Consider the following 121896-nt stretch of genomic DNA (forward strand, 5'->3'; position numbering starts at 1 on the left):
GTCGGGTGTCTTCAGAAGGCTCATGATGCACTGATCATTGTTGTTATAGTAATGTTGTAGTAATCGTCATTATAGAAAAGTTATAGTAATGTTATAGGTTGTAATTTCATGTATATAGTTATGAGGCTCAGAATGTGTCCTCATGGCTTAAAGCAAGCCCAGGCAAAAACTCTTCAGAAGCAGAGGGGCAGTTCACACCTCATCAGGGCATGTATGAGACAAACTCAGCCCAGCCTCATAGGAATGAAGGATACTGGCCTAGGCAACAACAAAGGATCTGTTGGACTCTTGAATGAGTCACCCCCCTTCCTTTGGTCAGTTTGGGACTGCAACGAGGTAATGCTCACCTGACTCGGTGGAGGGGACGGGGGAGGAAGCCAAGAAGGAAGCAAGAATATGATAAAAGGGAGAGACTTTGCCATGCTCTTTCTCTCTCTTCCACTTACATTACCACCAAGCGACTGAAGTGCTCATCAATGGGGAGAGCCTGGCTGAAGGGCAACCAGCTAGCCAGTAGTGAGAAGCATCTAAGTTGGGAAGGGCATTGAAAGTGTTAAGATCAGCTTAGAATGCGTTTTGCTTTCATTGCATTTGACCAAATCTGACTTGTTATGCTTTGACTTATAATCACTTAAAATCTATCTTTGTAGTTAATAAATCTGTTTGTTTATTCTACCTGAAGCAGTGCGTTTGGTTTGAAGCATGTCAGAGACTCCCCTTGGGAGAACAAGCCTGGTACATATCAATTTCTTTGTTAAATTGGCTAACTCATATAAGCTTGCAGTGTCCAAAGGGCAAAACTGGACACTGCAAGACGGAGGTTCCTAGGGTTGTGTCTGGGACCGGAGATATTGGCTAGTGTAATTCAGTTGCACAATCCAAGGAGCAGCTTACATGCCAGACGCTGTGTGTCAACAGTCCAGGAGTAGGGATTCTCACAGCAGGGCAGGGTAAGGCTGGCTCTTAGAGTACGTAGAGTTTCAGAAAGCCTTTGACAAGGTCCTTCACCAAAGGCTCTTAAACAAAGTAATAAGGAATAAGAGGGAAGGTCATTTCATGGATCAGTAACTGGTTAAAGGAAACAAAGGGTAGGAATAAATGGTCAGTTTTCAGAATGGGGTAAATAGTGGTGTCCCTCATGGATCTGTACTGGGATCAGGACTGTTCAACATATTCATAAATGATCTGGAAAAAGAGGTAAACAACAAGGTGGCAAAATTTTCAGATGATATGAAACTACTCAAGATAGTTAAGTCCAAAGCGGACTGCAGAATTACAAAGGGACCTCACAAAATTGGGTGAATGGGCAACAAACTGGCAGATGAAATTCAATGTTGATAAATGCAAAGTAATGCACATTGGAAAACATAATTCCAACTCTACATATAAAATGATGGGGTCTAAATTAGCTGTTACCACTCAAGAAAGAGATCTTGGAGTCCTTGTGGATAGTTCTCTGAAAACATCCACTCAATGTGCACTGGCAACCAAAAAAGTGAACAGAATGTTGGGAATCATTAAGAAAGGGATAGATAATAAGATAGAAAATATCATATTGCCTCTATATAAATCCATGGTACGCCCACATCTTGAATACTGCTTGCAGCTGTGGTCACCCCATCTCAAAAAACATATATTGGTATTGGAAAAGGTACAGAAAAGGGCAACAAAAATTAATGGGGTATGGGACAGCTTTCATATAAGGAGAGATTAATAAGATTTGGACTTTTCAGCTTGGAAAAGATATGACTAAGGGGGGATATGACAGAGGTCCATAAAATCATAACTGGTGTGGAGAAAGTAAATAAGGAAGTGTTATTTTCTCCTTCTCATAGCACAAGAACCTAGGGGGTCACCAAATGACGTTAATAGGCAGCAGATTTAAAACAAACACATAAGTATTTCTTCACACAATGCACAATCAACCTGTGGAGCTCTTTGCCAGAGGATGTTGTGAAGGCCAAGACTATAACAGGGTTCAAAAGAGAACTAGATAAATTCATGGAGGATAGGTCCATCAATGGCTATTAGCCAGGATGGGCAGGGATGGCGCCCCTTGCTTCTGTTTGCCAGAAGCTGGGAATGTGCAACAGGGGATGGATCACTTGATCATGACCTGTTAGGTTAACTCCCTCTGGGGCACCTGGCATTGGCCGCTGTCGGAAGACAGGATACCGGGCTCGATGGACCTTTGGTCTGACCCAGTATGGCCATTCTTATATTCTAATCCCATGTTGTATTCAGTGTTGTTTTAGCCATGTTGGTCCAAGGATCTTAGAGAGAGAAGGTGGGTGAGGTAATATATTTTAAAGCAATATGTTTCAATCCTGTCCACGATCACCCGTAAAGGTGAATGTGTAGTCCATCCTTCTTAACCACTCTCTGCTCAGACTGCAAACAAAGGTGCTAAAATGTAGGTTGCGGTAGGTGGTGTGTGATGTGGACTGTCCACTAGAAATTAGACTGAGCACACAAAGTCATTTCACATAGGTCACTGAACACCAATTGGTAGATTACCACTTTGTCAGTACCAATTTGGGCTGGATTTTGAACTGCTGCTGTAGAAATGAAAGAATCCATAATCCCATTATCAAACCCCGAACCATCCCATCTTCCAAATACTTTGTTTTATAATCTGATCAAATCCTCCTTCTCTACCATGGATTCAGACAGGGTAAATTCCGAATTTGTTGAGAAGATGAAAGAGGAGTAAACAGTAATGTGTCTTCATTGTTCATGTTCCACTGGGAACCAGGCCTCACTGACTAATACATTTTCTTTTAGGCAATTCAGCACATTTTAAGGTTTTCTTTTAAATTATTTCTGAGTAGATAGTGAGGTTTTGGAATGTGATCTTTCAATTTTGAATATTGCATATATGTTTTGTAGTTGGATCTGGGTTATTAAATATGCTGTTCATGGCTGGTAATATTATCATTCACAAATTAAACAAATCTCAGCATTTTGATAATTCAGTCCTGGGTGCTATAACGAACGCTAGGGTAAACAGAAAAATAAATGTCCGCTTTTCAGTAAAAAAGGCTAAACGACATGCCTCATTTAGTTCTATTTAGAAACAATTTTATCTCTGCATGTGATGCTATGATAGTGCTTGTTGAACTGTAATTTTATTGGTGACAATAATGCGTTTTTCTGTAATGCTATTATTCTATTTCTCACCCCCCCCAACACGCTTAGCTCCAATTTTATGATTAATAATTTCAATATAATTTTCATTTTAAAAAAGAATGATAATCTAGGCCATATACATTTTGTAAGGTTTCCATGGTAACAGTTTCTCTGAGTGGAGAACTGGCTGTTTGTAGTTTCCACAGAAACCACTCCCTGCTGAGACAGGTGCCTTGAAGGGAAGGGAAGAGAATATAAATGAGAGAGACAAAAAGACACACACAGGCAGAGCAATGTCATATGATCTCTGCAGCATCTGTACACTGTAGCAAAGTCAGTCATATTTTTTTTATGTTTTTAGTTTATCGTTTTTCATTGCAAGACCAGCTTCCCTATTCTCCAGTCATGTAAACTTTGATTTGCCAATCCCTCACCTCCATGGAGCTGGCTTTGTGGCCTGTGATTTGGAAATGTTCCATGCCTACAGAGAACTGAAACTGGTTACGTCAGATGTTAAGGTCCAGGGCTCTAAGAATCACTGCATGGGAACATGTAAATGGTAAATGAGAGCTTTCATTTTTTTTTCTGAAAGATTCAACAAAGCTGGATATGGAAACATTTCCTTTTAAAATGAAGAAGGGGAGGGGAGGAGTAATTCTTTATTAATTCTGAAGAAGGTGGGTTTTGTTCTCGTTTGGGGGTAAAAATACCTTGTTAAGGAAAATGTCTGGTGAAAGGTCAGATAACAGTAAAAGATAAATGAACTTTGTTGTCAGCTTTTGCTAGGTAAGGAGTGTTTCTATTTTTAATGGCATTGTAAAAAGCATTGAATACTACTTCAGAAGAAATAGTGTTGATTTATTTTATTTCTTCAAGGACAATAACACCCTGACATTTGTTCAAGGGTTAGTGTCGCCATAACTACAGATTAACGTGCTGGCTGCTTCATCTTCATCCTATCATCTCTCTGCCTCTTTATGAGGGAAACAGGCTGACATGGTTATTAAATCTGGCAGCTGAGTTGCATGCATGTAGGAAGCAAGGAGAGCAGAGCATATAGAAAATGAGTAGCTTTCAGATAGCAGCCTTCTTTTCACTGCTACCAGGCTTGAAAGGCAGTCTATAAAAAAGCTCTTTCTCTTCTTTGTGCTGGATCAGTGCACAAATATCGCAAACACAATTGCAAATGTAAGTATTCCTGGCCTGTGTGCTGCTTTCAGATTGCTAATTAAGGTTTCTAACTCCAGTGTTCTGGTTGAAAAAGCAGTGAGATGAAAGCCAAAAAGATCCCCAGTGAGAATGTTTCTTTGCAGTATTGTAATGGTTTTCAGTGAAAATGTTAGAGAGAGAAGGGGATCCTTGGTAGATTTACGGAGCAAATAGGTTACAATTGTGTCAGTTGATTTTTAGGATGTCTGTACTGTTTTGTTTGTGACAGGAAGAGCCAGAAGCCTGATAGAAATGCTATTACTGTAGATAGTATTTGAGGTACAGGAAGAAAGATACCTCTGCATAAAGAGACTATTTGCAAGCACAAAATAGAAATTTCTCCTGGCATTTTTCACCTGAAATCTGTTTGTATTTAAAAAAAAAAAAGAACAAACATAGAATTGGACTTCTGATTAAGAAATTCTACAGTAACTTATTATAGAAGAAAAACCAAATCCCCATCATCGGGGTACTATTTAGCTTGCATCTGAACTGAAAAGAACAATGAAAATAGCAGGGTGAGCAATGCATGTTTTTCACCAAATCTCTCACTCTTATGTAGTTGGTGATGAGCTTTGTTTGCTGTAAGGCATGAATACAGAATAACATGGTGGTTGGGAAGCAGTGGAGTTGCAGGTTTCTCAGCGCTGCAGACAGGAATTGTAAACAAGAACACAGGTGTTGGTTGGTATGTTTTGTGCTTTTTATAACCTGATCATAGCATCTTGGTTTACAATCTCCTGTATAATGCAAGCATTTTATAGCATGGTTACTCCACTGCAGTGAATTTCAGTTTATAGCTGGTGAACTCTTAATATGCTATGAATGAAATCTGCATATTCAAAACAATCTGCAACCAGTACTGCTTACAAATTTCAGATAATTACACCAGAAATGCCTGCCATGTCCAGTTTGTTTGAGTTGTCATGTCATGTTTATTTATTTACAGGGTTTGTTATTTACTAGGGGCTGTCAGAGTACTGTCAACCCTTTATGACCCATGCAAACATTTAATTATTGCAGTTCTTTTAAACAGGTGACCAGCATGAAGTGATTATGAAGATTGTGTTTGTTTCATGTATCACTGTATGGCAAATAAAGGGCCAAATGCATCCCTCGTGTAACTCCAGTGATGTCAATGTAGTTACACCAGGGATGCATTTGGCTGCCTTTGCTGAAATTGGGGCACCAGTGAACATGTAGATGTCTCTCCATTGCAGCTACTTATGCCTCCCGCCCTGCTTATATATGGCGATGAACATGTGCCTTCACCATTAGCTATATATGAAAATGGTCATCTTTGATCACAATTGGTAGAGTTAGGTTTCCCCAGGCAGATTGGCAGCAAACCAACTGCTGAGGCAAGTGGTGACCTCTAAGGATTATGTCTATCTCAAACATGTAAAAAGATTAAAATAGCAGAAATTGAGGGTAGTGGGGTTAGGGAAAGGTTGCCAGCTGGGGATGGCATTAACCTAATGGTAGCTTATTCAATAAATGCTGAAAGCCAAAAATAAGTCCCTTGAATGCAGAGAAATTATCTATGACTTCACTGAATCTATTCAAAAGTTCTTCCAGGAGGATTTGGAACAGGGTTTAAAAATCTGTGCAGGATCTTTCTATCTGCTGTGCTTCAGTTCAGAATCCAAGATTATATTCTCTCTCTCACTCATACACACACACACACACACACAAATTGGGGGGGAGGGGACAGACTAAGAAAAACTGTTTTCTGTTTCAGTTGTGCTACATATTGTACCAGATTTCATCCAAAAAAGTTCCATCTCTGCTCTGAACTGATCGTGCCTAAACAAAGTTCAGTGATGCACAGATATGCAGTGAAATTTGCAAATATGTGCACTGACTTTTTAGGCATATGCTCACTGAATGTTAAACAACCCCTGCAGTTCCTGGTGCTGCTGCCCAGAGACAGAGCTTCACTTTCTATTATGTGCATTAGTGATATTAGACTTTTTTTTTTTTTTTTTTAAGCACTGGAGTCTGAACATCCTTGTGTGTGCGCTACTGGGTTCTACCTCTTTGCAGATAATTTTTTCCCTGAAATGGGAGAGAGAGTACACAAGCAGCCCTCCAATATAGGGAGCACTAATGGAACTAAATGTTGTCTGGTTTGTTTGTTTTTTCTGCAAAATACTTTGGATAGGTGTAAAACTGCCAGATTTGCTACCTTGGTATGGTATGGAAAAGCTAGATTGACTATTTGGCTGAGCTATGGGCTAACCTATTATTTTAAGGTTGGTCTCATCCTGAGAGTACTAACGGGGAGTACAGTCCACTCTTGACATTTACTATTGCAGTGTTACATTTATCCTGGAATTTTTGGTATTCTCCATTTTAAAGGTAAAGGCTGGGGTGTAATAAATGGCAAGATATTAATTTATAGTAAATCCATAACCATCTTCATTATGCGATGAGGTACTGAAGATGAAGAAGATCCTCTTCTCCATAGTTTCCTTGTTTTTTTTCCCCCAGACCAGGGCCCTGCCTCCCTCCCAGTTACTCCTCCCCACAAGGAAAATTACCCTTCCTATTTTCTTAGCACCCTTTTGCCCTAAAACTAGAACAAACTTTGCACCCTAAGCTGACTGAGAGACTTGAGCTCATTGTCCACTTCATCTTTACTGCCAGCATTGAATAACTTTAGTCTCTATGTTGGTTTTTCTTTCCCCTCAGTTCTCTAGGCAACACTCCTTCTCTCTCCTGAATCCCAGCAAGAGGAAGCAAAGTAGGTCAGGACAATTTTCCATAAATATTCTGCTGAATTTTGCAACAAATATTTTTCAGGCCTGTTTGTGTTTTCTTTCCATGTAAATGCTGTGATTTGAGCTTTACTAGCATTCATGCCAGAGATCTAACTGGAGAAATAGAATTATGCTGGGGATGCAATGCCATCATCCTTCACCATTTTGTGACAGGCCGGGTGTTTTCAGAGACCTTTTCCCCTCTACAGCAGTGGTTTTCAAAGCCGGTTTGCCACTTGGCCAGGGAAAGCCCCTGGCAGGCAGTACCGGTTTGTTTACTTGCCGTGTCCACAGGTTCGGCTGATCGCGGCTCCCACTGGCTGCGGTTCGCCGCTCAAGGCCAATGGGGGCTCCGGAAAGCAGCGCGGGCTAAGCGGACTGGCTTTGAGAACCACTGCTCTACAGTACTTCCAGTTATCGGTGTGCTCGGTCTCTCAGTGTTTCAAAAGAGTCTACTGGGTGTGGCTTGTTAATGAAGGTTGGGTACAGCTAGATGCCAGGTCACAGCTTGTCTTACAATTCCTCCCTGCTGCACTCAGCTTATACCTGATCTGGTGGGTCCTTGCAGCAAATACTTGCAAGCTGTCTTTCTCCAGGCAGCTCTGTTGCAAGAGTCAGCTAACTCTGGGGCACAGCAGCTTACCTGCCAGTTGCCATCCCTTCCTATGACAAACTCTCTCTTTTAAGCTTACTTCCTCCAAGTGCAACAGGCTTGCAGGTGTGCCTGTTTACTATAGGTTGAGCCCACAGGAGCACATTAGTCTTTTCCTGATGGGGGTGGGGGTATGTGACAGCAGAGTGGACCTGGACACCATTGTGCTAGGCACTGTATAAACACAGAACAAAAAGAGTCTCTTCTCCAAAGAGCTAACAACCTATTTTAAATACAAAATCAAAAAGTAAGTGGCAGGGTAAGAAGCAGTGAACATTTTAAATAGATCCTGTCAAATGCTACATCACAAATGTACTTTCCTCCAAGGCAAATAAATCCATGCAGTGGCTCTGGGAAATAACTTTATATAATTAAACAAATATATTGTAATAGTTAAGAAACTACACTAGGTTTGTTTATTCCTCTTTCAGGAAACCAGGATCGTCTTTGGTTAATTGGGATTATTGTCTATATTTAAAAAAAAAAATCAAAATAGATTATTGCAGTGTTACAGGGACACCTTCACTTTAATAATAGTCATGCTTCTGTCTGAGATTTTTTTTTACTTTCTTTCATTACAGCACCAAAGAATTCTTTAACTGAAGTAGATTAGAGAAAATAATTTTCCTCCATTTTTTCACTTTGTCTACTTTGTGCATTTAACAGTATAATGACTCCCACTTTAGCACTAAAGTACAGAGCTCTACCATATGAGATATCAATATAACTCCACTAACTGGCAGCAGTAGTAGGCTGTTATCCTCTATATGGACTAGCCCCTGGAGGTGGACATGGCATACACTTCGCAGTTGTGTTATAATAGCACCTTGTTTGTAATCAGGTTCACTGTTTCCCCTGTGAAGTTAATCAGTTAGTTAGTCTCAATTGTTGTTTACATGGGTCTTTCACACAGCACTGGATAGAGGAAAATATTTTTTAAACAACCAAATAAATAGGAAAATGAGTCAATGGAGTTATTCCTGATTTAAACTGGCATTAGCGAGAGCTCCAGAATGAAACACTGACTGGTGATGATCTTGAACCACTATAAAATAAGTTTAGGCACATTATGCAAACCAGAAGTGGAATTGGAACACACTTTTCATTAAAAACTGTGATGAAAAATGAAGAAGGTTAGAACTCAATTACAATAAGTAATGAGTTAAGTCTGATACAAAGTATTTCCATTGAGTTGAATGGGCTTTGGATCAGGCCCTTATTATGGTTCCACACAGACCAAATACTCTTGTATTTGACATCTCAGATCACAGAACACATTAGATCTCTTCTTCTGCTCCAAAACCAGGTTGCTTGTTAAATCCTGATAAATAGTTGCTTTAATAATTGAAATTGCATAAATGAAACTCCATTTGGCCGTTGTTGTCCTCCAGTAGCAAAAGACTGCAGAACCTATTTTGTCGTTTGACAAGATGATTGTTTAAAGCATGTTTAAAAAACTTGAAGCTCTCTTTCTCTTCTTATTTTCAAATGTGAAAGGAGATACAGTAATTGTCAAGAAAGCATACACTTCCATGAAAACTACACATCTCCTTACTGTATTGTTAAATTACAGTTTAACCAGTTTTCTCGTTTGCCATTTGAATCTAAGTTACTTATATATATCTAAGTATATGTAGCCAGTAGTCATTCAGGAGGATACCAAAATCCATTTAGATATTTTTTTTTGTTAGTATATAATTAAAAATGGCATAAATCTTTCTGTGACCTGATTCAAAATAGTCCTGACCCACTGGTAATGTTTCCCTTAAGGTTTTTAATATCCAACTATTAATTTAATGATGTGTATTCATCTAAATTGAATCACCTCATGAAAACATAAACATGAATTATGAAACAGTTGGGGGCCATTGATAATGATTCCTTTAAGCCCATTAGTATAGAGTCATTATGTTAATGGAGTATATTCACCCACATTTAATCACATCACCAAAACATTAACATTAAATACCCACATATAACAGCTATAACATAGTTCATGCCCATCAAAGAATAACTTCACACATTCATTCATGTAGGCTCTGATCCTGCATTGTGATCCTTGCAGGTGGACAAGGTGTCTCTCTACAGGAGCAGCAGGCTGTCAGCATGGGTTACAGTGCCTTAGTTAGTACTGTCTGATAACACCTAGCCCTTTGCTCCCCTCCCATCTCAGCTGTAGATTTCAGTAGTAGTGCTGGCTGGAAAACAAGAATTCAGTTTCCTGAAAACTTTTGAGGTTTTGGCATTTGGTTTTGTTCTGTACTGGGACAAAACTGGGACCCTGAGAACTTTTCATGAAAAAATGAGGGACCAAGAGACCCTGGGGTGGCCAGTAGCCCACTGGTTAGGGCACTCCCCTGGGATGTAGAAAACACAATTTCGAGTCCCTACACTGACTCTCTCTCTCTCTCTCTGTCTCAGCCACTCTGTGTAAATTATTAAATATTCACTGGGCCAGAGAGCGGGGCTGAGACTGTAGCCTGGTGGTTAGAGCACTGAATTAGGCAGAGAAGGGAGTTAAACCTAGATCTCCCAGAACGCAGGTAAGTACTCCAATCACTGTGTTGTTGGCTATTCTGTGGTCCCTCTCTCCCTTTGCTGGTTTTGACAGAGATTTCATCCTGGACTTGAGAAATCGTCCTGTCAAAAGCAGTATGCTTCCACAAAAAGTTTTGGTTTGATTAATCGGTCTTTTCCAACAGACAAACATTTCAGTGAAAAATTCCCAGTTAACTCTATACAGTAATACATCATACAGTTGTAAACACTGCCTTTTGCGCTCGCTTTTTTTTTTTTAAAGCCAGTGTGTGAACTAGGAGGCATTTATCATGTACATAAGTTAGGGCTGAACCTGCCATCCAGTCTCAGACAAAACTCCCATTAACTTGCAAAACCATCATATAGTATGATCTTCAGTTCTGAAGGTTGAGTTATCCCATTTATTCAATTTGTACATACTCTTCGGATCATCATCATCCTGGAGAGGGTGAACAAATTGAATAAATGGGATAACATAACTCTGCATATTTCATAAATGTTCCATCTACCTAGACATTTATATTATACCCATCACTATGATTTCTAGCACTGGGTTTTTATTAGGTGTGACGGGGACAGGCCAGATGGCAACATGAGTGGCGGAAGGCAGGTATATTAGCTCCAGGATAAGCAGGTCCCTTTTCCCTTGGTAACTGAACAGAGGTTACTCTAGGTTAATTAGGACACCTGAGGCCAATCAAGGGCCTGCCAGAATCTGTTAAAAGCCTCCCCTCCATCCAGATAGGGGCATGTGATAGGAGCTGAGGGAGGAAGGTGAGCTACTGGAGAGTTGGGCAGTGCAGATGCTGACAACCACCAGGAGAGAAACCACACAGGTACAGAGGCAAAGAGCGGAAGAATCCCCGCTCAATGTGGCAGATGCTCCTTCTGGGCCCCAGAGGGCTGAGGGAAGAGACCCCGCCAGAGGGGAGAGACTGAAGTGACTGTTGGGTCTATTACCACCATGCCTGGAGGGGCTACCAGAGACTGAGAGGCTCCCCTTCCCTCTCCCTGTCAAGGAAGCTGGGAGGAACCCTGCTCCGGCGGGGGGTGTTGACAGCAAGCCCAGGGGTGTGGGGAAAATTCTGACAGAGAATGGAATACCCTGGCCCGCTGCTAAACAGAAGCGCGGGACCCACCAAGTCCGAGAAGAAGCTCTGTCATGTAGGGTATAAACCTAGCAGTGTATTCAGTAATATTAAACACTATGTAAGCACAAGGGGCCCATGCTGCTGTGGCTTTTGGAAGTACACTGTGACTTTGAATGTCCTCATTTTTGTTACTTTAAATTCTGAATTATAGTTGGCAGTAACATAGATTTTTGGATTGATTGATTGATTGTACAATTTATGTAAGTAAGGTAACATACACCTAATCAACAGTCAGTATTGACATCAGCCAAAATCAGATATACCCTCACAGTCACAGGGTTGTCTGTTCAATAAAGCAACTAAACTAATGCAAGCCTCTGAACATGAAGGGCCATTGTATCCCCTTGAATGCCTTTTCGGCATCCGAAGAAATGAAGAATGTTTTTCTTATATTACAGAGAACAATGAACAATGTGGTCTTGAAAGATTACTTGAGGGCATGTAAATATTCATAAATCCAGCTTGATCTGGTTGGATGAAGGATTATTTTATCAAGCTAGATGGCTAGTAGTTTGACAAGGATTTTGCAGTTCTTATTAGTTAAGGGATAATAGGACAGGTAGCTCTTTTTCTGAGGCAATAATTTGGTTCCCAAAGGGATAAACTAGAAGGCCAAATAATTTATCCTCATGAGAGATCTTGCTTATTATCAAGAAGGTCAGGGTATCGTCTCCAGTCTTTCTCCATTAAACAGCACCATTACACACGCTAACCCAATTAAAAATATACTATAAACTAGAATGAACCCCAAGTGTGCTTGTTCAGCCCTTGTGCTTGCCAATCCCTAGTGCTGAGTCTAGTTGTCAGCACCTTGCGATTCACGTCCTACTTTAAGTGATGCTGACCTGGAAATCTATCGGTTGTAGTTGTTGGTTAGGGCCACAAACGGAGTAAGATACACAAGAGAAGGTTAGACTTAGTCTATTCCACATTCCTCTAATTCAGTTCTAAAAAAGGGGAATCAAGGATCTGGGGTTGGAGAGGAGTGGGATGTACTGAACAAGGAGGGAACAAGGTGTCATCCAAGCAGTTATGTTCTGGAGTTGTAATGCAGTGATACAGCTCCATGGTTTGACTGGCTGAGAATTTCCCTGAGAGTATAATCAGTGCTATGGGGCAGTAAGAGAAAAGGCTAATATCTGATTTTTCATAATTGATAGATTTATTGGGTGAAATACTGCTCCCACTGAAGTCATAGATGCATAGCTTTTAAGGCCAGAAGGGACCATTTTGATTACCTAGTCTGAGTTCTTGCCTAACATGTAGAGCTGTTTGAAATTCAGAAGTTTCATTTGGGGAAAATTTCATTTCAAACTTTTCATTTTATGGGTTTTTCATCTCGGTTTTATTATCTTTACATTATTTCATGACACGTTAATAGTTGACCTGCATAATATATGTGCACTACTACTGCTGTATCTCATGATGTGGTAGTTGAAACACTGTATTTTTAATTTATTTTGTTTTTAAAATCATTAAAGGCAGCTGCTACTTTGTACTCATTGAAACATCTTCTTTTCTAGATCAAAGTGACTCCTGTTTGTGTTGTAATGAAATAATTTGACACTTGTATTATTTCAACTATTATGTCAATTGTGGTATGTCCAGACTAATCATGCTGACATGTCGTGAAACAATGCAAAAGTAATAAAAATCAAATGTACATGATAAAAAAAAAAAATTGAAACCAAACTTGGTCATTTTCTGGGGGGAGGGAGTTTCTAAATGTTTTTCTTTCATGAGAAACTTTGTCAAAATTTGTCCAAAAATGGTTTAATCAAAACAGCTTTTTAAAAAAAACACCGTTTTAATAAAAGTATTCCGATCAGCTCTAATAACACAGATCAAAAAGCCCCACCCAGTAATTACTATGTCAGTCCCATAACTTCTGTTGGAGCTATAGCATATAGAAAGATATCCAGTCATGATTTGAAGACAAAGTGATGGAGAATTCACCAGAACCCTAAGTAAATTATTCCAGTGTTTAGCTACCCTGACTGTTGTTTTTTTGCCGTTGACTTCAGTGGGGCAACATTGTGGCCCCACTGCATTTTAGAGGATTTTTAAAGACTGAAGGGAAAGTCTATATACTGAAAGATTTAGTAAGCTTTTTCTATAAAAGGCATTATAATTAATTGACTAGTGTGTATGCCCTTCACTGGATTGAATCTGAACTTCTAGAATGTGTGTCATAAGTGCTATTCTGCAGACAGTAATTTTGGGGGCCTGTTTTAGGAATAGGAGGATTTGTTTTTTTGACTTGAAAATCTAAATGCCAGTGGTGTGCAGTCTAGTGACAAATGTGAAACCCTAGGTGGTCATAGATTTGTTACAATATATTTAGCCCACAGACAAATTTTAAATCAGTCATTAGTAAATGCTCAGGCATTAGGTAATTACTAAGTGAAAGGTAGAGCAATGAGGCTGAAAATTGGTTAAAGAATTAAATCAACTAATGCCCAACTTATATTAGCATATCTGGTGCTCCTGAGGCTAGGTGTTTTATTATCTATAGGCCACGTTTTGTCCTTTATACATAAAAAATGTTCATACTGAATTTTCAAGGCAGAAATTTGGCCCTCTTGTCGTCCAAACTTATCATAATGATCCCCACATCCGCTGATGCCCTCTCTTTTCCCACCAAAATGGAGATTGGTTGATGTAGTTTTCAAAATGTATGTGAGAATTTTTTTCAGTGTATTTTGATTTATTGTTTAATCATTAAAGGTCAGTTTTCAAGTAACACTCAGGCTTGTGACATGGCTAGCTTGGTGTAGAGCTCATTATGAACACCAGTGCATGGACTCATGTAAAATCCTGTACTCTTAGAAATCAATAGTTATTGATGACAAAAGAAGCAATTATTTTCATTGTAATTAGTGGGATGCTAGTGAAGAGTTGGTTAGGCTTTGACCTTGACGCTTCACACACTGAAAATAAATAATTTCTGCTAATTCATTATTCCAAATAGCCTGTCTCAGAAAATGTAAACACAGAAGAAAGGCAGTTTCCACGGTATGTATCTGATGAAGTGAGCTGTAGCTCACGAAAGCTCATGCTCAAATAAATTGGTTAGTCTCTAAGGTGCCACAAGTACTCCTTTTCTTTTTACAGAAGAAATAGTGCACACATCACTGTTGTTTTTACATCAGGGAAGGCTAGGATCCATCACTGGATGGCAGTGAGTGGTTATGGCAGTCTCTTCTGGCTCATGTTCATTTAAAAATAGTTCTGCCCTGTAAAAAAAAAAAAAATTCTGAACATTTTTGTTATGCTTTAAGTTGGAAACAGGGAGGATAAGTAGACACTGAGGGGCAGCTTCTCCCTCCCACCCAAGCTCAGGTGTAGTGGAGAGTGAGGACTGAAGAGAATCAGTTGTTGCTTCCTGATGCTCAGTCACATAGCCCTGGCACAGGGTAGAGGTGCACAGAAGCAGCTCTACTTATGCAACTGTGAAAAGGTTTCTCCAACTTTTCACCAGTGGAGAATGAGGCACAGTGGAGCTCCACTTCATCATGTCTCCAACTTTTCCCTCCCCATCTTACCCAGGCCCCACACCCCCAGAATGCCCCCATCAAATCTCCTCCCTTCCCTTATGCCATTGGGGGGCGGCAGGTGGGATGAGGGTGGCATGGTTTGTGGCTGGAGCATGATAGCATAGCAAAGATTTTCTAAATTTTTTTTGAAGAACAGAACAACTTTTAAAACATAAGCCAAAGGGCAGCAAGTGGTTGTGGCACTAGCATCCAAATGATAAGATCTAGTCTTCCCAGAAATAAAAGCAGTGGTTTGTTCGGAGCATTATTGTTACGTGGCCCTCTGTACCCGCAATGTAGTATTGTGATTCTATAAAAAGTGCTTAATAAAAAGAGAGAGAGAGAGCACACTTTAGATCGGGGTGGAGAATCTACAGCCTGCGGGCCAGATACAGCCCGCTGCTTCATTTCACCCAGCCCTCAGCAAGTTTCTAAACCACAGGCCGGAAGCCCTGGGTCACGGTGCCCACCCCCCACAAAAGACTGGAGCAACGAGCACCAGCTAGCCCTGTGCAGGGGAAGCTGGGGTTGCCAGGCTGTTAAAAGTCCGGCTGGCTCTGCACAGCTCCCATAAGAACGGCCATACTGGGTCAGACCAAAGGTCCATCCAGCCCAGTATCCTGTCTACCGACAGTGGCCAATGCCAGGTGCCCCAGAGGGAGTGAACCTAACAGGTAATGATCAAGTGATCTCTCTCCTGCCATCCATCTCCACCCTCTGGCAAACAGAGGCTAGGGACACCATTCCTTACCCATCCTGGCTAATAGCCATTAATGGACTTAACGTCCATGAATATCCAGTTCTCTTTTAAACCCTGTTATAGTCTTAGCCTTCGCAACTCCTCAGGCAAGGAGTTTCACAGGTTGACTGTGTGTTGTGTGAAGAAGAACTTCCTTTTATTTGTTTTAAACCTGCTGCCCATTAATTTCATTTGGTGGCCCCTAGTTCTTATAGTATGGGAACCAGTAAATAACTTTTCCTCATTCACTTTCTTCACACCACTCATGGTTTTATATACCTCTATCATATCCCCCCTTAGTCTCCTCTTTTCCAGGCTGAAAAGTCCTAGCCTCTTAAATCGCTCCTCATATGGGACCCGTTCCAAACCCCTAATCATTTTAGTTGCCCTTTTCTGAACCTTTTCTAATGCCAATATATCCTTTTTGAGAAGAGGGGACCATATCTGTCTCCCAGAAGAGACGGGCATGTCCCTGCAGCCTCTAGGAACAGGGGTGATCAGGGAAGCTCTGCTGGCTGCCCCTGCCCCCAGCGCCAGCTCCGCAGCTCCCATTGGCCGGGAACTGTGGCCAATGGGAGCTGCAGGAGCAGTGCCTGTGGGCACAGCGCAGAGCCCGCTGGCCCCTCCGCCTAGGGGATGGATATGGCAGCCGCTTCTGGGAGCAGCGTGGAGCTAGGGCAGGCAGGGAGCCTGCCTTAGCCCTGCTGCGCTGGCAACTCGGCGCCACCTGAGGTAAGCACCACTTGGCCAGAGCCCGCACCTCGAACCTCCTGCCCCAGGTCAGAACCCTCTTCTGCACCGTAACTCCCTCCCAGACCCCGCACCCCAACCCCTTGCTCCAGCTGGGAGCCCTCTCCCGCATCCTGAACACCTCATTTCTGGCCCCACCCCAGAGCCTAGGGGAAGCCCCAAGCCTCCATGCCCTCCCATGGGGATGGAGCCATGAGCAGTGGCTTGCCCTGCTGTGGGAGGAAGCCCTAAGCTTCCGTGCCCCACCACGGGGCTGTGTGGCCCATGACTGATTTTTTTTTTTCCTGTGGGTCATTGGCCCCTGATAGAAAAAATGTTCCCCACCCCTGCTTAAAATTATCCTCATTGTCATCACTCCCATAACCGCATTGGTCCTTGGGGCACCATCATTGATGAGCAATGATACGGTGATAAGGTATAAAAATTAAGAATAGATACAGGGCTCTCTGTTACTCTGGAGATATATTTTGTCTATCTATATGCAGGGCAATCGATGGCTAAATGTAAATAAAACTATAATGGAATTATTCTTACAATACACAGAAACAGATGCTGCAATAACACAACTTTAATGAAAGAGGAATTGATAAAGAGCTGGGGTCTGGGTGGTACAAGAAACTCCATCCATCGTTTTCCAAAATACATGCTGAATAACTCAATTGTTGCTGCTAACAGTTGGTGGCTGTTTTATGCATGACAGACAAACTACGAGCTCAGACAGGAAAATACAGTGACAGTGGAGTGTCTTTTTCCATTCACTGGGCCCGATTCACTCCCTAGGTTCCACTGGTTTCCACTGAACCCAGGCTCCATTGGTGAGTGCACTTGAGGGGATTCAATAGCAGAAGCTGCCCACCACCTCCTGGTTCCAGGGGGGAGTCTAACATATGTTAACACAACCCCAAAATTGAGTGGAGCCAGCCCAAGAGGCAACAGAGGTAGGCTGATACTCCTTGTCATGGGCCTTCAATACAGCCCTATTTGGGTCTCAAAGCTGCCATTGCCTGACAGAAACTACCCTCAACCCTACCCCTTTTCAAAATATAAGATTCTACGCTGTTTCCTAAAGATGGTCAAACTCTATTCTCATCTAATCTCCTCTGCCATAGCGGGATCCCCTCAAAAGAGAATGCTTTGTTCTCCGCTCTCAAAGACTTTGTCCTTGGCTTTGTAATCTGCATTGTCCCAGAGGAGCATAGCTGTCTGCCATGGTGATTCATAGATAAAAATTTGCTTGTCACTGTAGCTGGAGCTTGATCCCTCAATTGCTTTGAAAAGCCTTAAACTGACATCAGAAGCTGAGTGTGATCCAGAGGAGGGACTTGAGCACAGACCTCATGAACTCGTGGCAGAATAAGCCATGGAGAAGGTGGGCAACCGCATTCTATACCATCTGGACTATCTGAATAATCTTCCCATTCAGCTTCAGATAACAGTGAATTACAGTAATCCATCTTGGAGGTGACAGATGCCTGGAGCTTTGTGGTCAAGTCTGAGAGAAAGGTACAATGTTTCCCGGCAAACTGGAGATTAAAGATGGCTTACTGATGTATGACCAGGTAGCATATGATTTAGAATTCTCCCTTTCTCTGTGTTTACAGCTCTAACTTCTCCTGAAAGCACCAGAAGCTTTCTATAATCAAAACTTCTCATCAGTTTGGCTTTGTTCCTGTTTGGTAAAAACCACTGGGGAATTACCTCTATAATCCTCCAAAAAAAAAAAAAAAAATGGGGAGGAAGACAAACTTAAATATAGAAAGGCTTCCATCTCTTCATCATCAGTGCTAATTCTTATTATGCTGTGATACCATCATCATTTTTAGAGTTCCTCTTTTCTGTGAGAACTGTTTTCTTCTCCACAGTATTGGAAGGAGCAGATGAGATTAAATAGGCACAAATACATACATACTCTAGAACAAGATCACCCAATCAGATGGGTTCAGAGAGAACATTTTGAGGCAAGCCCCCTTCAGGTACTGGTGAATTCTGTTACTGGAGTGCCATATAAAAAGTGATATCTGAATAGGTGTGGACAATTAATATTATACACAAAAAGCTGGTCACAGGGAGCAGACGGGCAAGTTTGCCCATGAGGAGAGGCTGCAAGGGACCTAGTAGCCTGGGAAGCCTAGCCCATGGCAGTGGCTACCCTTCTCTTCCTCACCCTCCCTTGTTTAGGGCAGATTGACACTGCAGTCCTGAGAGGGGCTCTGGACATCTGCTCTCTGTCAGTGCCCTATAGCTGGATTTGAGGAGCAGCACCAGGGACTGAAGGCAATTACACCCAGAAAAGATCCCTGGAGTGGGCTTAAGTCCCCCAGGGAACAGTGAGCTTGCCCAGGAGTGGGGATTCTTGTAGGGGACCCAGGGGCAAGAAACTGGAAGAGACTACAGCCGATCCCAGGCTGAGGGTCAGCCAGCTGCACATGAGAAAAATGTAGATCTGATGAGAAACCTGGATGCAGAGGGAGACTAGTGACTGGCTGGGCAAAGAGACTGGGACAAAGGGTGGGGGACACTGAAATTGGACAAGAAGCCTAGGGAAGGAGACTGGGGCTAGCAGCCAGTGGGACTGGGGATTGTGGGAGGCACCTGGAAGCCAGGCAATGGAGTTGCGGGAGGAGCAGGCCCTTTCAGAGGTCCAGAGAGGCCCAGGCCACTTCCAGCTTTTGAGGCCGCTAGCCATAATAATAATAAATGGTGACACATGAAAACCAAAATAAGGCACCAAAAAAAGAGAGAGGCATAATTTGAACATTTCTCTTATTTGCTTAAATTTGCAGCTCTAAGCTGAGAGTGTGTCACATTGTGGTCTGATAGGGATGCCCATAAAAACAAGTTGTTAATTTTTTGGCATTCAGTAAGTTTCACAAGTGTCTAAATTTGAGGCCCCCTTTGAGCTTGAGGCTCAGGCCAAATGGCCCTCCTGGCGCCCACTCTGATTGGCCCTGGGGAGGGGGAAGAGACAGGTCAGAATTGGAGTTGGAAGAGAGGAACTGGAACTGTATGGGTAAGGAGACTGGAGACAAGGAGCCATGAGGATTGTCTCACCCGCTAGGGTGGCGTGCATCACAGTTTGGCTACACCCCAAGTTTACAAGCCCCAGTAAATCCTTCCCTTGGGCCCATACTGGGACAGTCAACATGGGAGAAGTCCCAGTCCTTCTCTTCTGCTGTCCAATCTCTGCATATTCACATTCCACCCATGGGCACTCTTTCCTCATGTGCCCCTGTTGCCCACAGAGTATCCAGTTACTGAGCTCATTCCTGTGGGTTCCTTCCCAGCAAGGAGTAGGTTTAAATTTTGAGCAGGACCCACGTCTAAGCTCAAGAACTCCACCCTAGTTGTTTGTGTCAGGTGGTTTATCTGAGTGATACCTCATCCATGCTTGGCCCCGTGACTTGCTGAGGTCTTCTCCTCTCTGTATGGGTAGCTTGGGTTGCTGGGATGGGATTTGTACATGTTTTTCATCTTGCCTGGGGTTCAGCACCTGCTAGTAGGTATCCAGTCCTGTCGGTGGCCCTCGCCGATGAATGGGCAGAGGCTGTGCATGTTCTATCCATAGTGACCAATCGGCTATGAGAAAATTCTCCATCAGCTGCACCGCATTCAACAATGACTCAGAATAATGCTGGAGAACCTGCTCTTTGTTAGGACCAACTCTGCAATTTGGGCTCTGGAGTGCTCCCTTGCATGAAACCACCACCAGCAATGTTCTTTTAATCATTGTGCCAGCACCTTGGAGCATGGCCCTTGGGGTAGGTCTTTGCTCTAAAGCACTACCAATGTCTCCTTGCTTATATCCAGAAAATCTAAAATAGTGGCCTTCACCCAAATGTAGTGTTGAGCCTGCTTTGGATCAAGGTTACAGTAGATCAGCTGTGCCTGTCCCATCAGGTATGGAGCTAAAACTAAGGCCCAATGTTCTGGAGGTTATTGAGAGGCCAGTGCCACCCTCTCAAAGATGGTGATGAATGCCTCCAGAGCATCATCTGGGCCCATCTTAGTTAACTTCACTGGCACAAGTGCCAGAGCTCTCCCTGTTATTGAGCCCTGCAGGGTCCCCTGGCCAGGGGGCGGTGGTCTTAATTGTTGCAGGAAGTCTCTCCAGAGTTATTGCTGCTGGGACACAACCTCCTTCAGCAGCTGATGTTGTTGCACTACTTGGGTCTGCTGCTGCTGGGCCATCCACTGCTGCAACATCTGCTGCTGGAATTGCTGCTGCTCATTGGCCTGCTGATGCTGCCACTCTGCCACCCACTTACACCAGTGCTCTGGGTCCATCTCGGCAGAAGCGCCCTCTCAGTGGACTTGTGTGGAGCCTGTTTCTGTCTCAGGGCCTTGAAACAGGTGTAGGGCTTAATCACCCGCATTTTCCACCAATTGTAGTCACCAACTTGGCTGTAGTCCCTCCCAGTCTCTTGTCCCTGAGTCCCCTACAGGAACCCCCACTCCTGAGCAAGCTCATTGTTCCCCACGGGAGTTAAAAGCCCACTCCTAGGGTTTTTTCTGGGTCTAATTACATCCAGTCCCTGGCTCTGCTTCTCAGGTCCGGCTACAGGGCACTGATGGAGAGAGCAGATGTCCAGAGCCCCTCTCAGGGCTGCAGTGTCTGTCTGCCCTAAACAATGGGGAGGACGGAAGTCTCAGGCTGGGCTTCCCTGGTGGCTCGGTTCTCTAGCAGCCCCTCTTCTTGGGAAGACCACTCCTGCTGCTCTGTGACCAGCTTCACATTTTTAAGCTCTCCTTCTCCAGGTAAAGCATGCTCTGAAGGTGTGCCTAATTGGCATGGCCTGAGTGCAGAGATGCTTGTTAGGCTGGCTTTTAGTGGGGTGGGGTGTCTCAAATGCTCGCCTAGCCCACTGGGCATTGGTACTGCAAAAACTATTGCAGTAAAACCATCACACCTTGCCACCACCTTCTTCCGACCACACAGGTTCCCAGTCCCCGTCTCCTTGCCCAGCTAGTCCCCCTGCTCCTCTCCTGCTTGACGTCTCAAGGTTCCTTCCAGCCCTACATTTCTATGATATCTTCAAGTTAGTGGGTTCAATAAAATTATTGTGTTCTGAAAAAAGCTTCCTAAGCCTAGGATCTTAAAGATGTTTCAGAAGAAATCTGAACATTAGAGATTTCTTGGGAACTGGAATTTCCATTTTGTGGGAAATTCCACAATTTCAAAATAAAACTTCACTCTGAATTAGAATGAAATGTTGAATTTTTAAATTTCTCACAATGAAATTTTCAAAAATAATTCACTTTGGATCAATTAATGTTTTGTTTCAATAAAATTGAATCAAAATTTACTTAATATTTTTCAAATTGCATATTTTAAATTTATTTTAATTTTCATATGCTTAAAAATTTATTTTACAAGTTTTTTTTTTTTAAATAAATTTTCACTGAGATCGATGTGGAATATTTTGATTTTTGACAAATGGAAAAATGTTCTCTCAGAAAAGTTTCAACTGGGTCCCATGTTAATTAGTGTTGAAACTGAATCCCGCCCGTGCCTTCAAGTGTTGTTTAGGATGCAAACAAAGCTTCACTGTTCCTGCCTATCCTGGGCTGCTCTCTGCATGTCCCGTATGTTGCTAAGTCTCATTAAGTTTTACCTCCTTAAGTACAGTTTGACAGAGGGATTCTTTCGGTTGGCCCCATTTACATGTTTCTCCAGCTGCTCAATGGGACACCTGCTGTGACAGATGCTCTGCCTTTCTTCTTAACACATGTCCCAGATATTTCCATCTTCGTTTCAGGATAACTGTAGAGCAAATAAGTTGTTCTCTGACAAATCTTGGCACTTGCTATAAATTCATTTAATGTAATACCTAGTATTTTTGAGGCATTTGCTTTCTAAGGCATTTAGTTGTCTGTCTCCTGTTGCTCTGAATTGTTGAGATTCACTCATTTGTGTGGTTTTAAATTATGCTTTGTGCAGATCCACTACTGTCTTCTTTAGTCCATTAATCTAAGCTTTTACCTCCTGTGTTACACCAGCAGATTAAAAAATGCTATCCTTTAGGCACTATCCTTCATAAAAAGTGCCAAAGGACTGAGTTCAAATCAAGCTTCTATCCTGGTTGACTTGTGCTGCCTGGTATCTTTTATCTCTCCTATATATAACCAAGAAATATAGCATAAAAACAATTACATTAATTCAAGCAGTTCACATAACCCTGGTAATTTCCAGAGTGGCAGCTCTTACTTAGTCAAACACTATTAGGCTGTCTCTTGGCCTGAGCTCTCTGTGCCTTTCATGTGCAGCTCGAGTCAAACCAGCCGTTAAAAGAAGAGTAATTAATTCAGTGACCAGAGTAAGAAGCCTTTTTTTTTTTTTTAAACATTACATTGCAGAGACGAGTATTCATGTTCATAAGCAATTGAGGCCTGGTTCATGCACCCAGTTTATGTTGATATAAATACTTCACTTAAGGGTGTGACACAGTTATACCAACCTAACTCCTGGTGTAAACAGCACTTTGTTAGCGGGTGGGCTTCTCCTGTCGACATAGCTATCGCCTCTCTGGGAGGTGGAGGACCTGCCTAAGTAATGTCTGTACTAAGTGCTACAGTGATGCAGTAAGTGCAGACGAGCCCAGAGAAACACACAAACAGGAACTCTGATGACATGCTGCTTACCTAACAGGTGGAAAACTGGAGAGAGGTCAAACGTGGCTCTGCTTTACAATTCCACATTCACAAGCAGAAGTGAAGTCTGTAGGTTAGTCTACCCATATGGTAGGGATGGTGAGTACACAGGCCAGGAAGAATGACTAAGCATGCTCCAGACAGGAGGCTCAGAAGCTAAAATGTGATTGTTTAAAGTGAGTTGCTCAGAGAGCCAGCGGAAGAGACAGGATCTGCAGAGAGCCTTTTAGTTGTGGAGAGACAATGAGTCTCTTCCAGAATGTTGGGAGAGGGGAAGGAGAGGGGTATCTAACATCTATTTGTGTGTGTGTGTGCTAGTTAAAAAAAGCAGTATAAGTGAGACTGACTATAACTGGTGTTACTGAAAATACATGATTCAAGCTACAAGCAAAATTGTAAAGCATTTAGAGTGGGATTATAATTGAGATTTTATTTCAACCTTTCTCCTCTTGCATATGCTCAAATGATCTCTACTAATATAGACATACAGCTCACACTTCTTCTTTTGCATTTTTTAAAGATTTTATTTATTTATTTTTGCCAGATGAAAACAATCAACTTGCTCAGACTTTCTTCAGGCTAGGCAATATTTAAAAACACATTAAACTTAACCCAGTGGATAAAATTTGCAAAAAAGGCATCTAGGCATCTTAATTTTCAGTTTAAAAAATAATAAATTGAATTACAACTGCCCTCAGATTGAAAGCAAAATTAAATACCACCCTTTTTATTTCCATTCTTGTCCTTTGTATTTCATTTTAAAATATAGATGTACAGCAGTTAAATGTTTTCTTGTGGGAATACATTGTATTTTCACAACTAGCAACTTCGTCATTAAACATACAATCTTTGACAAATGATTTTAATGGAGAACTTGTTTAAAATGCACCTAAAAACATTGTTTAAGGAATTTAACAAATTATTCACTTTTTCATATAAGTGAGAGAGTGTTAGTAGAACATAAAGTCTTATCAGTTCGCATTAGTTTGGTTGTTATTATTGGATTTAATAGACATGGATAGGAATTTATGAGAGAGCAGTTCCCTGATTCTTCAGTGATCCATTAATTCTTTGTGTCATTGCCTGTTATAAGATCTAATGAACCTTTGGTTGCTCAATCTGTTGATATGGCCTGATCTCTAATTTTCAGGTTCTTTATATATTCAATTATTTGATAAATTACTGTGGGAGTATTTTCAGCCCTGGGTTTTTTTTGGAACTGATCTGTGCTGCAACTATAATGTGATACAACATGGTGAAAAGCCCTCTCCTGGTCCCAGAAAGTGGATTCAGACCCTGTAAAGGCCAAAGCTTTATTCTGATCTTAGGGACACAGTTTGGTCCCAGTTACACTACAAAGTTTATCCATATTGTAACTGCGTCAAGGGACAATTATATTTTGACTGAGTTCTGTTACTTGGTCACAATTGTAGTGTAGGTGGGGCCCTAATTTGTGGAAATCTCCATATTGTTTCTTCATGTCTGTTCACTTTGAACTTATTTTTCTTCCATTCCTTACACAGCTTGTAAAATAGGGGTTTGCCTGGCACACTAGGATGGCTCTTTTCATATTTGAGTAAATGATTGTCCTTCGTTACAGCCAGGTGACTCCAGTTAAAACGTTTAATTATTTACATGTGTCCACATGCTAGGTAACTAGCACATTTCTTCCGTTCTTTGATAACAGACTTTGGGGGCCTTACGAGGTATAGTGACTGTAGTGTTTTGCTGATAATGCTCCCAGTTTAGAAAATTATATAGGAACATACCTAGGGTGACCAGACATCCCTTTTTGGGCGAGACAGTCCCCTTTTTAAGCCCTGTCCTGGACATCCCAACTTTTTTTCAAAACTGGGCATTTGTCCCATTTGCTCTTGCCAGCTGATCATCAATCAATCATCAAAATCGCCCAATTTTCAAACTGGGGGGTGTGGAGGAACATTCTGGGGGGTGGCCAGTGACCCCAGGCAGCTTGGGCCAGTCCTGCGCGGTGTCCCGTTTTTGCTTTAGGGAAATATGGTCACCCTAAACATACCTAACTTTAAACACACAATTAGTCCCACTGAAATCAATGGGACAATTCATGTGTTTAAAAGGTAGGTACATGTTAAAGCATGGTCTGAGGTCTAGGAAGGGGTAAGGAACGTAGGTAAAACTAGATTAAACCCGAAGGCCAGAGAAGGGGGTGGAGTGAGGTTTTTATAGTTTTTAACCAAATATTTTTTGGTTTCAGTTGCAGAAAACCAAAAGCTTTTTTTTTTTTTTGAGAAATTAAACAATTTTTGATGAGAGTTTTGTGTTTTTTCAAAAATGTCCATTTAATCAAAAAGCCAATTTCAAGTGGAAAAAAATATTTAAACAAAAAAAAAGTTCAGATTTAGAGGTGTGCACTAGTAGTTGCTGCCACGGGGTCAGTAGCTTTGGGATCATGTGTTTAAGAAGTGATATCTCCCAGGGGACTCAGCAGAGGATTAGCCAGTAAAAACACACGCACCCAGTCTACAATTGAGCTTACACTGTTGGTAGCACAAGTAACAAACTTCCGCGGGTAGACAAGGCCCCAAGGACAAGGAGCTAAATTCATCCTTGGCATAACCACTGGTGTAGAAGGAATTCTACTGAGAATGAATTTTTCTGAAGAGTGAGCCTTTTCAGCATAGTCCACTCAATCAGCTCATTCTTGCACTCTCCTTTGTTTCTTTATTTGTGGCTACACTATTAGCATCTTAAAGAAATTGCCATGGAAATCAGAGACAAGATAGCTACAAACAAACTGTCTGTTCATAGCTATTCACAGCTCTGCTACAAACTCAGGTACAGTGTCTGTGCACTTTATACAAATTCATCGCTGATATTTGTTGCTAGTCCCTACCCCTAAGATCTAATAGTAGAAGAGAATAAGCAATATATGCTATGTGGATGAGAGGGAGATAAACAAATACATACAATTGTTACATATATAAATATTTTATATAGGCATATTTTTTTGCATTGCTTTGTAAATACATAAATATCAATTTCCACAACTGTCCCTCATCCACCTCCCTCTGCTGCCCTCTCTCCCCCCCAACTTAGCTATGACCCATTTCTTGTAAGCATTGTGGCAGAAGTGGCTCAGGCAAATGGATTTGAAGGGGAGTGAGTGTCTTCTAGATCTGTTCCGGGAGGGCATTTCATTCATAAGAGGCAGGGTGAAATGAAAGTTTGTGGGAGGAGTAGACAAGTGCGCAACATTCAAAGCCAACATTTTTGATGGAATGGAGAGGATGGGGGCAATGCAAGAAGTAATTAGAGGCAATAAATGGGGAAGGGCAGAGTTGTGAAGGGCTTTGAAGGTTACAACAAAAAATCTCCCAGCTGTATTTTCCACTGAATGCATCCGATGAAGTGAGCTGTAGCTCACGAAAGCTTATGCTCAAATAAATTTGTTAGTCTCTAAGGTGCCACAAGTCCTCCTTTTCTTTTAACAAAAATCTTGAGCTTGTTATGGGTGGGGGGATTCCAACAAGGATGGTGAGGTGGTCAGAGTAATGAGATGATCTTAGCAGCTGCTTTTCTAAGGATGAGACAGGAACAATATGCGCATTAGGGAGGCCAGAGCCAGGGAAGCTGCAATAACCAAAACTAGAGATGATGAGGGTGTAGATGATGATGATGTTAGCTAACTGGATAGAAAAGAAAGGGCGGGTTGTAGAACTGTTATGAGGAAGAAGCAGCAAGATTTTATCACAGCCTGGATGTGTGGGTTTGGTGAGATGATGATTTCAAAAATAACAGAGCACAGAGGTAGTGGAGAGGTCAGAGCTGGATTAGGGTATAGGCACTAGAGGCCCATGGTTTTGGACCCAGATGCTGGAGTCATGTGATTGCACCAGAATCCCAGTGTTCATTTTAAAAAAAAAGATTCTATCCCTCCTGATTGTCAAGGAAAACAAAAATGTGACTCAATGCAGTGATGCATTGATGTGTGCCTGAGTCTGCGGACAGCCTGAAACAATAGCTCTGAGGGGTGTGAACTACCCCATCTTTCTCAATGAGGTGTTAATGCTAACACCTACCTTTCTAGGGGGCTCCATTCCCCCACCCAAGCAAATACGCCCAGCTGCTGGAGTAAATGCTGGGGGGGCCCTGCTGCCACCTCTAACTGTCCAGGTGGGAAAGAGGACTCCTAATGATATCCTTATTGTTCCCGAGATTCAGAAGGGCCTGCTGCCAGACTGAGGGGAGAAGGCCCTCTTGGGAAGGGAATGGCGGGCCATGGCGCTGGCAGAGGGTCATGAAGGTGGAGCCACACCTGTATCATGGTGTGAATAGGGCAGTGGATTACCTAATCTGGCCCTGAATGAGGAATTTGAAGGAAAGATCAGAAGATCAGATGGGGCTAGGTTAAATTACAATTGACAAGACATCTGGGAGGAGATATCCAAATAACAGTCTAAAATGTGGTTGGATGGAAGGAGAAAGGTGAGAAGTGAAAGGGCATAACTATGAGTCATTGACATAAAAGTGTTAGAAGTTGTATGAGACGTTGCATATTACCTAGACAGAGAATAGGAGGGTAACCAAGACCATAGCTTGTGGCACAACCATGGAGAGTGGCAGACCCTCTGGAGGGCACGTTAAAGACTCAATTAAGTAGAAAGCTAAGAGGAGAACCAGGTGAAAGCCAGCAGGTCACTTGACTTTTAAGAAGGGACGTTTTGCTGTTTATGGGTGAGGCTGGAGTATAGAACTTGAGATTTAGCCAGGAAGAGGTCATTAGAGACTTGATGAGACCAAAGTGGTAGCATGAGAAAAGGACCAAAAGGGCTTGGTAGTGAGGACAAGGGAGAGGAAAGAAATTAGAGTGAGGCTGAGGGAAGTTAGGGGAATGGATAGGGCCAAGAGGGCAGCGTGGGGTGTGGCAGCAAGTGAGAAACTTCAGAGTCAGGGGAAAGAAGGTGATAGAAGGAGAGTGTGCTGGGAAGAGGAGAGAGGAGGAAGATCACAGTGGATTTTGTCGATTCTTTTCTCTGGAAACATCTGTAAGAGTGTGGGCAAGAGGAAAAAAAAAATTCTACAGTGAACATGGGCCACAGCTGTGCTTCTAGTGCTTTTTATTGATCTAAAAGCAGGACCAGGCTAAATGCAATGCAGATGCCTGTGAGATTTTTAAAAATGATTATATGTAAGTGAAGCAAATGGCTTTTTCCTGAAATGACTTATTGATTTTTTTCGCCCCTTCTGCTCTAAGCCTTTTTCTGATTAGTTGTAAACAGCACAACACTCACTGTTTCTTCCTAGTCAGCTCCTCTTAGTCCCCTACTTTCCTCTTCTTAGGAATGAAACACAATATCTTAAACAAACAGAACCTAAAAAGGCTAATCATTGGCTCACATTGTCCCCTGATACTGCAGTCCCGCCTTTTTGGCTTGTGCTGACAAGCTGTTTATGTTTTTGCAAGGCCACCCTTTAACTCAGCCGCCTGATGACCATAATGGGACCAATTGTCTGAATGCTGCAGGGAACTGAATCTCCTGATCAGAGACTGTATTTCAGCCTCTGATGCTCCTGAATGGACATTATGGAACACTAGTAAGTAGGCTTCTAACTATGCCATTATAGTTTTTATCAAGGGCTATGGATAATCCTCATTCAGCAGAAATGATAAGAAACTGCGATTCAGATGTGCAGTTGTTAAAATAAATTATATCCTTCTGTATGAAGTGAAATAACAGCTGCTTTGTATTCAATGTCACGGCTACAAAGAACAGTCTATTTAATTTCAAATGAGGATGAGATCTTCCTGGATAAAACAGGGAGATAGCAGGATGAAATTAATGGGACACAAGCTATTTAAACTTGCTTTTTTTTTTTTGGGTCAGTGTTTAAACTATACGGGGCTTAAGTTATCAGCATCTAGTTCTCTATCAGACAAGTTTACAATATTGTGGCAGCTTTTGTAACCATAAATACAGGACTTCAGAAAAAGGTGAAAGAGTTAGATATGAGATACCCTAAAATTAATGCTCTGTAAAAGTGCTGAAAGGTGTTATCATATTCTAAGATATATTCCTCCTAACTTAGAAAAAGAATCCCGGCTTTAGTATTCTTTGCTGCCTGCTGTTAGAAATGCGTGCAGTTCCATTAAGCAGGAGACCTCAGAGTGGGGATGGGTCCCCAAATGTACCCTTTCTGGTTTTCAATATGTAAAAAAATAATCCTTGGCATTTAGCTAGTTCTTTACACCTTTAAAGGGTTCTGAAAAGATTAACTAGTTACTCCTAACAAACCCCTTGTGAGGTAAATATTGTCATCCCTTTAGAGATGAGTACAGACCAACCCCCTCTGAACTCTGGACAAGCCTGCATCTGGATTTAAGTTTGTGGCTTGAACCCATCTGTAAATATGGAAAACTGAGACACAATGGGTATACGTCTACACAACATTTTGGGGCGAGCAGAAGCAAGTCTCCCAGGCTGGGTGGACAGACTTGGGCTAGCAGGGCTAGTGCTAGAGCTCTAAAATAGCCAAATAGATAAAGCTTTGAAGTTGTGGCTTGGGCTGGAGGACTTCTGAACCAAACTACAGCCTGAGCCATAACTCAAAGCGATCCCTCTAGAGTTTGTTTTTTGGAGCACTAGGTGAAGTGCACTAGCATGAGTCTGTCGAACCAGGCTGAGACGTTTACTCCCACTCACTCCAAAATGCTTTGTAGACACAGGGGTGCTGGAATGGATGTGTATAGTGGGGGGTGCTGAGAGCAATTGAACCAAACTGTAAACCCTGTATATATGGGAAGCACTTCAAGCCAGGGGGTGCAGCAGCATCCCCTGCATCCCTAGTTCCAGCACCTTTGGGTAAGTGACTTTCCAAGGCCACACAGCAAGTCATTGCAAAAGTAAGTATTATAACTTTGACTTGTGGCACCTTAGAGACTAACCAATTTATTTGAGCATGAGCTTTCGTGAGCTACAGCTCACTTCATCGGATGCATACCGTGGAAACTGCAGCAGATATTATATACACACAGAGATCATGAAACAATACCTCCTCCCACCCCATTGTCCTGCTGATAATAGCTTATCTACCAGCAGGACAATGGGGTGGGAGGAGGTATTGTTTCATGATCTCTGTGTGTATATAATATCTGCTGCAGTTTCCACGGTATGCATCCGATGAAGTGGGGTGGGAGGAGGTATTGTTTCATGATCTCTGTGTGTATATAATATCTGCTGCAGTTTCCACGGTATGCATCCGATGAAGTGAGCTGTAGCTCACGAAAGCTCATGCTCAAATAAATTGGTTAGTCTCTAAGGTGCCACAAGTACTCCTTTTCTTTTTGCGAATACAGACTAACACGGCTGTTACTCTGAAACCTAACTTTGACTGGCTCTCCATCTGGTACTCAGTTCACTAGACTACAATGTCTCTTTTTTTTTTTTTTTTTTTTTTTGCAAAATCCCATCAGATAGCAGAATTCGAAGTGATGATGAGTGAACCTCTGAGGTTGGATTTGGTTAGGAGAAACACCCACATATTTGGCTACTTATCTAAATGACACAAACCATTCAGATCTGCAGTGGGCTGGAAACCTCAGGAGAGCAGATTCCTGCAATATTTTTAGTGCTTCCTTTTTCTGGTGTGGCTGGAAATATCCCATATGGCACACTGACAGCACTTAATAAATAATAATACTTCCAGGATAGCCTTTCCTGCTGCCTCTTAGCTCTTCCTCTTTCAGTCTTCACCTCGAACCTGGAAGTGCAGAGATCTGCAGAACAAAGATCAATTCAGGTTTTGGGTAAAAGGTATACGGACAAGAAAGACTCTTATTGTAAATTAATATGTTCACCATATTTAAAACTAACCTTTTTTTAAGCCAGAGGTCAGAAGTACTTTTACTTTGATTTGATTTAAATTATCATGAAGTTTGAGTCACAGACCAACCAGTATAAGGATGTTCTCAAGGAAGGCCGGGGGCCCAGTTCTCAGGCCTGAGATGGCCTGCAGTAAAGCTTTCCTAATGAGCCAGTTGAAAAGTCATCTAATGTGAGAGTTTCCCTAGGGATTGTAGCATCAGCATATAGCCATCTTTGCCATACTACTAGGATTCTGTACCATGACAGCTTGACCATACCTGAGAATCAGGCCTGACACCTTTAGCTCAGGTTCTTCATACTCTTCCATGTGGCATTTAAGATCACTCAATGTAAGGAGCTTTGATTGTGCAAGGTCATCTAAGCTTCAATATCTATGTAAAATAGTGGCTAAATTACTATTCATTTAATTAAATATAAACCCTTGTTTAAAATAAAAATTGTCAAATTGTGGGCTACCATCTCTTTTAGCATGTTTTAGCTGGATGTGATCTGATGGTCAAGAAACTAGGATTTATTGTTGGAATTCTAAAGCAAATATTAACTCGGGTATATGGAATGAGGCATTACAGTAGACGAACCAATGCTAACTACAGAAATAAGGTGTTTCTATGCCAGGCCAGCTATTGTACGTCATAGGTTTTGTTGTGATTCCATCTAAGCAGTGCTGAGATATTGCAGCTTGAATAGCAGGCTTGATACAAATATGAAAATGGATTTTTTTTGTTGTGTATAAGTCAAAGCCTGAGGGCCACATCGGGTTTCCAAAATTGTATGGAAGGCCGCCTAGGGGAGGCTGTGTCTCCCCAAACAGCCAGGCGTGGCCCATCCCCCGCCTCCTATCTGACCCCCCTGCTTCTCACCCCCTGACGGCCCCCCCGGAAATCCTACCCTATCCACCACCCCCTGCTCCCTGTCTCCTGACCACCCCTGGACCCCCCCCACCCCTGACTGCCCCCCATGCCCCATCCAAGCACCCCTTCTCCCTGTCCCCTGACCGCCCCCCGGAACCTCTGCCCCTGACTGCCCCCTCCCCAGACTCCTGCCCCATCCAACCCCCCTGTTCCTCGCCCTCTGACCGCCCTGACCCCTATCCACACCCCAGCTCCCCTGACTACCCCCCTTGGCCCCTTACCGCACTGCCTGGAGCACCAGTGGCTGGCGGCGCTATAGCCGCACTGCCCAGAGCACCAGGTCATTCCATGGCTCTGCAACTGCGCTGCCCGGCCGCCCAGAGCATTGTGCCAGCCGTGCAGTGAGCTGAGGCTGCAAGGGAGGGGGAACAGCAGGGGAGGGGCCGGGGGTGAGTCTCCCAGGCCAGGAGCTCAGGGGCCGGGCAGGAGGGTTCTGCGGGCTGGATGTGGCCTGCAGGCTGTAGTTTGCCCACCTCTGGTCTAGGATTTCCCCAAATTTCATCCGGGACACATCAGCACTCACCTCTCTGCTTTTTTTGTGCAAAGCAGGAAAGTAACTAGAGAAACATGACATGAAGAAATTTTTTTAATGAAGCATCTGGGATAGAGGAGACAAGGCTTGCACTCTTGGGAATTTCTTCCAATTGTTTGCCTGGGGTGGGAGGAGGAGGCTAGTCCTAAAATAATAATTTGTGTTCACATTGTATTTTACAACTGCACTGTACAAGCATTAACTAATGAAGCTTCATATCTCTCTGTCAGTATTGATATCCCCATTTTGTAGATGGGGAACCTGAGAGAGACTGGTGAAGTGACCACATAGCAAGTCAGTGACAGAGTTCCTGATTCTCACCCATCTGCTCATTTCTGCAGGCCATACTGTTTCTCTCACTAGTATTTTTGTCAATGAGCTGAATCCTGCTTTCACACTGGGATTTATAGGTGTGGAAGGGATGCAGGTTCAGTCCCAATACATAACTAGCCATTGCTGAGCAAAGGAAATGTGCAGCTATATTGCACAGGACTAGAATATGCTTAGGCCCTTTTATAATCCAACCACACTATCAAAAGGCACATTAGCAAGTAAGGAGTTAAATATTGGTAGTGCAGTGACTGGAAAGACAGCCATTGTCCACCCAGCCCTAGTTCATTGTGCTGTACATTAGAACCAACGAAAGGCAAATTGACTTGGAACTAACATGAGCTTTCACTCAAGTCTCCGTAAAGTTTTGAAAGCCTTTGTCTAAAATGTTTGTTGACCTGAATCTGCTTTTTTTTCAGTCGTTAGGGTTGCCTAAAATTATTTTTCTTTTCTGGATCTATTTTCCTGGTTCCTAAATGGAAACAACAGAGCAGACATAGGAACGTAGGAATTATTAAACTATACTGGGAATGGATGCTGCTGCCGATCTGACAGGATGTATTTTTGCCATTATAAAAAAACCCAAAAGCGTCCTAAGGATATGATTTTTTTTTTTAAAGCACTGTATATAGTGTTCAGCTAGCACTGATACAGCAAGAGTAAGTCACCCTCCTTTAATTTACAGCCAATTATGCTGGCCACAAAAACAGAAGAGAGTCTCAAACTGGTATTCACTCTGGGCCCGATCTGAAATTGCTTGCTGGGCAAAAGTTTTTAAACAAAACTTTTTTTGGCGGGGGAGCCTGAAAAAAAGCAGATTCTGGTCAACAAAAACATTTTGCAAATTTGTGTCAAATTGCTGAATTGTTTAGTGGTGGGGAAAAATCAGAAAAATTTAAATTGCTCAATTACATCATTTTGAATTTTGTTTCCTTTTTATTTTTAAAAAGGTAAAAAACATGACGTTTTGTCCAACCCAACACTTTTTTTTTTTTTAAACATTTTATCTCATCGAAAAATTGGAAAATCTTTTGTTTTGGGTTGACCTGAAATAATTTTTTTCTTTTTCTTTTTCAGTTCAACCATTAAACTGAAAAACGGGTTACTCACACAGCTAAGAGAGAGATGCAGCAGGCTGTAGGGGGAAGGAGAGCAAAAGCATCGTTTTCATCTTTGCACTGCCTGAAGTCTTGGCTCACATGGCCTCTGGCATAAGTTAGAACAGTATGGGGCTGCTCACACTTACAGCAGCCTCCCCAACGCTGCCAGAACCTCCACAACACTGACTGCTGTGGCTTCTCTCCCTCCTTTCTTTAATATGTCCTTCCTATCTGACTGTACTCTGGCATGCCCCCTATGCCAGGGATCCCAAGGGGGAAGGGGGAACAGCAGCAGCAGCAGCAGCAGCAGCATAAGGCCGCTTCTGTTGGCTATACACTGCTGCTGAGCTGGAGGAATTTTCCCCATGTTGCTCTATGGCACCACAGCAGTTTACAGGAGCTATGGTAAAAAGAAAAGGAGTACTTGTGGCACCTTAGAGACTAACCAATTAATTTAACCTTAGTCTCTAAGGTGCCACAAGTACTCCTTTTCTTTTTGCGAATACAGACTAACACGGCTGTTACTCTGAAACCTGTCAGGGGCTATGGTGGAACCAGAATCAGTCCTCTAATGCTCTCAGTTCCTTTTGAAATCGGCATGTTGCAGGACTGGGCTCCATTAATGCAAGTTATTGATAGTTCATACAGTGTTAAACACAATACAAGGAGCCAACTTCTTTTGTGTTTAAGCCAACAGAAATGGTGCAAAGTTAAAGTGCTTTTCTTTACTGTAACTTACAGACAGCCCACTCAGGTTCTCCTCTCTGAATTTCTGTAGGAAGCAACTCTCCCAATACTAGTCCCAGAAAGTAAAGTCCAGTCCTAGCATGGGTGATTTTAAACTAGGCAGGAAATTTTATGGATGCCTTTGCTCCTTCATCCAGAAAGGAGCTTTAAAATATTACCATCTCCTTCCTCTTTGCCTGGGAGCTGGGTCAGAGGTCAGGGGAAAGCAGCAATTTAATCTTCTAGAAAAAAATGTCCTTAATTGAGCAGCCAGCTCTCTGAATTCTGTCCTGGTTCCTAATGTCTGAAAGAATTATCAAACCTGTTTTCAGGTTTTCCCCCTTGTTACCGTTATTTCCCTGTGTGGATATTTGAGAAACACAGGCTGTATAATGCCCATTAAGTTGTAAGACTCATGCTATCATTTGCTCCATGAAATCAAGTAGCTATGGGGCTCCCTTCTGTGCTGAATGACAGGTTTCAGAGTAGCAGCCATGTTCGTCTGTATTCGCAAAAAGAAAAGGAGGACTTGTGGCACCTTAGAGAATAACCAATTTATTTGAGCATAAGCTTTCGTGAGCTACAGCTCACTTCATCGGATGAAGTGAGTTGTAGCTCACGAAAGCTTATGCTCAGATAAATTGGTTAGTCTCTAAGGTGCCCCAAGTACTCCTTTCCTTCTGTGCGGAGGCTCCCAGAACCTGAAAACACACAGATCAAACCTGATTGCCCAGGTTCTCTAGGTGTTAGTCAAATGTTAAAGAATGTCTCGGTAATCTCATGGGCTGAAATTCTGCAGGCCTTATTCAGAAAAAAAAATCCTGTCAAAATCAACAGGACTACTGGCTGCTTACAGACTGAGAGAGGACTGCAATGTGTAACTCCAAGATAATATAATATCTTCTGCAATGTACTGTTCCAATTCTTTCACTTTTGTTTTGGAAACTCAACCCTAGGGCTGATCTACACTACAAAGTTAGGTTGGCTTAACTACCTGGCTCAGGGCTGTGAAACATTGCACATCCTGTGCAATGTAATTAAGCTGACCTAAGCCATTGTGTAGACATCACTAGGTCAATGGAAATCCTTACTACAGTGATGGAAGAACTTCTGATTGTCAATTACTGAACAGTATTCAACAAATAATTTGTGAACAAATTTCAGCCTCTGAATTGAATGTGAATATTTGTTTAACTTTCTGTGACTACTCTTTCAAATAAAAAATTGAAAGTCTGTGGAAAAATAAAAAGCATCAGGGACACTGAGGTGAATTCACAGGTATTACTTTAATAAAATAAAGTTAGCAAATAAAGTCTTAAAGTATTCGGCCTATTCTAGTGAGCACCATTGTGCCATGCAAAGAATTGTTTTTCTTTGCTAACTATGAGAAGGCCAATTTAAAGGATAAAATGTAATGTATGTAAAATGCCATTATTCTGGCAGGAAGAAAATGGTTTCTCTCAGATTCATCTTACTCATCTGGTCTTTTATTTATACTTCAGGTTTCCCTGTATGTAACTTTCCACAACTAATTCTCTCCTACCAGTGCATTAGTAAACATTTCCCATCTAATTCCTCCAGAAAACAGAAAGAAAAGCATGTTGGAGAGGAAAGAGCCAAGGCTGCTCTAGTAAGGAAATGGATACTTGATAGCAGAAGAAAGTGAGGTGGGATGGGAGCTTCCAAGGAAGGCCTAGACACTTTGGTGGAGGAGAGAGGGAGTGGGAAATGAGGCAGCAAGCCTATGGCATAGCATAGGGTTGCCAACCCTCCCGATTTCACTGGGAGTCTCCCGGAATCACACCCTGTCTCCTGGAGGCTACTGAAGCCAAACTGAGAGATTTTAGGCGCTGAAAGTCCAGCGGCGCAGCAAGGCTAAGGCAGGCTCCCTGCTTGCTCTAGCCCTGTGCCACTTCCAGAAGTGGCTGGCATGTCCCTGAGGCCCCAGAGGATGCAGGGGGCTCCAGAGCCCACACCCCATTCCATGCCCCTGCCCCAGCCCAGTGAAAGTAAGTGAGGGTGGGGGAGAGAGAGTGAGCGGGGTGGGGCCTTGGACCAGGGGCAGAGAAGGGGCGGGGCAGGGAAGGGGGCGGGGCAAGTGTGTTTGGGTTTGTGTGATTAGACAGTTGGCAACCTTACACAGCAGTGTACAGAGAAGAGGTACAGGTGGGGAGTAGATATAATCCAAGATCAGTCTGGAGGCGGAGGTTCACCAATGGTTGACTTAGGCCTGGGTGGGGTAGAGAGAAACTATGGCCATGTCTACATAGCCATAGTAGACATAGGCTACAAAATTACGTCAAGGTAACTTAAGTCCGCATACTGCCACACTTGTGTGCACCCTAGGCTCCTTGTGTCGGTGGTACACGTCCTCCTCAGGAATGTTTGTATCAATTGTATTGTCAGTGTTGGGCACAGTGGGATGGCTCCTGGAATCCAGTAATAGTCCATGTGAGCAATGCAGTGTCTCCATTGACCCTGCATCAACCTGAAAACGTTGACCATGTCTCTACACCACTCGGGGCAGTGGTGTTACTAAATTGGAATATAGAGGCACTTATGTTGGTGGGAACCAAATTTAAGTGAAGATGCTTCCACAGTTAGGTGGATGAAAGGCAGCTTATGTTGACCTAACCATGCAGGGCCTATGCAATGTTGCATGCTGGGTAGTCAATGTGTGTGATAATAGAGTTCTGGGGAGAAGGGAAGGAAATGAGAGAAGCACTATTTTTCCCCATAAGAATGGTGGCCTCCAAGCAGTAAAGTAAGAGCTATTCACAGACACTTGGGATTCAAAAAGTTTTTCTAAACCAATATTTTCTGGTTTTGAATATTAATGCAGCAATCTTTCATCATAGTTCTCTATCTAGACAGCCTTTAATGTAAACACACTGGAGTCTTCCTTTAAGAGAACACACATAATAGGTATTTCTTAATCTTGAAAAAAGCCTAAACTAGCTTTATTTTCCCAATCTTCCTTGGAAGGGAAAAAAAAAATCTCAGCTAACACTGCAGCCTCAGACTGAAAGGGTTGATTGCATTCACTTTAATATCTCAATGAAAGTTTGAGAAACAAGGTCGGTAAAGTAATATCTTTTATATCTCTTATTGGATAATATTACCTCTCCCACCTTGTGTCTCTTGTATCCTAGGCCCAATGCAGCTACAATAACACTGTAAATGTCAATGAAAGTTTGTGAGACCATAAAAAGGGAAATCACTGAAAGTAACAATCACTGAACTTGCCCTGTACCATGACAACCAGGAAGACGGCCTGCCTTGCCCAGCAAGTCATGCTGAAAGGAGTACTTCATCTTCTACATATAAAATGAAACCCTTTCTGGCCTACAGATCACTACAGCAGGATCAGGGCTTTTGACTGCACCAAAAAAATCCATGCTGAGAACTTAAATTAGTCACTTTATTCCATTCATTCTCTAGTCAGCGATGGGATGACTCAGAGCTGCCAACTATCCCCATTTACTTTTATTTATGTAAGACTAACCACTTTTCAACTGTACCCCTCCCAAAAAAGCCTTTTTAAGCTCCGTTTATGGCAGGGGCATTAAAAGTGTGTTCTCATTTATAGCTTAAATTGTAGGGAGAACTGAGCTAAAAGAGGAAAAGCTAAAATCCAGTCAGAGCCTCTTCTACATTTTGTACACATGGTTGGTACACGTGTTGTCAGCATATTGGGATATGGTAAGGTTTTAGTTGTTGTTTTTTTAATTGCAATACATTTAAAGGAGACTTTGTTTTGTGGGGGCTGGTGTTTTGTGTTTTTTTTAAAAATGAAATGCATTTAAAGGTGGATTTTTTATTTTTAAGGGGAAAACAGGTGGGGAAAGGAAATGGGCTTGTGCTCTTTTTGATTGCTTGTTTTCCCTGACGATGGGGTGTGTGTGTGTGTGTGTGTGTTTTTTTAAAAAAAACACTAGAAATCCATCAAATCCAAAAACAAACCAAAACACAACAACAAAAATCAGGCAATGCCTCATCTATATTAGAAAAGTCCATGATGGCTAGTGTAATTATAACATCACAAAAGATGGAAAGTTGGGCAAAGGGGAGGGGAAGGAATTTTTAGGCAGACTGTGTAAAGTGTGTTTGTTTTTTTTTTTTTTTTTACTTGCAATGTCTAATTGATGATTTGGAAGAAGGATGCTTCTCTTAAAGGTTTTAACACTTGCCCTTTAATTAGGGTCTGAATACTCCTAATACACATTCTCTAATAACTTTTTCAGGTCTTCCAGAAAAACTAGACCAGACTGTACACTCCTAATATTTCTAAGTTAGAAAACTAGCAAGGGGAAAACCCCACCTAAATTAAAAGCAACTATTCCACTTTGAAGCCTTCTTTATCCATCATAGAGTAGCAGAAATCCATTAAAAATCTTTTGCAGATTGTATGTAGGCCCTGAAGTATCAGAAAAATGTTGATAAGTACTCAAACTCTTGGACATTTATAGTAACTGAACCTTGAGGGATTGAAGATATGGGGTAAATTTTTGAAAAATGCATAAGTGACTCAGGCTTCTATTGACTTTGAACAGGATTTAGGTGCTTTTCAAAATTTTACTTGTTTGTTGCCTTTCGGTAAGCGAGAGATACCCAGCCTAATAATTGCTAGCTGCTGGGCTAAATCCTAGGGTTCCTCCATAGACTTCAGGGAGAGTTTGCCTGACCAAGAAAGACCTCCAGGTTGACCCCCAAACATTTAAAGGATGTGAGTAGATCGCTAGTCACTTCCCCATTTGTAAATAATGAGCTATTTTTCCAAATTGCCAATCAGTCGCAGTAAGCAGTCTACAATTTTTTTCTCTGGAAGTGCTGCTTGTTTTTGTTGATGGGGCTGGGAGATTAGTTTACTGCTGCAGAAGTGAAAATGGACCAATGCCTTATAAATTCATTCATGATGGCATTGGTCTGCTTTTGGAAGATGCCTATAGGAACATTTAGTCCTCTGCACTCATGAGACCATTTTGGAGCAGGGCACGAAGCTGGCTGTTGCTTTTCAGTCTTTGTACCTTGGATTAGTTGAGGAGGCCAGTGCTTGGAGAATGCAAGCAAGGCAGGCAGTGTATTCCATCCAGCTTTAGCAGCAATTTTCAGCTTATGAAAAACAGATGACTTAATGCTCTGGAAGTGAAAGCGACTGACATAAGAACAGCTTTGACAGAAAATCCTGGGTTAAGAAGATTCAAGCTCAAGCTAGATTGTTTTTCCTTTGTTTATTTTGATTACGTCACTGACATGGCCCCAAAGAGAATCAGACATACCATTTGGAAATACAAGGGGCTGAAGTTTTAATTTTCAGATCTCTTCCGACTGCAGAGCTACAGGAGTAAATGAAGTGAGGAGGGAGAGGGAAACTAAAAGCCCTTCCTGTGGTTTCCTGCTCAGCTGACAGCCATTTAAAAAAAGGGAGAGGTAGCAACAGCCCTCTCCCATTGGCTGTTACTCTGAAACCTTTCTAAATACTGTAAATTCTTTCACAATTGTTTGCTACTATCCTTGTGTTTAATTTACACTCGGGTATTTTCTGGAAGTGGTGAAAATCCACTCTTGGTTGCTGTGATTTCTGTCAGGGATTCTGCTGTGTGAGTGAGAAAGAGGGAATCAGCTTGTGTTGTTTCTCCTCATTTTGGGCATTGTAGACAGTTAAGTATTGGCAGTTTGACACCCCTTTTGTTGATGGGCATGTCAATATGATTTTCAAAGTTTAGATGCTGTTATCCTTCCTGGCGGAACCTTTGCTCCATTTGTGCAGAAACTGTTTGGGACTTGGCAAAAAGACAACAGCGAATGTTTTGATCAACTCTGTGTGTCGAGTGCTGGAAGAGTGAGCTTTTCAAAGGGAGATTGTGTGATGCTGCATAAACAGGACAGGACATGACAAGGCAAACAAATATTTCTGCTACTTAATGTTAAAAGAAAAAAAACTGAAGCAAAGCCCAGGAGCTTGCATGTGAAACAAATGCAAAGCCATTTATTCAACAAAAGAACATGATATTGTCCTGTCAAATCTGCAGAGTCAAGGTACGCTTAGGAATTTTTAAAATAGTTCTCCCCTCTTTCCCCCCCCCCCATTGTTATTTAACCCTTGGAAGCTTGGAACTAAATTCGATTGCCTTACCGAATTGTTCTTCATACAGACTCAGGCTAGTTTCTGATGGCAAGGTATTAGCTGCTGCTTGTCTGCTGATACTGATGGATTGGGGTTAATTTTTATTATTTCTCTTGCTCATACAGTGCACAAGGAGCTTCAGACAATTTGTGGTTAAATATAAGAGAGACCAAGGTCATATGAAATTGATAAGGCCCAGAATTTTAGATACCGTACCCTTGAATCTGATGCTTCCCAATACAAAACAAACAAATAACCCAACCCCCTGCTGCCAAACCTTTTAACCTTGTAATATGCTCCAATATCAGCCTGTGAAACAAGGAAAGCCATAGCTTTGAGGTCAAACTTTCAACAGGCGCCGCAGGCAAAAGCCATGTACAAAACCATACCGAACTTTCTGTGGGCAAATCAGAAGACTGAAGTGAAGATATAACGTAGTAGCTAAATAAATAAGGGATCTGTAGGGCTGGGGGATGCCCTATAGGAGTACAGGGGGAGATGTAGTGGGCACTGTTGGAGCCTTTCCAGATCCTAAAAGAAAAGGAGTACTTGTGGCACCTTAGAGACTAACCAATTTATTTGAGCATGAGCTTTCGTGAGCTACAGCTCACTTCATCGGATGCATACCGTGGAAACTGCAGCAGACTTTATATATACACAGAGAATATGAAACAATACCTCCTCCCACCCCACTGTCCTGCTGGTCAAGAATTATAACATTCATAAACCAGTCGGAGAACACTTCAATCTCTCTGGTCACGCAATCACAGACATGAAGGTCGCTATCTTAAAACAAAAAAACTTCAAATCCAGACTCCAGCGAGAAACTGCTGAATTGGAATTCATTTGCAAATTGGATACTATTAATTTAGGCTTAAATAGAGACTGGGAGTAGCTAAGTCATTATGCAAGGTAGCCTATTTCCTCTTGTTATTTCCTACCCCCCCTCCCCCAGATGTTCTGGTTTAACTTGGATGTAAACTTGGAGAGTGGTCAGTTTGGATGAGCTATTACCAGCAGGAGAGTGAGTTTGTGTGTGTATGGGGGTGGGGGGGATGTGAGAAAACCTGGATTTGTGCTGGAAATGGCCCACCTTGATTATCATGCACATTGTAGGGAGAATGGTCACTTTGGATGAGCTATTACCAGCAGGATAGTGAGTTTGTGTGTGTGGTTTTTGGGAGGGGGGTGAGGGGGTGAGAGAACCTGGATTTGTGCAGGAAATGGCCCAACTTGATTATCATGCACATTGTGTAGAGAGTTGTCACTTTGGATGGGCTATCACCAGCAGGAGAGTGAATTTGTGTGGTGGGGTGGAGGGTGAGAAAACCTGGATTTGTGCTGGAAATGGCCCAACCTGATGATCACTTTAGATAAGCTATTACCAGCAGGACAGTGGGGTGGGAGGAGGTACTGTTTCATATTTTCTGTGTATATATAAAGTCTGCTGCAGTTTCCACGGTATGCATCCGATGAAGTGAGCTGTAGCTCACGAAAGCTCATGCTCAAATAAATTGTTTAGTCTCTAAGGTGCCACAAGTACTCCTTTTCTTTTTGCGAATACAGACTAACACGGCTGTTACTCTGAAACCTTTCCAGATCCTGCTTCTAAAGAAAGGGGAGGGGAGTGGGTTCCTTTCCTCTCCCACTGAAGATTCTGGAATGTGGAATTTGAGGGCAGTGGGATGCCTTTTGGGTAATCCCTTGAAGAGCTGAGAAGGCAGTGTTGCCATCTCTCATAATTTTATCATGGGTTTCATAATAGTTGGCATTTTTCTTAAAGTCCCAGTTCCTGGAGTCAAGTATTTGTATGGGAATCTCAACTTTATTTATTTATTTTTTAAATGAAAGCTTCTAACCCTCCTGGTTGTGGGGAAGAGCTTGAAAACATTAACCCTAAAGTCTTAAAAAATCAGAGGCAAATAAAAAGAACCCAAAATGTATTATGATTTTTTTTTTAACCGCCATTATTTTTAAGCCAGTCTTGTGGGGTTTTTTGGTGGGGAGACTAATTCATGTTGTTGTCTTTTTGTTTTTGTTTTTTAAATTCCTGGGGTTGGGAACGCTGAGAAGAGAACATCCAGCTATTGCTGAATACATTTGGGAGATGCTGGAGTAGACATCCGTCTGAATTCATGCACAAAGCTAGAGGACAGCTAAAGATAAAAAGAATGGCAGGTCCTGTTTTCCGGGAGCATATGGATGATTGGCCAAAAAAAAATTGTTTGATTCAGGCCTAGTCCAAACCCCCTGAAGTGTTCATTGAACCCCAGCAAACCTTTTAATCAACTTCAGCAAGCTTGGGGTTTATGACAAAACCCCCTGCATTCTTCTGTCTGGTTCTGGCCTATGTTACGGGTGGTCCTCACAGCTGTTTCTAAATGGAATTTTTAAACCGTGATATTTGATGCTATATCTATGTGTCCTGCACTCATTTACTGATGAGTATTGGTGGTGGATAAATAGTTTTGTTCTAAATATCAACTTTTTTTAAATGGAAATTCTTTTCCATGAACCAACCATATTGCATTCAGTGAAATTCAGATAGCTTATAGTTAACTGACATTAAACAGGTTTCAGAGTAGTAGCCATGTTAGTCTGTATTCGCAAAAAGAAAAGGAGGACTTGTGGCACCTTAGAGACTAACCAATTTATTTGAGCATAAGCTTTTGTGAGCTAAATTGGTTAGTCTCTAAGGTGCCACAAGTCCTCCTTTTCTTTTTGACATTAAACAGTTTTCAGTTAGGGCCTGACTTTCTGGTGTACTAGCCATTTGTGCATGTTGCCTAGCTGTGAATGCTGTGTGAATTTTGCTGCGCACAGCTGCGTGAGCATAACTTGGAAAATCAAATTCTTAAATGCCAAAAAATTACTAATTTTTCTGCTCTAAACAGCACTTGCTGTAGTTTTTGTGCATGTATTTTTAACTTGTTCAGTTAATACACTATATAGTTATGTGTTTGCAGGCTGGTTGCATGGTTTTATAGACAACAGTGATGGGGAACAGTAACTTGAGCAGACTGGAGTGAAGGCTTCACTTTTTTTAGTACTAAAATTTTTGAAGGCACCAACAAAGACACAAACAAACCATAATGCTCCTCTCCCCTTTCTAAGGCTTAATCTTGTTTGATTCCCAGCCATTTAACCCCTGGTTGTCTGGTTGCCTACCAAGCAGATCTGGTAGGAAAAATGGGTTGTAGGTTTTGGTCTTACTGGGGTGAACCTGGCCAAGCTGTCTGGGGATATTCCAGATATAGGGGCAGGAGGAATAGTCCTAATCTAGTGATCTGATTTTTAGCTTGAAGAAGATGGGATTGTTCTAGATGATCAGTGCTTAAAATTATCGCAGAGACATACTGGGTATGTCCTTGCCTGATGATGAAATGTTGCTAATTCATAACAAATTTATGACTCAGCAGTTTATGTAAATATATTTCTGTTATTACTGATTCCTTCGTGGGAAATAATGAGTAAAATGAACTACCTAAGTTCAGGGTGTCCTAACTCTGAGAACAGTGTCATGTGTTCCCATATGAAAGCTGAAATTTGTCCAGCTGCATGGGACTTCAAACATACACTGTTTTGTGTAAACATGCTGTATTATGGCTCAACACATGGACTATTTGCACAAAAACAAATGCTTGGTATGGTAAATTAGGATTTGTCCTTGAGCCTAATTTAAAAGGACTGTACGTAATCATTTACCAAGTATATCAGTTCTTCAAAATAAAATATGCCTGACCTTGGGAAATTAATGTAGCTGATTAGCACTATTTGCTTATGTATGTACAGCGGCAAAATTATACAGATTTCTCAGAGCAGTAAAAAGGGACATAGAGTAATTAGGGCCCAGAACTTAATTTACCTTTAAAATGATTATTTTGTGGTTGGGATTAGTTCTTCTGGTTTAAATATTTGTTTTAGGGAACATGCAGCTCTCAATAATAAATGCAAATAACCACTAATATTGGTGGATCTACATATGGACTCTAAATTCTAGTTTTTTATGCTTTGCTGGCCCGTTAGCAGAAATTAGATGTACTATTTCCAGATAAAGTCCTAATAATACCAAGCTCTTGTAAAACACTTTTCATTACTAGATCTCAAAGTGATGTGCATATTCCTATTGCGTTATTAACGATACTTATGCATAGACAAGGAAGCAAGAAACATGAAGACATGATGGTTTGTTCTATAGAATCACTGGAATAAGATCGATGTTTGCTAAAGGGAAGAAAAATAAAAAAGGAATGAAAGTTCACTTTCAGGATTCTAAGAAAAATGATGTATAATGAAGGGAAAATAGGTCAGCTAAATACAAATTTCTAACACATAAAAGTGGATGGTATCCTATTTAAAGCCTTCCATGTGCTTTAATTTTTATCATGTAATACTTAATATGTTGAATTAACAATGTTTACTTATGCTTCTTTAGTTAGAGTTGAGGCAACCTGTTTATTCTAGGTTTCAGAGTAGCAGCCGTGTTAGTCTGTATTCGCAAAAAGAAAAGGAGTACTTGTGGCACCTTAGAGACTAACAAATGTATTTTAGCATAAGCTTTTGTGAGCTACAGCATCCAATGAAGTGAGCTGTAGCTCACGAAAGCTTATGCTCAAATAAATTTGTTAGTCTCTAAGGTGCCACAAGTACTCCTTTTCTTTTTGTTTATTTTAGACAAGCCATACATGGAGTGGAGAGGCATTTAATCAGTGAACTGGTGTATATAGCTATGAAACTGTGATGCTGAGGTTCTAGTTATATATACTTAGAGGTGGTCAGTACCTGGAAATCCTGTTCTGCAGGAAATTCTAAAATTTCAAATGGTTTCATAATGAACTGGAACAAAAAATAAAAATTTCCCGCAGAATTTCATTCTGCAATTTCCTTTAAGAAAAATTAGAAACATTTTGTTTCAGATTATTGAATTATTTTCATAGATTCCAGGGCCAGAAGGGATCATTGTGATCGTCTAGTCTGACTCCTGTATAAAACAGGCGATAGAACTTCCCCAGAATAATTCGTTTTGAATTAGAGCCTTTTAGAAACACACATAGTCTTGATTTAAAAATTGCAAGTGATGGACACTCAACCATAACATTTGGTAAATTGTTCCAATGATTAATTACCCTCACCGTTAAAAATTTGTGCCTTATTTCCAAGTCTGAATTTGTCTAGCTTCAACTTCCAGCCATTGGGTGGTGGTATATCTTTCTCTGCTAGACTGAAGAGTCCATTAGCAAATATTTGTGTAGGTACTGATAGACTGTGATCACAGTCTCTCTCTTATCTCTCTCTTTTTAAGCTAAATAGATTGAGCTCCTTGAGTTTATCGCTGTAAGGCAGATTTTTCTAATCCTTTAATCATTCTTATGGCTCCACTCTTACCCACTCCAGTGTATCAACATCCTTCTTGAATCGTGGGCAGCAAAACTGGCAACAGTATTCCAGAAGTGGTTGCACCAGTGCCAGATACAGAGGTAAAATAACCTGTCAACGCCAAATTGAGATTCCCCTGTTTATGCATCCAAGGATCACATTAGCCTTTTTGACCATGGTGTTGCACTGGGAGCATCCACCTCAACCCCCAAATCTTTTTCAGAGTCACTGTTTCCCTGGATAGCATTTCCCATCCTGTAAGTATGGCCCAAGTCCTTTGTTCCTAGATGTATATACATTTAGCTGTATTAAAATACATTATGTTTGCTTGCACTCAGGTTACCAAGTGATCCAGATCACTCTGTATTGGTGACCTGTCGTCTTCATTATTTACCACTCCCTCAATTTTTATGTCATCTGGAAGCTTTATCAGAGACAATTTTATGTTTTCTTTCAGATCATTGATAAAAATGTTAAATAACGTAGGTCCAAGAACTGATCCATGTGGGACCAACAAAAAACATACCTACTCAATGATGATTCTTGATTTACAATTACATTTTGAGAACTATCCATTACACACTTAATATGAGCCGTGTGAATTTTGTATCATTCCAGTCTTTTAATTAATATGTCATTAATGCCTTACAGGAGTCTAAATGTGTTACATCAACACTATTCCTTTTTCAATCCAACTTGTAATATTATCCCCCCCCCAAAAAAAAAAGGTTGAAATTGTTCCATTGCAAAGTTATTGACCTTTTGTTATATTATAAATTCTAAAGCAATAGACTATAAAAGTCAAAGTATTTTAATCCTATTCTGTCATGACCTGGCAAATCATGTCATATCATATTATATTATGACATGACATAATACAATTGTCTAAATGTTTCTATTTTTAAAATTGGTATTTAATTACTTTGCAATTATAATCTATAAAATAGAATGCCAGTCACCAATTTTATAGTTTTAGCTGGCAATGAGTAATCACTATTGAAATTAGTGATTTCTATTATAATTAGTTCGGTAATTGGTACTTAGTTTCTTCATTGGTAACTGTCATTAGTGGTCGTTTGTAATTGATGATTGACTTGGTAACTGGTCATTTCTTATGGGAATTGTTATATTATAAAAATAAGGTAAATATAAAAATAAATAACATGACCTGCCACATCACAGTAGAATATATCATGTCTGAGAGACAGGGATCCAGCCAGCTAGGGGAGCTGGGCAGCTTGCCTGTTCACCAGTAGGTCACCCAGGAAGCTGGGGCAACAACTCCTGAATGGATGCCAAATAAAAAGGAAGAGTTGTAGTTCTAAAAACCTAGACTAGATGATGTGATGAATACAAAGGTGGATGGATGAGCAGTGATCAGCTGTATCTGTTTTAGTGCTAGTTAGCAATAGTAAAGTTAAATGAAGTGCAGCTAATTTAAGAGGGCGACTAATCTCAGACGTGAAAAATGTACAGTATGTATTCTGGCACTTGCTGCTCTACATGGTGATCTAGTTAATACAGACATAAAAATAAACCCAGGTTCGAAAATGCCAGCTAGACTACTAAGTTAGTTTACAAACAAACTGCTATATACTGTTTAACATCAGCTAGCAAGAACTACTAGATAACTAACTTTCGGAATATGTTCTGGTCATTAGAAGAAAACAAATGATTTATAAATGAAATGGGGGAAAAAACTTTTTTAAAAAAATTTAATAGCTGCTATCTGTGATTAGAAATATTACTAAACAAATCAGTTTGAATAAATTGGGCCCTAAAAGACAATAATGTCTGGTAGATTAAAGAGTATGAAGGAGAGGTGCATACGATATTAGAGGTCATTCATACAAATTGGAAATATAAAAATACAGTTTCTCTTAAAAGAATGAGTAGAGTGGAATGCTTGTCACAGTCTTCTCTTACCTTTTTGCCTATATGCAAAAGGGCTTTTTCATTCTTGATGTTTTCACTTTCTTGGCATAATGTCAGATGAGTTATTGTACATGACAGTGGATAAATTGTACATATTTTCTTAAATTCATAGTTCTTTAAATTATACACATTTTGCAATGAGGATCCACCGTAAACAATGGAATAGATGGAATTATTTTCAGCTCAGCTCATTTTTAAATACATACTATAGAAGTTCAGCAAACTGTCTGATTTCTTGGTATAGATTTATTTGGCCGAGCGTTGTTAGTCTGCGTAAACATGCATATGATTGCTTTATTTCTGGGTGGCTTTCTCTCTTTTTTTGGGGGGGGGGGGTCTATATCTAGCTATTTACTTTATATCAAAAGATGTGCTTCTTGATTTGTTTCTTTTCATCCTGGAAGTTTGGAATAAGAATCCATTCTTTTTAATTAGTTCTGAGGGCTACAGTCGTTGCTGGCTAGTGTGCTTTGTAGACAGTGTTTTCCTTCAGTGATTGAACATGTCAGTTGACCCAAAAGAGGTGACATGTGCAGGATGATTTAACAGAATGTAGTGTGAGTCTTTAATCTTTGCAAATGTTTATACAGTGCTTGTTTCATTGTCTGTCAAGGATTAGTGGAACTAATTTTTTAATCAAAAGCTTGAAATTATGCTGTACCACTGCATAGTAGTTGATTTAAGCAGAAAAGAATGGTGGCTTTGGGCTGAGTTACTCTGACCTACTTATCTGTGAGTAATATGGAAATATTCATATGCAAGTATGCTCCCAGACTTTGTCTGCATACTCAAAAAACAAACGAACAAAGTTAGTTGTGAATGTTTAGGATTATTATGCAATACAATTGACATAAAGAAAGATGGTGGTGTATTATAAACATTCCACTCTTAAAATATTTTGGCAAAAACCAAAGTCCTGATTTTAAAAGTACAGTTGTCTGTCTCTCTAATGTACTCCTCCTTGCTGTACCTAATCCCCTGCACTGTTTGACCTCTTGAATAATTTGGGCCACAGTATTTATTGTTAGAGAATTTAACATGCTTTGTGGAATACCAAACTCCCCAAAGTGCAGATATACATGGCAGGTGCCTCTAAGTGCCAAAGCTTGGTATTTTGAGAACTGTTTAATCTACAGGTGCTCTGACAGAAAACAGCATGATGACATTCACATTCTAGTAAGTGTGGTTACTAATACTACCTTTAGTAATGACAAATCAGGAATGGAGAACTATACTTTACTTTTCCCTTCAGCAGTTTCACAGCTAGGATAAAGTTGCCTCAGAGAAGCGTACATTTGTGCAGGACTGGGCACGGTGATGTTTGATAGAAATGGAAGTATTACTTGTGAAATGTTTGCAACTCTCTCTCCTGATCCCCACATGCAGTGATGGAAGTGATGGTGAAAATCTTTATTGGATTAGCTCACACTAGACATAAATTCTCAAAGCTTTTTAAATTTTTTTTTAGCCACAAACCTCATTTGCTATTTAGAATCTAAGTAACTGCACCTATATAGTAGAGCCTCAGTAATTTGTATTCTTCTACTTTGCAAAACTCATCCATCATGCACACACATGGAAATCAGTAATCTTTCTCCACTTCGCAACAGATTTTGTAGCAAAGAGCTGAAGTTTTGTAGTGTTCATTATTTTTATCAAATATATTCTAGTAGATTTGCTATTGTGCTATGAACTATCTGAAATTAGAGCCAAACTGATTGTGAAATGAAATGTTCAATATACAGTTTGACATGCACTATCATTGGTTTTTTTGAGTCTTTTTTTTAAAAAAAATTCCTCACTCATTCACAAAATTTAATCTTTAGCAATGGGTCCCACAGTCATTAGCAAGGATAACGTGATTTTCTGCATAATACAGAACCTCAAAGTGAGTTGATATGTAATAGAAGATTGTTTATTTCTAAGGAATCATATTCATACCATAGGCCATATACAGTCAGGGATTTTTTCCCCCTTATTTTTCCTCACTCCAATCAATACTCATAAGTAATGTCTGCTTGGAAGTCAGATGCACTTGAAAATGTGTAATTCTTATGTGAGATCTGTCCCATGTCAGTATCTGACCATGTCTATGCTTTTGCTTGTGATTGGCCCAGAGACAGAGAGGATCTAACTTTAGTTGTCTGTGAGTTCAGTGCCACACAGGATCTTGGGTTCGCAGACAAGCAACCAGCATACTAATATGGCCATAGTGAGGCAGGCTGGCCATTAATTTTATAAATGAGCTTTGGGAATTTATGCATTTCTGCAGGTGAAGCTGGTACTTCATAAGTTATGGGAAACACTTGTTCTGATCTATTGTTCTGGTTAATGAAGTGTCAGCCTTTCCCCATAATAAACAGGAAAGGAAAGGGAATAAAATAAAACACCCCTGCTTGCCTAGAAAGGCCTGTTGAGCTGGACAAAATTAAATTCTTATGTGTTTCCCGCTTTGGATGTGCTGAAGATGGATAATATTAAATCAAATACACCTCTACCCTGATATAACACAGTCCTCGGGAGACAAAAAAAATTTCACTGCATTATAGGTGAGACAGCGTTATATCAAACTTGCTTTGGCCCCCCCCTTCCTTGTTCCCTGACCACCCCCTCCAGAGACCCCCGTCCCTAATCACCCCCAGGACCCCAACCCCCCTGCTCCCTGTCCCCTGATCCCTCCGACTGGGGGAGGGGGGTGTTTGGGGAAAAGTCCCACACTCACCTGTGGTGGGAAGCGGAGCTCCGTGGCTGGGAGCTGGCGGAGTGGAGCAGGCTGGGGCCAGGTTGCTCCGCTTCCGCCGCTGCTGGTAAGTGTGTGTGGGGGGGCTGAGGGGATCCCTTCCTTCAAGCCCCCTCCCCCCCCAGTGACGGGGCTGGGGTGAGGGCAGTGGAGTGGGCTGCTCCCGGCCCACCGCTAATCCGCCGGGCCACTCTAGAACTGCGGGGCCCCCAAAAGTGAGGCCCAGACCCTGGGGGGGGAGGGAGCCCCTGACCACCCCCAAGACCCTCTACCCCTTATCCAACCCCTCAGCCCTGGCCCGGCCCGACACCCTTAACACGCTGCTCAGAGCAGCATGTTGGAGCTTTACCACATTGTATGCAAACCCGCATTATATTGGGTCGTGTTATATCAGGGTAGAGGTGTAGAATGAACTTGGTGAATGTGGTGGGTGAGGATATAGTCTCTGATCCTGACATCTGCTAAGTATTCAAAACTCAGTGATTTTTAAGTGAGAGTTGTGGCTGTTTTTATCCATTGGAAGCAGGTCCTGGGTGTCCAGTTCTCTTAAAAGCCATTAGTAATTTTCATTCCCAAGGTTACTCTGACAGAGTTTATTCCTCAATATAACACCCCCAGGTTACACACGTACATGTCCGTGCATATGCTCACAGGATGCGTTAGTGTGTTTACAGTGAAAGTTGATCCAGCATAGAGGGCCTGGCCAAACCTTTCTGTGCCACTTGACTCCACAATGACCCTTTATGGGCACACATAGAAGAAAGGTATATGGGGTATTTTTGTGCACTTTTGAAGGAGACTGTGCTGAATTGGCAGGCATGGAGGATGCCGCTGGCGCTGGACTGTGGAGGAGGGAACTGGGTGATTCGGTGGCAAAAGCTCACATAAAGATATGGGGGGACAGCAGCCACTATTTCATCTTTTGGGCTGGACTAGCTGCTGCAGAGGGGTTATGCTGAAATCCAGCCTGCCCACTAGATGGAAGGTGGATTCTGCCCTGCATCCTTGCTGTATTTCTGGCACAGTGTGTTTACTCAGGCTGCACACAAGGAGGGGTGATTCGCTTCCCCGGTTTCTGTTTGTTTTTTATATTTTTAACTTCCATTTATTGTATCTTGCTGTGAGTCACATTTCTTTCAGTGTATTGTGGCTTGTTTTCTCTACACTTTTCCAGTGGGGTGACGAGGTCTTCTGCCACTTAGGATAATCTGTTGTTAAAGCAAGGCTATGTCTACTCTTAAAACGCTGCAGCAGTGCTTCATTGTAGACACTGTTGTGACAGAAGGGGTTCTCCAATCGTCGTAGATAACTCCACCTCCCCAAGAGTTGGTAGCTAGGTCAATGGAAGAATTCCCACCCCGAGAGATGTCGCCACGCTGCTATAACTTTTTAGTGTAGACCAGCCACTAGTCAGTTTCCTTTATTTTTCTAGTACTTTGAACCAGCCACCTGTTGTTCAAGTCTAACTTTTGATTCAGTGTTTTAGACTGGAGAGACCATCTCTGACCCATTAACATTTAATGTAGCTTAATTGACACTTTGCTTTCAAAGGTTTAAGGCCTTGATTTTTAAAGGTATTTAGTCTTTATGGTGTTCATCGTTGCAACACCTGAAGAGCCTGGTCTATACTTTAAAAATTAGATCGACCAAGGTATGTCGCTCAGTGCTATGAAAAAGTGCATGCCCTGATGGCTATAGTTGGATCAACCTCACTTCCAGTGTAGACGTAGGTAGATGGACAGAAGAATTCTTCTGTTAGCCTACTCTCCACCTTTTGGATAGGTGGATTAATGCCATTGATGGAAAAACCCCTTCCGTCGATGAAGGAAACATCTATATTAGGGCAATACAGTGGCAACACTGTAGTGGCTGTAATGTAGATATATGCTAAGTCTCATTTCCAAAAGTTATGTAGGCATTTAGGACCCTAAATCCCAATGGAATTTAGGCTCCTAAGTGCCTAAATCACTTTTGAAAATGAGATTTAGGCTCCTAGATCAGTAAATGTTGCAGTGATGAGCGTCACAATGCCTAAATACCTTTTTAAAATCTGGGCCAAAGAGTCTATTTTTATTGTTATGGAATATGCAAGGCTGCTTTATCTATTTTTCTTCTCTCCCATCTACATTACAATTACCACTATTTTAGACTACCTACTAACAGCATACAGCAGTCCCCGAACATGGCTTAAAAATGGGTTCTGTTTTAGATACTTCCACCCTAAGGAATGTTTAGTTTCTCAGAATATTCCCTTTGGGGAAGTTCAAAAGTAGGTCTAATAGACATGCTCTTACAGATGTTTTTCTGTGACTGCCATTGGAACTGTTGAATCAATGCTAGCATGATTAGGGATATTTTTTTTCTTTGCTAAAAGCCCCTACTATAAACAAGACTCCATTGTGTAGCTGGGCCCATGAAATGCTTCAGCTTTGGATTTTGCAGAGCTGTAGCATAATTGAACATATGGTTCCATCCTGTCTACGCTGCCAGAGAACTGTGTGTCTGGTATACTGGGTTCTCAAATACTGTAGTTCTAATTCTCATGTGTGGGGTTTTTTGTGTGTTTTTTTGTTTTTTCATTGGAATCTCCTCTCTGTGACTAATGTGACAAAATAACATGACACCTAATGAAGAGATTACAAGTAGTAAATAAATGACTTTAAATAGAGTGGTTCATGAAGTACATTGACACTAAGTAATTGCAGATGAACTCTTAGCATTAATGAACATATTTGCCTTTTTTTGTTGTTTTGGTATGTTGATGTCAAATTCCTGTTTGTTTTGAACATCCTTTTCTGTGTGCATTTGAATGCATGGAAAAAGCTTTCTGAAGTATCTTCAGACAGAATTTAAAATCTGCACACCTGCAAATCCTGCTGTACCACTCTAAGAGCATGACTTCTGCTTGGACAGCATAGAACCTCCCTATCATGCAATATGACATCAGGAGGAGGTGTAGGGTTGTCAGTTTTGCTTGGACTTGTTCCTGGAGGTTTCATCACCTGGCATAATCTTTAATTAGAGATTGACCTTTAATTTCCTGGAGACTCCAGGACAATCCTGGAGGCTTGGCAACCATAGGGAGGTTAAATGCATGTGTTCCAGTTTCAAATGAGCAACGTCACTCAGAAATAATGCTATAATCCCTTTTTAGACTATAAACAATTTGGGGCCTTGAATATCTTTATCTCTTCTACAGTGCTAAGCAAGTATATTGACTGTGTGAAACGAACTTTATAAAATCCAACAAAATAGCAGATTCAACCAGTCACAAGATCACTTCAATAATTGGAAAGTATTTTAGAGGTAAAATTATCTGCTTTGGACTTAATGGGATGCTTTTATACTTTTTTAAAAAGTAAATTAGATTATGACATATGTTAGATCAGTTTTTGACAGCTGGAAGGTAATTATGGTTGCAAGAGGCAATCCTGGAGGGACTAGCAGGTATTGATGAGTTCAATTTGTTCAGAGATCATATGACAAGTAGTGATTAGTGGATGCTACACTGGATCTTGCTGAATGGTATGTTTGTCCAACAAAATCCAATCAAAATAAATAGGAATTGAAGCAGGGTGAGGAGCAATGCGTGGTCTTGGTTGATAAAGAACCTTTGACTAACCCTCTAATATTAATTTAATATGTTACACCCTTTCTGAAAGAAGAACTGAAAAACTAAGGACAAATCCCACCTTGGCTGGTACAGTAATGGGGCACAGGTGTATGCTTGTATATAGGGATGGGAGGATAAGGAGGGATGTTTACAGAAAGACTGAAGGTAGATTCTTTAAAAGGTTTAATCCTCTCTGTGGGGACCATCTTCAGAAGAACTGAGTATTTACATCTCCCACTTACTTCAACTTGCAGGTGCTCAGCACCTTTGAAAAGCAGGTCCTAAAGGGACAGATTTCAAAGGTATTTAGGTGCCTAGGCACTTTTGAAAATCCCACTGGGTGCCTAACTCCCATTGCTGTAGAAAAGATCATTTCAGCAGAGGTGCTTATAGAAGCTACAGTAAATTGAGCCAACATTTCAACCCACTTACAAAGCATTTGTTGGTCTCTTTTGAAGGCATGTGTAACAATAAATGTTGAACAATATCAGCTAATCTGAATCCGGAGTATTTTCATACATACTCACATTATTAGTGAAGAAATTTAGACCCACTTCGATTTGACAGATAGCATTGTTTGTTTGTTTGTTCTTTTTTTCTTTTTCTTTTGCTCATAGGATCTCCAGGAGTGGGAACAAGAATTGAGAGTTTTAGGGGTGGGGGGCAGGGAGTAGAGAAGGAGAATAGTAAATAACAGCAGACACTTTTTGTTGTAATAGCAGAGTGGGGATTTTCCCCTCCCTCACACAGTGAAGGTGGCATTTTGCTATTCAGAACTAATTTCACTAACTGCACAGCACAAAAGGAGGGTGCAGGAAGTCCCCAAGGGAGAGTATTTTATTGGAAAAAAAACTATTTGAAGCAGCCTGCTAGTAATTGGTGTGCTGGGCAGCAGGGTTGTTCAATGAACTGTAAATCCATTTCCTCTCCACTAGGGAAAAGAAACCTACATGTCAAACATTAAACATGCAAGAATAAAAGCGTCAAGGAAAGTGCTGCAGCCATGCTCTGTTTCACTTGCATCGGTACTGTCCCCACATTTTAATTTTTTCAAAGACGAATTATTTGTAGAATGTAAAATCATTGCTGGCTGGCAGCTTCTGGGAATTATAAGAGAACTGAACTTTAACACACACTCTCATTTTGAGTTGGTGACACATTAATAGCTCCTAGTGAGAGTGATTATTACCCCAGTGACTCTCTTGCAATCTCCTCCTTCAGCCATGCAGTATGTTGTGGTATCAGCTGTGATTCCAGGGGTGCATAGTCATTACTGCACGTTGTAAATAGCTGTATTTATACTGGCGATATCAGTACATATAAATCTTGTAGTAGTAACTAAGTGACGACAGGTAGCTAAATGATACTTGTGTGCATGTATATGACTGAATGTTTCTGTTTCAGCTCAGGGAGCGCTAGTTACGAATTTTTACATGCTTTTTGTTTCAAATGTGCTTTTTGTTCAACTGGCAGAAACAGTGTCCCCAGGATTTCCTTAGTGTGGGAATAAGGAATTCTGCTGAAACTGAAAAATGTAACTGATTCAATCATAGTTCAACATTGGATGCGGGAAGTGAAGGAGCCATATTTGATACCAGGGGCTGAAAACCCTGGCCCTTCATAAGCTGGTTTACAACATGCTTCAGCCCCATCTATGTTGGCCAGGGAAACCATGTTGGAATCTTGCTGTGTTCAAAACCCCGTGTGGCTAACATAAATTAACTGTAGTTTAAATAATATCTGGAGCACTTTATAACTGTATCTTTATTTCAAAGTATTTTGTCAAGATAAAACTTAGATCTAGAGGTGGTCAAAAGTTTTCTGATGAAACACTTTTCTATTGTAAAATGCTGATTCTACAAAATCAAAGCATTCTGTAGGAATAAATAGATTTTGTCTACATTTTTTACAGGAAATTATCAAATATTTAATTTCTATAAGGTTGAAATATTTCATTTACTCATTTAGACTATCTTTGACTTTTATATTGTGATACTATAATTTATGTGATAAGTCTAAACTATAAAGTTGAAATGAAACACTTTTTGATAAGGTCAAAACAATTATTTGGAATGTCTCATTTCAAGAAAAATTATGCTATTTCTACTTTTTTTGTCCCCGAAAGCATAAGGGGGAAAAGCAAATACTACTTTGTATGCAAAAAGATCATGGCTGTTATATAAGAGGACCATGCTAATTTTATTTTGCTTGACTTCAGTTGTTTCTGTGTACTCAACATCCTTCTGATGGGATCAATGACCTGTTTTGCACACCTGAGGACATAAAACTGAAAACAAGTTTTTTTTAAAGGGTGTGGTGGGTTTTTTTTGTTTTTGTTTTTAACAGGTAAATGGAATAAGGGATGAGACACAACTCTTCATGAGTGATTGGAAAAAAAATACAAACCCCTCAGCAGACTGTCAGCTGTGATTTCATTGTTCGCTGTTAAGATGATAATGAGGAGAATAATTGTGTCTGAGTGAGATGAAATACCCAGTTTGTGGCACATGAAATTTCTGTTGGTTTGTGCCAGAAGTACAATTTTGATGTGTGTTTTGTTTGTTTTTTGTTAAGAAACTCTCTTGTTCTTTATACATCTGGGAAATCACACAACACTTTTCTCTCGTATCTTAAAGTTGGGGTAAGGAAGATATATTTTTAATACGGCTCTAAAGCCTGGAAAATCAGAGTGAAGTGCATTAGTCTTTAAGCTTTTATCTTCTTTATAAATGTGCTTTCATTCTATCTGCAGTGACTGTCCTGATAATTGATGTTCTGTAATATTCACACTCCCTCTCTAAATTAAATCCTTATTCTGATCTGAGTGATATTTGCATATGTATTTCTTAGCTGCATTAGCACACCAGATGCATGGTGGTAGCTGTCTCTGCCTGCTAATCTTGTAATAACATTCTGGTGACCAAATTCAATGGCTCTGCCTGAGCCTTGAAACAGCTGATTGCTGACTAGGGAAGGGGAGAGAGAGAGGAAAAAAAAAAAAAAAAAAAAACCCCAGCGAATCTCATTGCAGCTCTCTGCTGCATCCCTATCCCACAATCCCTTGCACAGTTTGCTGCAGTCTTTCAACACAGGCTGAGTGAGAGAAAGATATGCTAAATAAAGATTGATTGGTTTGAACCGTGAAGGGGTCTCCCACTTGTTAATAACCAAGGGAGGAAAAAAAATTCATGATGACTTCACTGGGCCTCCTCTTATTTCTTCCATTTTTCTGCACACCTGTCTTCTACGTGGAATGGAGCATCACCACCTAGAACAAAAAATATGCTGTGCCTCTAATAATGACTGTGCTGTCAGGGATTCTTAAACAGTTTCATGCTTGAGGCTCTTAAAGTTGAAATATTACCAGAATAATGTTTTGCTCGTTTGGATTACTGAGGAACTGCAGCTCCATCCCAGAAAGGATCTTATACGCAGCACTGCTCTGATTAAGCTATTTATCTACAAAGATGGGTAGGTCTGAAATGTTCGTTTGCTCAGTATTATGCCTGGTGACTACTATTAGGTCACTCCTTCTGTTCTGGCACCCTATTTGTTCTTTATGATGCTGCATGCTGTAGTAAATGAAGATGCTTGCTCTATATTTTAAACAGTGGCACCAAACTGATTACAAGAGTGGGAGAGAGAGAAATGCAAAAGTGAGATTTTTACACAAGTGTACTAGGTTTCTGTATGTTGAGGATGATTAATTTACTTATGTGTTCTGAGACAGACTAATTTTGGAGTTGCTGCTGTTACTGGATTGAATTCCTCATTTTATTCCTATGGAGGTAGGCAGGCATAGTATCTGGTTGCTGGAAGTTTACCCATGTGTAATGCTATCTCTGAAGCAGCATCATTTAGACTCTCTTCCCCCCTTCTTCCCCCCCTCCCCCGAACTGAGTGTCTGACAGTTCCATTGCAAACGTTGCTATTGGAAACCTATTCATTCAGAATACATGAATAGACCTTCTAGGTTTTATATATCATTGATAAGTAGCAGACAAGGAAACAGCAAATGATTTGGTTTGTTCTGATAGTCTTTCAGTCAATCTAGTTGCAGTTCTGGCTGGGTGGAGTTCTTTGATAGCGCTGTCTTCAAGGAGGGAGAGTTCTCTCCTTTTACGAAAAAGAACTATGGAATTTAATAAGCAATCATAAATTTTCTATTTTTTGTGTGTGTACAATCTTATAGAACTTCATAGATGATTAAATTCCTGTTGTAGAAGCATAGGGGGAATAAGATGTAAATTCTTAATGTGAGAATATCTAATCATTGCAACAATTTAAGAGTCGTGGTGGATTCTCCAACACTGACCATTTTTAAAATCAAGATTGGATGTTTTTCTAAAAGATATGGTCTAGGAAATATTTCTGGGACGTTATATGGCCTGTGTTCTATGGGAGGCCAGACTACACAATCACAGTGGAGCCTTCTGATCTTGGAATGTATGACTCTATTGAAAGTCTAAAGGCTGGTTTTAAAAAAAAAAAAAACTGTAGGAAGAATATTATTCTCTATTAAACTGTGCAGGTTTTTTAGAATAAGTCTTATAGACTTATAGAACCCTAATGGGTTTTATCGCTGTGAAATTCTACTGGGAGTTCTTTTCCATAAGGGTGGGGCTGCATGCTGATATTTCTTACTGAATTTGTGTACACTTATTAGGGTTGGGATTTTTTACACTATTACACAGAACTGGTTTCCCCTCCCCCCCCTTCTTTGTGCTTTAAAGGATATTTTGAGTGAAAATTGATACATATTTCCAAACAGAAGGATAAAAGAAAGAGACAAAATTTAATATTTGAGCACTGGGTGGGTGACAAAGAATACTACTTTTTTATGAGCTCTTATTCTGGAATTGGTTTAGCTAAGATGAACTGGGCTTCCAAAGTGGTTCTTCTCATAAGATCACAGGGTGGGGTTTTTCATGTATTTTGATGTGATAGTCCACACATCTTCAGCTTTATTGACATATATTACAGATCTCTTTCCCCCCCACCCCCCGCCCCGTAGAGCTATATGTGGAGACTCCCAAGGTCTTACATTAATTTTAAACATTGATGGCCATTCTTATTCCACCTGTTCGAGAAGCTACATTATAATGCCATTAACATGTCAGGTTACCAATTTTGGTTGGCTGTATTCCTGGAGATTACAGCACATAACATAATCTTAAATTAAAAATTAATTTTTAATTCTTGGGGACTACAGGCCAATCCTGGAGAGTTGGCAACCCTATTAAAATGCATTGTAGTTGTAGCCATGTTGGACCTAGGATATTACAGGGACAAGCTGGGTGAGGTAATATCTTTTATTGGACCAACTTCTGATTGTGAAAGATACAAGCTTTTGAGCCACACAGTGTTGTTCTTCAGCAGACCTGAAGATATTGCCTCACCTACCTTGTGTTTCTAATGCCGTTAACAGACAGGGGAAAAGATTTCCTAGGTCCTGTAAAACAAAGCTGTAGACTGTTGCACCCAAATGTCAGCCAAATGGCTTTTCTGCAATGAGGATATTTGGAAGTTTAATTTTTAACTTCAAACACAAAAAGAGTTCAAGAATTTTTGGCTAAATGTGACAATCAAAAGATGGTATTATATAATGTTACTCTGGCTAGATCTTTAATTAAAATAACCCTGAAATATAGGTTAACATTGTGTGGTGCTGCTGCTCCATAAATCAAAATAAAATTAGTCTTCAACCAATTTCTAGGAGGGTTATTTAAGACAGGCAGCTCTTACTTAAACAAGTAGTCCTTGATTACTCCTTTAGTAGTCAGTGGGTAAAATTCCACCCTGGCATAAGTCCATTGACTTAGTAGAATTACACTCAAGATGAATTTTGGCTCAGTGGGATATTTGCATGAGTAAGGGTTGCAGGATCAGCGATTTAATCCCCAATCCCACAAACACCCACACATTAAACTATTCTATGGAACTACTGGTATGTATGAAATTTTATACATAAGTGTTTGCAGGATCAAGGCCTAAGATTGTAAGTTGTTGAGCTATTTCAGTCTGCTTATATACAGTGACAGGTGCTCACTATATTTTTGTTCTTTTTTTTTTAAAAAAAGAAGCTTGTAGAGTGAAGACACTCATGTCTGTCTTGTTTAATCAGAAATAACTTCTCAGTCTGTATACCCCTTGATATATCGGTTTTTCTGAAATCCATAGTCTGTCTCCTAAAAATATACGTAAAGGTGGGGGGAAGAGAAAAACAGCCTTCCATAAAAATAAAAACCCTATCTGGACCAAATTCTGCCCTAAATTGCACATTTGAAAACCCATTCATTTCAGCAGAGTGACACAAAGTGGTAGACGGTAATCCGGGCTTGCTGTGTTTTAGACAAAATGTGTATTGAACATTTTAAATGGAAATGTAGTTATTTTTAAACTCTTGTCCATGGTTTCTTTGGATGATTAATATCTTAAACCTAAAGTTGATAGGATGAGATCTGTATACAATACTCGATTTACAATGAGATTCAGAACTGTAATTATCAGACAGATGAAAGATCTTTGACGATAACTAAGTCTCTGCATTCACTTAAACATTTTAGCTGCAAAGATCCTGCAATCTTTAATGAGCCAAAATTCCCACTGAAATAGTGAGAGTTTTGCCTGAGTAATAACTGCAGCAATGGACTTGAGGAATATTTTTCTTTTAACAATTTCATTTACTATGATAAATGCTCTTTATAATAGAGACGTGAAATGACTGAGTGTGTTACTTTTTACACTTGACATCCTTATGCTGTTCGTAACCTGCTTTTTAGTGCGTGCAGGCAGTCTTTCTGCTTTTCTCACACTCCTTTTTTAAAAAAAAAAAATTCAGGTTAGTACAGAGCAGATGGAACTGTGAATTAATGATCAAATAAATGTCCTTATAATCAAATCTCTGAAACTCCTCAAGGCTCCCAGCCCAGTAGACTGATGCATTTTAATATCTAATACTCTGGTTTTGATCTCACTTTCAGAAGCTGGTCAGTTAGGCTGCCTTTTTTTTTTTAACTCAAGTTTTTAAGATGTAACATGATCACATAATCAATAGTTTGTGTGTGTATTACGCACACGCACCTGGTGTTCCTTCACTTATACAATTAAGTGCGTTTATATTGTTATGGAGAAAACTGAAAGAACAGTGAAAATAAAGAAATACATTCTTAAAATACATTTATACAGGAACAAAAAATATAGCATATGATTTAAGAATACTGTAACCATTAATGCTAGAACTGAAATAATAAAACAAGGGAAACCAGTGACCAGTTCCCCCTTCTATGCATATAAATTTCAGTTATCTCTTCAATTCATACTGCTTAATGTTTTAATTGTGAATAATTTTATGACTCTTTGCTCATTACAAGGTGATCCCTAGAGGACTCCAGCTTCCTACAAAAGCCAGTGCAGCATGTCCATAGCCATCACCACTATCCTTATTCGTGTCACACACAATAGAAAAACAAACCAGTAAAACATACTAATCTTGCCAGACACACAACTCGGAGAATGCAAGCTGGGTTCACCTCTGTTAGGTTTATGTGCTTTGCCTTTGTAATTGTTGCTTATACATAATACATTCAGTAGGAGACCAGACCTTACAATAATTACAAAATACCATGGACCAAACTTTGTGTAATTCCATTGACTTCTGAATTCATGTGACCATCATCATAGACAGATGGGCATTGTTGTTAAAACAAATATCAACTGAACACAAAAGAAGCATTTCTGCAAGAAGTTTGCCAACCCAAGAATATCTCTAGTGCAGGAATAGTGGTGGGTTTATTGGTTAGAAGGAAAATAAATTATTGCTTTTTGACTTCTTACAACTCTTCTTTTGTACCTGCAGTGGTCACTTGTTTTGCTAGCATTTCCTAATACGTTTTAACATGTAGTTTTCAGTTCCTTTTGTTGGATGCTGCTGCTTCGCTTTTCTTCCCCATGTTTTCTCTCCTTAACTATTACCTGTTTTATATATGTTGTCCGTCATTTCTGTATTATTCCACTGACCCAGAGACAGATCTTTCTCCTTTATGATGACCCCATTTTGTGGCCATTGTCTTAGAGGAGCAGGATTTCCAAGTCTGCTTCTGATTCCTATTTCTTAAGGAGTAAAAACCTGCTGCTGTGTCACCAGATTGTCACATAGTTCTCCCACTTTACATTATTTTTGCCATGGGGGGGATGAGCAGACTTCAGTCACAGAAATGTGGGCAATGCCCACTTCATTTTTTGGTATGTTCTATTTCTTACAGCTATTCTCTAACTATGCTTCTTGGATCTCCTTCCTCCCTCTCTGCCAACTGCTGCTGGTGGCATTTCCAATGTGATGGGCAGGATGATGTGTTTATCTCTTAGTTTTGGGTCTCTTAGGCATCTAGGCTCTTTTACTGAACCCATTCATGTGGTGTCTCATCACCTTCTCCTTCTCAGCACTCAGCTGGCTCTGAAAATGAGGCTCCTTTTACCTTCCAGAAACCAAACGTGCCCCATCTTTGGCTCTGACTGTTAGGCAACTCACTTTAAAACTTGTTTTATACTAAAGTAATTTGGCTGGCTTGCGCAGTCCCCGCACAAGCATTCAACAAACTGTCTTCCACACTCTAGAAAATGGTTCTGTTTGTGAAGTGCTGGCTGGAGAAACTGGTATGAAGCTATCTTTAAGAAGACCCATATTTAAAAATGGTTCTACTTTCAGGGTAGATAGATTCTTAGACCTACTTGAATCGTAAAGTATGGAAGAATTGACAAGGGCTGCAGCACAAGCAGCCCTGTAACTTACAACACCGCTGCAACATACTTTTCCAGAGAACCCACCGAGATACAGGTTTTTATTATTTAGTGTGATAGAAATGGCTGACCATTTCCAGACTGTAGGCGGTGATATTGCATTTTAGACATTTCCCCTCTGTATTTTGATCTAAATGGAAATATTGCCCTCTAAATCAGGATAAAGTATATTGGAGAAGTAGGTATTAAAATTGGCATTTCAGGCTGATTAAAACCTCCCCTCCCTTCCTCTGTTTCAGCAGTGTGCAGGGTAGAAGGGATTGGGACCCATATGTCAGTGGTCTAGGATGGCCAGTGAAGGCTCCAACATCCCAAGTCCTGTGGTGCGACAGATTGACAAACAGTTTCTGATTTGCAGCATATGCCTGGAACGTTACAAGAACCCCAAAGTACTTCCCTGTCTGCACACTTTCTGTGAGAGGTAAGAGCTGTTTTTTCCCATTTGTAGTTCATGTTTTTTTCTTTCTTTTAGTTTTATCCCAGTGCATACCCGCAAACCTACAGTTGTCTTCAACCAACAATATACCTTCTGTCTGTCTAGGTCATCCTGAAGCATGATCCTAAATTAAAGATTAGGGAGGTGAACTGGCATTATTCATATGGGCAGTAAGCAGGAGACAGCAACAGAACATCTGCAATTCCAAATTTTTGTTTTTATAAATGAATGATGGACACTTACCCTATCTTACAGGGCAACTACTGTGTTTGGTCATGGCTCTTTTTAACAAGGCAAAACCAGAAGGGGACAGTGGAGTGAAAGAAGGGAATGTCTAAACTTCAGACAGGTGTGTTCTTAAACTGGAGTTAGCTAACCAGCATTGTCTAGCTTGGGTTAAAATAGCAGAGGAGACTTAGCAACCTGGGTTAGCAGCTTGAGTTCAAGTCTATAGGGCTGTCTTTAGCTCTCTAAATCCAGCTGAAATACCTGCATGTAAAAGGCTTCTGGTTAAAGGCGAAGAATTGTTCCTGGAGGAATCTTACAGAAACTTCAGAGAACAGTGGGCCTGATTCTATATTTTCAATGGCTTTACTGTGATGAGTAACTCTGTTAAAGTCTATTAAATTAGAAGAGAATCAGGTCAATGATATTTTAAAATCATTGTCCTTTTCATTTACTGTGGTTAGAAAGATGTTTCTGAATGACAAATATATTGGGAGGGGAATGCCCTTTGCATGTAACCGTACCGAAGGTTCTGTATCTCCTAGACTGTCATAGATTTTAGAGACCTTAAAGCCTGATTCCAATCTCATTTATACCACTGTAAATTAGAAGTAAATCAATAAAGCTAATAAAGAGAGTTACACCAACATGAAAATGGCGTGTAATCAGAATCAAGCCCTTAGATTAACAGTGTCAGTTTTATATTGATTAGTCCATTATTAGAGGCAATAAAAATGTTGTTGTTGATTTACAAAGTAGAGAAATAATTATCCCATTCTTTAATGTCCAAGTTTTCTATATGCCATATTAAAATATTGACTTGTAATTAACTATTATTATTTCACAGTGTAGGTAATGCTTGGTATGTAAAAATAATTTCTCTCAGAAAGGAAATCTGAAAATATATCTGACTTCCACTTTTGCTCTGTTGACTCTCTCTCTAATGCAGCTAGCAATGTTTTAGAATGATATTTTACACTAAATTGAGGGGAGAAGGAAAAAGTGTTTTTTGAAAAGTCAGTTTAAAAAATACAGTTTAGAGTCCTTTGTTTGACTCAGGAGATTTAGCTTGTGGTAGACTTTCTTGTCTTACATACAAAACTGTTGGAGAATTAAAGACAAATGGTACTTCATGTTAATATATAGTTCAGGTGTTAAACATCGCTTTCTAGCTCAATTTGCAGTGGGTATTACCAATAACACTGAAGTATAATATTTTCAGTTTTGTATGGGTGAAGAGCAAAATGGTTTCTGGCACGTAGAGGTTCTTTCTACAGTGAGCCAAATAAAATGGCTGAGGTCCTTTGTAGAAGGCACATAGCACGAAATCCTGGCTTCACAGAAGTCCATGTCAAAACTCCCATTGGTTTTATTGGGAATGGGATTTGGCCCTAAAATATTTAAAACCAAAGATTAAAATTGAGGCGAATTGTATGGGAAAGCTAGCAGCTTAGCCAATAGATACCAATTAAAGAGACACAAACTCTTGAAGGAGCTTATATTTGTCCTATCAGATCAGATCTTGGGTACATCAAATCCAGTCTCCTGTATCCTTTGTGTGTAGGAGTATGATGTATGGGTGGGTGGGAAAGATTAGAGAAGAAATGCCTTCCCTACCTTCATGATGGCCAGCTTTCAGCCTTGCTTTGCAAACTACAGCTGTTGCTGGTTAAAAATGATTCTTTCTTTAAAAAACAAAATACCTTCTAAGAGACTTTGGGTTTTGATGCTACTCTCTGTTTTCAATCTTTCCTCACAACAGGTGCTTGCAGAATTACATTCCCGCCCACAGTTTAACCCTTTCTTGCCCAGTGTGCCGCCAGACCTCCATTCTGCCAGAGAAAGGGGTTTCTGCACTCCAGAACAACTTCTTTATCACTAACCTGATGGATGTCCTGCAGCGAACGCCAGACAACAGCATTGAAGAGTCCTCCATCTTGGAGACTGTCACAGCTGTTGCTGCAGGAAAACCTCTCTCCTGCCCCAACCATGATGGAAATGTAAGTGAAATGATTTCAGGTAATGCATGCTAAACTAATCACCCTAGCTTATAATGATGATGGTTTTTCAGATAGCAGGGATAATGAGAACCACAGCGGTTCTCTCTCTGTCTGATACCCATCTCAACAAGGATAAGAAACTTGTTTTAAAGGAACAATACTAGAGCAGACTACCTATTCATTAATAGGTGGGTTAAAGCATCTTATAATATGCAGGATATTCTTTTCTTACTGCTCAGCTCAATTGCTATTGTCTCTATACTTGCTTACCTGCTTGTTTTCTAGAGCACAGTAAGAACACGTCAAATTTACAGGGCCTGTTGTGCCAATGTCCCCTTTCTGGCCTCTCTGAATGCCCTCCTTCAGGCGTTGTGACTTTACCTCTTCCAGGGCAGAATTCTGCCAATCCACCACTCTTAGGCTTGGCCCTGGGATACAGTACCCAGTACACGAACCCTCAAGAGCTTTCAGAAAAGTGGCTTATCTTGAGCCATTTGGTTTTCTTTCTGATTGATTGTTTTTCCTTACAGTCCCCTATTATAATTCATTCAGGAAATGTTCCAGTAACTGTGTCTACACTCAGTTTTCATAAACTATTACAGAGCAGCTCTGATTCCATGTCAGTCATGCAATTTCCAAATGTTTCATTGAACCTGGTTTGCAACATTAATGTTCCAACTCTTCTTACCTCTTAGCCTGTTTCTGAAGTATAAAAAGGAGGCCATGTTGCAAACCTTGTCCTTGTTGTGTTATAAGATGAGTGCCGTGATTGCTATATCACCCAAGAAATTTGACAAAATTTCAAGGGAATTTTTTGAGGATTGTTTTATATATGACTCAGTTTTGGTAGTGGTATAATAGAAAAAAGTCATTTTATCTGATGGATGCTGCTATTATAGAGTAACAGTTGCTTACCTTTCCATTATTGACCTGCTGGCTTGATCCAGATTGGCTTGGAAAACAGACCTATAGTGTACTTCAACTATGAAAAAACATAGACTTTTAAAAAAGTATATTGTATTTCTGTGTATACACTTGTTCCTGATTGACCAAAGTTTCCATTCTTATTTTACACTTTTAAGGATGATTTCTCCAGGAAACTGAATAGAAGTTTGGTATAGTTATATTGACTATATGATTGTGAAATGTAGGAAAAATCAAAACCAAGATGTTATCTGGCTTGCTATCCTTTATATTAAGCCTTACAAGCTGATGCATCTTTAGTTGTCTTGGGAGAAGTTTAGATTGTGTTAAACTGGCCGAGAGAGGAGCTTATTAAAATTTGAGACCAGGTTAATTGTTTTGAATGGTCAGTATTATGTGATCTGAGGTATTTAGTCTTAAATGATGGCTTATTGGGGTGTGGGGAGAATACCTTCAGCAGCCACCACTTTGCAAAGAGGCATCATGGCTGTGACATACCAAGGTACAATCTAGACTGGTGAGTAGCTGTATCACCCCAGCCCTGCAACCTTGAGTGCTTTACAATGTGTCTATGTGTGTAACTGTAGCCTACCAGCCACACTTAGGTTACAATCTGGTTCTCACCAGCGTTGGTTATACTGCATGGTATCCCCAACCCACCCCCAGTCTCAGATTCTCTCTCCGCGCCCCTCTCCCCTGACCCCCAAATGCATGTCTTGTACTGTCCAGCCATCTCCTTGACAGTACAAATATGGTAAGTCCACTATTCCTTTAAGGGAATAATAGGCCATCTTATTATCTTAAAAAGTTATTCAGACGCTTCCATTTAAACACACACTGGATTAGATAAAAGAGCAAAACAAGTTTATTAACTACAAAGAGGGATTTTAAGTGAGTGTAAGTAATTAGGCATACAAATCAGAAATTGTTACAAGAAAAATAAAGAGAAGACATTTACTAATGCCTAACTTAAACTATAGTAGATTCAAGGAAAAGTTCTCACCATGTCCATAGATTAGTGACCAAACTCTTGGGTCAGGACCTCTCTCCCAGAGTCCAACAAATGCTTCCTTTGTCTCATTAAGTATAGTGAATATAATGGACAAAGAGAGAGAGGGGTGCTTCGGGGTGTTTTGTCCCTCCTTTTTACAGTTTCAGTCCCCCTCTTGAAAAAACATTTCCAGCTGGGCACTAGGAGACAAAGAGTTTATGTGGAAAGTTGTTCCCTACTTGTTTTTTGTCACCTGTTTGAGTTTCCTTTGTTTCTCTTCCTGCTTGATGACTTTGTTTACTACTTAAATGCAAACTAAGCAGAGCACACATTCCTTTGTTTAGGACAGACCTGTTTCCCAAATTTCTGTTTCAGCATGTTGTGGGGTTTGTAATGTGTGTTGTTAAAACCAGAGGGGAAATCTTATAACTTCACATACAATGTTTCCATATTTATTTTATAAGGACGATACTGACCAGCAAATTGAGTTTTCACAAGATCCCTTACAAGGCATACTTTGTACAAAAAAGATTACAGTGGAGTGTAGGATGTGAAACAGAGGTGTATTCTGTCACAGTGGCATGCAAATAATTCCTCCTGAGAGCTGAGGAGACCACACTGGACAGTAGTCCAGGTTATGCCTTTTTTAAAAGTTGCAGGCTTCCATCTGTCTCTCCCACATTTCAGCAGCTCTGTTCTGTTTCTCCAAAATATAAATACCCATATGTAATTTAAAAAATTATTTTGAACACTACTGCTTTTTGTGATGGTGGTTTAGTGTCTATTTTCCCCTGGTCTACACATCACAGTTTTGATTACCTTTCAACAAATTCCACCTGTATAAGCTAGTCTCCTGAATTAGTTTGTTGAAAGGAAAGATTTAGAGCATCCTGAACTGGACACTTTTTTTTTTTTTTTTTTTTTTTTTTATAATTTTAATTTTGGTGAAACAAGTGAGAACTGGGACTGGCTGGGCAAAAAGATTGGAACAAGGAGTCAGGGAGTGGTGGACTAGGACTGGCTGGACAAGGGGACTGGGATAAGAAGCCAGGGATAAGGATGAGACAGAACTGGAACAGGGCAGAAGGGCCAAGCTTAGAGAGAACATTTGGAAGACACTGTGCTCACTAGTATATGTTCCCTTCCAGAGCCTGGAATAAAGCTCAAGATTCCTGAATTTCACCATTCCTTTCTTATCAGCAAATATCTGTGAAAGCCACTGGTGAAGTATGTGTCTCATCCTCCTCTAGTGCTGGTCCACATGAAAGATGACAACCTACTATTGCTGTCAGTTACTCTGTTAGCTCAAGTGGCAGAAGTTTGTGGTTGAGCTAACGATTCCAGCCCTGAGGTTGTCAATATAATGCCACCTGACAGAATTTCTGTTTTTTTGGTTTGCTTTTTTAAAAAACCTAGGAGATTACACACAAAGAACTATATTAAAAAGAACATAAAGGTTGCAAAGTCAAGCACCCAAAAGTTAGGAAATGCCAGAATTAATTAGGTTCTTGATGTGTAAACATCATGATACAGTCTCTAACTTCATAATGATACTATTTTTTCCCATAAGTTCCCTGCCTCATTCAGTGCACTGGATGGACCTGTTTTGGGATGAATCATGGTTGTGGAGTGAGTGAGGCTGCTGTCTGTAGGACATTTGATGCAGGGGTTGTACCGTAGGACTGGAGAATTGCTAACACAGTTCCTATTTTTAAGAAAGGGTGGGGGGGAAAGTGATCTGGGTAACTACAGGCCTGTTAGTTTGACATCTGTAGTATGCAAGGTCTTGGAAAAAATTTTGAAGGAGAAAGTAGTTAAGGACATTGAAGTGAATGTAGATGGGACAAAGTACAACATGGTTTTACAAAAGGTAGATCGTACCAAACCAACCTGATCTCCTTTTTTAAGAAAGTAACAGATTTTTTTAGACAAAGGAAATGCAGTGCATCTAATTTACCTAGATTTCAGTAAGGCATTTGATACGGTGCCACATGGAGAATTATTAGTTAAATTGGAAAAGATGGGGATCAATATGAAAATTTAAAGGTGGATAAGGATTTGGTTAAAGGGGAGACTACAGCGGGTCATACTGAAAGGTGAACTGTCAGGCTGGAGGGAGGTTACCAGTGGAACTCCTCAGGGACTGGTTTTGGGACCAATCTTATTTAATCTTTTTATTACTGATCTCGGCACAAAAAGTGGGAGTGTGCTAATAAAGTTTGCAGATGACACGAAGCTGGGAGGTATTGCCAATTCAGAGAAGGACCGTGATATCATACAGGAAGATCTGGATGACCTTGTAAACTGGAGTAATAATAATAGGATGAAATTTAATAGTGGGAAGTGTAAGGTCATGCATTTAGGGATTAATAACAAGAATTTTAGTTATAAGCTGGGGAACACATTACTTGGAAGTAACAGAGGAGGAGAAGGACCTTGGAGTACTTGACCACAGGATGACTGAGCCGCCAATGTGATATGGCCCGTGAAAAAAGCGAATGCGGTCTTGGGATGCATCAGGCAAGGTATTTACAGTAGAGATAAGGAGGTATTAGTACAGTTATACAAGGCACTGGTGAGACCTCATCTGGAATACTGTGTGAAGTTCTGGTCTCCCAAGTTTAAGGAATTCAAACTGGAACAGGTACAGAGAAGGGCTACTAGGATGATCCAAGGAATGGAAAGCCTGTTTTATGAAAGGAGACTCAAGGAGCTTGGCTTGTTTAGCCTAACCAAAAGAAGGCTAAGGGGAGATATGATTGCTCTCTATAAATATATCAGAGGGATAAATAACAGGGAGGCAGAGGAATTATTTAAGCTCAGTACCAATGTGGACACAAGAACAAACAGATATAAACTGGCCATCAGGAAGTTTAGACTTGAAATTAGACAAATGTTTTTAACCATCAGAGGAGTGAAGTTCTGAAACAGGTCTTTTGCCCCCACTGCTTCCCTTGGAAGGCTATCTGGCTTCAAGATTAAGCTCGATAAGTTTATGGAGGAGATAGTATGATGGGATAACATGATTTTGGCAATTAGTTGACTATTCGTGGTAAATAGGCCCAGTGGCCTGTGATGGGCTGTTAGATGGGATAGGATCTCAGTTACTACAAAGAATTCTTTCCTGGGTATCTGGCTGGTGAATCTTGCCCACATGCTCAGGGTTCAGCCAATCACCATATTTGGAGTCGGGAAGGAAATCTTCCTCCCAGGCAGACTGGAAGAGGCCCTGCGGGTTTTTTGCCTTCCTCTGCAGCATGGGGCCTGGGTCACTTGCTGGAGGGTTCTCTGCACCTTGAAGTCTTTAAACCATGATTTGAGGACTTCAGTAGCTCAGACATAGATAAGAGGTTTTTTGCAGGAGTGGGTGGGTGAGATTCTGTGGCCTGCATTGTGCAGGAGGTCAGACTAGATGATCATAATGGTCCCTTCTGACCTTAAAGTCTGAGACATAAGAACTTGTGTCGTGAAAGGAGGGCATCATGGTTAAGCAGCTGAATGATACCCTGGAGAACTGGATTCTATCCCTTCCTCTGACACAGAGTTCCTATGTGATGTCCAACAAATCAGTGAAACCAACCTTTTTGAAAAGTATATTCCAAATTTTTTTGGGGGCCTAATTTCAGATTATGGAGTTTGATCTGCAGAATCGCTGAGCACTCACAGCTGCAATTTAGGTCAATGGGAGCTGTGCTTTGAACATATAAAGTGCATTATAATGCTAAGTACTCTGAAAAACCCAAGTCCTAGGAATCTCAAATTAATGTTTGTGCAGAACTTGTATACTGTAGAGATGAGCACTCTAGGAAAACCCATGATGAAATTAATAATCCTAAACGGGGTTTTGAGTCATGTGCAATAAATAAGGCATGGGATGGTACACTGAGCAATGAGAATAAAACAAAAGATTGAATTGTTGCTCATTAAGTGAGCGCTGTCCATCCTGTGCACTGAAGAAGGTAGGGGTATTGTGGAAAAAATAGCATCTGATCATGAAATTAAAGATTGTATCATAATGCACAGATACAGGGGGGACTGAATTAAGCTTACACAGGCAACCCTAATTCAGGTATTTCCTAACTCTTGAGTGTTTGACTTTGCAGTCTTCATATTCTGGTAACGTTGTATGTGTGTAAGAGAGATTATTATATTATTTGTCACTATTGTAATAACCCATTGGAATCCCCGTCATGGACCAGGACCCCATGGTGCTATGTGCTGTACAAACAAGACTATCCCTGTTCCAAAGAGCTTAGCATCTAAATTAGATTTCTGTAGTTATTCCTACCTCTCGTGGGAGTAAGTTCTATAATCTAGGTTCAGGTACTGTGAAAGTTCTGTCTCTGGCATTCATGAGGCTCCTCCTATTAGCCAATTATTCCACTGGTCCATGGGAACATACTGGTAGCTATGATGAGCGGTCATGGTCCCTCAGGTGGTAGGGCCAATCCCATGATGGACTCTATTAGAAGAGAGATCCTGAACAAAACTAATAATTGGGAAGCCAGACTTGAAAGTGGCACACTAGGGTGATGTGTCCACTGTAACCTGTGTTGCTAAGCAGTCGAGCTGCGGCATTTTGTTGCGTTTGAAGCTTTTCCAGGGTGTTAGTTTCTGGACATAAGTTTCTATAAATGAACCTGGATCCTATGATTACTTAGCTCACTATAGTGAGATCTGTGGCTAGTTGCAGGTAGAAGTGGGCATCTTGTGCAACCATTGCTAATTTAGAGTATCCAATGTATCCAAATGCATTGAGCAGTCCCAAAGACTTTGAGGGCTGCCGACCAACATAACATAACTATGTGAGGGTAAATGCCCTAGATGATTCAGAATGTTACAGTGAGAGTGAACTTTTCAGAATGCTTCTCTTTCTACCAGCATCAACTCTCTCTTGTCTGGGCTCAGCTTTAGCAAATGGCTCTTCATTTGGGTGCTGACTTCAGCTAGCCAGTGAGTAAGCTAGGGGATGGTGCCAGGTGTGAAAGTAATTTAAAGGATTTACTGGTACTCCGGAGTCCTGAGCAGGGGGCGGGGCCTTGACCGGAAGAGGCGTGGCCTCAACCAGAAGAGGCGGGGCCTTTAAAGGCCCCAGTGCTCTGGCTGCAGGGCTCGGGTGGCGCTTTAAAAGGCCCGGGGCTCCAGCCACTGCGGGGAACCCAGGCCCTTTAAAGCGCCAGCCTGGGCAAGCCGGTCCAGACCATACCGGCTTACTTTAACCTCTGGATGTTGCTCATACTGGAGAGCACGAACTGGCTGTCATCTACATACTGTTGACATCCAACCCATGCTGTTTCACCTGCTATCCCAAAAGCTTTATATAAATGTTAAATAGTATGGGGAGGTGGACTGAGCTTTGTGGGAGTCCATTTGCTAGGCCTTTGGTAGTAGGGTTGCCAACTTTGGTTGGATGAATTCCTGGATTTTCATCACATGACATTTAAATATTAATCTTTAGTTCCTGGGGGTTGGAAACCCTATTTAGTAGTTGCCATAATGACCTGAATTCTGTCTAAAGGGAAGTACCTCAGCCATTTTAGAACATTTCAGTTCACCCGTGTATCTTCTGAGAGAAGGTACAGGAATATATAGTGATAAAATGTATCATTTGCTGCAGAGAGGTACAACAGAATGAGTATGGCTGCCCTCCCCTTATCTATGAACAGCAAGAGCTCATCCAGCAGAACAAAAAGTGCTGTCTCATGCCCTGACTGAGACAAATCCAGGGATGGGGAGATGTGTGTTAAATTTCCCCCCTAAAGTGAGGTGTGGACAATCTCTCTGTTAATAGGCTGTCCCAGATGTTCCCTACCCCCTTGCTCCCAAACAGGTGTCGCTCCTGCTTCACAGATCTTCTCATTTTTTCATTCTCCATTGGTAACCGCTAGAACCCATAAAAACTCGTAAAGACTTCTGTGAAAAGTCTCCTTTAGGCTAGATGAGAATGAATGGAGTGAATCTGTGACAGTCAGGTGCTGTTACAGGGCACTGAAAGTGCATTTGACAGTCATAGAGAAATATGCTGAGGGCTGAATGTGAGATTTGAGAGAAGATGGGACTTTGGGCAGGGGGCAAGGCAGGGAGACATTAGGTAAACATGGTTATGTATTTGTGTCACAGTTGAAGGAAGGAATGGGCAGTCATTTCTCCATTAAACTCTCTCTTCCTGCTGTTTATTACTTTTTTCCTTATAGTTTGTGTTTTTTATTATCAAGTGAGAAGGAAAACACACACTTGATCATTGTATTTAAATATTACCAGACTTTGTATTTTTAGTTTAGAAATCAAATATATTTTTATTGTAAAGAAATAATTTTTTCATTGCTCCAGTGATGCTGGATTAAGTGCATAAATATCCCCTTAAATAAAATCGGATAACACTGGTGTGTGGGAGGGAGGTCATAACTTTCACTGGCTTGGTGCCTGATTTTAGCTTAACCTTCTTCAGTCCTTGTAAATTCTGTGATCTCTCTACCTGTGTGCCACTTAATCTAACTCCCTTCATTTTGCTAACTTATTTATATCCCTCTATTGATTTTTTTTTTAAACAAATCCTTTGATGTGTCATCTTTTGTCATGTGCTCCCTTGTTATATGAGAAACTCAGTCGTATATGTCAGACTATTTCCTGTGTTTAAACTATGAATAGGTGCTTCCTCCATACTTTTTTCCTTAAAATTAGGATGATAGGTCATATATACAGTACTGTAAAACTTTCAAACCTGAGTGCCTAAAGTTTGACTCCTACATTATATGTAGGCACTGAGATAAGAGAGGCTTTATTTCAAAGGTGCAGCTTCCATTGAGTATAGGAGTGAAACTTTAGGTACTAAGGCTTGAAGATTTTGGCCTAGGAACACAGAAATTAGAAATGAGGGGGAATTATTAGATCATCAAATTCATGTTCTTGCAACTGCAGCATATAGTCCTATGCTAGAGAATATGTGAACTGTTGAATTGATACTACACTTCTTCTTTACGTAGAAGACCAAAAGGAAGTGACATGTCAATGTGCATATACCAGAGCCTGTGTAGAACAGAAGAATTTATTGTAAACTTGTGTGGATGCTACTTGCTACTGTACTATCCACTTAAAAATTCACTTATCCCTTGATGCTCACAAGAAGTGTGTTTTAGTGTAACATTAAAATCCTTGTCATTCCACCCTTCTTTGCACTTCCCAGTATGCCACTTATTTATCTATTTCATTAGACTGTAATCTCTATTATTGTATTCTATCCAGTGTTCAGTGCATTGTTGAGGCTAAAGAAATAGTATTTCAGGGTTACCACTCTTGCGAAGAATCTAAACAGCTGAGGTCATTACTGAGAGGTAAGAGCTTTTTGTCTCAAGGGCAGCATTTAGGATACTGGCTGATATTTAACATAGCTGGAGAGAGACAATATTAGGATTCAGATACTTTTGCCTGTCTGGTTGATTTGAAAAGATATATGTAAGAGCTTTTGGTGTGTTGTTTGTTTTTGTTTTTAACTCCACTGTAACCTTATAAACCTTTTTAAAAATTATTTAAAGTTTTGCCTACTACATATGTGCAATAACAACAGGTAAATGTTGGTAGGACAAAAGTCAGTACTGCTAGGTTTGGTGTATTGCTGCTTTAATTCGAGTGGACACAAGATCAGTGAGTGAAAAAATTAAACACAATACAACTTTGATATCCTAGTATAAATGTAGAGAAGTGAATTTTTTTATTTTTATTTTTTTACTACTGACCATCTTGTCCATATAACAGATGTCAGGCAGCATAACAGCTGAGAGCTTGAGATAAATGTGGTGTTACTGTAAGAAATTATTTATCTCCAGAGTACATATGTACTTCACTGTACAGATTAGCTTGTTGCTATAATTGTCAAATGATGGTAGTCAACAAACTCATAGGCTTAAAAGCACCACATTGTGCTGGCATAAGATTGGATGGTTTTAAGGTGGAGTCAGTGAGTGAGTCTTTCAAAAGTACTTAACATTGGTTTAACTCTGATCTCATTACAGCCAGTGGTAAAAACTCTCACTGATTTCAGTGAAAGCAGAGTTGGGCCAATACTGATTGCTTTAGAATATTCTGCCCAATAAGATCAATTCAAGATCTCTTGCACCTGGAAACCAGAGGTTTGATCACATGTTTTCTCAATATATTTTGCAAGAACATTCAGAATGCAAAGTTGTCATCAGCAAAAATGCTCATATGTTGTCCTGTTCAGAAAAAAACCATCAAATAGCACAGTGGTTCTCACCCAGGGGTACACATACCCCTTGGGGTATTCAGTGGTCTTCCAGGGGTACATCAGCTCAACTAGATATTTTGCCTAGTTTTTACAACCCGCTACATAAAAAACAGTAGCAAAGTGAGTACAAACTAAAATTTCATACAATGACTTGTTTGTACTGCTGTATATACTGTACACTGAAAAGTAAGTACAATATTATTATTCCAATTGATTTATTTTATAAATATATGGTAAAAATGAGAAAGTAAGTAATTTTTCAGTAATAGTGTGCTGAGACACTTTTGTATTTTTATGTCTGATTTTGTAAGCAAGTAGTTTTTAAGTGAGGTGAAACTTTGGGGTTTGAAGACAAATCCGACTCCTGAAAGGGGTACAGTAGTCTGGAAAGATTGAGAGCCGCTGCAGCAGCATATGCCTGTAGTTAGGACTAAATACAAAAGAACAAAATATTGAAAGTGTTAGCAGGTTAAGAGATGCTAGACAAAATCTGGGGAAATCAGTTAATCTAGGCAGGAGTGACTTTAAACTAAGCCTAAATTGCATAGAAAGTAACTCCCCCCTCCCCCCCAGCCCCCTTCTTTCTTTTGCCATGAAACTGTCTAGATTGTGTCATATCAGAATGAAAGATGATTCAGTGAAAACATTTAAAATGTCTCTGAGGCAAAGGGGATTGCTCCTACGGAGGCATATAGGTGTTCTCTTTAGAACACAGCCACTCTTGCTATTCAGGTTTTATGTGATTCTTTGGTATTGGAACAATGAGAGAGAAGATTGTTTGTTTGGTTTTTTTTGTTCTGTTTTGTTTTTTTCTGTATGCCAGCAAGAGGTCTTTGAACAAACTGGAGCATATGTTCTAAACTGTTCCAGTCAAGATCTCAGATGTATGTTTGCAGCAACACATCAGGGTGCATTATACTGTATTAAAAAAGGGATCATTCAGTGTAGTGCAGTAAAAATAGGTATTTTAATTAGGGCTATCAAGTGATTAAAAAAATAAATCCCAATTAATTGCACTGTTAATAGAATACCATTTATTTAAATATTTTTGGATGTTTTCTATATTTTCAAATATATTGATCTCAATTACAACACAGAACACAAAGTGTACTGTGCTCTTTATATTTTTTTTACTACAAATATTTGCACTGAAAAAAAATAAGAAATAGTATTTTTCAATTCACCTAATACAAGTACTGCAGTGCAATCTCTTTATCATGAAAGTTGAACTTACAAATGTAGAATTAAGTACAAAAAATAACTGCACTCAGTGCAATGTAAAACTTTAAAGTCTACAAGTCCACTCTGTCCCACTTCTTGTTCAGCCAATCGCTCAGACAAACAAGTTTGTTTACACTTGCAGGAGATAATGCTGCCCGCTTATTTACAATGTCACCTGAAAGTGGGAACAGGCATTCACATGGCACTGTTGTAGCTGGCATTGCAAGATATTTATGTGCTAAAGATTCATATGTCCCTTCATGCTTCAACCACCATTCCAGAGGACATGCATCCAGGCCAATGACGGGTTCTGCTTGATAACGATCCAAAGTAGTGCGGACCGACACATGTTAGTTTTCATCATCTGAGTTAAGTGCAACCAGCAGAAAGCTGATTTTCTTCTTTGGTGGTTGAGGTTCTGTAGTTTCTGCATCGGAGTGTTGCTCTTTTTTAAACTTCTGAAAGCATGCTCCACACCTCGTCCCTCTCAGGTTTTTGGAAAGCACTTCAGATTTTTAAACCTTGGGTCGAGTCCTGTAGCTATCTTTAGAAATCTCACATTGGTACTGACACAATGCCCCCATAAGGCTTTATGGAAATATGCTTATGAATGTATATATGACATAACTAGAATATGTTTTATGCTACATATGCCATGTAACATATTTATGTAAAGGTTATGATCTACTGAATATATTCATCCTATTTGTATGTATGTATCATTTTTGTATTCTAAGTTATGAATATTGGTTGTGTACTTGCTTGATTTTTAAGTAGCCTTTGTAAAGCGTTTGATCAGCTTCTTGAGAAAGGAATGTGCAAATTAAGCACCCAATCAAGAAGCACTTAAGGGAAAATGGATCCACATAAGACACGTTGGCATGGACGTTAAAAGTAGCATGTGAGCAATGGCTGCTGCCTGTAAAAACTGAGTCATGCATGGACATGTGACTTGCCCAGGTGACTCCAAAACTCCATCTTGGAGCTGGACTTTGCATAGGAGAGAGGAGGGGGTCTCCACCCACAAGAGAAAGTCTATTTAAGCCCATGGGAGACCCCTTCCATTTTGTCTTCAGCTGGCTCAAGAGAGAGCCTCTCCATCCCCAAGGATACCTGAAAGAAACTGGAACAAAGGACAGTAACTACAGGGGGTGTGAGTGATTGCTGGCCCCAGACTAGAAGGAGACTAGTCTGTAAAGGAAGCTTACTGGAATTCCTCTGAGGGTGAGATTTTTATCTGCATTCAGTTTTCTTACTGCATTAGACATAGACTTGTGTGTTCTATTTTATTTTGCTTGGTAATTCACTTTGTTCTGTCTGTTACTTCTTGGAACCACTTAAATCCTACTTTCTGTATTTAATAAAATCCCTTTTTACTTATTAATTAACCCAGAGTATGTATTAATACCTGGGGGGGGTGGGGCGGCAAACAGCTGTACATATCTCTCTATCAGTGTTATAGGGGGCGAACAATTTATGAGTTTACCCTGTATAAGCTTTATACAAGGTAAAACGGATTTATTTAGGGTTTCAACCTCATTGGGAGTTGAGTGTCTGAGTGTTAAAGACAGGAACACCTCTTAAGCTGCTTCCAGTTTAAGCCTGCAGCTTTGGGGCACGTGGTTCAGACCCTGGGTCTGTGTTGGAACAGACTGGCATGTCTGGCTCAACAAAACAGGGTGCTGGAGTCCCAAGCTGGCAGGGAAAGCAGGGGCAGAAGTAGTCTTGGCACAACAGTTGGCAGTCTCAAGGGGGTTTCTGTGATCCAACCCGTCACAGGTACTTTCTTTGCATTTTGTCAAATCTACAGTGAAAGTGTTCTTAAAATGAACAATATGTGCTGGGTCATCATCCGAGACTGTTATAACATGAAATATATGGCAGAATGCAGGTAAAACAGAGCAGGAGACATATAATTCCCCCCAGGGAGTTGAGTCACAAATTTAATTAATGCATTATATTTTTAACGAGCATCATCAGCAGCGAAGCATGTCCTCTGGAATGCTGGCCAAAGCATGAAGGGGCATATTAATGTTTAGCATATCCGGCATGTAAATACTTTGTAATGCCGGCTACAAAAGTGCCATGCGAATGCCTGTTCCTACTTTCAGGTGACATTGTAAATAAGAAGCGGGCAGCATTATCTTCCATAAATGTAAAGAAACTTGTTTGTCTTAACGACTGGCTGAGCAAGAAGTAGACTGAGTGGACTTACAGGCTCTAAAGTTTTACACTGTTTTGAGTGCAGTTATGTAACCCAAAAAAGTCTACATTTGTTAGTTGCACTTTCACAATAAAGAGATTGTACTATAGTACTTGTATGAGGTGAATTGAAAAATACTGTTTCTTTTGTTTGCCATTTTTACAGTGCAAATATTTGTAATACATAATATAAAGTGAGTACTGTACACTGCATTCTGTGTTCTAACTGAAATCAATATACTTGAAAATGTATAAAAACATCCAAAAATCAACAGCCCTAATTTTAATCATTAATTATTAATTAATCATTTAATTTTAATCATTGTAGCTAATGACAAAAATATTAAATCACTAGAGAGTTTTGTAAAGTCTTTTAAATATAATTGTCAAATAAGTAAGGAACAGAGAGTTAACAACATCTTGACAGTGATGTAGAATAAGGCAAAGGAAATGAAGAGCATGGCCATGTGGCAAAGACTTTCAGAGTTGTCTAAAGTCTGATATTTATTTTTCTTCATTGTTGTTAATTTCAGTATACTTTACAACCATGAATGTCTCCAGCCTTTGTCAAGCCTTAAAGTCTGGAGTTACATTTCTTAATCCTACTGTCATCTTGAGACTGAACATCTTGCTGATTTTTATCTGTAAAACGGCAGCTCTCTGTGCATGAAGAAACACAATCGTGATTCAAAGGGCCTCATCCTGTAAGGTGCTGAGCACCATGAATTCCCAGTGAATTTGGTGGGGGCTGATGGTGCTCACCACCTTTCAGGTTTGCATGACTGGGCCTTAATTTGTAAATATTTTTCCCCTGTTTTTATACTCTTCCTGATGCTCTCTTCTCCAGCTACTCCTTTGTCTTCTCTTTTCTGTAAAATAGTTTCCATGAGCTACCAACAAATAAATAAACCCTTGTCATCTGTGTTGTCCACATCTTGGGGATGGAGACAAGAGAAGTTTATTAGAGGAAAATACTGACTAATTCTCTTAGCAAATAAAAATCTTTCTTCTTTTACCTCATTAATTCTCAGGACCTTCTTGGTCTTGCTAGTTACTTTGTGCAACTCCTATAGAACTTTCTTGGCTCATGTGAAAATAGCTGACTCACTCTTCCTCTCTCAAACTTTTTGGTGTCAACATACTCTGTGCAGATGGCTCTGTTTAAGAGTTCTGAGTGCCAAAAACGTGGGCCTAATTACATGTGAAACTGACACTCTGTTTATTTGGAATTCACGAATGTGCCGCCAGCTTCTCCCTTTAATGCACATTCTATGAGTTTCTTTATATTCTTTAATAAATCTGACATTCCTTGTACTTTTCCAGCTGGAAAAAACACCCACTTACACACAGAAAGTGAGTGAGGATGGTATATCGTTTCAACTAACCTATAGGTTTTGAACGTAGGACTTATCTGTTTGTTGTCCGTTTGTGAATATATACAGCTTCTGCTGCATGACCTAGCAAATGTAACCATCAGTTTTGTCTCTAAATAGAATGTAAACATTGCATTGGCAGTGTAACAAGTTGAAACGTTCTCTTTCCCTTTATGAATGTAGATCACTACTTCAATCAGATCCCCACCTGAGATTATAATGTTTTTAGGGGATTGGAGGTTTTTAGGGCTTTTTCCCCTTTTGGTCATTGGCTCAGATATGATCCAGGTCAGTAGTAAATGAAGATCATGTTTGGTGATCAGTCTCCAGTTCATGTTGCGACATTATGAAAAACCCTGCTTGGCAGACTCCACAAAGAGGCTATGGATGAATTAGCACCAAGACTAAAGTGACCTGGTTTTCAGTGGTGGTTCATTCCATCACTGAATGGAGGTATTGTTATCTATTGTTACACAGTGTCAGGAGAGTGTTAAGGCTAGCTGCTGCTGTATTGGTATTCCGTTTCCAGGGCTGCTGATTTGATGTTTCTTACTAAATTCATTTAAAGCAGTTGCATTTGGTAGTTTGAAATAAATCAATGGAAATATCCGCCTTTAAGGAGTATCACAAATTTTAAAACTACCACTTTCTTAAACACTTATGCTTTGTGCCAGGCTGTAGTCTCAGGATTTTGATAATATATTCATAACATCCTTCCTGTAGCCTAAGAGATGCTGCAAGTGATGTTGTTGCTGCAATGTTAAATTTAGAACTGCACTCTCTTGCACCAGGTGATGGAATTTTACTGCCAATCTTGTGAGACAGCCATGTGCCGGGAATGTACAGAGGGAGAACATGCAGAACACCCCACTGTACCTCTCAAGGATGTGGTAGAACAACACAAGGCTTCATTACAGGTCCAGTTGGATGCTGTCAACAAAAGGTACACAAGTTATTCTGGCTCAACCTTGACATGCTATGTGCATTAGGTTATTGGTCTAGCTATTAGTGAAACTGCTGTCTAAATCAGTTCACACTGCCCCTTGTGGAACTGTTAGATCATCCAACATGGTCCCCTGACTTGTTTTCCTTTACAATGTGGTTTTGATTAACATTTTTGAATATATAATATTTTAGCAATTTTTTTAAATGAACTTGGTCATCATGAAGGTGATGGACCAAATACACTTGATTCCCCTGGTCACAGAGTAGGAAGCTGCTTATACAAGCTTCTATATACAGCTCTGAACGTTTACCTCACTGTTCCAGTCCTGGATCCCTTGAGGAGAGATGAAATATAACATTCCTGCTCAGTTGTATGGTGTGTTACTCATTTAGTTGAACTAAGATTGTAAGAAAAAAATACTTTTAAAAGTCCCAGTTCTTAGGGAAGATGGAAGGAGTCTGAGTCTTATGGGTAGGGCATTGACCTGGGACTCAAGAGAAGTGTGTTCAGTTCCCAGTGTAACTACATACTTCCTTTGTTACAGTGGGCAACTGTGCATCAATCCTTCACCTGTAAAACAGGAGTGTACAGAGGTTAGCTGGGGCTCGCCTCTCTCGGGCAGCGGGGACACACACTGTCTCACTAAGTTCAGGAAGAGGTCTAGCAGGGAATTAGCCACAGGAGTCTTCCTCTGTGGCCTTTGTGAAGGTAGAAACAACACAGATAGGCCCTAGGTCAGGGCAGGGCAATGGTGAGTCAGATGCTCAGGCCCTCAGGCAGGGGATGAGCAAGAACAGTTTATCCACAGTGAGTCCAGGCCCTGGGTCCGAAGGCCTGGGAGTGGGAGAGACTGCCACCCATGACACAGGCCCACCCACTCCACTGCATCCCAGCCCGGGGCCCTAGCAGCAGCAGAAGACCTGCTGCTGCATCAGTGGGGATCCTGGCTGCAACACACGGACATGGGTTCTGGTAGTGTCGTAGCCAGACTAGGGTCGGCTGTCCCCAGGCTACTTCCAGACTCCCCCTCTTGAGGTACTTGGGTCAGGGTGGTATCCTCAGGGGGGTCCAGCACCATGCGTTCCTCGGGATAGCTGGCCTGGTGCAGGCTCAGCCACTCCTCCGGGTAGCTGGCGTGGGGCAGGTCCGGCCAGCCCTTGGGTCCACCGCAGGTCGCTGCGGCTTCCCAACCGGGAGGTAGGCCAGAGGTGTCTGGTCTCCCCAGTGGCTGCTCTCTCAGTGAGTTCTGGAGTTGTGCCTTTATACTTCCTGCGCCACACCTGATCCTCTGTGGGGCAGACTCAGAGCTTCCTGGCTCTGCCCACTCTGATGACCGGAGGGGCTCGTCTCCCTCTGGGGCAGCAGGGACCCTCACCACAGGGAGTAATACTTCCCTGCCTCACAGAGATGTGGTTGGTTGTGAGGATAAAATCTATTAATGACTATGATGCACTCCAAACAGTAGAACCTCACAGTTACAAATGCCAGAGTTACATACTGACTGGTCAAACACACACCTTGTTTGGAACCAGAAGTACCCAATCAGACAGCAGCAGAGACCGCCCCCCCCCCCCAAAAAAAAAGAAAAGAAAATACAGTATAGTGCTGTGTGAAATGTAAACTACTCTATTTTTTTTAAAAAAAAAAAAAAAAGGGAAAGTTTAAAAAGATTTGACAAGGTGAGGAAACTGTTACTGTGCTTGTTTCATTTAAACTAATATGGTTAAAAGCAGCATTTTTTCTTCAGCACAGTAGAGTTTCAAAGCTGTATTACAACTGAACATTGAAAGAACAACCACAACATTTTGTTCATAGTTACGAACATTTCAGAGTTATGAACAACCTTCATTCCTGAGGTGTTTGTAATTCTGAGGTTCTACTGTATTACAGAGAAGAGGATAAAAAAAAACCCTAGCTATCATTTGCATGTTAGAGGCTGGGTCCTGTTTATGCACCCTAAGGGTACATACCTTCCAAGGAAGGGGTGTAGAATGCTGGGGAGAAAAATATTTGGCATAAGTATTTCAACACAGAACACATGAATGATACTTGATCTTGAAAAATATATTAGAACTTTTTGGGAAAGAGAGAAAGATGTGGGAAAGTTCCAACTCCCCTACAGAAGCATGAATTAAGGATAGACAGCCAAAGTCCCCCTGGTGGAACTCCATCAGTTTCAATGGAGTTCCACCAGAGAGGATTTTGGCCCTACAATGTCATTGGTGCATTATCGATCTTTGGTTTTGTTTTAAAAAGGTTAAATGACTGCACTATATGAGGGGTTACCAACTTTCCAGGATTGTCCTGGATTGTCCTGGAGTCTCCAGGAATTAAAGATGAATCTTTAATGTCATGTGATGAAACCTCAGTCATACATCCAACCCAAATTGGCAATCAATCCTAACTGTAATAAAAGGAGTACAATTCTGTTGCTGAAACAATCCCATTCCCATGTGGTTTTTAAAGGCAGTATTTTTCATCACAGGATTTTAGGAACAAGGGACAAGACAATGTCTTTTGAGATGCCAGTCATTGTAATTTATTTCTTCCACAGACTTCCAGAGATAGATTCTGCACTTCACTTCATATCTGAAATCATACATCAGTTAGCCAACCAAAAGGCTAGCATTGTAGATGACATTCATTCCACTTTTGATGAACTACAGAAGACTTTAAATGTGCGAAAGAGTGTGTTGCTTATGGAACTGGAAGTGAATTATGGCCTTAAACACAAAGTAAGAGATGTGTTCTTTTCCCAGTGACAGTTATTAATTTAATAAGCCAGTTCTTATAACGGGTACATGATGCCAACAGGTCAAATTATTGTCCAACTATCCTGAAAGAAGGACAGGAGACACTGGATGTGGTGTGTGTGTATATGTATGTATGTACCTTGTTTCCAGACCTCACTTACCAGTTCTGAGGTTGATATGACTTTTTTTTGTGGATTTTAGAGTAAGGGCTAAAATTGAGTGTATAATGGATACTCTGTTGTAACCTAAGTATGAAGTGGCTACTTAAAATCCACCAAAATTTCAGGCTACTGTCCCTGGCCCCCCCCAACAACTCTTCCCACTGTCCTATTACCCGCGACTTTCCTGGCTGCTGAAAACTGGGGAATAGACTTCCCTCCCTGGTTCCTGATAGAGCAGCGGTGGGCAAACTTTTTGGCCCGAGGGCCACATCTGGGTATGGAAATTGTATGGCGGGCCATGAATGCTCAAAAAATTGAGGGTGGGGGTGAGGGCTCTGGGGTGGGGACAGAAATAAGGAATTCAGGATGCAGGAGGGGGTTCCGGGCTGGGGCAGAGGGGTGGGTGGGGGTGGGGTTACGGCTCTGGCTGGGGGTAGAGGCTCTGGGGTGGAGCTGGGGATGTGGGGTTGAGAGTGCAGGAGGTGCTCTGGGTGGGGACCGAGGGGGATCAGGGCTGGGACGGGGGGGATGGGGCACAGGATGAAGTCAGGGGTGCAGGCTCTAGGTGGCACTTACCGCAGCTCCTAGAAGCAGCGGCATGTTCCCCCTCCAGCTCCTACATGGAGGTGCAGGCAGGCAGCTTGGCATGCTGCCCCGTCCACAGACACTGCCCCTGCAGCTCCCATTGGCTGTGGTTCCTAGCCAATGGGAACTGCAGGAGCGGCACTTGTGGCCGGGGCAGCGTGCAGAGCCCTCAGCTGCCCCTACACGTAGGAGCTGGAGGAGGGACATGCCACTGCTTCCAAGAGCTGCACGGAGCGAGCCCCTGGCTGGAGCACTGGAGCAGGGCAAGCCCCAGCCCCTGCTCCCTGGCGGGAACTTGAAGGCCTGATTAAAACATCTGAAGATGCGCCCCCCGGGCTGAAGTTTGTCCACCTCTGTGATAGGGAGACTCTCTTTCCTTTCTCTCCTCTCTTGGTTGAGGGCCACTTTCTCCATTCAGCTATTCTGAGACTCCTGCCCCCGACAACCATGCTTCTTGGGGTCTCCAGAGCTGTTTCTCCCCACTCTAAATGTGGGAGAAGAGGAACTCTGGGGAAACTTGCTGCAGCCTCCCATGTAAATAGGGGAATATCTGGTGACTCCAAAACACCAGGATCTCTGTGTGCAGAGCTCATTGTTTAACAACGTGGCCAATCTGTGATTGTTCTCAGACAGAGGGATGGAAGCTCTACCAGCACATTGAGTGGTGAGGCAGATGGAGCGATAATATTTACATGCTGCTACTGGTGGACCTCTGAAGCCAGTGCTTCAGGGTTTCACATTAGGAGGTCCACACCAAACTGAGTCCTAGTGCTCCACAAATCTTGCCATAGCTTATTGGTGGGTTCCAAGGAATTGACACAGCACTTTTAAAAAAGTTGACACGTTTAACGTATATGACACAATAGGTTGTGCTTTAAGGGTTTGCGTAACTATGAGTTTGCATTTCCAGCTTGATGTCACACAATCTCATCCTGACATGACTTGAACCAGCTGTTTCATGTTACTTTCAGGTCCTTCAGACACAGCTGAATACCCTGCTTGAAGGACAGGAGAGTATTAAGAGTTGCAGCAACTTTACAGCCCAAGCACTCAACCATGGCACTGAAACTGAAGTTTTACTGGTTAAGAAGCAAATGAGTGACAAGCTGAATGAGCTGGCTGACCAGGACTTCCCACTGCAGCCCCGTGAAAATGACCAGCTGGACTTCATAGTAGAAACAGAAGGACTGAAGAAATCCATTCACAACTTGGGTACCATTTTAACCACTAATGCCATAGCATCTGAAACAGTTGCCACAGGTGAGGGGCTGAGGCAAACTGTGATTGGGCAGCCTATGTCAGTTACCATAACAACAAAGGACAAAGATGGGGAGCTCTGTAAATCTGGGAGTGCTTACCTCACTGCTGAACTGAGCACACCTGATGGGAGTGTGGCGGATGGAGAAATACTTGATAATAAAAACGGCACTTACGAATTTTTGTATACTGTTCAGAAAGAAGGGGACTTTACTCTCTCTCTGAGACTTTATGATCAGCATATCAGGGGCAGTCCATTTAAACTTAAAGTGATCAGATCAGCAGATGTGTCCCCTACTACCGAAGGAGTTAAGAGGCGTGTTAAGTCTCCTGGCAGTGGCCATGTGAAGCAGAAAGCTGTGAAAAGACCAGCTAGTATGTACAGCACTGGCAAAAGAAAAGAGAATCCCATTGAAGATGACTTGATCTTCAGAGTGGGTAAGGAAAGTATCTTCTATCTATTGGTACTAGGGTCATGGCATTCAAATTGTAATTAAGGACACTTTAGGAAAACTGGGTAAAAAGCTAGTTTTAAATTGTCAACACACAAGTGAAATTTAATGCTGGTCAGGTCTAGGCTTTTGAAGTTGTTAGAACAATAAATGAGGAGTTACATGGGACTTCATTCCATGTGTCCCTAAAGGGAAAAAAACCCAGCTTTGTTCTTGGAATTCCTATCCAATGTGTTTGTCTCTGTGACAACTGGAGAGAGAAGAAAGTGAAAGGATAGAAATTCTCCTGTGACTAATATTTACTGTTGGGTTTAGAACTTAATTTATAGGCTCTTGTGTCCTGTGAGGTGAACAGTACATTTAACAGATACCAAAATAATAATCTGAAGTTTAGTGGGGTGGGGGTGGGGGGAGTCTTAATTGATGTAAGTGGGAGTAGAGGTTTAAAGGCAGGAGATTATATCCTACATGATAAAACACTTAGGGTCAGATTTTTTTGAGTTATCCCAGTGCCTAACTCCCACTGGCACCTAATATCTTTAAAAAATCTGTTTCTTCCAAGTTCTCCTTAAAACAGGGCTGAGTAGCATCTTCTTTATCAGGGAATTTGAAGAATAATTCCCCTCTTTCAAAATGGCTTCTATCTCCTATTGTTCTCAATAGAGCTGAATCTAAATACTGCTTTCAGTTTACATGTCCTTCTCAAAAGACATTAGAATGGCCACACTGGGTCAGTCCAAAGGTCCATCAAGCCCACTATCCTGTCCTCTGCCAGTGGTCAATGGTCAATGGCAATCCCTTTGGGGAATGAACAGACAGGTTATCATCAAGTGATCCATGCCTTGTCACCCAATCACAGCTTCTGGCAAACATTGGCTAGGAACACCATTCCTGCTCATCCTGGCTAATAGCCATTGATGGACCTATCTTCCATGAATCTATCTAGCTCCCTTTTGAACCTTGTTATAGTCTGGCAAGGAGTTCCAGAGGTTGACAGGGTATTGCGTGACAAAATACTTTGTTTGTTTTAAACCTGCGACTTACTAATTTCATTTGGTGGCCCCTTGTTCTTGTATTTATGAGAAGGAGTAAATAACACTTCCTTATTTACTTTCTCTATACCACTCGTGATTTTATAGACCTCTATCATATCCCCCTTTAGTCGCCTCTTTTCCAAGCTGAAAAGTCCCAGTCTTATTAATCTCTCCTCATATGGAGGCTGTTCTATACCCCTAATCATTTTTGTTGCCCTTTTCTGAACCTTTTCCAATTCCAATGTATCTTTTTTTGAGATGGGGCGACCATATCTGCATGCAGTATTCGAGGTGTGGGCATACCATGGATTTATATAGAGGCAATATGATATTTTCTTTCTTGATGATTTCCAGCATTCTGTTGCTTTTTTAACTGCCGCTGCACACAGAATGGATGATTTCAGAGAACTATCCACTATGACTCCAAGATCTTTCTTGAGTGGTGACAGCTAATTTAGACCCAATCATTTTATATGTGTAGTTGGGAATATGTTTTCCAATGTGCATTACTTTGCATTTATCAACATTGAATTTCATCTGCCATTTTGTTGCCCAGTCACGCAGTTTTGAGAGATCCTTTTGTAGCTCTTCGCAGTCTGCCTGGGACTTAACTATCTTGAGTAGTTTTATATTGTCTGCAAATGTTGCCACCTCACTGTTTACTCCTTTTTCCAGATTGTTTATGCATACAGTATGTTAAATAGGACTGGGCCCAGTACTGATCCCTGGGGGACACCACTATTTACCTCTCTCCATTCTGAAAACTGACCATTTTATTCCTACCCTTTTTGTTTCCTATCTTTTAACCAGTTACCAATCCATGAGAGAACTTTCCCACTTATCCCATGACTGCTTATTTTGCTTAAGAGCCTTTTTGTGAGGGACTTTGCCAAAAGCTTTCTGAAAATCTAAATCCACTATATCCACTGGATCTCCTTTGTCTGCATGCTTGTTGATCCCCGCAAAGAATTCTAGTAGATTGGTGAGGGATGATTTCCATTTACAAAAACCATGTTGACTATTTCCCAACAAATTATGTTCATCTATGTGTCAGTCAATTTTGTTCTTTACGATAGTTTCAACCAATTTGCCCAGTACTGAGTTAGGCTTACTGGCCTGTAGTTGCCAGGGTCACCTCTGGAGCCCTTTTTAAAAATTGACATCACATTAGCTATCCTCCAGTCATTTGGTGCAGAAGCTGATTTAAATGATAGGTTATAGACAACAGTTAGTAGTCCTGCAATTTCACATTTGAATTCCTTCAGAATTCTTGGGTGAATACCATCAGGTCCTGGAGACTTATTACTGTTTAGTTGATCAATTTGTTCCAAAACCACCTCTAATGACACCTCAATTTGGGACGGTTCCTCAGATCTGTCACCCCAAAAGAATAGCTCAGGTTTGGGAATCTCCCTCACATCCTCAACAATGAAGACTGATGCAAAGAATTCATTTTTGTTTCTCTGCAATGGCCTTATCTTTGAGTGCTCCTTTAGCATCTCGATTGTCCAGTGGCCTACCTGGCTGTTTAGCAGGCTTTCTGCTTCTGATATATTTGAAAATTTTTTTGCTATTACTTTTGGAGTCTTTGGCTAGCTGTTCTTCAAATTCTTTTTTGGTCTTTCTAATTATATTTTTACACTTCATTTGCCAGAGTTTATGCTCTTTTTTTTCTATTTTCCTCATTAGGATTTATCTTCCACTTTTTAAAGGATGCCTTTTTGCCTCTCACTTCTTCTTTTACTTTGTTTAACCATGGTCACTCTTTTTTGGGTCAGTACAGTAACTATCTAGCCAAAGCCTCAACTTGCCTTCTCCTCACAATGTTCCTGTCCACCTCCTGACACCAAAGGAGGCTACCATGTTCTCTGCAGGAAGCTTAACTCTCTCCTCTTCCCCCTCCCCTCCCAAGAACAATGGAAGGTAGTGGTTATTTTGAAGGAGGACATATTAACTGAAGTCAGTCTGTGGCCCCTGTTCCACTGTATACAATGAGATATGGTAATCCTTTTGGGAGGACAAGTCTTTCTTCATGAGTTTCTCTAGAATAGAAGACTTTATTCTTCAGCCTCTACTGACCAGATTAACTTCAAGCTATGAAAAATGGCAAAAAAATGATCATTAACCCTAATTTCTTCCCCACATAAACTAGCTATTGCATCAGTTCTGCAGAAAGGACAAAAGCTTTAGATTTGAGGGGGAAATGTGATGTGTGTGTCTCTAGGGAAATATAGGGCAGTAGAAACTATCTTATGTATGAGCCGGGAAAATGGGATGCCAGAGGGAAGCGAAAACTGGGGTATATGAGCAGGAGAATATAGGGTGAGGAGAGAAGAGAAAACTCTGGAAGGAGGAGAAAATTGATGTGTACACTGTGGCTGTTTCATGCTGCTCCAGAACAGTGTAAGCACCCAGAGGGTACTGCTGAATTTGGCCCCCAAAATTTAAATTTAAATTAATATTACATCTCTTCAAAACATTAGAAATAGCATATAGTAATATTCTCTTTGGTTTTCTTGTTTATTATTGTATGAAAATGTTAATATTTTGTTAAAAGGGGAAATGTCAAGACAAAAACTGTTAAAATGGGACTCTGGTTGAGAATCTATATCAGTGACTTCGGATAAAGTAGGTTAAAATCTTAACTATTACGTAACCTTGCTATAGTGACACCGCAATAACCACGTGATTACATGTATGGTCTCAGATTAAACATCTTTGTTAAAATTTTTCACATGGTCAGTGGCGGAAAGAAAAGAATCCTATGTGTCTTTAAATTTTTTTAACTAATCTGGGACTACAAAAGCTAAATGCCTTAATCATATACAGCTATTGCATGATGTCACTACAGGGCAGAGTTAAAGTTGTTTGGATGTCTTAACTGTACATTTCCATACCTTAACATATTTGGGCTATTTATTTTAGTTTAACCTTATCTCTAAATTCCTGGGCTTATAGTGCTTGTTTTGGAAATAAATACAACATCTCGGTCTCATTTAAAATTACTCTGTCTTAATTCTTTTTTAATATAGTTTGTGCCTGTGAATATAACAACTCATTAACTAAAAAGGCCTATACTTTATTTTACTGTATCTTAAAATAATACAAGGTAACTAAATATTAAATCTATAAATTTCCCTAGGACTTGGGGAGGGGAAAAAATGAGCAAGATTACAATATTTAAAAAATCAGGTCTACAGAGGTTCATGTATGGAATTTGCTAACAGGACAATATGCTGGCTTTGCCAGTCACTGAAGAGAGTGATTGAACAAATGTTAAAGACCACAATACATTAAGAATTGCGATAGGCATACAATCACAACTGGTTTCTTTGTGCATATGATTAGCCATATCCGTTTGATTACATAATTCATTATCATAGTATCTAGGTTAAAATTAACATTCTCTTTTTGAAAATGGACCCAACAATCTATTTTGGAGGGGAGATATTAAAAGTAGAATGGAGAGGAGTAAAGTGCGTATTGGAGGAAGCTGCACAGAGGATCACCAGAAGAAGCAGACCAGTGTATTGCATTGTGAAATAAATGACCCTGTGAATATTACAGATTCAATATATATTAATGAGTCTCTTCAAGGAGAGGATGGTGCTCAGTTTTATTGGCAATAACATTTCTTTTTATGGGGTGTGCAGTCTCAGAAAATTGGAAACAAGATCTAGAGCCCTTCACATTTAGGTCACTGGTTCAAATTCAGCCCACTTCAGTAGTGGCCAGACTTTGTATCCTGATGACTGTTTGGTGGCCTAAGTGAAATGCATTTAGTTCCTGTTGAACATTCTCCAGTTTCTAGTGGGCACGTATCCTTCTCACAAAAAATACTACCATATGCAGCATAAACGCAACTCTTGCTGCTAGTCTCATCAGGGAGACTGGTCATTGAAAAAAGCTGTGGAGATTAAACCTTTTTTTTTTTTTTTTTTTTTCATCTGGGCTGTGTCCACCAATGCAATTCCATTGGTGATAGCAACAACGGAGGGGTTAGAGTAGACATGTCTCAGGCATTTTTAACACAGTCATCTAGCCCTACTCACAGTAGGCTTAAAAAACAGACGTTTCCCACTGTTGCAGCTACACTAGTGGCAAACTGTGTCCTAACTTTCCTAGAGTACACAAGACACACAGGTCAGTGTTGAGGCCTAGCCTAACAGTGCAGCTACATAAGAGCAGCTGTGCAAGCTTTCATCTGAGATGTGCCAGTTCTAAGAATGAACAGGGGACCTCTGTTACCATGTCTGTCAATCTGACCTCCTTTATGAGCACTGGTTTGTCTGTTGCTCATGTGTGTTCGCTCACATGCACACAGAGCAAAGGCCAGATTCATCCCTGATGTAAGTCAGTAGGTTTACCCAGGGAAGAATTTGGCCCATCCTTAAAATAATTCATTTTCTACAGTGTCAGATAAGTTTTTAAAGTAATATATTTTTAAAAATACTAAAATAGATGAAAATAATAATAACCTTGAAACCTTGAAAATAATTAAGAGATCTGGATATATATATTTTTTAAATCCCTATAGATTGATATTATTTCTACCTGTAGTTTCTGTTAGCACTGCAACATATCTTGGTTCAAGTGAGCAGTTTGTACCACGAACCTGATATCGGGTTGGATTACAATTCATGGGACAGTCCCAATTTTTCACAGCCCTGTCTGTATACTGCAAGCCTCACTTATAAAACAAGTCCAAATGTATTTTGAAAGTTGAAGCACAGCTTCATTCTGTTATAACAGAAACAACATAATGTGATGTTTTTGTTTTGACTGCTTGAAAAAATGAATTTAGAACTTGAAGCTTTGTCTACTGACACTGGAGTTTTCACCCAATGGGATACATGGGTCACTTCATCCCATTCTGTGGCGAATGCATATCTATTTATTTAACAGAATAGCTCTTCCAGATTAAAAAAAATCTATGGAGAAGTAGTTGCCTTGCTGGCCACTGGACTATGTACTACATGTGCACAGTCCATTAGAGAGCTCCAAAACCGCATAAGTACTGACTGAATGGTCTTGCAACCACAACTTCAATATCAGTGTGCACTTCGAATGCCCTTAATTAATGAGCATATGTGAAGTTTTACCTGCTATTTTGACCTACAGCCCCATTATTCTAAGATTTTCAAATTCCAGACTCATTTGAAAATTCTGAATTTTGGCTAGTTGTGACTGAAAAGAAGTTTTTAATGGTTTTTAATAAAACCATATATCCAATTCTTGAATTCATTAAGAGGGAAAAGGTTCATGTAAACCCTTCGACAATCCTGGGTTGAGTTTGCAGCCAAAGGTTCATACAGCTCTATTGGAGAATCCATAATGTGGATATTTGTTTACAACTAGGATTTGAGTTTTTTATACACAAGAAAACTCATCAAAATCTGGTAGGAGAGTGCTTTTGTGCTGGCCATTAATACAAATGTGGTATTGATTAACACTCTGTTGATGGGACGTGGCATATGAAATTTCTTTCTAATTTTCTATGCCCATGGATTAGCTTGCTTTAGAGACATGCACACATTTTTAGTGTTTTAAACACTACAGAGTCCAAAAGTGCTCAAAATATCAAAACATTATTGTAGCAAATATGTAATTCTATTGTAGATCCCTTACCAGGTAATGCTAATGGGAAGTGGAACTTGCTACATTACAGCAATGAAAACCAGTGAGCATATTACTAGCATTGTAAAAATTCTTCCCTTAATTCTTAAAGCTAAATATTCAGTAAGATACATCTAGGTTTCAGGGTGCACAACAAACGTACCCTTACAATTTCCAGAGGCAATATTAGGGAGCAAAAACTATTGGTCCCCTGAATGAGAGTGTGGCCTGGTTGTCGTCTTAAATATGAAATTTTCAACTTACCCAGATTGTGATTAGTTGCCTAATTGAATGTGTAAGTAAATGCTTTTGCATGTGTACTTAAATTGATTTATTTAAAAACTCACATGCTTTGGTTTCCACCTTCTACTGAGGAACTTATTTGATCTTTTGATTCCTCACATATATTGAAAGCAATTGTGGGGCTTATTAATAATTTATGTGACTATGAAATGCTGAATGGGGCCAATAGAGAGAGTATTGTTTACCTAGATAATTGATGGTACAGACACAGAATTTCAGAATGGAATGGATAAGGGTATACATTTGACAAATAATTAAACTTAATAGCTGTGAAAATCCAAAATTATTTGTTTATACTTTTAAGAGAGATCCTCCAGGATCTGTTTCTTCTTTATTCCTTCCCACAAACACCTGCCCGCAGTTCTTCACTGAACTGTCCCACCTTTTCTGGTCAAAGAGCACTGAGTGCAGCCTTTTCCTGAGATTGGGTGTCAAGGAACTCTCTCTCCCAACTCTCTCTTTAGGGCATACTTTATCATTCACTTTTTCATTCCCTCCTTTCTTGGCATCGATAAGACAGTGTATGCCTGCTACTGATTTTCCTTCTAAATTTTGAGGCAAATCTACAAAAAAAGGGATGTAGATGCACTTTATCTCAAGTGACTGCGTAGATAGGAGGGGTTTTCTGTGTGCAGCTCAGCACAAGCAAACATTTTTTCCATCAGTTTCTTGGAAATCTGATATTTTCAAAGAGTACACAACCCACTTGCAACTGGTAGTCCCAGGAGATTCATGGGTTTCACTTACAGCAAGCCTTTAGCTTCCCAACAAGCCAACCTGCATTTTTATTGTTCAGACTCCAGTCCTAGCCAAGTTAAAGACTGGCAGTGGAAGGTGGAGAAGGAATGGATTTGAATGTGTAGAGGCACACTGTGCAGTGCATAAAAAGTGGTGTTCACGTAGGATGTGAAGGCTGTTCAGACTGACATGTCTGGATTTTTTGTGCCTGTCAGGCTGATCTTGATTCATTACTATGCAATGACAATGTGCTTGGCACTGTACAAAACAAAGGAAAATGCACTTCCCTTCCCAGGAGTTTATAATTTTAAACATTAAAAACAGAGTGCATCCATGTGACTATCCCCTCAGCTAGCATAAGTAACCTAGCTCCACTGAAGCCAATGGAGCTAGGTTAGTTTACACCAGCTGAGGATCAGGCCTAAAATGCTGCGCATATATCTATATATATAGAACATGGATGAGTTACCGGGGGAAAATCACACACCATCAAGTTGTAGGATTTTTATAATCAAATTACTATATGGTTATGTCTCCAGTCCTCGATTGTTCTGAGTATATCTAAGTAAAAACAAACACAGAATAAGCAGTAAGAAATGGATTGATGCTTTTTATGTCAAACAAATATTTCTGGGCAGATGGAAGACTTAGTTCATTGGTAATGGGATTCACAAATTTTCATTGCTAGGTGAGTAGTTCAAATCCTTTCCAGAGTGGTAGGGACCAGAAATGTTTGCTATTTGATGGTCTATGTGATGTGTTTCATCTCATTCAAGTGTCCAGTGAGAGGTGTCCACATATAACAAACAAAAATCATCCAGAAAGCCCTTCTAACAAAACTCTGTCTGAGTCTGGTGCGTAAATGTCTACTGAATTTGCATTTTCAGAAGTTTTAAAAACATTAGATGCACCCTCAATATCCAGTACATTGATGGAGGTTTTAAAATTTGCATAGAAGATTTGTGGGTGTTACACACATTCTTCTCCCCCCCCCTCCCTCAGCATATCTCTGTAATATTAGGCATTTCTTACTCCAGTTACTCCTCTTACTTCTTACTCCTCTCCTAAACCAAACATTAGGAGAGGGTGTATGATAGCAAGACATGCATGAAGTTTGAGTAAATATCCTTTTGCAGATGGCTGTCCAAGTAAGAGGGTGGAAGTCTGGGCACAAATCTTTGCACATAGTTAGCCCTTTTGCTTCAACAATATGTACAGAGCCACCACATATGTAGGATCCAAAGGAAACGCTCAAAATTAGAGCTATGTGAAGAAAGGAAATTCCATTTTGTGGAGGGTTTCAATATTTTGAAATTTTGTTTAGGAACAAAACCTCCAAATTTTGAAATTCTACAAAAGGGAAAGCCCTGGATCCAGGACTCCAGGGCAATCTGCCTAGTTAGCTGTCCCAGCGTGTCTGATGCCGGAAGCTCTGGGGTCTCTGGTCCCCAGGAAGTCTTCATGGTGGGTGGCTGTCTCTTGGATTAGTGGACCCTGGAAGCCATCAGGAAACTAGGCAGATTTCGAACAGAAAGCTGCCTGGTAGGCAAGTTTCTAGATATGCCTGTTTTCCATCAGAACTTTGTCACAATCAAACAGTCTCCACAAACCATTTTGCTTTAAACCAATCTGCAAATTCCCACAACAAATATTTTCTCAGAATTTGCCAGCCAGCTGTAATAGTAAGATACTGATCCTAAAAGTTGTTGTTCATTTTCCTGTTGAGTGTAAATTAGAAATAAAGTTAATGTTATTTAAGCACAATGAGTCCAGTGTGGATAGCATGAATGGTGTATAGCTGGCTGTTCTCATAACATTTACTTTCCCTTTCGAATGCCATAATTATAAAAAATGTGTATCATATTGAAAGAATGAAAGTGCCCAGTAGTTGGAAGAGCAGACTGAGAGAAACAAAGGGATACAGTTTCAGTATGAAGAGCAGAGGAATTAAATGTTCTTGTTGACCAATAACTGGAACTGTGCACCCAGCATCCATGCTTCCCAACGGAAATTGTCATTGAAGGGAGGAGGAGTAGTGCCAAATACATTGCTCTTGAATGTGCATCCCTAATGAGAGCCAAAGACAAAGTAGGGTTAATACATCGCTCCTATATCTGGAATCCTAGCCAGAACATTTTTAATTGCGTTGAGGGATATTTTGGGTTGACTAAAACAAAATACAATTTTTCAATGAAAACTATATATTGAAACATCTAAGTAGAAGGTATATGTGGCCAATGAATGCTTGTAAAAATACTTGCCCAATGGAAATAGTATTACAGCCAGTTTTTAGTAAATTGCATAGAATCTTTTTGTTTGAAAAGAAGCTCATTCCTAAGAGTTACAGGTCACCTTGGTGCAAGTTTGGGCCATTCTTGCATGTTTGTACGAGGTGGGGTGAGGACACAGAGAATCCTTCACTCCCACATAGGTACCCCAAGAATCCTGTGGCCCTGGATAAGTCATGTAGGATCAACATTTTCAAAAGTGTTCACTAATTTTGAATGGACCCGTAAGTGTCTCAAAGAGGATACCCAAAATTAGTGAACATTTCTGAAAATATAGTTTTAACTTCTCAGTTTCCCTGGTAAAATCGGAGTAGTACCTAATTACATCACAGCAATATTGTGAGAATTCATTAGTTGATTTGACAAGGCACTTGTAAGGTGGTGGTGGTACATGTATTGCTCTATCTCAGTTGTTGCTGTTTAATATTTATAGTACAGTAGCTTTCAGAGACCCCAATCAGAATTAGGTCCCTGTTGTGATAGATGCAAAACAAATCCTTAAGAAAACAGTCCCTGCCTCAAAGATTTTACCATCTAAATAAGGTCTGGAAAACCTTATATAAACTGGAAATTATATGTACAGATGACCGGCAAGCTTCCCGTTTTGAAATGGCTGGAAAGATCTCTCACAAATACACTCTCAGATATGGTCTAACTAAACCTCTAATTTCACTGGTCCAGACTGTATAGGCCTATATTTTACACTCCTCCATCTGTCCAGGTTCTTATTTTAATACCCATCGCTATCATATGTCTGAGCTAACATGAAGCCTAATAGCCACCATTCTTTTGAGAAGCATTTTCCTGTTGTCACAGAAAGATGTAAAGTATGAAGGTACCATGATTTCTGAAAGGGAAAAGGGATTACTACTTGAAGGGGTTAAAATGGCAGTCAGACTGAGGCCTGGGCTACACTGGAGGTGGAGTGGGTGTTCGAACTAACATACACAACTTCCGCTACGCTAGTGGTGTAGCTGAAGTCGAAGTATCTTAGTTCGAGTTATCTGGCCATCCTCATGGCGGCGAGTCGACGGCAGCGGCTCCCCCGTCGACTCCGCTTACTCCTCCTGCCAAGGTGGAATACAGGCGTCAATTCGGGGATTGATTTATCATGTATAGACGAGACACGATAAATCAATCCCCGATAGATCCATCACTACCCGCCGAGCTGGCGGGTAGTGAAGACTTACCCTGAGGAATAAGAGGACAATGCCTCTGTCGTTTACTGAGATTTGTTGCTTTCAGATACATGTTCCTTTTGACTGGTGATGGTAACAGGAATATTTCACATTAGAAATCTAGAGTATAAGGACAAAATGAAACCTAATTTAAGTGTTGGAATTGAAAGCCCTAACTGATTTGATATGTGTAACCTGATTTGATATGTGCTTTATATCCAATTTTAGGTACCAAAGGAAGAAACAAAGGAGAATTTACAAATCTTCAGGGGGTAGCTGCATCTACAAATGGAAAAATATTAATTGCAGACAGTAACAACCAGTGTGTACAGGTATTACAACTCTTTTAATATCAGTATTTTACTGTATTGAAGATAAGTTTTGTAAGATACAAGCATGGCTAGAAAATATAGAGAAGCCTGCCCTGCTCAGCATTCAGGATCACGCTGATATTTTTTTTGAAATATAGTAGCTGTTTCAGATTCATATCAGATCTGCTACAGCATGTGCTAGAATTGCTTCCCTTTTTATTATCTTTGAATATAAAGACGAGATTGATCAGCAGTCATATTAGAAAAATATTGACTTTGCGTTACAAGTTTTATTACTTCAATCAGTGTTCCCAAATAAAATCCAGAATACAGTGCCCAAACTTTCTGTTGCGTAATCTGATTTTTTGACGAAAAACAAAAAGCAACGTAGGTTTCATTTTCAAATACCTTTTAGTTTCACATTAGTCTGTTTGTTTTAATTTACTCTTCTCCCTGATATTATCATCCAAACGTTGATTTCTATAGCGGCAGCCCCAATAACCACAGTAGCCTGGTTTTAGGTGTTCAGATTCAATTTCCTGTGTGAAGATCAAGCTGGGTGGATGGGTTTTTCCCTCCCTTCTATCAGTATCATCTTCACCATTAAGGATTTATCAGCTCCATTCTGACTGCATGTATGGTTGGAGATTAACGTGATAGTTTCCTCTTCCCTCAGAATATTGGATTCGCAGAGTCAACTGCAGTATAAACTTGTTTTTATTAATAAACTAAACACGTTTTCAAAGAGACATGGCATCAAATTTTCATTAGTAGCTTCTAAACATGCTCTTACATGAAATACAAGTGCAAAATTGTATTTGCAGCCACAGATGAAATTTCAATATCTAATTACCTGTCATGAAGACACAACCAGTGGGCTAAACTCTGAAAGGTGATAAGTACCTTAGCACCTCTCAGGATATCACCCAATATTTACCCCTAACTCAGGTAATTAAATGTTGAAATTCTATTCTACATTCTATCCTCCCTCATCTCTTTCACAGACTTCTTGTGGAACCTTGGCTAAGTGTGTCTGTGCCTCACTTTTTTCATTTATAAAATGGGAATCACAACACTTCCTTAACTCAGGGAGATGATGTGAAGATTAATTCACTAATGTCTGTAAAGCATTTTGAGATTATTGCAAGAATGGTGCTATGTAAATGCAAAGTAGTTGTTTACAATAAAGTTAGGGTCCGGGTTGAGGCCTAAATTGGTTTCAAATATGTGCAGTAACATTGTTTCATTATTACAGTCAGAAAAGGGACTGTAACAATTAATATTTCCAGTCCTTTAATTATTTTCCTTTTTGCCAAAGACCATGTGATGAGAAATAGATTACTGTGATTCATGTAGAATTACTTTTAAAAGTAAATATTTTTAAATCACAGATATTTTCCAATGATGGCCAGTTCAAAAGTCGTTTTGGTATACGAGGAAGGTCTCCTGGCCAGTTGCAGAGGCCCACAGGAGTGGCTGTGCATCCTAGTGGTGACATCATTATTGCAGACTATGATAACAAATGGGTTAGCATATTTTCATCAGATGGAAAATTTAAGGTAAGGCTATAATATGAAGCTTTGAATGTTTAACAAGAGAATACATTAATGTTTGTTTCGTTTCGAGAAAGAGAACTGGAGATGTGAAACAGGTTAATAAATACATTCTTTTCTTGTGGAAAGCCATGGTGCACCTAAAACCAAGTTTAATAAGAAACAGGAAAATGTCAAAACTGAGATACCAAAAGTATATGAATTAATATTTTTAATAATATTTTATCGGCTAGGTGCTTGGGTGCCACACTACAACTTAGAATTGCGTAACACCCAACAATAATACATAGTGCCAAACTCCAAACAGTTCCACAGATATATATCATTAAGTAGTCTTCAGCACTTTAAGACTAGGTGGGAAGATTAACAGATCCTCCAGCGGTAGCCTATTTCATATCCTGGAGACAATGACTTAACATGAGTTGAGACCTTCAAATGGCAGTTAGAAAAAGAACACAGTGTGTTAGAAGGATACCAAATTGATGATTGGTTCCTCAGAAAGGTGCGTCCTACTCTGTTTACTACATGCATGTCAGCAAAGCACGTTTGTAATTCACCCATTGTCCTACTGGCAACCCATGGAAAGACAGCAAGGCAGGTGTATTATATTCACAAAAGATCACCCGAGTGATGTATTATGGGCTGCCATGTTGTGTGCTGGTTGACTTGCAGGCATCCCAGAGTAGAGAGAATTACATTATTCGAGTAGCAATAAAATAGGACCTAGCAAGATCTCCACTAGAGAGAAGGACAAATTATATAAGCTTTATGAACTTGCTAGAAACACATCTATATTATCCCTTGTCCCATGGTTCTTTGTGGTCAGTGTGGTCACGAAGAACCTCTAGTTCTTGACAGATTTTACCAGTGCCAGCTGTGTGCTGCCCACACACGGCAGAACAAACTAGGCCTTAAAGTTTGATGTGACCAAGAAAATCTCTTTTGGATCATATACTTAGTTGCTTAAGAAACTATTTCTGCCCATGATTTTTTCTCTTTGTTCTCGGTGAAATGAAGTTTACAGTAATGTACTGATTTTATATGTGAGTGCATGCTGTTAGTCTTTAATGGTCAGCACATGGAAAGGATAAGGACCTCCTATTAGTGTTAGACAGAGGTGTTCTTTACTTCAAGCAAAAGAGGCTGTGTTCTTGTCCCACTTTCCTGAGAGTGTTATGTGAGGCCTGATTCTGCAATCATTACTCACGTTAAGTAGTTCTTTACTCATGTGAGTAGGCTCCCACTAAACTTCAACTTGGCCAGGTTAGCACATGTTAAATGCAGCGTGCCTTGTCTACATTCGATTTCTAATACACATTAGTTAGCAGGTATTAGCTAATGTGCTAAATCAGACCCTAAGCCCTAGTTTAGACAAAGCCCTGTTGATTTCAGAAGAGCTATTTAAGAACTAAGGTTACTACTCATCAAGGGTAAGGATGGCAGAATTTGACCCACAGTAAATCACAGACACTGTTGTCTGTAGACTATACTTATTACAATAGGTCTTTAAATGCAGCACAGAAACATAACAGACATAGGAAAAATAAAAGGCAAAAAAACCGGTTAGGTTTGAGATATCCATCCCAGAGGTAATTTTATTGCTGTACCTGCTGTTCATATAGGTTATTATGCTCTTAAAAGGAACAGAATAAAAAGTCAGCTAACACTTTAAAAACAAGGGACTGTTTCCCAGAGGAATTAGAAACAGGCATCTTTGTTGACCATTGACGTTCACCAACCTGCAGCTTAGCAGGCGTTGTACTCAGGGTAAGGTAAAATTGAAGAGAATTAAAAGCAGTGTCCCTAAGTCTGAGACAGAGTCCGCAGGACTGAGTGAGATGGCAATATGCTCTTCAGTCACATAAAAGCCCTCATGAGAAACTACCAATATGCTTTCTCATTCCCAGAGTCTGGCTTTGGAGCATAATTTTCTAGTTGGCATTTTCTAGCAGTTAACCTAAAATCTCAAGCCCTGAGCTCCTGCAGGTGGCTATTAACTGGGAGGAAATGCCCTCCCTTTGACTGCTGTTTTACTAAATAACTCATTCTATAGCAGACAGTTATAATCTCTTCAATGACACCCCTCTTAGTAAATTATGCAGTCATATAGCCTTAGGGTGTATGCAGCTGAATTTCCTACCTGATCTACTTTTACCTGAAGATCGGTAATTAACCAATTGTTGATTTAAAAAAATTGTAACAGATCTGTTAAAGAAACAGATATAGAATGTCTCAGGTGTGTGCATGAAACATGAGGTACTTCCCTTATAAAGGTAAAATAGCTTCCAAAATGTTCAGATACTCAGGGGAGCTGGTTCTCATCTCTAACTTGGGCAAATTACTCCATTGAAGTCACTGAATGAACTGAAGACAGACTGCTGTAAAACAGGTGCAACTGGGATCAGATTCAAACCTTTGGAGTAATTGAAACAATGTATAAATAATTAAAATCTTTCATGTAAACTGGCTTGGATTGGAGGAAGATGCTGGAGTGCCATTTTCTTTAGTTCCCCTAGATTGACCATAAATTAAGCAAACTGGATGGTTGTCCTGGGAACCAGTATCCCGTGCAGCATTCCCTGCTAACACAGAGACAAGTATTCAAAATGTTAATATTAAGGACACTAGTACAAGTCAATAAATCAGACTTTATGGTGCTAGTAGTTAGAATGATTAAATGGGAGAGGAAAACGTAATTACAATATAAAACACTTTTTATATGTAAACGCAATGGACTGTGTTTATGAGAGAAGTTCAAGACTACTACATAAGCATTCTGTATATAATGGGCAGGCTTGGTCTTGTGGTTGAAACACAGAACAGGGATTTAGAAGATCTGGGTTATATTCCTAGCTCTGCTAGACTTGCTATGGAATTTGAACAAATCGCTTCATCTCTTGTCTCTGTTTCCCATCTGTAAAATGGGAACAATAATACTTTCCTCCTTCACAGGGGTTTTGTGAGGTTAAAGTCAGCAATGTTTGCCAAGCACTTTGAGACTGTAGATAAACATACAAAGTATTAATGGTGACTCTGATTGAAGAAGGGCATGCAATACTGGGCAGCTTATCTGATGCAAGAAGTCTGCTAGTTGTTGGGCTGAACCATTGACTGTTATGTCAGAGTTTTATTCTGATCTTATTCTAATGTCATTTTTATCACCCTTCTTCTTTTTTTCCTCATTCCAGTCACTCCTCCCTTTGCATCATTTTAACAGCAATGAGAGCCAGTAAGCAAATTTCTTTGGAGTTGTGGCCAAGCATCTCCATAATTACAGGACTTGGCTGGTTTATTGTAGCTGACTCCCATGCTAAGGAGAAAAGTTTCACTTTCCTGATGCTTTGTCTCCACTAGCTATAGGGACAGACTCTGAAGTTTTCTCAAGGGTGTGAAACTTGAATATCGCATAACGCAGAACTTAGCAAAATACTACTGTAACACAACAACAAACCCTGAATTTCTTATAGTGGGAGATGGTGCAGCCTAGTGGATAGAGGGCTGGGTTAGGACTTCAGAAACTTCAGTTCTGTTCCCTGCTCTGTCACTGGGTAATCTTGGGTAAGTCACTTTGCTCCCATGTGCCTCAGTTTCCCCTCTGTAAGTGGGGGTAATGACATTTGTGCCCTTTTGTAAAGTGCTTTGAAACCTACTGATGAAAAGCATAAAAAGAGCTAGGTATTATTTCAGACAGAGAGGAAATACATGCGGATGTGGTATGATAAGTATTAGCATGGCCATATGATTCAAAAACAGTGAAGCAACATGGGATTATCTGCATTACTCACAAACAAGTGGCAGTGAAGCCTTTATATTGCACCAGCATTTACATGGGTAACCATACAGTAAATATTTGAGAGTTTTTAGAAATGTTGATTAATACTGCTTTTTTATTTCTCTGCTCTAGAGCCAGCCTTTCTATGTGCCACAAGTCCAACTGTAAAGGACTCATGCCATGTGAAGGAGAGGAAAAAACTGACAAATATTTTAGATACCTCTGAAGATTATCAAAAATAGCTTTTCTATGCATAGTAATGTCATGACTTAGAAGATCCCTTGATATCATACCCTAAGGCTAAAAGAGGGATTCCTGTCTCTCTGAGGAGATTTTTTTTCCCCCCTTCACTTCCAGCCCTGATGGGCCATATGGTATCAGTCCTTAAACCTGTCACTGGTCTAGGATGGTATATCGTCACCACGGGCCTCAGGATAGTATTTGAAGAGTGGGGTAGGATAGAAGGAAACATGAATCTGGCAGGGCTTTTATTTTTAAATAAGAAAAAGTGGAAGCCGTTTGAAATTACTAAGAGGTTTGGATAGTTAGAAATAATCCTGGGCAAGGGGGAGGGTAAAAAGAAGTGGTCAAACTGTGAGTGAGGTGCATGATACACACAGTTTGCTACATAGCCATCTCCCTGCTTTGCGTAACTGAAAAAAATGGTTATCAGACAAAAACAAAGCTGTACACGCATGCACCCACAAAGCTAAGTACTATGAATTAATTTCCATGTATTATGATCCTTTACAGCAACATGATCAGCAAAATTAAACCTTAAAAAAATAAAAACTAACAAATTGAACGCTGATAGAAGTAAGTCTTTGAACTTTAGATATAAAGTAACTAATGGTTTCAGGCACACACACATCCCTTCCTAGAGCATTTTCCACCTAAGCAGGGTGAATGTACAACATATGAAATTTGGAATACCAGGAAAAAGGGAAAATCAATAACTTAAATTCATAATGGCATATATAATAAGGAACATAATGTGCTTGACAGAATCAATTTTAACACATAATTTGCGTGAAAGATTTAGATGAGCCCTTACACTTTTTCTTTCCTAGTGGCAGAAGTGAGCTGTAGCTCAAGAAAGCTTATGCTCAAATAAATTTGTTAGTCTCTAAGGTGCCACAGGTCCTCCTTTTCTTTTTGAGAAAACTCTGAGAATACTTTCAGTCCCATCATTAACAGAAGTGACGAGATTTCATAATGCTCAGTTTTAAATAATCAAGCCTGTAATCCTGAGAGACCTTCAAGAAGCGCAAACACACAAAAAGTATGGTGCTCCAGAATAATGTCACCAGTATATTTAGCACGAAACTGAAGATGGTATTTTTAATAGCAAGCACTACAAACCATAGCTGGATTTAACTTGTGTGTAGTCTGCAAATTTATTTTCAAAATCCTGACCCAAGACTAATTATTTTATTACTTCACTCATTGAGTGCCCATTAGTAAAGTACACTGGTTTTATTCATGTTATTTTATATGAAGTAATATGGGCAGGAAGACACTGTATTCATGAGATGAATCATTTTTCCATAGGTTTCAGAGTAGCAGCCGTGTTAGTCTGTATCCACAAAAAGAAAAGGAGTACTTGTGGCACCTTAGAGACTAACATTTATTTGGAAAGGAAGATGATGTCTGTCTGTATCTGTACGAGTTTTTTCATGAAGTTGATCGATTACCACTCCATACGGCTAAATTCAGTGCCTTGCATAATGACAGGTTTCAGAGTAGCAGCCGTGTTAGTCTGTATCTGTATTTTTCCATAGGAATCCTGGAAACGTTGCAGAGTGGGGATGGGGCGGAAACAGACTATCTTGAATCTTACAGCAAATTTAAAAAAAGCAAGGTTTAATTAATTCAGAAAAGGAAATAGATCTACTGGTTTAGGTTTAGCTGATGCCTTTGCTTGTTTGTTACTCTGCAAACCCTAATACGTTTCACAGGTAGGATATGACTACATTCACTTTTTCCCACTGTTGCCAAAACAAACTTATTTTTAAAAATGTTCATTGAAATTATTTTCCGTACAATATCATTAGTCTTTTTTTCTAATAGAAGTTTACAGTGGTATGATCTGAGAAAAAATATAATAGCATACAAATACAAGGCCATGTGTTCTTTGTGTGGTGGGAAAACCCACTAGAAATGAAAAAAGTATGTAGAGATGCTGCAGGGTTCACCTTATGGAGTTTTCTCCATATGCTCCCTTCAAGATAGAAGGGTTCAGGCAATCATATAGAGGTTGAGGCTCGCTGGGGAAATGTAGGTTCCATTATGTCAGCGTATAGGGCAGTTCAGGATGGTTCATAAGGGATTGCCCCTCTTCTGCATCTGTGCCCTAGCAACTCCACATGTATACACAAAGCCATGAAAAGTGGGCTTATTACTGTAGTCTTTACTTCACCTCAAACTACCATAAGGATGTCTGCTTCTAAATCCTCTGGTAGTCGAGGGAAACGTGCTGTGTAAAAAAGCACCTTCTCCCTGCCTGTACCTTCTACCATCCTCATACATCTGCTCTCAGACCCACAGATCCCCAGCTGCTCCTGTGGGATCTAAGGAAGAGACCTTTGGGGATTATGCTACAGAAGCACTATTTACCCCAATTTTTGCAGGTTATGTGTCTGTTCCATCCCATACCTGTCAACCTGAACATGGTAGAGCTGTGTGGAGAAATCAAAATCCTGACTGAAACAGAATTTCTATTTTGAAATACGGTTTCATCCCTATTTGGAACAAAACCTCAACATTTTGGAATTTTCATTGAAAGGGAATGGAGCCCTGCCTCTGGGGCAGTCTATTTGGCAGGGCTGCCCCAGACCTGTGGAAGCTGGAAGCCCTTGGTTCCCTAACTCTGAGGCAATCCACGTGGCAGACTGCTAAAGAGCCCAGCAGGCAAGCTGGAGGGAAACCAGGCAGTTTCCAGTGGAACTTAATTAACATGGAATTGTCATCACAAAATGTTTCAATTTCAATGAATTGGCAAATTCTGATGAAAAAAATCTTTCATCAGAATTTTTTTGACCAGTTGTAGTTGAAGGTTCCATCTTTGATTAATACACATTGCCTTATTTACAAAAATGATAGATATCCTAATTGTCAGGCAGAAATTCTGATAAGGAGGAAGCATGGACCAAGCTTTAGAAACATGGGAGTTGCTGTGCTCCTGGGTGCTCCTGGCATTGCCCTGGGTTGATGCCCAGATGGCTCCTTGAGGCTCTGGCCTAGTTTCTCCTTGTCCTGGACTGGGTGAAGCACTGTGGTTAGGTTGCTGGATCCCCTGGGCCTGACTGCAGCGTTTTCTGAACTGAGTAAGTGGGTATGGCTGGGCTGTTGGCCCCTAGCTAGGTGTCCTCCTCTGACAGCTCTCTGCCACTTGCTCCCCGGCTGGAGGGAGGGGTTCTGACTGTGGTTGCTGTTTCCTGGCTATTGTTCGCAGGCCCTATGGCCAAGAAGAAATTATTAACATGTATTCTATGTCACTCTAGACATAGCTCTGAGTCTGTGGCCGTGTGACTTGGGGGGACCATACTGTGTCTCTATGGTTACAGTCTATATTCTATTCTGTATAGGTTTGTATATGGTATTCATTACTGTAGCAGCTGAGCACCTTCCAGAAGTAAGCAATGCAATTAACATCTGTCGCATGTTTGTCCTCCTGACTGGGGTCTCTTTGCTCCCAGAGGACATCTACAGTGACCCTAACCATATAGATGGAGCCTAGAGTATTTCTGCAACTCTCCAAGTCAGGAGATGGCAAGATCAGTGCAGAAAGCAGCTACAAACCAAAGTTAGAACAGACGTGCTTCCTTCCATTGGCTAGTGTGGAGTGCAGCATGGAAAGCAGGGGGAAGAAGGGAAAGAAGGATAAAGAATCTAACCTGCTATCTCCTGTCAATCTCCCCATTATAACAAACTAAATAAGAACATATTCTTTAACCCTATTCCAGTGTTTTGATCACATTATTTCTTTTTATTTTGAGCACTCTATACCACTTTCTCAACACCTGCAGCCTGTGAGAGTTGATCTATATTGTCTGCACTGGAGGGGAAGCATCCTTCCAGTGTTGCAATATTATTTGCCTTGCAGTTTTTAGTTCTATTGGTAACTCTTTTGTTGTCACAAGACATATTTACTGTGTTTGAAATATTGTTCAGTACACGTACGACAGGAACAGATTGTGTATGTAATTCAGTGTTTTCATGACTTTTATTTGTAATTGTCCCACCAAGATCCCTGTCTCTTTTGCACACTTCATATGTAACCCCACGTTTCTAAGCTATGAGCAGTATAATGTCAGGGAGGCCCAGTACAGTATATTTGAAGCTAGATTGGGCTTTGGCTCCATCAGAATTCCTTCCCTGTGTTAACAGGCACTAAGAAAGACTGCAGCATGCTTCACACTCCATATCCCCAGCCAGCTCTGATGGCCTGGGGATCAAGTCCTGGCCCTGCCCTTCTCTATCCTTTCAGGTAACTGGACTTAGAGCAGGTGCCCAAAAGGTAAAGGTCCTTTGTACCTTCTTCCCACCCCTGCATCTGAACAAGGATTGGCTAAAGTCTGGCCCACAATGTTTCCTCCCAGCTTTCACCCCTTTCCCCAACCCTGGGAGGGGGACTTGCTGCTTTTACTTACAGGCACACACACTCTCCCTCCCTCCCTCCCTCTACTGGGGAGGGAGGGAGGGACAACAAGCTTGCAAACTCATGTGGGTCTGAGTAGGGAGCTCAGCTTCTGTTGAATCCTGGTCTGGAGCATCAGATGCTGGATCTGGAGCCCGAACTGTGCTTTGTTCAGAGTTACAGGCTTTTCAGTGTTACGGACAACCTCCATTCCTGAGGTGTCTAACTCTCAGGTTCTACTGTATTTGCACTTGATATTAAGCTAAGTGTTTGGCTTCGTATGTGCTTGGCTTCTACAATTGCTGATGCAGTACAGCACACAAATAATTTAGTATATGCGAGGTTAAGTCTGCCTACTTATGCCTTGAATGCTGATAGCTTTCCATCCTAGAAAGGGTCTATATTTCAGCAACTTTTCTTCTTAAAATGAAAAAAATGTAATGAAAATGTTTGTAATAAATCTTACGGCCACAGTTAAGCTGTCTGGTAAATTTCAGAGGATTAAGTTTCGCTTGCCACACCATGTTCATAAAAAGATTATAAATTACAGGAGTTCCCTGAATTGTACTTGCTTACATATATCACACAAATTCATTCATTTTTCCTTCTTTTCTCTTGCAGGCAAAAATTGGATCAGGAAAACTTATGGGACCAAAAGGTGTTTCTGTGGATCGTAATGGGCACATCATTGTTGTGGACAACAAAGCATGTTGTGTATTTATCTTCCAGCCAAATGGAAAAATAGTTACCAGGTTTGGTAGCCGAGGAAATGGGGACAAGCAGTTTGCAGGTACACTTGACGGTAATATGTAAATCCCCTTTTCTTGCCTCTTCTGCTCACATTTGCATGATGTTTGAGCATGTTGAAGACGCTAGATATGAATTCTTTTTCCTTGTCATTTAAAAAATGGATGGGAAGAAAAGCCAAAGTGTGATCTTCAGCTTTCAGGAGCAGCACCAGGAAAAGGAAGGGTCTTTGTCTGAGACTTTTTTCTTAAACCTGGACGTTGTTCAGAAATTCATTGTGCTAATTTTCTTAGTTGGTGCTACATTCTAGGAACTCCGGTCATCTTAGTCTTTTTTTCAAAATGAAAATCCATCTTTGAAAGACAGCTCTGAAATATTACTTTTACACCTTGTTAGGTTCACATTTTAATATACTACTCTGCAGTTAGCTTAATCAGTCAGGAAGATTAAAACATTTGTTCTTCACCAATAATTGTAACCAGTTCTTATTAGCCTACCCTCTTTGCCTGGTTATGTTTCTGGCTAATGACCTGGGGAAGATAGATCATAATAGGCATTTGATGAATGCCTTGTAATGTCTGCACTCAACTGCTGATAATAACTAATGCTTGTACAGCACTTTACAATCATCAAAGAACCATGCAACTATTAACTAATCCTATGTAGATAAATGAGTAAATTTTTTCCCCTTCTTGACACCTTTGAAAATGGGCATAGAGACTTTAAGTGCAAATTTAGGCATGGACAATCATGTGAGAGGAAATGGCTACGTTAGGAAAATTGCTAGTTACATGTCTAATTGGCCATTTGCACATGCCATTATGTTTGCACATATAATTGTGAAAATTAGGCATGCACTTTTGTGCATACCTGACTTGACTTGTCTAGATCATTTTGCAGGTGTTCGGTCACTTTGGATAATGTCCCCAATGTTAGTCTGGAGCTCTGATAAGTGTGCAGAAAGGGAGGAATACTGCCTTAAATTGTACACTGTTATAATATTGTCAAAATTTACCTTTCTAGTAGAGTAAGTAGCTGAATGTGTTTTGGCTTTATTAGATTCCCTATTCTAATAGTGCTTTAGGGTACACTTAGAACTGTGCATATTATTCACTGGAATTTTGGCTCTAGCTCTGCTAAATATTAAGTGTTACTAAAAATTTCTGGATATGCTATTTTCCTTTCTTTTTAAAACTTGTAGGTATGAATTCCTGAGTACAGCTGAACAAGTAATCTCTAACAATTTATTTAATCAATTTACATTCTCTTTCTGCTGGTGGAATACCCATAGCAGATCACAAGTTACTTGAATTCAGTCCTTATTTGAATTTATGCATTGTATATATTTTCACATTTACTTTATGAATTGATCACAAAACTGGAACTTTGTATTGTGTTGACTTGTTGTAATTACTTAAGTAGCATGGCACTGAGATCTTCTAGCCCAAATATTTGTGTGTTTTTAACAAATTGGTTTCTGCCAAAACTTGCATGTGCAGTTTTGATATATGGAGCTGGGTGAAAAATGCATTTTTTTCCTGATGATAATCACATATTTAAGTGAATTTGCTTTACTTATGATAACATCAGTTTTGTGTTTGTTCTAAAATTGATGACTCAAACGTTTGTGAAAAGCGAACACAAAGTACATGGGTGATTTCATTTAAAAATGTGTATGAATATTTCAGAAACCTTGCTGCATTCTATCCCTGAACATTAGTGTCCTTACGTACCAGTGCTGGTTAATGAGTGATTGATTATTATATGGGGTTATAATCTGTGTGTAACTGGGAGGGCATTAGGCATTACTGATAGGTAACTATAACAGATGAGTGAATGGATGAGAGAACATATGCCAATTTTAAAAAAATGTACCATCTTACTTGGAAAATGGAATGAAAAGATTCTAAATTTTAAATTGTTGTTCCCTCCCACTTGACTAGTGATTGCTCTGAAGTCAGCCTTAATTTTTTAAAGAATGCAATGGATTTTTGTCATAACTTAAACCATTAAGTAAAAATCCTTACTTTTGAAGTTTAATTCTTCTTCTTATTTTATTTATTTTCCCTCTTCTGTATTGCAGGTCCGCATTTTGCAGCTGTAAACAGCAACAATGAAATAATTGTTACAGATTTCCATAATCATTCTGTCAAGGTACTGTCAATTAATGCCATGTTGCTATTCTGGCAGTTCATATTATCTTTCCTCCTAAACTAAAATAAAAATTAAGCCCTGTTGTAATATAATTAAGTTGTTGGTCCAAGGTCTAATTCACAAAGTTGGATAAGAAAGAAGGGCTTCATTAAGGACTGGGAATCCAGAGATTTAACAAGTAATTTCTTAATGTAGGTACTGTTGATTTCTTGGATTGGGGTAATTTTTGATTTTTTTTCCAATGAAATACAAGTTGTAACTCAGATATTCAAAAAAAAAAAAATCGAATGTGTTTGTTATTTTGCCCTCCTGTCAAATAGTGTCTTATATATTGTATTCTGTTTATTGTTTTGTGAAAGATTTTTTTCCCCTTCCTTTAGGTATTCTCAATATATGTTTCCCTCACTTCTGGATTAAAACTAGTATAACAAAGAATAGTAAAAGGAGACCACATGTTAAATGTATATCTACATTGTCATAAATACATAGGTTTTAAAACTGGAGGGACTATTTGTGCCCATCTTATCTTAGCCCCTGCATAACACAAACCATAGAATTTCACTCAGTAATTCCTGCATTGAGCAGGATTGGTCACTGGGTTGGTGATGTCTTTTGCAGCCATAAGAAGAGTCCTGCTTCATGACTGGTTGAAAAGTCCTATGACAAGTCATTATGTTTCTGTTGCCTCAGGTTAGTAATATTATAGGGCAGGAACGATGGTTACCATTCAGGTAGCATAACAGATAGGTGTATGCTGGTGGGAGGCCACTGAGTTTGGAAGAAGTTATTACTCACCTGCATAATTTTTTTTTCTGGACTTCAAGCTTCCTCTCCAATTTGGAATGCTACTTTTTCCCTTCTCTTCCGCAAAAAACATAAACCAAACACACCCCACCACTCCCATACACCCAAAAAGAATGCTGCTATGATTCAAGAAATTCTTAGAGGTGTACAATTAAATATATTGGTTGAAATCTTGACTCCAGCAAAGTCAATGGAAGTTTTGACATTGACTTTTAATGCGGCTGGGATTTCACTTCCTGTTCTGCTGAATATCAAGATTTAGTTGTCTTGATCAATATTCACATTGTAGAGCTACAAATCTTAACATTTACTTCCAAAAAGTTACTCATTATTGTCACATGAATAATAAAATGTACTGTAATTTACTATCTTTAACCTGGTACTAAATCTCTAGCTTTTGAATTGTGACCTTTCATACGGTTTTTTTGGAATTTGAGAGGCAATAGCAACTCATGTGGTTTGGATTACAACAGAAAAAGCAAGAGCACTGCAGGAGCCATAAAGCAGATTAGTTACATGGCTCAGCAGCAGGAGGGCTCTGATTTGATGAATTATACCTTCACCAGCATGGTTTACTGCAGTAATAGGAGTGATTGCAGAGACCTTCAGAAACTAAGGGCAGTTTACAAGACACGCAAGCCAGTCAAAAGAGAAGTAAGAAATATGGCATCTAATTCATTAAATATGAATTTAAAATGTGCACATTACTGTCTTCCTTATTAGATTGAAGAGTTTCCATTGGGCCCTGATGTGATTCAGTACATCATAATAATTGTTTGTTCTACCTTGATGGTTTTAAAACTAAATTTGAAAAACTGACCCTTTTTATTCTTTTTTTATCTATATAATTGTCAACATTTTGGAAAGTTCTGTGCATTCTGGTGATATTTAAGTTATTTTCTTCTTAAAAGGTGAGAGGAACAGCAGAGATCAAATCCCTAAAATTCACCTTCTGCACCTGAAACCCTCCACTAGCATCCCCTCACCCCCAACCACCACTCATCCTCTCAATTATCTCCCCTGTTCTTCACCAGAAATAGATAAACACATATCTCTGCCTCTTTTCCTCTTACCATCAATTGATTTTTCCCCCTCCCTTCCTCCGTCCACTTTTTTTATTATTATTATTTAAACTTCAGGAGTCAACCTTACATATTAATTCATCTCCACCCCCATGAATTGTTTTCTCTTTCCTTCTTCCACCTTTCCAGGTCTTCCGCAACAGTATGTTTTCTCTTGCCACCTGTCTAATGAGGCAAGTCTCTTGTCCAACTTTTTTTCTTCCATTCCTCTCCGCCATCTTTTCTGACTACAGATTTATTTATTTATTAGCTCCCCGTACTAGTTAAGCACCTCATTTGCAGACAGGCTGGTTTCCTTCTGCACTTAGCTGGTCTGCTTTCTTTCTTGCATTCCCTCACATAGGTTATCGTGAGTCCCCAGCCATGAAACAGAGAGCTGGAAAGGTTCTGTCCCTAATCTTGATGTGAGGAGGAGACATGCCTTTGGGTTGAATGAGACTGAAGAGGGATCATTTTTTCATAATTTGCAACTGTCCTGTTTTGTCTGGGACCATGCTGGGAATTTATTGTCCCAACCAGAGACCCAGGCAGTTGGAAGAGGCCATAGATTTAAAGAAACAGGATGCACATCTTCACAGTGAACAATTTGCTGTGCTACCCATACAGAGGGTGCAGCATGCTTTGTTTCCCGTGGCTAGCCAACTCTGATAGCTGGTATGGATGAAGGCTATGCAAAACAATGTCCCTGCTTCATCCCACTGCTCTCTTGCTTATACTCACTAGTTCCTAGTGTAGGATCCATGTGCGGTCCCCGTATATACTCATGGTAGATCAGACCTAAAGGGAGAAGAGGGGGGTATGTCAGCAGATCACAGGATTGGTGTGAGGAGGAAAGGCAAAATCTCTCTTCTCCCATGTATTTCCATATAGGAAAGAAAAGACAGTAGAGGTGGGTTCTGTCTTTAAAGATCAGAAAATGCATGGTTTGGCTCGTATTTGATTCTAAGGAGGGGGTTCTTCTTATTTTAATAAACTGGTTAGTCAAGATGTAGGCTAGTTCAGGTATTGCCAGTGAATACAACAACTTCATTCTTGGCTGACTTATTTCCCCACTCCTCTACACCAGAATAATGAAATAGTAACGATTTAAGCATCTGAACACAATGAAATTTAGATATAATAAAATACACTGGCTATTTAAAAATCACAGATACACATAAGCATCACTCTGACTGTGTGGCATGTACTCTAGTGCCTTTTGGTAAGGTAAATATAATGCTTCTAAATCAGGGCAAAACTTCCCCAGAAAATAAAATGAGAAACATAATTGCCTACATCCAGGAGTACAGAAAAGACAGGCTTATCAAGTAGGATAGAGATTCTTGTGTGCTGGTTAATACCCAGTCTTGTACTTTACTTACCAAGTTGTTCTTCGGTCATTCCAGTGACAATGAACTGGACAACCAAAACGGCTCCGACTAGCTAGAGTTTAAGTAATATTTGACCTAATGCCTTTTTTTTTTTTAAACTTCATGTAGGTATATAACCAGGAAGGAGAATTCATGTTGAAGTTTGGATCTAATGGAGAAGGCAATGGACAGTTTAATGCTCCAACAGGAGTAGCTGTAGATTCTAATGGAAATATTATTGTAGCAGATTGGGGAAACAGTCGAATACAGGTAGACAAAATGTTATATATTTTTTAAGTTATTAGAGCACTTCTGGAAGGTACTGGATTAAGAGTCCTGAACACTGAAGCCCTCTGTTTCCCACAAAACAGGCACAAGTTTTATTATGCCTCAATGCTGACCTACAGGGCCACTTTTAGGACAAACTCCATGCTCTTTCAGTCCTTAGAATCTTTGCTATGACTGCTAATAAGGATGATGGTGGTGTTTGTCCACTTTACAGAATAGGAATCTTTACCTAAAACAACTCCAGTGTATTTTACATAGGCCACATCACTGACAGCAGTCTGAAGATTTATGGCTTTCTCGAATGAATACCAACCCTACCCCTTTGATTTTTCACACTAATCTTGGTATGCTGTGTACCTCCGAACTGGGATGCAGACCTACTGCAGTGTTCAGGGTAGGGAAAACTGAACAATTAAATTGCTGCATGGTGCAGGGACTGGTGCTCTTTGGGCAGCCAAATAACTTTTTAATATCTCACAAGAAATCCTGGGCTGCCAGATATTCATTTTGCTGAGAAGCACTTCTAGTTCTGCCTGCAGGCCCTAGCTGACAACCTTTCAGCCGAAGCAGGGACTATACTCACTTCCTGATTAAAGCAGCGAAGGAAGGAGTAGAAATCCTCAGCTGGCCTCCATGGGGAGGACAAAAAGAATGAAATGGTGCTTTTGGGGCCCTGAAGGGGCTACAGGGTGAAGATGTGTGTGGCTAGAGACCTTTCCTTTTCCTCCAATAGGACCAGCCCATGTCCCCCAAGATTCTCTTTCTCCTCATAGCCTGGGCCTCTCCTATTATTTTTAATTTGTCTTCTGGGAGAAAGGCACAATAACTTGTAATCTGTCTCTGTCTAGGCTTTCTCGTGGATTTCTGGCAGACCCATTTCCCTCATCCTGACTCTTCAGTTAGTGACTTGGGAGCCTGCTCCTCCTAATCTGCCTCCTCGGGGATGAGTAGTTTGGTTGCTCCTGCTTTCTGCAACAGCAGACTGAAAACCCTGCTCTGCTTCTGCCACCACGGGTGCAAACTGGCCTGTTAACACTAGGGCTGAGATACTCCATAAAGCACTGGACTATACAAATCAGTTGAAGTCAGATGAGAAATGGTATACAACTACTGCCCATAGAAAGTTTATACAGTACTGTACAGGCAGTAGTAATGTATAGTCATTGTAACTGAGGGTAGGGGACATACTTAAATAACAGAAAAAAGAAACTATTCTATTCAGGCACTGAGACAAATCCCCAGTAGCTTTATCTTTTTTTTTTTTTTCACCTATTGAGAAAATATTCTGCATTTGTGATGAAAGTTGCACTGTTCTGTTTCAAGTGTGAATCACAGTCCTTTCTCATTAACCACTCTCCCTTGCCAGAGAATATCTAATAAGCAACTAAATGTACGTATCAGCAGAGATGCTTCAGCTGGAGCTCACTTGATATAAAAAAGAGGAAGATACTGGCAGGAAATTCTCCGTGAAGGGCCCTCAACTTTGTAATCTATTCCCTGCTTTTGCTGAACCTGAGGACCTATCTACTAGGATTTGAGAGAAGCGTGATGAAGGCTGATACTTTTGGGGGAGGGAGGTGGGTAGTGGCGGTTTGATTTGTCGGAGATAGTTATTTTTGGAATGAGGAAGAGCTGCTGGTTTTATTTTTAATTTGATTATATGTTTATTTTTTGGCAAAGGCACCTACAGCCCTAGATAAGCTTTCTAATTTATTGTAAGTAAAAATAAATATTTTTATATGTGAATTTTTATACTTGGGAATAGGAGGTAAAGTTCTTTTTGCATTTACACTGGTATAAATCCAGAGTTCCTGAAATCAGTGGAAATATTGCAGATCTACACTCGTCTAGCTGAGAACATAATTTGGCCCATTATTTTTATCCCTATTAATACATATAACATTGCTTATGTGTTTTCCCTCCTTAAAGGTTTTTGATGGAAGCGGATCTTTTTTATCCTACATTAACACATCTGCTGACCCACTTTATGGTCCCCAAGGTCTGGCGCTAACTTCAGATGGCCATGTTGTAGTTGCAGACTCTGGAAATCATTGCTTCAAGGTCTATCGATACTTACAGTAACTATGGGCTCCGGAGCTGCCTGGCCCTTAACAAACGACTGGTCCCAGAGATCCTTAATCAATCTATGTGGAGGATGTGTACTTTAATTATTTTTTAATGCTGAAGGAGTCTCCAGTGGACTTTTCATGTTGATTTCCAAACTTACCTTGTTTACATAGGATTTGCACTTCTTATGTTCCTCATTGAATTTATTGTAAGAGTTAATAAACAAAACCCTCTTTTGCCGAATTCATTAGGACAATGAAATATTAAACATGTGAACTGCAGCTTGTGGAACAGGAATTTAAGTAGTTGACTAATTTTGCAAATAAAATAAAATGAAAATATCTAAACTATTTGAAGGGGTTTATTTAACCTGTGAAGGGTAGCTCCTGTTCAGAGCTTCCAAATTTGAAAAGTGTCATTGTTATGCATTATTTAACCCAACATTGAAGACTGGGAGTCTTTTAGATCTCATTATCATGGTAGGTATTGCACATGTAACATTCTTCAGTCTTAGTATCTATAACAAATAGGCTCTTTTAATAAAGATATAAGGCTAAGTCATGCAAAATCCTTCCAGCTCTATTTGCCAGACCTAACACAGCTCAACTTTTAGTACTACACAAATCAGTGCAAATGTCCTACTCTTTGTGAGATTAACGAAGGATTGTTTCATGTGCTTGTTTCCAACCCCTCCTACTGCTCAGTGTGTTGTAAGCTTTTTCTAGAGATCTAAAATTTCTACAGCTTTGGAAAAACTGTACTGTAACTGTACATTAGTTACTGCTGACTTTCTGTAGAATGACAGCTTCATTAACACCAAACAAAGTCCTTAGAATCAGAGTCATTATAATGTCATACCCTCATGTATGCAACTCTTCCATACATGTTCTTTAGTATACTTTCTAAAGGCAACTTGATGTATTCATCAGCATATCACACAGGACAGAAAGCCACACAGGTACCCCTGTGGAGGACCTACATTGTACAACCAAAGGAACTGTGGTTAACAAATGTTGTATGGTGACAACCCAGGTTTATCAAAGCGATTTAACTCAAGAAAAATACGTTACAATTAAGAGTGAATTGAACTAAGTTCTGAAGTCCTTAGTCAATGAAATGTTTTCTGAAGACAAAAAAAGGACTGCAGGATTTGTCCCATTATGTATGTTGTGTATGTTTGACACAGGAATAAAGAAAATAAGTGTCAATGATTTGAGCAAGCCATTTGAGGATGGCAGCGCTCTAAAAAGGAGTCGTCCCCCCCCTTGCCCAAATCTCTACTATACTTCCGAAACTCCACTTTAATATAACATGCTTACAGTCATATGACTTACTTAAAATAGAGCCAAATTTTGTATTTTCCTGTGTATAATGTGAACCTGCCCATTTTAAGAAGCACTAACTTTGTAAAGAATTGTAAAGTCGAGTCTCAAAATATGTGTTGATACTGTTCAGGAATACAGGGTCATGCCCTCTCTCAACCCTGTGCAGAGAGGCTATGGTTAGTATGGTGCCAATGGCTGAAATAATCTTGGAGTAGTTCCTTTTCTTTATTTAGGAATCTTTCCTCTTTTTAAAAAAAATAAAAAATAAAGTGGATGGGGGACCATCTTAAGTATGTCTGTACAATTGAAGTTTATTTTTGTTAAATTACTTGTATCATCTTGTTTTGAACAGGTTAAATCTGTTGTCTCAGTTCTTTTGAGAAACGTGCTTAACATCAATTTTCTGTAAAGAAGCAGACCTTGAAATTCATGAAGTTCAGTCTATTTTTTTGAATTGTTACATTTCTTGGGGTTTTTTCCCCTTACTCTTGCTTATTTTTTGCACTTAGAGCCCAATCTTGCAAACCCTTGCAGACCAAATTAGTCTCATGATTTTAGTAGGATGATTGGATTGTCTAAAGGCTACAGTGTTGGACTATAAAATGTAGCTGGAAAATTGGTAATAACATTTCTAAATTTTAAAAACCAAGCAAGTATTATCAAGAGGGCAAGGTATTTTGTGTTTGAACTTAGTTTGTCCTAAAATTCTGCAGGGAGGATAGAGTCCCATCCATTATTTCACTATAATTTATCCTCTTAAATTTCTAGATCCTTCTAGCCAACACTCTGACACACAATCACTCTGTCATTGGAGCACTTGGAAAGCTATTAACATACTATGGAAAAAGAATATTCTATATGTAACATTACAACTGTAATTATTAACCAAGAAAAGAAGTTCCACATATTTTCTTTGTTAAAGCGTTGAATAAAATTATAAATCTATTCCTGTAGGTTATTTTTAAAGGACGGTATTAATTTAGCTCAAAATTTAGAGTTTTGTAAAAAATATTTTTATTAAGTTTAAGATAAATGGAAGAGTTTTTATGAAAAGAAGGGAAGGGGTGGGAAATCAGTACAGGCCAAATCCTCCATTGACACAGAAATTCTGAGGCCCACAGGGATCAGTCCCTAAATGGGCTCTTGAAAAAGATAAAACACATACTCAAGATGATACCATTTCATGTGTACATACATGTATGTACATTGTTCCTCTAAAGATTTTCAGAAAATAAGATCGTTCCTTTGATCTGATATTAAGGCTTTTATTAATAAGGCTTAATTAATTAATAAGGCTTTAATTAATCTATGTCAAATCTGTCACATCTTGATGAAATCTGGAACTCTTACATAATCCATTTACTAACACATTAAGGGGGATGTGGCCTTCTTCTAGATCCTTGTTCATCTTTTCTGTTGAGTTTTCAGAACCTGTGATCAATGCAGCACCCACTGATATTGACCAGTGCTGACAACTGCCCCTAATCTGGATTCTGCTTACACAGCAAATACTTCCCAATTGCAGTTTTAAACTCAGTGATATTAGGCAGTCCCTAATCTGCCTGGAACAAGAACACTGAGAAACACAATTGCTTTCACAATGTGCTTTTGAAACCTAGTCAGCTAAAACACTTGGATTAAAGACCCCAAAACCAGCAGCTGTGGTAGAAATTCGGTAATATTTTATGGTGACAAAGTCTTTTCTCTTCCAGTTAAGTAACTGCCTGAATTGCACTATTTGGTCTACTGAGTTATTAGCATCTATCAAAGGCTCCAGGTAGAACACACCTCCTGTACTGCCATGTACACCCTAACTGTTCCACTGACTTCAATGGAATGCTAGGAGATTGGCAACACAGCAGAGGAATGGTGGAGGTAGGAGTTCTATGGAAGTAATGTCAGAAGGTTTTCTGGGAGTTATGTTATCTGCAGTATTTTAGGACAAACTAGCAGACTATTTATTAATTTTTGAAATGGAAAAAAAGTATCTGTTCAGTTAAATCCTGGACAAACACTAATGCATTTTTTTACATTGATTTCAGTTACATTGCTGAAACTTTAAAGGAAAATGAAGATGGTTTGAGGCAAACATTGTCTAATGGTGTTGGAGACTTGTTAATTAGTAAATGCTGGTATGTTCTGTAAAAGTTACAGGGCTTTCAACTTTATAATTATGTTAATTTTTTTTTATAACTAAGGATTTAGTGTTGCCATAATGAAAACTATAAGTGCCCATTAAGTTATGATAAAAGGAAATGATTTTTGTTTATGGATGACAACAAGTTATGAAGTACATTCAGAACTTTCTTGAAGATGAATTGTGAGCAGTGATTATTTGGTCTATTTGTGGAGATTGTATGAAAGATATTTGTACTTAGAGTAGGATGCTCCTAAATTGGTTATGATGTTTCTGATGAATGTACAGCACTTCAGTTAATGTTTGTGAGCAACACAGCCTTAACCCTGATGCTTTTGCTTTATGACATGGGAATGTTCCATATTTTGCATAGCGTATAGCAATATCCCTGTGCTAGAAAGCTGTATCACTTAATACATTATACGTTTCCAGTCCTAGAAGTGAATATACATTTTTTAAGTTTTGTACATTCCATTTTTGTAAATCAGTTTCATATGTTTTGTGTATAGAACATATAAAGTCTTGCATTCTCAAACTGATATTGAAATATTCTAGCCATTTATTCTCCCCCCGCTCCTCCCCTTGGAGGACAAAATACAAACTGTTTGCTTAAGATCAAGGATGAAAGATGTGCATCAAAAAGTGTTCGTATGTGTGTAGTTTTAGCTTCATGTGTGCTGTGGTATTTTTGATGCTTTAGCCTACAATAAAAACTTAAAATTTAATCCGTCTTTGAAAAATCCATCAAATGCTGTATCTTACCGTGCACAAACATTTCAAATAATAAAAATAAAGCTCATTTCCTCTGTTATTTTCAGAGTTGGACTTATTTGTCAGTGTATCATATTCATTGTTCTCACAGATATCCACACTGCACTGAGAAAGGGGCAATTCTTTCAAAAGGAGAACCTCGTGCCACAGGTCACTAGGCAGGAAATCTGTTTTGTATGTGTTTGGCCCTTATCACATACACACAAAGGAAGAAGAGGATTTTTTTTTCCTCTTGCCCTCTGTTTTTGAGTGTTTTTATTGATTAGCAGGAATATGATTAAGAACTGTAAGCTTTCTTCCTTTAAGTCATTGAAAGGTGGTATCTATTCAGCTATGCTATAGTCTTTTAAGACCCATACTACCACTTGTTCTGTATACTCTGTTAACACTGACTCTGTCTACTGCAGCCAACGTTTTAGAAAAACAACACAGTATTAGAAAGGCACAGGGTTGGCATAAGGAAGCGGTCCAATGAGACTGCCTCCCTATGATTACATCTTATTGGCCTGTGTTACCTTTCTCTTTTGATAATATTTGGGATTCCTTCTTAGTCTCTTAGAAATTGCCCAAAAGCTGAATCCTGTGAAAAGTCAGTTTTGGTCCAACAACTCACTTAAAAGTAGCACGGGTTCTTTCGGTGCAGCAGGGATGGCTCTGAGACAGCTGGTTTGCACAGGCTCATGGGGAGTCAGGTCTAATGCATTGATAGCAGGACAATCAAAAGTGCAGCACACCTCAAAGGACAGAAGCAGTCACTCTGTTTCTCTTGTCTTTGGCCAGCCCTAAGTAGGCATCCTTTTCCCTTTC

At 40.2% G+C, this 121896-nt stretch overlaps 1 protein-coding gene across 13 annotated transcripts; it reads left to right on the forward strand.

Moving 5' to 3' along the window:
- The first annotated feature begins 28552 nt into the window (after positions 1-28552).
- On the forward strand, positions 28553-121129 carry TRIM2 (tripartite motif containing 2). Of its 13 annotated transcripts, none has more exons than XM_077815385.1 (13): positions 28553-28688; positions 46097-46179; positions 63405-63586; positions 65589-65826; positions 81571-81722; positions 84280-84460; positions 86196-86919; positions 98319-98422; positions 99793-99960; positions 108987-109167; positions 111196-111266; positions 114631-114771; positions 116719-121129. In XM_077815385.1, the coding sequence occupies exons 3-13, from the start codon at positions 63453-63455 to the stop codon at positions 116869-116871; spliced, it is 2247 nt and encodes a 748-aa protein (XP_077671511.1). In that variant the 5' UTR covers positions 28553-28688; positions 46097-46179; positions 63405-63452; the 3' UTR covers positions 116872-121129. The 13 variants fall into 13 exon arrangements, with proteins under 13 accessions (XP_077671511.1, XP_077671512.1, XP_077671509.1 ...); XM_077815386.1 differs by having other exon boundaries at positions 63408-63586; XM_077815383.1 differs by lacking the exon at positions 46097-46179.
- Positions 121130-121896: the final 767 nt, after the last annotated feature.

Source organism: Eretmochelys imbricata, chromosome 4 (genome assembly GCF_965152235.1).
Source record: "Eretmochelys imbricata isolate rEreImb1 chromosome 4, rEreImb1.hap1, whole genome shotgun sequence".
NCBI classification, from domain to species: domain Eukaryota; kingdom Metazoa; phylum Chordata; order Testudines; family Cheloniidae; genus Eretmochelys; species Eretmochelys imbricata.

Excerpts from the sequence above, each read along its gene's own strand:
- TRIM2 (XM_077815385.1), top strand. The coding sequence starts at position 63,453 with ATGGCCAGTGAAGGCTCCAACATCCCAAGTCCTGTGGTGCGACAGATT. Across the intron at positions 63,587-65,588 it reads CTGCACACTTTCTGTGAGAG|GTGCTTGCAGAATTACATTC; the intron begins GTAAGAGCTGTT and ends TCCTCACAACAG. Across the intron at positions 86,920-98,318 it reads TGACTTGATCTTCAGAGTGG|GTACCAAAGGAAGAAACAAA; the intron begins GTAAGGAAAGTA and ends ATCCAATTTTAG.